Source organism: Cervus elaphus, chromosome 12 (genome assembly GCF_910594005.1).
Source record: "Cervus elaphus chromosome 12, mCerEla1.1, whole genome shotgun sequence".
In the NCBI taxonomy this organism is placed as follows: domain Eukaryota; kingdom Metazoa; phylum Chordata; class Mammalia; order Artiodactyla; family Cervidae; genus Cervus; species Cervus elaphus.
In genome coordinates, this window is record NC_057826.1 from 78,733,580 (window position 1) to 78,871,951 (window position 138,372).

The window sequence follows — 138,372 nt, forward strand, 5'->3', positions numbered from 1 at the left end:
ATCCAACAATCCTTGATTACTGACTGAACGGGACCCGTGTGCCCTGCACTGTTCCATATGCCTCCAAGGCGAGGGTGTGAGTGCGAAGTAGAGAGACAGGTGTGTGTGTGTGGAGCCAGCAAAGGGCCTGGGTGAGCTTCCGGAGAATGCCTCTTATCCCTCTGGCCCTTAACTGGTTTATCTATCAAATGTGGCTCACACTATCTTCTTGTCTGAGGGCAAAGCCTACCAGATGATCTCTTGAGGTTGCTTCCAGCCCCTTTGAGATCTGTGATTTTATGGAGCTAATTTTGGTTCTGCCTCTAACCCATCTCATGACTCTATGAGTGAGTCCCTTCCCTTTCGGAGGCCTCGGTTTCCTCACCTGCAGAATGAGAAGTTTAGATGAGATCTCTGAGGTCCTTTCAGTTGTAGCAAAAGGAAACAATAACAAGTATTCGTGCTCACTGTGTGCTAGGCCCTGTCTGTGAGCATATGGCATTACTCCTCCTCCCATTTTGCAGATGTGGAAACTGAGGCACGGAGAGAAGTAACTGGCACGAGGTCTCACAACTAGCAAGTAGCAGAGGGAAATTCAAACTGAGGCTGTCAAGCACTGTCGTATTATGCCTCTCAGGCTAGAGTTCTATGAAAAAACTGCTTTCTGCATGGGGTTCATTGCACGGAGGGGTGGGGGGTTGTCATCCTCCTCATTATCAATTTTCTTGTATATGAACAAGAGTCGAGGCCTTTCACAACTAATTTGTCCCCCAAGCACTCAGATTCTTTAAGGAACCTAAGCCCCGAGGAATGGAGGACAAAGGTGGGCACGGGTGGGTTGGAAGCATGGGGGTCTGTCAGTCTGGTAGACTGAAGTTTGGGAACTGGGGAGAAGGGATTGAGTCTCAGATCAATTGCTGATGTGCTCAATTGTGGCCGACTCTTTGCGACCCCATGGACTGTATGTAGCCTGCCAGGTTCCTCTGTCCATGCAATTTTCCAGGCAAGAATACTGGAGTGGGTTGCCAATTCCTTCTCCTCAGATCAATTGCTGAGTGACCATAAATACATCAGAGCCATCTGGAATTTTCCCTTGGTCTCCTGGGGCAGGAAGTCCCAGAGCTATACGTCAAAGTGAGGGAGGGCAGGGCGAGAGTGGGCAGGCCTGGGCAGGAGGGCCTGGAGATACTGGGATCTCCCCGCAAACCACAGAGCTCTGCTAAGGCAATGTCCAGAGGCCACTCCAGGTCCTCTAGGGTGGGAGTAGAGTGGGCCGGGTCCAGGGAGAGGAGAGCAGAGGGACAGATACCAGGCCTGGCTGTGTGGTACGCTGGGGTACAGCTATGGGCAGCTTGTCTGCTGAATTTCCTGTGTTTATTTGGGCCTGGAATCAAGAGGTATACAGACTTAGCCTCATGCTACCTGGTCCCTACCCCCAGACCCCCATCACACACACACCCACACCCCCACACCCCACACTGGCCCAGGCCCATTGCACAGCCCAGCACCGAGTCATATGCAGTTTTATTCAGCCACAGAATCATCATGCTGGGCCTGCCCTCCTTGCCACCCGCTGCCACTTGTCCATGGTCTCTGTCTCTGGCTGGGCCTGTGAGGGGCTCTGGGGCCCCAGCGAGGTCGGGGGTGTCCGACGGGTCAGGTGGAGCTCGGGAGCTGGGGCCCACAGTCTTCCAGGTGGGCTCAGCTGCAGCCCCCCACGCCCTTGATGAGGTTGGCGGCCTCAGGGATCTGGCGGAAGAGGTTGCGCAGCGTGTCCAGCTCCTGGGTCAGCTGCTCCACGCGGCTGCGCAGGCGGTCGTTCTCGGTCATATATTCCAGCACCTTCTGCTGTGTCTCCAGGATGCGCCGCTTGGCCTTGTCCCGGCTCTTGCGCACCGCGATGTTGTTCCGCTCCCGCCGCAGCCGGTACTCCAGGCTGTCTTTGTTCACCGCCTTCTTGCCCTTGTGTGAGGGGCCCGCGGGGGAGGGCGCCTTGAGGAGGGGGCTGCAGGGGGGCGCGGCAGCGGCCAAAGGGGCCTGGAGGGGGAGGCACGGGGAGAAAGCAGTGAGGTCTGTGGGGCAGGGATCCCACCAGGCGGAACACAGGAGGGGCGTTTGAGGAACGTGGGATTCAGGGCTAGCTCCTGGCCCCGTCAGAACGACCACTGCCCTGCCAGCGGCACAGGATCCGCTGCTTGGACCCAGACTGCCTTTCATGTCCCCCACACGCTCTGAGGCCATTTTCCTTCCATCTGTCTTGAGTCTCCAGTTCTACCCTCAGCAGGCATTTCCTCTTCTAGAAGCAGGAGGCCGCACAGAAATGTGAGGAGGGGGCTGGTGGGCAGCAGAGAAACTGGAGGGGGAATGCCCTTAGATCAGGGCAGGCCAGCTGGTCACAGGGACTGCAGGACACATGGGTTCCAGCCAACACAGCAGGGCTCCGAGTGGGAGTGAATTCACAGAGAGGCCAAGCTGGGTCGTGGCTGGGTGGCGAGCACAGAGGGCTTGGGTGGGTAGATTCCACACAGCAACACCACACACAGATCCCGTCCACACGGCCGCCCTCCAGCCCCTGGGTGGTGGCGAGGAGAACTGAGCTGTTCTTACCTTGAGGACGCGCAGTGGCTGGCTGGGTGCTGCCAGGGCCGGGGGCAGGTGCATGGCTGTCTGCCCACAGTGCGCCACTTGGTACTGCAGAGGGTTGTAGCCACTGCGGCTGGCCCCCCGGCTGCCCTCGGGCCCCCTAGGCTCCTCCTTCACGGCCACGGCCCTGGGGTCGTAGCTCCCCGGGCTGCTGTAGATGCCAGGCCCCAAGGCCTTCCTGTCGGGGCCGAAGGTATGTGGGGGATAGGTGAAGGGCCGTGGGTCAGCTGGCAGGTAGTGGGGGAAGGCAGGGGTCCCGGGGCCCTTAAGGCCTCGGGCCTCAGGGGCCGGCTTCACGGCGAAGAGGTCGGAGAGGAGCTGTTCTTCCCCAGACTCGATGTAGGCAGACAGGTCGATGGAGGCCTCATGCTCACACATGTCCCCCAGCTCCCCAGGCCCCGCGCGGGCCCCTGAGAACTCCAGTGGCTGCTGGCCGGCGCGGGGCTCGCACTCGTAGTAGGTCCCGTGGGACATGGCCGGCCCGCCCCCTCGGCTCCCCGCCCCTGGCCGCCCTGCTTTTGGGGCACCCTCCGGGATGCTCGGCTGTCTGTCTCCCCCTGCCCTAGATCTGCCCTAGATCTGCCCTCTCCGATCTCCGCCGTCACCCACTCCTGTGTGGCTTCTCTCCTCCCTCCTCTGCTGTTTCCTTTTCCTTCCTCTCTAGTCAATGCCTCTTTTCTCTTCCCTTTTTTCCCCTCTCTCCCTGGGGTGACTCAGGGAGGGGCAGGGCGCACCCAAGAGGGAGGGATGTAAGCCTTAAGAGAATCAGGGCCTCTGGCCTATTTAGCAGATGGGGGCTATCCTGGTCAGGCCCCAGGCCAGGGTTTCTAAGATGCCTGGGAGCCGATGCTTCTGGGAATGCCTCCCCTCCCCATCGAGTCCGGGGGGTTCCAGAATCCTCGTTGAGGGCAACACCTCACTCTGAGTGTCCTCCTCCCTCTGACTTCCAAATGTCCTGCGCAGAATGAGTGCCCAGGCAGAAGGAAGAGAGGAACCCTCTTCCAGTGCTGACCCCCAGCCTGATCCGAGCTCCTTCCTGGACACACCTCCTTCTCAGTACCCCCCTCCCCCCAACAGTGCTGGGCTCCACCTACCCCCAGAGCCGCTCAGTTCCTTTTGTAGCCCTACCTCTCCAAACGACTCTCCTGGGTGCAGGCCAGGGGTGTTGTTTGAGGGGTTTGGGAAGTAGTGAAGGGCTTCCTAGATGGCTCAGTGGTAAAGAATCTGCCTGCAGCGCTAGAGATGCAGGAGATGCGGGTTTGATCCCTGGACAGGGAAGAACCCCTGGAGGAGGAAATGGCAACCCACACCAGTATTCTTGTCTGGAGAATCCCATGGACAGAGGAGCCTGGTGGGCTACAGTCCGTAGAGTCACAGAGAATGGGATAAGACTGAACACACACACACACACAGGAAGCAGTGATAAGTCTGGGACCAAGCCATACACTAGGATCTGTCTTCTGGAGCAGGGCAGGCTCTTCTGCTAAGTTTTGCACGGGGTCTGTGCTATAGCCCAAGCTTGCACATGTTTCCAGCCCAGGTCACCTCTGGCAACCTGGCACTGTCCCTGACTGCCCTGTCTTGGCAGGGCTGGGCAGGGCTTGGGCTCCACGCCCCAGACCCTGGCAGCATCAGCAACAGCTGCACTCCTCTGGTGGCTCCAGCGCCCGGCCTGTGCTGCCAGAGCCTCGGGCTGGCGCTCTGCCCTGTACAGGTCCTGAGGGCTCTGCCCGTTTCCTGTGGCCGGGCCGCAGGGCTCAGGAGCTCGCTGCAGCTTGGTTTGCTCTTTTTCCTTCTGCATGGCCGTTCTCTGACCTCGATGCGTGTCTCTTGGGTCCACTTCCTCTTGTGAGGCTTGACAAAAGCCTTCTCTTTTGTCATCACCTCTTCCTGGGGCTCTGTTTCAGGGTCTCAGGGAGAAGCCCACGGCTCACTCTCTGCACGTTTGGTCTCAGACCGGGCCCCCTCTCCCTTCCCTTTTCTCTTTTCTCTGGGAACGCCCTACTCCCTCCTGTCAGAGACACTGGCTTTTACCTGTTACATTTCATCTGCAAAAGGGACTGTGTTGTTGTTTAGTTGCTAAGTTGTGTCTGACTCTTGCGATCCCATGGACTGTAGCCCACCAGGTTACTCTCTCCATGGAATTTCCCAGGCAAGAATACTGCAGTGGGTTGCCATTCCCTTCTCCAGGAGATCTTCCCGACCAAGGGGTTGAACCTGAGTTTTGGCAGTTCAATCCGGCAGGCAGATTCTTTACCACTGATCCACCCAGCTACAGTGAAAAGGAAAGGACACACAGAAATGTGTCACTGATTCTTTTGTCACCAGCAAGTGCTGTGAATGCCCTGTGGAGGCCAAAAGTTTTCATAAATTGGGCACAAGGGCCAGACCTCAGTGGTGCAAATATAGAGGGGCTGTGTACCATATTGTTGTTCAGGTGTTCAGGTGTGTCTGACTCTTTGTAACCCCACGGACTGGAGCACACCAGGCTCCCCTGTCCTTCACTGCCTCCTGGAGTTTGCTCAAATTCATGTCCAGTGAGTCAGTGATGCTATCTAACCATCTCATCCTCTGCCACCCCCTTCTCCTTTTGCCTTCAATCTTTCCCAGCATTAGGCTTTCCCAGCATTAGGCTCTTTTCAAATGAGTCAGCTCTTCATGTCAGGTGGCTAAAGTATTGGCGCTTCAGCATCAGTCCTTCCAATGAATATTCAGGGTTGATTTCTTTTAGAATCAACTGGTTTGATCTTGTTGCAGTCCAAGGAGCTCTCAAGAGTCTTCTCCAGCACCACAGTTTGAAAGCATTAGTTCTTTGGTGCTCAGCCTTCTTTATGTTTCAACTCTCACATCTGTACATGACTACTGAAAAAACCACAGCTTTAATTATACAGATCTTTGTCAGCAAAGTGATATCTCTGCTTTTTAATATGCTGTTTAGGTTTGTCATAGTTTTCCTTCTAAGGAACATGTTTTAATCTCATGGCTGCAGTCACTGTCCCCAGTGATTTTGGAGCCCAGGAAAATAAAATCTGTCACTGTTTCCACTTTTTCCCCTTCTATTTGCCATGAAGTGATGGGACCAGATGCCATAATCTGTTTTTTTAATGTTGAGTTTTAAGCCATCTTTTTCTCTCTCTTTCACCCTTATCAACTGTGTACCACATTGAACGCTAAAATAAAATGTGCAGATGTAGGGCTCCCTGCAAGTCAGGCAACTACCCCTCTAGTTAGAGTGCCCCCCGTTTCTGTGCATAGCTTGAGGCACTTTCTCCAAAAGCTCTGACCTAGCATGAGGAATCTGCTAGCGTCCAGGAGACAGATCTCCGGTCCCTGACAGGGAGATTTCTAGTTTCTCTTCATTTCAGAGGATCCCGTGGCAAACACTACCAGAGGGGAACTGCTTCAGTTTTGCAGCAGTGCCTCAGTTAACCACCAGGTGGTAATATTGGTCCAAAATTCAGGACTTGAGTGGCTTCTGTGCTCAGGAACCAGGTGAACAGTAGAGGGCAGGCTCCCACAGCCCTGGCCAGGGCAAGACGCCCAGAATGAGGAGAGGAAACATGGCCGAGATGGAGGTTTGCAGGTCAGTTGAAGGGAGAGTGGGCAGGCATAGAGGACTAGGGCCAGGCTCTTGTCTCAATGAGGAGGAATTCTACCCCTCCACCCGCACAATGAAATAGTCATGATGGTTAGGGCGTTGCATTTTCTGGTGTTATGCTTTTTCAATAATTGAAACATACACTTCTCCTTGCAGACCATTTCCTTGCAGACCATTTCCTTGCAGACCTGTGAATTAAATAGGCAAGTAAGCAAGACAGATGGCATTTTTATTTCTGCTTTATAAAGGAGGAAAACGAGGCTGAGAGGCTGAGCTGCCCAAGGTCATGCAAGGATGCGGCTTTGACCCGGGTAGGGGGGCGGGAAAAGCAGTGGTCTAGTTCTAGAACCGCCCCCCCACCCCCCCGCCCCCCGGGGAAGAAGGGATAGGGAAAGGCCGAGCTCAGTGATTCAGAGAGAGCTTCTTTGCCCTCTGCCGAGCACCCTGTGGGATGGGGAGACTGCGTCTGGCGCGGGCGAGTCGGCCCTGGAGGAAGCCGGGAGGTGTGCAAATAGGCCGGCAGGAAATGAGAAAGCTCGGGAGCTCAGCCTGGGGGCGAGATAAGCGGTCTCGGCCCCTCACCTCCCCGGCTGACGTCGCCGTGTTTCCCAGTAACCGGGGCGCTCTGGACGTCTCGCGCCGGGTGGTGGGGGGCGGGCGCTGCACTGGAAGCCGGTGGGGAGGGCAGTGCCAGCCCAGCGCCGGGGGGGTTTCTGGGGTTCGGCGGAGTTGAGCAGGAACGGATAAAAACCCTCCGTGGCCACCTGGAATCCTTTTCTCCCTGCTGCTGCAGTTGCTACCTGGGTGCCTTGACTGAAACAATGCATCTGTAGTATCTTAATGACTTTGTATCAGGCCTCAGTTCAAACACCACCTCCCTCACCAAGTCTCAAAGCTCCTTCTGTCACCTACCTCTACGTGACCTTGAGCGAGTTACTTAATCACACTTGTAAAATAGCAGTAGCAATGCCTACTTTGTCGGCTGTTTAAACTTTGAATAAGATAACGCATAGAAAGCAACTGGGCTTAGCCGGTCAGTCTCCTTCCAACCCTCCTCTGACCACCCTCTGTGGGGGTTTATCTGTGTCTCCGTGTGTGTTAACTGGCTTCAGTTAGCTGTGTGACCCCATAGACTGTAACCCGCCAGGCTCCTCTGTCCATGGAATTCTCCAGGCAAGACTACTGGAGTGGGGTTCCATGCTCTTCTCCAGAGACATGCTTCTCTGCAGCCTTGTCTGAAGCTTCAATTGGACAAGATTTTCTTTTTTTCTAATTTTATTTATTTAAATTTAGACTTTTTTAAAAAATTTATTTAAATTTAGACTTTTTAACTTTCCATTGGGGTATAGCCTGTTACCGATATTGTGATACTTTCAGTTGAACAGTGAAGGAATTCAGCCATACAAGCATTTCTGACCTTGTAGGTCCCAGGCACTGCACAAACTTCAGGGAACTGGCCGGTCCAGTCCTGCCTGTAGAAGCTCAGAGCCCAGAGGTGTGGGCAGTGATGCTGTGATGTGCACACACATGTACCATGTGCATTCTTGTCTTTTCCCCCAAAGACTATTTGCTCCTTAAAGGAAGGTCAGACACCTCTTCAGCTAGGGTAACCAGGCTACCTGAACTAAAATTAGGGAGAGGTGGGTTGACATATATGACTGTTCTTATGGAGACAATGAAACAAAATAGTTGAAGTCTGTGCTGACTTGGAAAATTCAAGGGTAAGTTTGCTATTCCCACAGCGCATAGCAAAATCTTGGATACTGTGGTTAGAGAAATATTTACTGACCACATTAATAAATGAATGCATAAATAGCTGTGATTTCAGTGCTCTCCAAAGGCTCCCAAGTTCCCTAAGGTCAGAGCATCTGAAATTCCCCACATTAAAGTGACTGACATGGTTAAGACAGCATAAAGGCCCAGGTTAAAAATAAATGCATGTTGCCTGGGAGGAGACCCACATTTGCCCTTTTGAGCAGGTTGAAAGATCAGCAAGTGTCACCTTACAAAAGAGAGGGGGCTACCAGGGACAGGTGTCTCTAGGGACTGAGAGGGCTGGACTTGCTGGAATGGGGTGACATGAGGAAGCCTTGGGCAGCCTGGGAAAAGAACAAGCGTGTGTTGGGGAATTGGGGGCTCCCCAAGGGCGGATATGAGGCTTGGAGAAGGGCCTCTTGCACAAGACTGGCCTCTGCCCAGTTTGCCCTCACTCTTTCGGGACAGCCGTGGGCTGGAACATTCAGGAACCCTTTGAGATTAGGTTCGATCTTCTTTTTTCATCCCTCTGAAAGTGCTAAATAAGCTAAGCGACGTGCCTAAGGACACACAGCTGTTTGGTGGCTGAGCTGGGCCTCAGAGCCAAGAGTCTGTGCCGCTGTGAATGGCAAGCCTCCAGCCTCAGTCTAGAATGCCAGCCACAAAACAGTTATGTTGGGGCTAGGCCGGGACTGGGAGCGGAGGCATCTTGCCTGCCAGTGTCCTCACAGTGTCCCAGATGGTGAACAGTGATGTCCTAACACCCCCGCCTCCGCCCCCGCCGCCTCCGAGCGTCTGTCAGCAGTGCCAGCTCTGGAATGATGCAGTCTCAGGACAGGCTGCCGGAGGGCTGCCCGCAGAGGAGGGACCAGATCTAATCCTGTCCGCTTCCTCCAGAGATTAACCCAGAGCGCCAGGAGGTACTTGTCCTTACCTTGACTGCTTCCTCCTCTTTCCTGGTCCCTCAGTCCTCCTCTTCTTCTACTTGGATGACTGAGTGGACCCCACCTCACCTCCCAGTCCTTCTCATCAGACCTCTGGCATCCAGCTGGGTGCCTTCCTAAGCCTCTCCCACTGGAGGGGGCTTGTTTCTCCACAGGCTCAGCCTGTTCCTTTCTGATGCCTTTCCCTTTGTTGACTGGGCCTTGGGAGACCACCCCTGCCTCCACCTCCCTCCACTCAGCTTGGCGCTGTCTGTCCCTCGCCCACGTTTCCACCCTGGGTAGGGATGAGGTTCTTCTTCCCATACAGTTTGCTGGCTCTCAGCACAATACGGGCTTCCCGGGTGGCGCTAGTGGTAAAGAACCTGCCTGCCAGGGCAGGAGGTGTAACAGATGTGGTTTCCATCTCTGGGTCAGGAAGATCCCCTGGAGGAGGGCATGGCAACCCACTCCAGTATTCTTGCCTGGAGGATCCCATGGACAGAGGAGCCTCGAAGTCTACAGTTCACAGGGTTGCAGAGTCAGAGACGACTGAAGTGACTTGGCATGCATGAATAGTACAATACATCAGTAGGAACAATAATACTCATGACTTCACGGAAGTAAGGAGTTTTTGGTTCAAAAGGAGAGGGAGCTGTTTGAATGTGCCAGCACTGGGCCCCAGGACACCTCAAAGCTATGGAATGCAAGGGCTTTCAGGAATGCCATCCTGGGAGGAACCTGCTAAACAAAGACCTCCCTCCTGACGAGACAGGGAGTGCCTGGCCACTCTGTCTTGGAAGGTCATTGAATTATCAACACCACCAACTTCATTTCCATTTAAAATTTTATTACATCAACAAAAAAGAAAACAAAAAACCCTCACAAAACAAAATTCTAAAACCTAAACAAAGACAGAAGACTATTATCCAGGTATAACTAAAACTCTCCCTGAAGGGGAGAAAAAAACCCAAAAAACTTAAAAATCCCAAAGAAATAGAAATGCCAGCTTCAAAAATATTTATCCAAAAAGTAAGGCATCCACTTTACCAAAAAAAAAAAACAAACACAAAACAATAATTGGAGGAGGTTGGACAAATGATAAGAGGGAACAAGAGGATGGTCCCCTGATCTTCCAGGGGCCAGCCCCAGTCTACCTGGAGTCTACTCAGAAGGGGCCACAACTTGGAGCAAACCTGCATCTCACTGATGCAGGCTCAGGCAGGCCAGGTGAGGAGCCAGAGGCCAAGGAGGCCAGAAGGGCTCCCCAGGTATTCCAGTTGCAGCAAACTGTATGAGGAGTTGGGGTGAGGGGGACTTCTGCCTGGGATAAAAGAATCCCAGTCCTTAGCACAACAGATGAGGTGGGGAGGCTCCAAGGGCTCCGGGCAAACAACAAACAGTACCTTCTCTGGAGCATGGGGAACAACAGTACTTTGCCTGGAGCAGGGGGAATGGCAGCCCGGCCTGCAGGACAGGATACCTGCAAGTCCGCAAACCACAGAGAAAGGGTTTTTCTGAGCTCTCCACAGTGACCTTTTGCCATGGCCCTCTCATCCTGACCTGGAGGCTGTCCAGACAGGACCTTGATGGGAGCAGGAGGAGGGACGGATGATCTGAGTTGGGGGAGGAACTGGCCTTCAGAATACACTTTCTCCCCAGTTTTCTACATGATGGGCTAGGCACCTCTGGGGAGATGGGAAAAGCCCTCCCCTCTGGGAAGGTGTGGCTGGAGGGCTAGAAGCAGGGGGTATTTTTAGGTTCCAGTTCTTGGATGGGAGCTGACTTGAGGCTGATTTGGCTCAACTTTCAGGCATGAAGGGCTTGGGGAGCCTTCACACCATCGGTCCTGAAGCTAAGGTTCAAAGAAGAGGAGAAAGGCAGGATGGGGGTGCTGGCATTGCTGGCTGCCTGGGGCTGTGTGGGGGCATTGCTGCGGAGGGTTAAAGGGTGGTGGGCTCCTTCCCATGGAAGTGGGAGGGAGGAGGAGTGGAGCTGCTTTGTCATTAGGAGAGAAATGTCCACTACACTAATAAGCAACTTTCTGGCTTCAGGAAGCTTTGGCACCGAGTTGGGGGGAGGATACAGGGGCAGAGGCAGGGCTGGGTTTCTGCAATCTGAGCCTTTCCCAATCTGTTCCACAGGCCTGGCTGGGGGAGGGGGAGAAGGCAGTTCTCCAGCCCATTGGTCCTCAGCTCAGTGGGGACGTGCTGTCCCGAGGAGCCTTACTTTGCACAGGGGGCCCAGGCCAGGGTGGTGGCCGGGAGCCGTGGGGCAGAGGGAAGCATCACCTCTGATTTCTTGGGTCCCTGGTGAAGGGAGGGGGACTTGGGTCTCTCCAGCTGACCTTTCATGGTGACAGATTTGGTTGAGTCTGTCCCTCCCAAGTGATTCACTATTGCTGCCACTTCTCTTGGAGCTGAGGCCTCCCTTGGGCTCAGGAATGGGGAGGGAAGGCAGTACTGAACTCAGGTTCCTGAGGAAGCGACTGAGGGTGTGGACCCCGGAGGGAGGGCTGTGGAGGGCACCCCTGGCAGCTCCTCTAGCAGCTGGAGCTTGGGCAGCTCAGGGGAGTGGGGGCAGTCTAGGAAGGGAGAGGTGGCTTTAGACACAGGCCTTGGGGGTGAGAAGAGGCTAGATCTTTGGGTACAAATGTCAGTATCTTTGTTTATAGTTTCTCACCACCCATATCCAGGTCTTGTGTCTGCTTGACAGAGGCAGAGGTGGGTGTGAGTTTGTGAGCGAGTGTGTGTGTGTTTGGGGGACCTGGGCAGAGGGCAGAAAGGGAGAGGAGGAAGGAGGCAGCTGAGAGGGGAGGGTGGTCCTCAGGGCTCTGCGTCCTTGTCCTTGGAGACAGGGGGCTGGCAGATGGGCTGCTGCTGCTCCATGTCCTGGTTCCTTTCCTCCATCTTCAGATCCTTATCCCCCTTGGGGTACACAACTACACACATCTTCTGACTCACCAGGGTTAGCAACTCTGTAGGAGGAGGCCACACAGAAGCCAAGTCGATGCTGAGCATCCCACCAACCCAACCAACCAGGCCATGGCCCTTCCCACTCTCCTGCCTCAGCGTCTGGCCTCAGCTAGGCTCCTCTAGGAGACTCCCTCTCCAGGAGACGGCCACCCTGCCTGCCTCCTCCATTTCTGGGATGCCTATTTGCTGGCCGCTCTGCCTCATCAAGGCCCCAGGCCCACTGATCACCAGTTCTGGGGTCTCCACCCAGCCCATGCCAACTTCTCCACGATGGCCACTCTGGCAGGCCTAAGGTCTGTGTGGAAATGCCCACAGTTCTCCTCTCCTCAGAGATCTCTGAGCAGAGACCTTTCCTGTGGTAACCCTCCAGTGCTCCGTAGACAGCCTCCTGATCCTGGTGGGGCTCTCGAGCCAGACCAGTGACCACTCTACTCCAGACCAGGGGCCCTCTGGCTGCCCATAATCTTCAGCAACTCACCAATGAACTTATTGAAACACCTGGGCTTGTGCTGCCAAGAAACACCCAGGAAGTAGACCGGCACCCCTGTCAGCATGATGGCCAGGCCGATGCCACACACCACGGGCTCTGACCACAGGCTGAAGACCAGCAGGAAGGCCCAGAACAGCAAGTAGATGATGGGGAACAGCAGGTTGACCTGTGGATCAGAGTCACTGTTACCTGTGTGGACCCTGTGGCCCCCACGATTGGGACATCTTCCCTCTTCTTCCCAAAGGGAAACATTTGGAGGGCAAAGCTGGGCTTCACTTAGCTCTGTGGCTCTCCCACCCCGAGTCTTGGGAGGGCAAGTGCTCTGTTGAGAGATATTGGTGAACATGGGCAGTGGGACAGTAAGAGGAGTTTGGGAGGATTTCCCTGGTGGTGCAGTGGTTAAGACTTCACCTTCCAATGCAAGGGGTGCAGGTTTGATCCCTGGTCTGGGAGCTAAGTTCCCACATGCCTCAAGACCAAAGAAACATAAAAAAGAAAAAAACAAGAAACTAAATTGTAATAAATTAAATAAAAACTTAAAAAAAAAAAAAGAGGAGTTTAGGTACCTAGGGAGGGGACAATCCTCATTGTTGTCCCAGGAGGGATCAAACAAGGCTTCATCATGCAGCTGCATGCCCCTGGTAGTCACAGAAGCCCATGGGGGCTGACGAGCTAGATGGTATATTGGTATATGTCTGCTGAGGGCCGAAGGTGAAGGAGAGCAGAAGAAATGAGTGGGGGCAAGGAGAGCTTCTGTCAACCAGACCCCTATCCTCTCCCAGCTGGCAGGATGTGGGAAGTGTCCCTCCTCTCACCAGAGTCAGTTCCAATTTGTTTTAAGCCATTTGAGAGGATAAACCTCAGACCCAAGAAATCAGGAAAGCTAGTATGGTATAAGGCAGCCTGGGCCTTGTTTACTTCAGGAAGAAGCAAACTCTACAGGCCCAACATCCTCTTATTGACCACATGTGGGAAGTCCCCCATAGAGTCTTCCTCAAGGCTCTAGACTCACTGCCTTTCTCCTCCTTGTCCTCTCCTCTCGGAGGGTAGGCAAGTGGTAGGGAGATGGCGTGATTCTGCTTCCTTTTCCCTCTAGCACACTTTCTAAGCATGGCAGGAAAGTGGCAATGGAAAACAGAGATGTGAAGAGCATCTAGTCTCCCTGTGTTTCTAGAATGTGTGTTAGTTGCTCAGTTGTGTCTGACTGTTTGCAACCCCATGGACTAATGTAGCCTGCCAGGCTCCTCGGTCCATGGGATTCTACAGGCAAGGATACTGGAGGGGGTTGATGTGCACTCCTCCAAGGGGTCCTCTTGACCCAGGGATTGAACCTGGGTCTCCCGCTTTGCAGGCAGATTTTTTTATTGCCTGAGCCACCAGGGAGGCTCGTTTCCAGAATAGGATTGTTCAAATAACTCAGGGATATATCCTCTTCTTCTAATTTGCAGGAGAACCTATAGCTCTCTAGTATATGTTGTTCTGAGCAATCCCATTCATTTCTATCACAAAGTTATTTCTTGTACAATCAAGAGATTTACCAGGCACCCTACTATGTGCAAAGCTATAGTAGTTTAAAAAGGGAGAATCATGAAGTGCTGAAGGGGACTGGGGAACTTCAAGAGAGGTTCTTGAGTATGGAAAATGGTTAAAATTTGGAGAGGCAGATGGGAGAAGGAAATGCATTCTGGGATGAGATGGAGACTGAATGAGTAAAGCCAGTTATGTGGAGGGACAAGGAGGAGACTGGTCAGATTAGAAGGTCCAGGAAAAGTCAGCTGACTTTTTAAAGACTTAGAGCCATAGGAAACAAAAGAATGACATGATGGAAGTAATGACATGATGGAAGTTATCAGGTCATCAAATCTATTCCTCCAGCTGCAGTTTGCTCTGGTCCCGTGGAGAATGGAAATGGCTGCCCCCTTCACACATGGCCTTTGCTTCCCAAAGGGTCTCCCACCATCATGGAGATGATGAGGCTTGGTCAGCAGTGAGAACAAGGTGATTTTAAAAAATCTGAGCTCAGCTAGAAGCAGTGGAGGAGGGGAAGGGGTCCCACAGGGAGGTTCTAGCACCTTAATGGGGCGGTTGATGTCCGGCTTCTTCCAGCGAAGAACTATCTGTCCAGCAACCGTGACGCCATAGAAGAGGTAGTTGATGAAGCCCACATAGTTGATAAGCGTGTATATGTCGCTGGTCACAAGCATCAGCAGGGTGGAGATGCACTGGGGGGCGTGTAAGAAGCTTATCAGTCATCAGAAAGGCACTGGGAGACTGGAGGAGCTGTTTACTGGTGGCGGGCTGCTCCCCTGCCTCTAAGCAGACAATGCCGTTCCACAGTGGATCTCTCAAAATGGAGACTTTATAGCTTCTCCTAGAAACCCACGTCATTGCTAACAGCTTCATCACCAGGAAGTTCTTTGTTACTGCAGGAGTGATAATCAAAACATTTAACCACGGGTACAACATGGGCACTAACCACTCAGAACAGATGCTGGCTGTATACACCTGGACTGGCAACGCTGGTGGCACCCAGCTCTATGCCACTCTGGTCTCATTTATATTTCTCCCTGGTTGAAGCTCAAGCTAATTTTGTCTTTTATCCCTTAGGGAAGACTGTTAACTGGAGATTAAGGTTTATTCTTGCCCTCATCCTCTCTTCCTGGTTGAGTCATCTATTTTTCTTCCTTCTTTTTTAATTAAAAAAAATGTTATAAACAGTTATATAGCACTTCCTAAGTGTCAGGCTCTATTTTTAGCATTCTACAAATATTAACTCATGTAACCCTCATAACATCCTTCTGAAGTTTTCTTGACAGGGTTCACTTCCCAACTTCAAAATCATCTCAGTGGCTCTCTCAGAAGCATATTCTCTCCCTCTGCTAATTTGTTAAGGCCGATAGAAGGCTCAGTTCTCCTGTAAGATCTGATGGTGAAAATAATCAAGAATTTAAGGGATAAAAAAGCCAGATTCTTACTGTAGTTGCCTTGTAGTCATAAAGAAAAGAAAGTGAAGTCGCTCAGTTGTGTCCGACTCTTTGCGACCCCATGGACTGGAGCCTACCAGGCTCCTCTGTCCGTGGAATTTTCCAGGCAAGAATACTAGAGTGGGTTGCCATCATAAGCCTGCACCAATGGCGAAAACTGAAAAAAAGCTTGTGGCTCACTGGGAGCACTGAGTCTTCTCCAGATGCCTTTCACCACTAACCAATCAAGATGACCTTCTTCCTGTATCAGAACATTCTGAAATTTTCCCTAATGTACAGTGAATGCCCTTGACTCTTGAGAGCTCTGCTCTCTGGTTTAACTGCTTCTCTGTTATACCAGTCATTTTTGATATTTTAGTTGGGATCTAGAAGAAAAAAAGAAAAAACCCAAAGCCTCACTGGGGATAAATAAGTCTTTTCTCCTTCTGTATGCTCTGTATAAATGATTCTACTCTGGTGTAATTCCACCTCCATTTACCAGACACCCCCCTTGTTTCCTTTTCTCCACTTTCAGTTTACCAGTCTTCCCTGCTGATTTTTCTTATTTGGTGTGACCCCAGATTTGGTGAACACCAGATTTATTTCAGTGGTGTTTCCCCAGAGACTGGCAGAGCCTCCTCGGGCAAGAGGGTTGATGGAGAGGGGTGGGAGTGTGCTGTGATCAGCCAGGAGCAGAGGCCCAAAGCTGCAACCCTGTGGGTAAACAGGGGCAGGAGAAGCCAAGAAAAAAAGCTTCTTTGTGAGCTTGTAGAATCTGGAAGCAGCTACTTCAGTCTGACTCAAAAGGATGGAAGAATGAGATGAGCCGGCCTGGGAGCCTTAAGACATTTCAGGACTCAGGCTCCTTCCTTGCTCTATCTCTTGATATTAATCAGGCCCATGTATACCATTTGCTAGATTATCAGAGACCCCGAGAATCCTAGGAGCACCAGGGTAATAGCGGCACGTGTGGGAAGTATGAACTCCCAGTTCAAAATAGCACAAAGAGGGAGGGTGTGTATAGGGCTGGCAGAGGGAGGGACCCTTACTGTGAAGAGCAAGGCTGGGATGGGGGTGCAGCGCTTCACGTGGATCATGGCCAACACGCTGGGAAGGTGGCCCTCCCTGGCTCCAGCAAAGAACAGCCTGGCAGAGAGAAAAGCAGGTCAGCCTGGGATGGCCCATGGACCATCCAAGGATGCTCCCTCCCTAGCCCAGCTCCCTCATCCAGGTCCACCTCTGCCTATACAGGAGCATCTCCACTCTTGCCAGGTACTTCTCGTGCATACCTTCCAGCCCACTAGTCAAAGGACCACGTTCACAAATGCAGGTGCAGGCAAACCAGAGGCAGTCAGTGGATACGTGGATGGATTCAGGGGTGTAGAGACCTTGAGTGTGGTCTGGGGTTCCTGATGATGTGCTGTTACTATGAGATTCTCTCACAAAGCTTGGAGAGCTGTAGGAGTAGCCCCTCTCCTTTGCTTAATGCCTTAATCCCTTAAAAAATGTGCCTCCTCCCTCAGAGGATATAGGTTCTTTGGGGCATGGGGAATAAACTGTACATGAAAACATATATACTGGTCAAGAAGTAGTTGCCTTTGTTGGGGGTGGGGAATGGATGTGGGTGAGGAAGGGACACATGAGAACTTGCGGGGGGGGTGGAATATGTGGAAATGTTCTATATCATCATATTTTGGGTGGTAGTTACATGGTTGTCTACAATCGTCAAAATTCATCAATCTGAACATTTATGATCTGGGTATTTTGTGGTATGTAAATTATACCTGAAAATTTATATCCTTAAGCTACTTATTCTAATCCCAAAAAACCATCCTAAAGAAATGCATACAGTTAGTAAAAGGAGTACATACAAAGATATTGTAAGATAAAAAAGATTGAAAAAAACAGACAAGAAACTTAAACTTTTTTTCTTCCCCTGCACTGTGCCATAGCTTATAGGCTCTTAGTTCCTTGACCGAGATTGAACCTTGGGCCCTTGGCAATGAAGGTATGGAGTCCTAACCACTTAACTTCCAGGAAATTCCCCCAAAATTATTTTTTAAGTTTAAAATAATGATAATTTTTCTTTTTGAGATACTTGTAGACTCACATGCAGTTGTAAATGATGTGACCTTACATAGACTTCACCCAAACTCTCCCATTGGTAATATACTGCAAAACTATACTACAGTATTATGACTTGGATATTGATGTTTACAAATTATTTTTAAAAAGAGAGATTTTAGGAAGTTCCTTGGTGGTCTAGTGGTTAAGAATCTGCCTTCCAATGCAGGGAACACAGGTTTGATCCCTGGTTGGGGAACTAAGATCCCACATACTGTGGGGCAACGAAGCCCACACACAACTAGAGAAGCCCGTTTGATGCAGCAAGTCCCAGTGCAGCCAGGATAAAAAAAAGAGAGAGAAATTTTAACATGAAGAGCAGCCCTTCCTCCTCTTTCCTCTCCCAAGAAAAAAGAGAATACTGTAAGCTGTTAGGAGTCATTTACATATTAGTAGAAATCAGACCACTTTTTCTTTTTTCTATGATTTTGGAGGGAAAGGATCAGCTAAGGGGTGAGAGGAAGGGGATGTGATGGGGGGGCAGAATGGCACAGAGTCAGCACGCTGGGTGGTCTGAAGAGAACTGTCACTTTGTCATTTGGGTATGGGGGAGAGTGGGGCTATCAGCAGTGGCTCCTGAGGAGCGTGAGGGTTGATTATGGCCCCCAGTACCCATATGCACACCATCACTGCCACCATCAGCAACCTCACCCACATCACGGTTTCATGCAGCTACATGGCATTGCCTCTGCAGGGCAGCCTCATGCACCCAGCGGGGCCCCAGGTGCTCTGGGGGCCTCACCATGCACAAAACCAGGGTGTCATGTTCACATGTCTCCTTCACATGCAGCCAGGACCAAGGGAGTTGACAGGTCCAACAGCACTGGCAAGTCAAGTTCACCGGAGACAATCGTTGCCCGGCTAGCTGACCACGGAGCAGACGTGACATTAAGCGCAACACACGCCTACTCCTCAGGAAGAATCATCCTCTCCCTTCCCCCAAACACAAAGGAGTAAGAGAGAGAAGGAGGGAAGGGAGGAAGGAACTGGAAAGATGAGTTGAGGAGGCCTGCTGGGTGAGCTGTGCCTCTGACTCCGAGGCTGAGCGCACCGGGCCGCCGCCTCCGCATGCACACACAGCTGGACTACATGCACGCAGACCGCTGCTCAGCCTGCCCGAGGGACAAACCCCACTCTAAAGCGACTGGAGCCAGTCACTCTCCTCCAATAGATCCCAGAGAGCCTCATGGGTCACTGATCTTCCACCGCTCGCCCTCGGCTGAGGCCTCCAGGTGGCCACTGCTCCTGTGTAACACGCATACGAGGTTGCTGTGGGTGAGTGCCAGAGGGTCCTGGGGTGCAGGGGACGCCCACACACCCTATTCCCTGCCCTGCCCTCTTCCCTTCCCTGTCCTGAAAACACGACACTCGTTTGTCATTTTATGGGAACTCCTCCCTGATGTGACTGGTGGCTTGGGAAGCAGCTGAACTCAGGGGCTCACTGCTAGCGAGTAGGACTGTGCCCTTGGGGGAGCAGGGTTTCCTAAGAACCCTGGGAGGACCCTGAGCCCAGCATCTGCTGGGCCCAACCGCCCATTCTGGAGACAACAAGACGGGACATCAAAGAGGGGACCAGGTGTCCGGGTGTGCGGAGGTGGGGGCTGGGGACTTCTGGGTCCACTCACACCTTGGGCTTCCCTGAGAGTTTGGGGTGAGGGATATGGCTTTGAACAAATGTTTCCCTTCCGTTCTTCCCCAGTTGTCTCACTTCACACCCCTACCCGAGTCTCATGGTGGCCACACAAGGGCCTCCCACAGCTGCCTGTCTGTTCAACAGGGAGGAGCCTGCACCCTCAGGTCACTCAGAGATGAGCCGGTTCCACCTGCAGTCTGGACCCAGGTCTTCCACGGGAGGTCAGCCCAGAGGCCCCAGGCATGGGTCCCTCCTGGTCCCTTTCAGAGTGGGGTTCCTTTCCAGCCAGCATGGCCTGTTTCTAGGCAAGTGGAAAAGGGACTCTGAGGCTGCAGGCAAGACGCTGTCCTCCTGCCAAGCACACAGCCCGGGCCTCCTCAGCCCTCTGCTCCTCTGGACATGAGGTGGGAAGGCTGGTTCTTCTTGCCACCGCATGTAAAGCCACACACATCGTGCGTCATCACATGAGCAGCACAGGCTCCTCCGCCAGGCGCCCACACAGAGCCCCGTTGATGGAGACAAGCCCCCCACATACAGAGCAATACGCACAGCAGAGGGGTCCCTGGCCCTGGAAGGGCCTGGATGGCACTCACCGGGAGGAGGTGAAGAGGGACCCATTGACTCCTCCAAATGTAGACAGGGCGACAGAAATGGGCATGATCCAGGCCATGACTCCCAGGAGTTTCTCTCCAAAAGTCTGAGAGGGAAAACAAGAGGGTGAGTAGAGAAGGCGAGCTCACAGCCTTCCACATGTGTGTCACTGCTGAGAAGGCTCCATCCTAAGCCCACCCCTGCTGAGTCTCTCGGGTTAAAGTCCTGGGAATGAGGGACAGCGGAGTCCGTGTCCTGGCCCCTCATGCACCCCCAGTTCTCTTGGTGATGACTTCACAGTGGGGAGTCAGTAATGTTTGGGACTGAATATCGAACAAGTCTGTGTGTGGTGGTGATAATAATAATAAACATTTGTTATCCTTGCTGTATGGATAAGGAAACTGAGGCACAAAGCAACTAAGTAGTTTGCCTAAGATCACACACCCAGAAAGTGGAGGGTGAGGACCGGAAGCCAACTGTACGAGTCCAGGCCTCGCGTACAAGGTACGCTAGTGAGTCAGGCGGGCTGGGGTTCAAATCATAGCCTAGCATTTAGGAGCTATGAGATCTTCAGCAAAGTTCTTAATTTTTGAGCCTCAGCTTTTCCATCTGTAAAAAAGAAATAAATCTTAATTCATAGAAACAGAAGATATTGCGGGAGGGTGGGGGGTATAAGAACAAACCACTATGCAGGCTAAGAAAGAAAAGGTGGTGAAGCTATACACTAGCCTTCATGTATTGAAAGGATATAAAATGTTGGGGGAGCAGCTTTTTCCATTCTCTGAGCCAGGGACATACTTGAGTTACAGCATTTGTATTTATATATAATTTATAGCACATTTGGGGGAGGGGTTGTTTAGAAGAGCTGTCCTGTTGGGGAGGATTGGATGTCTGTGAATTGACCACCGCCTCTTTCTTTACGGTCTTCAGAGATGAGACATGTGATAACAGTGGTGGGGTGGGCCGTGGTCCAGGTGAAGCCACATGAGGGAACTACATGGTTCCCAGGTCTTTCCCAGGTAACAAGGACCTGCAAGATCTCTTTCCCCAAAGAACACAAACTGCACACGCTTTTCCCTGATGAGGGAAGGAGTCAGGTTGTCCAGGTGCGGTTATAGAGGCAGAGGGAAATGGCATGTCTTGTGCAAGGTAGTGACTTTCTGAGGAGGAGCCTATCTCCTTTACACAGTCATCACATATAGAGTTTAAAGTGTCCTCAGTCAGCAGTTAGCTCTTCCCAGCTGGCTCACTGGTAAAGAATCGGCTTGCCAAGGAGACTCAGCAGATGCTGGTTCAATCCCTGGGTTGAGAAGATTCCCTAGAGAAGGAAATGGCAACCCACTCCTGTATTTTTATCTAGGAAGTCCTGTGGACAGAGGAGCCTGGTGGGCTACTGTCCATAGGATTGAAAGAGTCAGACACGACTTGGTGACTAAACTACCACCACAGATCAGGCGTTGGCAAACTTTTTTGTCAAGGGTCAAATAGTAAATATTTTGATTGCTCCTGGGCACCTGAAGATGTGACTTCTGCCCTGAGGACTTGACTTCCAAACCCACAAAGTCATGGATCAGGGGAGAGTGAGTGGGACTAAACAAGTGAGGTTATGTCACCGTTCCTGGTTTGAGGACATATGAGAGTTTTTGCTTTCAAATTTTTATTGGAGGAGAAGGAAATGGCAACCCACTCCAGCATTCTTGCCTGGGAAATCCCATGGACAGAGGAGCCTGGTGGACTGCAGTCCATGGCATCACAAAAAAAAATAAAAAAATTTTTTTATTGGAGTATAGTTGATTTACAATGTGGTGTTAAGTTTTGAGGGCATGTAAGTTTGATTTCTATCCTTTTTTTAAGTTGAAGTATCATTGACTTACTGTTTCAGGCAAAGCAACTCAGTGATATATATATATATGTATCTTTATATATATAAATTATATATATCTTCCTTTTCAGATTCTTTTCCATTCCAGGTTAGTACATGATATTGAATATATTTCCCTGTGCTATACAGTAGGTCCTTATTGTTTATCTATTTTATATATAGTAGTGCGTCTCTGTTAGTCCCTATTCCTAATTTATCCCTCCTCAAGTTTAATTTCTTACCACAGCGACTGCATTTGATGCCAGCAGCTCCTGGGGGGACATCGCAGTGACGTAAGCCACATTGGCAAAGACATACACAAATGTGACCAGTGGGATGGAGATGAAGATGGCTCTGGGAAGGTTCCTGTGGAGGGAGAGGTGAGAGGGGCAGGTCTGGCACCTGGACCACCTGCCTCATCAGGGGGTCCGGGGAGTGCCTTCCGTCTCCCTGCAGGAAGCTGCCCGTGCAGGCTTCCGTGATGTTCCCTCTATTTGGGGAGTGGATTTTGTCTCCATATGGGCAGGACAGTTGAAAGGAAACTAGACAGCTTAGGCTGGAAATACACTCCATACCTGTTTATCTCTTCCTGATCAGTCTTCACAATGCACTCCCCCACCCCCCATAATTCCTACACCTCAAGACAAAGACCTGCTTGTTGCAAGACAGGTGAGTAAGATGCCTGGAATTCTCTCAGGACACATTTCATTCTCTAAGGCAGTGGGGTTATCTCACTTTCAGCTTGTAATCTCCTCCAGGGTAGTCACTAGATTGTTTTTCTCCTGCAGGGTGAATGATAAATGGTCTAAGCTCCTGGAAAATGAACCATTTCTTCAGGCTAGACCAGGTCATGGTTGGAAGGGGGCTATGGGGAGAAGTGGGCGCCGGGCACCTGGCTCCCTCTTTCCAGTGGCATATTGAGGGGGGAGGGGGAGAGCTGTTGTAACTCACTTGTAGGGATCGACAAGCTCCTCAGTCACGTAATTTAGGAAGTTCCAGCCTCCATAGGCAAAGGAGCCCTGAAGGAAAGCCAGTGCGATGAGGCCGATGTTGGGTTCTTGGAAATTATCAAATGCATTCTTTGGCTCCAGCCAGAAGTACTGTCCTGTGGACACAGGGACAGGAGGCTGCTCAGAGAGACACATGTCAGAGCCCGGCAGCCCCAGGTCCCTGGTCTCCAGCAAACCCCACATATTGGTGAAGTGGGGCCAAAAATGGGCCAAGAAGTTCAGGACCCCCCAGAACATGATAATGATGAGTCCACATCAGGGCTCAGGTCCAAAGCACAGCTCTGAATGTTCCTTTTTCAAAAGGCAGAGTTCCTTGGAAGGAAAGACCAGAAGAGGTTACTGGGCACGGCAGGGTAAATGGAGCTGGCTCACTAGGACTCAGAGATGTAGGAGTGGAGTCACTGGCAGTCTTCTGACCACCCTCCCTCACATCCAAGTTTGTACATTTTCATGGAGAAAGCAGCAAGAACAACAGACACTCAAACATAAGCTTCTGTGATGCTATTAGCTCAAGCTTGCTGTGCTTGCTTTGTCAATATCCTCCTGCCTCTTCCTAGGGTGTGTGTTTGGTCTATCTTTTCATGGACTAGATCTCCTGAAGACGGGGAATCTTCAGTGGACAGCTTTCCAATTGCCTTCTCACCCCTCAGCACAGTATCCTGTACACAAGGGGTCCTCAGGAAAGGCTGCTGACTAAGACTGCAATGAAATACAGAGTCGCTGACCATACTTTGTATCTTCACCCATGATCGAGCATTTAGACAGGAGATAATGAGATGAGAGTGATCTGAGACCAGATTAGGAGAGCCTCATATCTTTGAAAAGACAGCCCAGCGATTTCTTTAAGTCTCAACTCCTGAAAACAATACCACCTACTAAACAACTGAATCCAACAGATGAAAATAATTAGGCCCATTATAGAGCTGAACCTTAATTCTGTTTCCTGGAATCAAAATCCAGACACACCATACCACCTCCAGGGCTTGTGGGCGGGTGGGAGGTCCCCCTGTTTGTCATCTGACTTTCTCTAGGAGGTAGTGACACTAGGCAAAATCTAGTGCTGCCATGGGAACCATAGAGACCAAATACAGACTCGGGCGTGGAAAGGGCCAATCCAATGAGGAATGTTGGCAGGGGCCCCAGGAATGTAGAGCTCTTTCTTGTGGAGCTGAGTAATTTCTGAAATGTGTAAAAATCTCTGTCTCCCATTTTAAGATACAGACAAGATAAAATATAAGATACAAAGAGCCTCCCTGGAGCTGGGACAAACAGCAATGTCTAGAAATATGGAATCTTCATCTACCTGTGCTGGAACCATGAGGTTAGCAAGGGAGGACAGAAGTTGGCACCCCAGGGGGTGCTCAGCTCCCAACCATCCTGGGTAAATTGGCTTCTTGTCCCCTTTATCAAGCAAGTGAATAAGAAAATTCATTCAAGGACTTCCCTAGTGGTCCAGTGGTTAAGGCTCCCAATGCAGTGGGCCCTAGTTTAATCCCTGCTCTGGGAAAACTCAATCTCACATGCCACAACTAAGACCTGGCATAGCCAAATAAATAAATAGTAACAATACATAAGAAAAGGATAGAATTGGGACATCTCAGGTTGTGCGCACATCCAAAGACAGTGCGAGGGTGTGTGTACATGCAAGGGTTGGCACGTTCTAATGATACCCACCTTTGCAGATCTGTACAATCCCCATGATGATGATCAGGGCCAGGGCCAGGAGCTTCCCAGCTGTGAAGATGTCTTGAACCCGGGTGGCCCACCGCACACTGAAGCAGTTGACCCATGTGAGGAGCACTGCAATGACAGACCCCGAAACATATCCTCAGGGCCATAAGGAGAATACCGGATCCCTCTGGACAGAAGTAGCAACGCTCCTTGGTCCTGATGATGAGACTGTAATAGGTGAGCCAAACATGCCACAGCATCTGAAACTTTGGTAGGGTTAGTAGGTGGGGTTCCAAATGGGGATTGCATGCCACAAATTAGACCTTGGTCAGAACATGCCCTGCTCAGGCTTAGAAGTCAGAAGTGAGCATGGAAGTGTGGGCACTGACTTTGGGGAAAAAATCAGCCTCTCATCAGGGCATGAATGTGGGCTCAAGATATTGTGTGCTCAAGAGGAGCCCTGAGCAGCTGGTAGAATCCTGGATGTCGTCTTCCTAAACCTGATTTTAGGGTAACAAGTTTTAGGGGAATCTTTTGTTACTCAGCTTTTTCAAGTTCTAATTTACATTTAGTAAAGCTCACTTTTGTAAGTGTACAGTTTGATGAGATTTGACAAATGTATTCAGTTGTTTAGTCACTATGACACCCTCTGTCTAGAACATTTCCAACACCCCTAAAAGTCCTTTTATATATTGTACTCCTGTGAGGTCAGCCCCTTTCCCTTACCTCTGGAAACCACCAATTTAATTTCTGTGCCCAGAATGTTGCCTTTTCCAGAATGTCACATAAATGGAATCATACAATACACAGCCTTTTGTGTCTGGCTTATTTCACTTAAAACGGTGGTTCTGAGATCCATTCGTCTTGCTGTATATATTAACAGTCCCTTTCTATTGTCAAGCAACATTCCATTACAAGAATGTATTAGTTTTCTATTCAATAGGCAGTGGACATTTGGGTGGCTCCCAGTTTGGGGTTATTATAAATAAAGCTGCTATAAACACCTGCATAGAAGTTTTTGAGTGGATCATCGAGGTCTTTGAGGGGAGTTTTCGTTTCTTTTAAGTAAATTTCCAGGAATGGGATTTTGGGTCATATGGTGAATGTAGTTTGACTTTATATGAAATTACCAAACTGTTTTCCAAAGTGGTTATATCATTTTGAATTCCGACCAGGAATGTATACTCCTGTTGCTCTGCATCCTTGGCAGCATTTGGTATTGTCAGCTTCAAAAGTCTGACCATTTCTAATGAGTGTATAGTGACATTTCATTGAGGTTTTGATTTGCATTCCCCTAGAGACTAATGCTATTGAGCATGTTTTCATGTTTATTTGCCACCATCCCCATACCTTCTTTGGTGGCATGGGGGGCTAGGAGTCACAAGGATCCCAAAGAAACACTAACAACATGGAACCTCCAAGGGCTGGCCGAGAGCTCAAAAGCTAAGTGATAGGATGGTTACTGCCACACTCCTTAAGCAACTGAGGGGAGCACAGGGGCTGCAGTAACCCAGCTTCCTGATGGTTATGAAGTACTTGAGAATATGGGAAAAAAATTAAAATCCCCTTGTTTCCCCTTCCCCTGAAACAGACACGAGGATGTGCCCTCAACCTCCCAGGGCACAAGCCATAAGTGTAGTGAGACTCTCTCTCCTCAAGCCTCTAATCAGGCCTCTGATTTTACTTGAACAGCTTCTCCTGAAACTGTGCTTTTACTTTCCAGGTATTTTGCAACCTTACTTGATTCTGAGAACATCTCCTCAGGGTAAGGACCTGACATTATCATCCATCTGTAACCTCCCTCCCCATGCTGTTTCTACCTGGGAACCTCCTCATCTTTCAAGATCCAGCTCAAATGTCACCCGCGCCATGAGTCTTTATTATTTTATTTATTCCTAACAAGGTGCCTGCCAGGTAAGATGTATCAGCTGCATTTTGTAGACAAGGAACAAAGTTCATACCTCCTTTCTACTCCCAGACCACTTTGTTAATAAGGCTGGTACTTATTTCTTTGTATTACAATTATCTCTTTCCTTTTTTGTGTCTCCTTATAGAAGGGCAGGGCTATGACTTTTTCATATATTTAACCCAGGGCATATCATTTATCGTTGTTGTTTAATCGCTAAGTCGTGTCCGACTCTTTTTCAACCCGCTAAAAAAAATTGTAGCCTGTCAGGCTCCTCTGTCTGTGGGATTCTCCAGGCAAGAATACTGGAGTGGGTTGCCATTTCCTTCTCCTGGGGATCTTCCCAACCCAGGGATCAAACCCAAGTCTCCTGCGCTGACAGGCAGATTCTTTACCGCTGAGACACCAGGGAAGTCAGGGCATATCATTGGTGCCTGCATATAGTAGGTACTCAACAAATACTTAATACTTGAATAAAGAAAATGCCACAATTCATCAATCCTCCAGTCTCATCTCAGTCTACACATTCTACAGTGGGCACCAATCTCTCCAGCTCTCCAGGAACCTTCTCAGTTGGTTTCACAGCGTCAAAACAGCAGCAGGACGCAGAACTTCAAGGGCAGGAACTCTTGATTCCTAGTGGAGGAGCTTTTATCCAAGATGGTGTCATATAATGAGAATCAAAACATGTTTTCAGAGGAAGGATTTCATGTGCCGGAACTAGGAGAACATTTTGTAAATGTTCCAGATGGGCTGAGATGTCCTGATACATACACATGATCTTGCTCAATTCAATAAGGATTTCAGGATCACATGCCTGCTAACAAGTAATTAGGCTTGTAATCTCAACTCCTCCCCAGGCCCTTAGGTACAAGGCTGGGCCCCTGGGCCCCTGGAGTTCAAGAAGATACAAGCAATAATGACTAAAGGATAAAGGAGACTGATATATGAAAGGAAGATTAGGAAACAAAACGCTTGTGACTCCAGGAGAGGTAAGGATTACAGAAAGAGGAACCAGATCATGATGTCATCATGCAGAGATCATCCTTGCCAAGGGGACGAGAGGGCAAAATGTGGTCACCTCCCCACGTGCAGGCTTAACCAGGCAGCCAGAAAGGCTTCTTCAGTGTTCCTGGGAACACGGAGAAGTTTGAAGGAAAGGACAATTTGTCAAGTTAACTTACTGTGCCTGTCTCCTGTCCTTCCTAAGCCTATCCCCACAAGAACCCAGCCCTTAACTAATCTTTAACCTCTAGCCTTTACAGAGATCTTTCAGACATAATAGAGAAATCTTGAGAATATGGTGGGGGGAGATCGGCTGCCTGTGACACTAATCTCCTTGGACAATGGCTGCAGCCCCCTCCCCACCCCCGTCTGACCCTTGGCCCTACAGGTGATCACAGCCTGTGACTGAGGGGAGAGAAGGTACTTTCAGTCTCCTGGTACCCCAGGTTAGCCTCCCTCACAGCAGGCTGAAACCTGAGCTTCCACCCCAAGAGAAAAGGTCAGTGAGGAAAGGCAACACTTGCCAAGACCCTGCCTTCCTCAGGCATCCTGTCTCTGTCTGTCTATACCCAGAGCCCTTTCTGTTGCTGAGGGCTATGTCCCCACTCTCTTCCCAGCCAGACCTTGAGTTACATGCTTGAGATACAGTGACCTCAGGGAAGCCACATGTAGATGGGGATGAGGGGAAATTGCAGCTTCAGATGTGAGAGTCTCCATCCATCCTTCCATCCAACCATCATCTACAAAGAACCTTACTAGATACCCTGGTGGGGGGAGTTATAAATAAGACACAAGTCTCTTCATTTCTTTAGGAAATTCACACTGGAAGAGGGGAGATGGCTGAGCTAAAAGATCACAAAGCAACATGACGACAGTAGAGCTCTTCACAGAAGCTTGGCAGGCGTCCACACGGAGCCCCTAGGTCAGCCCAAGGAAATCAGAGGTGCTTTTTTTTCTTTTGGCCGAGCCCCACAGCTTGTGGGATTTTAAGTTTCCCTTAATCAGGGATCAAATCCGGACCCTCAGCAATGAGAACTCAGAGTCCTAACCACTGGACTGCCAAGGAATTCCCCAGAGATGCTTCTTATAGGCGAGGAAGATCCTAGCATTAGAGAGAATTTTTATAATGTGGGGCTAGCTGGACAAAATAAACAGGAAGACATAAGATGGGTTCTTGTGCATTGTAATCTGACTGTGTGGAGGATTGCTGCTTCTCTAGAGGGCCCCATGGAATCCCAGACTTCTCTGTATTTCTTGGGCATCTTCTCCTCTCTTTTTCTTTTGTTTCCTGGCTTATAAAAAAAAGGGAGAGTGAAAGGTTATCAAGAAGATGAGACTTCAAGAAGATGCTGAAGTCAGGCGTTGGTTACTTAATCTGCCCAGTTTGAAAACCTTAATGTCAAGGTAACGGGAGAGAGACAAAAAAATGAGGCAGGCAGGAGGAGGGGACTCAGAACCCAGTAATCTCTTACCCTGCCCAGAACCCAGGGCCTGGTAACTGCCAGGTAGGTGGGAAAGTGGGGTTCAATGCTTTCTGCCTTGGGAAAGCTGTAGGATCAGCAGAGAGGCAGAATCCTTGTCAGACCCATGACAATGCCTATACCGATCTGGAAGGTCCACTGTGAAGAGGGTAGGTAAGCTCATGCTCCCTAAGAGAAGGTACCCCTCGCCCTAGGCCAGTCCTGATCCTCAAACTCTGATCCCCTCACCCCAGACCAGCCCGGATCCGCACACTCTGATCCCCGGGGAGTCACCAAGTCTCTGCTTCACTTCTCCCCTTGACAAGACACCAGAACTCCTGGGGCCCATGGTGGGCAGACACACCACCTCAAAGGTGTCAACATTATAATCTTGTGAATGTTGCCTTACAAAAGGAATTTCACAAATGTGATTAAGTATCTGCAGGTGGGGAGATGATCCTGGATTATCTGAAGGGGCCCCGCCTCCTTATAACAGGGAGGCAGGAAGTTCAGAGTTACGACCGTGATAACAGAAAACAGAAGTCAGAGACAGAGAAAGGCTTGAGTGCTCACTTTGGCAGCACGCACACTAAGATTGGAATGACCAGAGAAGATTAGCATGGCTCCTGTACAAGGATGACAAGCAAATTCATGAAATATTCCATATTTTTATAGAAAAATTTATGGTTCTCACAGGGGAAAGAGGGGAGAGGGATAAATTTGGAGTTTGGGATTAGCAGATACACAGTACTATATGTAAAATAAACAAGTTCCTATTGTATAGCCCAAGGAACTGCATTCAGTATCTTTTAATAAACTATAATGGAAAAGAATCTGAAAAAGAAAATATGTAACTAAATCACTTTGCTGTATACCAGAAACACAACACTGCAAATTAACTATATATATTTCAATTAAGAAAAAAAAGACAGAGAAGGAGAGATTTGAAGATGCTATGCTTCTGTCTTTGAAGATGAAAAAGGAGCCATGAGCCAAAGAATACAGAAGCTGGGAAGGGTGAGGAAACAGCTCTCCCCAGAGCCTCCAGTGGGGCCTCAGCCTTGTTGACACCTTGAGTTCAGGACTTCTGACCTCTAGAACTGTAAGGCGACACATCTGTGTAGTTTTAAGCCACTAAGTTTATGGTAATTTGTTACAGCAGCAATAGGAAATGAATACAGGGCCAGACACCACAGAGAAAGACAAGGAAGCAGGGGCAGAGGCATGAGGCAGCACATGTCAGGCCCCAGAGGCGTGCCTGTCACGGGCCTCGTAGGACACCAGCTGGAGGGAGGGGGGGGGAGCACCGGGAGCAGGCAGCGAAAGTGAGGTCACCGATGTGCTGACCTGGTTGGCGAACTTCCACATCACATGCACCACATGATAGCATCTCAGCTTTTCCACAAGCCCAGATCCTATAGCTGGAGGGTCACTACCTCCTCTTTCTCCTCTTGTAACTCAATACAGTAGTAAACAGCCTCGCCCTAGGGTAACTCTAGCTGTGCATTTCCTCTCAGAAAAATTCAGGGCAGAAGACGCCTCATACTCCTGCTTCATCAATCCTGGCTTCTCCCCCAGCCTCCTCCATAGTCCATACAACTGCAGGCCCATGTGCACAACCCAGACGCACAGACACACAGGCCCAAGAGTTACAAACCTCTTTCGAGGCCAGTGTAGTGCTGAGATATTCACAGACACGAGTCCTTTGTTCTCTGTCCCCAGAGTTTGGTTGGTCTCCTAACTTTACGGACCAGAGGCTACAATCAAAGGCCGTAAAAGATGTCACAATGGAGAGCCAAGAGATGTGTGAACTCAGGAGTCCAGAGTCTAAGTTCATTTTTCCCGGCAGAGGGGAAAGGGTGGCCCCACTGTGTGCTATCTTGTCGTGGACAATGCCTCAGCTCTGCGGCTTCCCCAGGCAGAGTCCACCCCAACTGACTCAGGGAATCGAGGTGCACAAGATCCAAGGGTTACAAAAGTTGGAAGGAAAGAATAGGAACAACATTTGGGGGACAATTTTACCTTAAATTAATATATTATAGACTATGGGTAAAAGAAGCAACTTAAAATCAATCTCTCAAAAAAATAAAATCAATCTCACTAGTCCATTTTGAAACAGAACATCAGTGTTCTTTAACATAAATAAATAAATCTTCCTTCAGAAAATCCCCTAAGGATGAGTTCGGGGATTGTGGGGCTGGTCTTAAGTCCCTAAGACCACCACAGAGCCAGGGCTATGACTTTACCCCTCTTCCCCTCAGCTCTATCCAGCAACACCTTGCGGGCAGAGGAGCACATGGGTTCCTGGTGTCTCTGTCAAGTACAGATCAAGCCAGTAGAGCTCAGAGCAGCTTGTGTAAGGAGTGAAATGGTGGCAGTGGGGGTGGGGTTGAGCAGGTCTGAGGAAGAGGCAGAGATGGCTCCCTCAGAGGGACATGGCAGCCTGGGCAAACTAAGAATCAGACAACTTAGAACCTGAAGAACCCAATGGCCATAATGCCCTTCCCAACGTGGTCACTTACTCTCTGGACAAGCCAGTCAAGCTCTTTGAGCCTCCCTTCCCTATCTGTAAAATGGAAAGAAGTGTGGTCCATTTTAATGCCACGAGGACGCTCTATAGCCTGTGTATAACCGTACAAAAGGTTACATGGTTATCCTTATTGTTCATAAGCTAAGAAACTGGAACTCAAAAAGAGGGCATGCTTTGCTCAGGATAATGCTGACAATTGGCGGCAAAGCAGAGAAGATGGGAAAGGGGATGGTTTGGAGGGTTCTGGAGCCAACATATCACATATCAGGAGCTACCCTCTGCACTGCTGCATTGCTTCTCCCTTCTTGCTTCCTCCTCTATCCCTGATCCTTTGCCTCAGTTTCTCACATTTCAACCTTTTTTGTTGGGAGCTGCTGGGATGCACCCAGGTCATGACAAGGTCATGGGATGAGAGAGGAACCTGCAAGGCAGCTCTTCCTCACACGGGGCTGCCCCAGGGGCCCAATATGTCCCCTCCGGAACCGCCAGGACAAGAAAGGAACCTGCAAGGCAGCTCTTCCCCTCGAGGTTGTCCCGGGGATAAGGTCACAGGACTAAAAAGGAATCTGCAAGGCAGCTCTTCCCCTCGAGGTTGTCCCAGGGGCCCGGTATGTCCCTTTCTTCCTTCTGTCTTACTGTTGTTGGGCTTTCTATTACTTTTTGGAAATGATAATATATAGTAATAAGGCCTCATTGGAAAAGTCCAAGCCTTTTTGGAAATGCTCAAGATTGCTCTGGCTCAGGACACGACCATAAACATCAAGTCATAAAAGAAAAGGCCACAGATACAGTTTGGCTGCTTGCTTAAAAGATTATAATGTTCTGGAATAGAAAAGAGTAGAGGTGTTTAGATTTAGAAGTAGATGTATTGCTTTAGTTTACTTGCTCCTTTGTTGAAAGGGTTTTTACTACTGCTATTTCCTTGTTGCTATTTGCTCATTGTTTCGCTTTCTTTAAACAACATGGGATATTATGGGTATTTTTGTAAAATTAGAAAATGGGGTATATAGGATTTTAATAGAAGATTTATATTAACCAGCTTTACTGCCATTATCTTACTATTAATAGAGGTGTTTTGCTGCTTTAGAGGTGTTTTGCTGTTTAATAGTTAATCGTTGTAAATTGAGATTTTATGGTTTCAGGTAAAGAAAAATATCAGGTTTTTCTCATGGTACTATTTTCAGAAATGTCAAACATGTTACTGTGACCCTTCCCAAGTATTGTTTTATTGTCCAAAGAATTTACATTATACCTGAGACTTGTGGAACATTGTTTTTGTTAGAGTGAGAATGTTAGGTCATTGAGGCAAAAAGACTATGTACGGGGCATTTAAGTATAAACTCTGTAATCAGAAACGTTCTAGGTGAATGCTTAGGGGAATAACATGGGGAAAAAAATATTGACAGAAGCACAAACCAATATCTGATGTAATATGTGGTGACTTAAGGGGGAGGTAACATTCAGTCTATAATCCTAAAAATTAAAAAAAAAAAGCTACCTCTTCTACGCAACCATCTGTCTGTGTCTGTCTGTCTGTCTTCTTCCTCGCCGACGCCACTCATCCCTTGGGTATTCCTGGTCCTGCCGGGGCTGGACCTCGGCACTTTTTCTCAGCAGGATGCTCACCCACAAGTCACCTGCTCTGGGATCCTTCAACCCAAGCTGTCTGGAAGAGTGGGCACAAAGGTGGATTACGGGGCTACGGGAGTGATAAACATAAGGTCAAGGCACTGAACAAGGAGCCCAGATGTTCAAGCTTGTCATGTACCTTGGTTGAACCACCCATTCTGTATAGGAAGGAGTGTCCTACAGAAAGCAAGGAATGCTCATGTTGCTGCAGCCGCTCTACCCATCAGGCCCAGAAAAGAAGGAAACTTCCCTGTTCTTCTTCAGCCAACAGTGCCCACATAGCCATCAACAACACTCTGCTGCCTAGGGTGATCCTGAGATCCTGTAAAGGTCTGACGCACAGTAGGTGTTAACGTGTACTGAATAGAGGGTGGCTAGATGGACAAATCTATTCAGAAAATACTGAAGGTGCGCAGGGCCGCTGTGCTTCTTTGGAGAGTAAGCATCAGGGGACAACCTCATGAAGCAGGGTGGGCAAGTACTGCTGATGCTAGACAGACATGGGGGAGGGTACATAACCCGGCTGTTTCTCCTTCCCCCCAAAAGCTCACAAAGCACAAGCAGTCCCCACCATGACCACTGGATGACTGTCTTTAGGACCTCCCTTGCTTGTGGACACAGGATTCTGGCTTCTTGCTCAGCTGGGCAGGCAAAGGGTCATTTCGTCTCTTTAGCAGAGGGCTAATGAGCACTTTCTCACATGGATTCCCCAAACCACTCTCGTTCCTTTAGTCAAGCCAGCTTCTGCTCCAGGAACCACACACTGCTCTGGTCTGATGGGTAGTCGGGAAGAAGCCATTTGGCCAGGGGTCTGGGTTGACTGATTTAAGAGCAGTGCTGAGAACCATACAGTTGGGGCTCACTTATAGACAGGTCTTGGTACTGAAGGGAGAGGCCTGTACCCTACTACCCAGAGGCATGATTCCAACCTCAGGGGCAGTCAGAGAGACCCATAACCTCATCTTATATGTGAGTGAAGTAATATTCTAGCTAAATAGTGCCAAAGACAGGACTACCCCCTTGGGTCCCCGTCCCTCCAATTCCTAGTTGCTTATTCTGCCACTACACCGGCCTTTCTTGTATCACATGCACGTCACTCTTCTCCCACACCCACATTCTCTCCCTTGGTCCTGTCAGTGGTACCCATGGCCACGAAGGGCTCTGGGTCTGTCACCTGAAGAAGCTGGCCAAGTTGCTTTCTAGGCAGCAGGAAGTTAAGATGCCAGTGTGAAAAGGGGGGAGACTAGGGTGGCTGTTCCTCAGAAACCAGCAATGTTGTGTTTGCTGGTCCCCCAGGGCTTTGGAAAATTATTTCCCACAAGCAGACTTTCTTTTCTGCCTTGTGTTCCCTCCTCTGGTCCCTTATCAATGTCACATTACATTTCTCTCAAACTCCGGGAACTCCACTTGGATTTCTTGGTATCGCTGGCTCATTCTTTCCTCAGGGGTGAGCAAAGAGGCAGCTTAGCAAGACTTGTTTTCCTTTAGCACTTCCGGAACCTGGGCTCTCTTTGTCTTTTCAGATAAGAGAAAGCGGGCAGTAAAAATGCCCAGAGTGGCCAAAATCCATAAAGACAGGTGGTGAAGGAGAGAGGGAAAGATCAAGAGAGACACAGCGGGGAGGAAGAAGGAGGAGGAATAATACACATCATTACTAGTGAGAGAGAGAGAGCATGCGTGCATGAGCGAGCTTGAGAGGAGCAGAATACAGAGAGAAGGTCAGGACAGAAAAAGAGAAAGATGGAATGTACTAAAGCAGGCAGCTGCAGAAAGGGAAGCTAGTGACGCCACTCGGTAGAAATCAGAACACCCTGTTCTCCTCCAGAGCTTCAAAATAAGCACCTTTCTGGGATGGAGCTCCCCAGCCCTCTGATGCATCGGTAAATTTCACCTGCGTCATGGGCCTGCCAGAAGCGCTGATTTCCTAGCCTCACCTTTTGCTGGGGCATACAGCCTCATGCCATGTACTGGCCTGCTCCCCTACTCCCTCCCTCTGGACCAGAAGCAAAAGGGGTAAGGTGATGACCCTCTGACAGGTCCTCAGGGTGGTGCCCCCAGCCAGTGAGCACAATGCCTGCCGCAGGGGGTGTGGCTCCGCTTCGCTCTGTGATAGGCTGGACCCGGCTCCTTGGATGGGACTGGGCACGTGTTTCTAATCGTGGAAAAGCTGCTTCCCTTGGACTGCCTGCCTTCAGCCGTTTCCAGATCCAAGGAGGTAATCAGTGCCAGCTGCCAGAAGGCACTGATAGGCAAAGAAAACACCGCAGTCCTGTTTGAGTTCTAAGGCACCAGACCCGGAGACTTGGATAAGATTCCAGCTCAGCCCACACAGGCCTGCCTATATTTCCTCCTCATAGACCTCAGAGAGGAAATTGAGGTAGGAGTACAGAGACACAGGGCCAACTCTCTGAAATCCTGGGCTCACCCCACGTCAAGACATTTTTCATACGGGCTCAGGAGCTATTATAAAATCTCACGTCTCTGCCTACTTACCACAAAGGTTGGTATTATCGCAGGAGTGAATGACTGGTGAAAGACAAAAACGTCAAAAGGAAGCAACAACAACAACGTCAAATGCAATTCTTTCCTATCAACAAAGCTTTGATTCCAGCTCTGGTAAGGTGCATAGTGGGGCTTTGAAATAGTTCTTGCCTATCATGCTACAGCATGTTTTCCCTTCTCCAGCCCTTTTCACCTCGAAGCACTGGCATCATTTTGGAAATCTCAGAAGCCCCTCTAAGGAGAGATGTGCTGAGCCTGTGCAGGGCTTCTCACCTCCAAGGACAAACAAGCAGCGGAGGAGGGGTGCACCTCTGTGCTGGAGCTTGTGGACATCCTGATTCACACAGCTCTTCCTGGACACTTCCAGCTGAGGTCCTGCCCATGCTGCCCCACCCCCATCCCTTCCTTTCCTGGCTCCCTCTTACCCTTCCCTCTTATTCTGATCCCTCCCTGCCAGTTGTTGGACCTGAAGTTTCTGCTGAATCACCATCTAGTACTTAGTTCAGCCAAGAAACCCAAACACCCAGCTCAGCAGTTTACAAGAGCTGAGTAATTCTTCAGCGTTAGCTAAACATGGCTCCTGAACTGGGGTGGGGGAGAAGAGAAAAACAGAAGATACAGGGAAAGCAGGGGAGACAGAACACACTGTACTATGCTACCTGCAGGAGCCCCATTTAAGTCCTACCCAGTAAATACACAGAAGAACCATGAGAAAAAGGTCTTCATGACGCAGATAACCACTAGAGCCAGACATCCTGGAGTGTGAAGTCAAGTGGGCCTTAGGAAGCATTATATGAACAAAGCTAGTGGAGATGATGGAATTCCAGCTGAGCTACTTAAAATCCTCAAAGTTGCTGCTGTGAAAGTGCTGCACTCAATATGTCAGCCAATTTGGAAAACTCAGCAGTGGCCACAGGATTGGAAAAGGTCAGTTTTCATTCCAATCCCAAAGACGGGCAATGGCAGAGAAAGTTGAAACTACCATACAGTTGTGCTCATTTCACATGCTACCAAGGTAATTCTCAAAACCTTCAAGCTAGGCTTCAGTGGTACCTGAACTGAAAATTTACAGATGTACGAGCTGGGTTTAGAAAAGGCAGAGGAACATCTACTTCTGCTTCATTGACTACATGAAAACTTTTCATTGTGTGATCACAACAAACTGTGGAAAATTCTTAAAGGTATAGGAATACCAGACCACCTTACCTGTCTCCTGAGGAACCTGTGTGTAGGTCAAGAAGTAACAGAACCAGACATGGAAGAACTGACTGGTTCAAAATTGGGAAAGGAGTACATCAAGGCTGTATATTGTCACCCTGCTTATTTAACTTGTATGCAGGTGTGTGTATGCATGCATGCTAAGTCACCTCAGTCATATCCAACACTTTGTGACCCTATGAACTATAGCCCACCAGGCTCCTCTGTTCACGGGATTCTCTAGGCAAGAATACTGGAGTGGGTTGCCATGGCCTCCTCCAGGAGATCTTCCCAACCCAGGGATCGAACCTGAGTCTCCTGCCGCTTCTGTATTGCAGGTGGATTCTTTACTACTGAGCCACAGAGGAAGCCCTTACATGCAGGTACATCATGCAAAATACTGGACTGAATGAATCACAAGCTGGAATCAAGATTGCCAGGAGAAATCAACAACCTCAGACATGTAGATGATACCACTAACAGCAGAAGTGAAGAGGAACTAAAGAGCCTCTTAATGAGGGTGAAAAAGGAGAGTGAAAAAGCTGGTTTAAAACTCAACATTAAAAAAACAAAGATCATGGCATCTGGTCCCATTATTTCATGGCAAATAGAGGGGGAAAAGTGGAAACTGACAGATTTTCTTTTTTTGGGCTCCAAAATCAATGTGGATGGGGACTGCAGCAACGAGATTAAATTAAAAGACCCTTGCTCCTTGGAAGGAAAGCTATGACAAACTTAGCATATTAAAAAGCAAAAATATCACTTTGCTGACAAAGGTCCATATAGTCAAAGCTACGGTTTTTCCAGTAGTCATATATAAACGTGACAGTTGGACGGTAAAGAAGTCTGAGCACTGAGAATTGTGGTGCTGGAGAAGACTCTTGAGAGTCCCTTGGACTGCAAGATCAAACCAGTCACTCCTAAAGGAAATCAACCCTGAATATTCATTGGAAGGACTGATGCTGAAGCTGAAGCTTTGGCCACCGGATGTGAAGCGCTGACTCATTGGAAAAGATCCTGATGCTGGGAAAGATTGAAGGCAAAAGGAGAAGGGGGAGGCAGAGGATGAGATAGTTATCTAGCATCACTGACTCACTGGACAAGAATTTGAGCAAACTCCAGGAAGTAGTGAAGGACAGGGGAGTCTGGCGTGCTGCAGTCCACATGGTCAAAAAGAGCTGGACATGACTCAGCAACTGAATAATAACAACATTACAAAACATCCCTCCTGGCCCACTGGCTAAGAATCTGCCCTCCAGTGCAAGGGACACAGGTTCAATCCCTGGTGGAGGAACTAAGGTCTCACACTGTGGAGCTATCGAGCCTGAGAGCTCAGGCTACAACTGGAAAACAAGTACACCGCAACTATTGAAGCCTGTGTGCTCTACAGCCCATGCTCTGCAACAAGAGAAGTTGCAACAAGAGAAGTTTGTGTACTGCAATGAGAAGCTCTGGTGCGCTACAACTAGAGAAAGCCCTCAGGCCACAATGAAGAGTTCGTATGCCACAACCAAGACCCAGAGCAGCCAGACGGAAAATAAATAAATAAAATGAGTTCTAAAAACTCATTACTTTTCCAGCCCAGGCCTGAAAAATTCAAGCTATCTCATACCCCAATTCTCAGGGCCGAGAACAGTATCAGGCACATCATGGCCCTTGATAAATGTTTGCTAAATGAACAAAGGATTGTGATTCTCATTTATATAAGGCTGCCCCAAGGTCTCAATCCCTTTCTGTTCCAGAGAAGGCTTTTGAGCAACATCCTGGGTGGATTAACGCCCCGAAGGAAAACTTCCAACCAAAGACCCATTCAGCATCTCAGGGATTTGGCAAGGATGTGGAAGGCAAAAATAGAATACATTGTAAACTGCTCATCACAAATGCTGGAGACAGTTAAGTAGAAACATATTTCATTTGAAACATATTTAATTTTGATTTGTAGATAAACTGTATTTCTCCCTCTTAGCAGTCAATCAGTCACATGGCCAGCTGACTCTACTTCTAACTCTTCCTTGTTTTTGTCACCTTGTAACTTTGTTTTTATTTTGGGCCACCACCTAATTGGCCTGGAAAAATGCTTAGCCTGCTAACTTGTCTCCCTGCCTCAAGTGTCATGCTCTTTTCTTCACTCAAATGTGAATCTAATCATGTTACTTCTCTGTACAAAATCCTTCAGTGGTTCCTTGGATGTAGCCTGCTCTTCTCTGCATGATACCTAAGGTCCTTTAAGATCTGGGTCATGCACATTAAAATCTGGCTCATACGCACCTCTTCTGCCTTATTTCCTGTCTCTCTCCTAGGCTCTACCTGTACAAAAGTACTCATTTTTCTCCAAGGAGTTATTTGTTTCTCAACTCCAAGTCTTGGCTACGGTCTTCCCTCTACTCGCTATTCTATTGTTTGCCCAGATGGAGACCATCCATTTACCCTCCTAGACTTAGCTCAACCTGGAAGCCTTTCCCACCACCCCTCTACCAACTTTGAAGCAGCTTTCTCTGTGTGGTACACATTTTTGTCATCACACTATATTGTAATTAGTTGTAATTCCATCTTTTCACTAACCTTTAATATCTTCCAAGATTCTGTATAAATAATGTCACTCAAGATAGGAGCTCAATATGATGATTAACTGATGGATTTGCAGTTTCTTCTTTTCTTGGATATCCACGTGAACATGATTTGTTCCATCTGCCAGAAGTCCAATTAGGTGGGTTTTGTATTATTATACCCAATTCATGGCTGAAATTTTAGATTGGGACTATGAGGTCTCTGTGTCTGTTTGTCTATTTGTATATGTCTATATGGGGCTTCCCCAGTGTCTCAGTGGTAAAGAATCTGCCTGCCATGCAGGAGTCAGGGGTTCCTGGGTCAGGAAGATCCCCTGGAGGAGGGTATGGCAACCCACTCCAGTATTCTTGCCTGGAGAATCTCATGGACAGAGGAACCTGGCAGGCTACAGTCCATAGGGTCACAAAGAATCAGATATGACTGATGCTACTTAGCACACATGTGTGCACATATGTCTATACACATATGTTATAGATGTGTGGCATTTCCTACCTCCAAGTGGTACTGCCAAAATTAATTTGTAAATGAGCTCTATTTAACTGACTTAAAGAAATCAGGTGCTTATTTAAGTTCTCAGAAATATAATAGAAACTAGCCCAGATGAATTTCAGCTTCATGTGACCTGGGAAAATACTCAGTATTAAAGCTAGTTTATGTTTGTTGGTTTAATTAATACAGACATGTCTTTAGAGTTATCAAAATTAAGAATAATCTTTCATTGTACCTAAGTTACTAAAGATCAAACATGATCATGTTACCTCTGTTACAAAATTGGTCAGCAAGAAAAATAACTTGAGATGATTGACTTTGTCTAATGTCTCATCAAGTTTTTATCAGTAATTTAAACATTAATTGTTGGAACAGCTAAATTAAATAAATGTAAATAGGACAAGAGTTTTTAGATAAACTCTTCAATGATCATTATGTTTTCTGGTATGCCTACTTAAAACCAGTCTCTCTAGGGCTTGCTTTGGCAGCACATATACTAAAGCTGGAATAATACAGAGAAAATTAGCATGGCCCTTGCGCTAGGATGACAAAAAAAAAAGTTTCTCCAAATCTTTTAGTAATTTAAAACTTTGCAATTTTGCTAAGTTAAATGATGGGGCTTCATTGAATGTCTTTATCACTTCCAAGTAAGATAAAATACTGAAACATTAACTGCTAAACAAGTCTAAATCTTCTGTCTTATTACAGAAAAACTAAAGAAGTTTGTGTTTATTAAAAACATGACTTGTACCACATTGAAAAAAGCATTATATTATGAGGTAATATATGTTTTTAGAAATTATGGTATGCATTCATGAGTTTGCCAGTCCAAAAAAAAATAAACACTGTTATAACAGTTAACAATTGCTTAACAAAGATGAAAGAGTTATCTTTTTTTTTCTCCCTATCTGATGTCTCCAATATGTGCAAAGTTAATGAGTAGTCTTATTTTCATGGCAGTATAGCTAACTGTATAAGTTCAATAAGAATCTGTTCTCCCTATAACATGATACAATTAGAAACATTGGTTACATTACTTTGACGGATTGTCACATTTGAGAGAGACACGCATAGAATTAGATATGACTAGACAGCTTTAAAGAACTAAGATTGACTTCATGGAGCCTAGCTCTTTGAAAGACAAGCTGGTACCTTGACTTCAGGGTTCCCATCAGCTTTACCTGGTGAGTAAGGAAGATTCCTTCCTGGCAGGTGCAAGAACCTCGGAATAATTTTAGGAACCTCAAGGAGAGAAAAATTCACCCAAATTCATAGGTATTACAGGTGAACCTAATGTCATGTTCAGTGTGGCTTCCTGGTCCTGGGAGGCAATTAAAAGTTCAATCTGGTGATTCCTTATGAACAAGTTCCAGCAAAACATGTTTTAAAAAGCCTGGACTTATGTAAATAATCAGGCAAAGTTTAATAAGACTAAACTTATTTTATAAACAAATTAGTCTTAATTTGGTTGGCTATCTTTGGTAAAGATGAAGGTGATTTTAGAGAAAAAAACTATGTTCAATAGAAACTATAATACATACTTAGGACATTAGAATCTAATTCTGTTAATCACTTTTGAGGTTTTGTTTTTCTACCTGTAAACTGGACTAGATCCTGAATTCTTCTAGTTTCCTCAAATATTTGGCTACAACTCCCCAAGTAAGGTTTTCAATTTTTCTCTTATTTCTGACTTGAAATCACTGAGAACTAAAGCTGTTGTTTTCTTGAAGATTATGAACTGGAACTGAACAACCTGATATACACTTAAGAGAGCTCACATTTAGATAGTCTTTGTACCTGTTGCTTTGAAAGTCATTCAGGAAGTTTACCTGAATTCCAGATGACATCACCAGAGACATTTCAACCTGCAAAAGATGCTTAGAGCCTAACATCTAGGAGTCTCAGCTGCTGACTCTCAGGACTCAGACACTGGGTTTATAATCTGCTCCAACCATCAATCTCTTTTTTTTTCTTTGTCTCCATAGAAATGCCTCTTATTAAATACCTGGTTGCTTATACTCTATAGGCCTAACTTTCAGTGCCCACCTATATCGCCGCCTCCTGAAATTAGTAACTGAACCTACCTATTGTTAGGATTAAGAGATTGGTTCAATGAGATATCAAGCAGTCTATTAACTTTGGACTGTGAAAATTCTAGAGAAAGTTTCAAAGGCAAGACTGCAGGGGACCAAGATGTGCCACCCTAAAATGTCTCTGGCATGCAGATTAGTTCAAGCTGCAAAATGATCAAGGCCCACAAGACCCAGGAAGAAATTCTGCCCTTCCCCCCAACTGCTTAAAAATAATTTAGATAGAGGACTGTTCCTGGAACAATGCTATCACCAGAGATCCTGTAAAATACAGGCTGGGCGAGGGGGAGATTAGAGATTATAGTCCACTTTCTGTCCAGTTGTCTCCACAACCCCCAGCAACCATTTACTTTTCATTTTCACGTCAATTACTTTCCTCCCTTTGAAGTCCTAAACTTCCATACCAACATTCTCTTTTGTCTTTAGCTGCGGATGGTATTTAAGGTGAGGGTTTTGGTCATTTGGGCGTATACTCAATTTTTCTGGGTCTAAGTATTCATGTTAGTAAACTTTTGTTTGATTTTTTTCTTTTTAATCTGTCTCATGTCAATGTGGGCTTCCCAGGTGACACTAATGGTAAAGAACCCGCCTGCTAATGCAGGAGATGTAAGAGACGTGGGTTTGATCCCTGGGTCAGGAAGATCCCCTGGAGGAGGGCATGGCAATCCACTCCAGTATTCTTGCTTGGAGAATCCCATGGACAGAGGAGACTGGAGGGCTACGGTTCTTGGAGTCGCAGAGTCGGACACAACTGAAGTGAATTAGTATGTAGCACGCATGTTAATTTAATTCTTAGACTAGCCAGAAGAACCTGGAAGGGTAGAGGAAAATTTCTTCCTTCACAACACTCCCAAGGTTGATAAGACACTCATAACTTTTGGGGACCAGAGTAGGGCAAGAAGGCAACCCTGGCCAGTTAACAGAGGTGATGTATATAGTGCTTGGGGATAAGACGTTTAGGGCTGGAGAATATGAAACCTCAAAGGAAAATGAACTGAGAATAAGGGATTTAGAAGTTAGGAAGGACTGCTGAATCTTCTCATGTCAAGGGATTAATTTGCAAGAGATTTTCAAAACAACACACACAAGTATCTATCAAAGCATCTGGAAACTTTCTGAGGAGGAATCGCAAAGCAACTGAGGGGTAAAAGTAATACCTACAGAGAAAAGGCCTTAACCTTTCAAATCACTCAAGAAAGAAGGACGAGAAATCTGAAGCCCTGGAAAACTAGCTTCTTAGGAAACACAGTAGACAGACAGAAAACAAGAAGTTTTTTTTTGTTTGTTTTTGCTTGTGAAATGCATGCAAGGTACACTTTTCTCCTCAGGGGGAAAAAGAAGGAGCTTCTTTTGTACAAGGCATTCAGGAAGAGGGGGACTTGAATGAGAAGAAAAGATTCCAATTCAGACGCTGCATGTAACCCCAGCCCCAAAAGAGAGGAAGGAGGTCAGGAGATGCCTGAGTGAAAGGTGGCCCAGTCCCCAAGAGAGAGGGGACAAACAAATCCTGAAGGAAAAACCACAGTTAGGGAGGAGGATGTACAAATGAGGTACCTTAGAACACCTCACATTCCTCCTGTGTCACTGGGACCACTTTGTTTATAACGAGGGACTCAGGTAGTAGCCACCGAATGTGGCTAAATGAAGAAAAACATAAGTTGCAGAAGTAACCTGTCAAAATGTATGTCTGTACACTCACATGTGAGTGTGGAGAGATGCATTTTACTTAGAATTGTAAGGATACCTGTCCACTGTTACCAGGGCTTTTGGGCAGAGGAAGAGGGGTAAAGACAGGAGGCTTTCCTGGTCAACTCTCTTTGCATACTGACTCTTTTACTTCGAGAATATGGTCATTTACTTATAAAATAAGAAACGAAGAAAAGAGGGAAGGAATGAAGACAAGAGAGAAAAATAATCAAGCAAATCACAAAAGGAAGGTACCAAAACCAAGTTTTAATCCCTCCCATTCCCGTTGTTAACTCCCTCCTCCCACTGATATGCTTGCTCTAGAGAAGGGAGAAAGGATTTTCATTTAATTAAAATATAAAAGACTTTCTTTTTTTACTGCCTGGTGGCTAGGGATATTCTGCTGACTTAGCAGTGAATAATCAGCTTTGACCTAAATAATAGAGTAACTCAAAGTGGCAGTTGCAGTTGCATAAGCTTGAGCCAAATCTGCAGTTTCTTCTCTCTCCCTCTCCTCCCCCCATCACTCCCTCCAGGCTCTGAACAGGCAAGGCAGTTACAGCAGATTCTTTCCACCTCTTCACCCACATCTGGTCATTCCTTCCATCATTTCTCACCCCATCTTTTCCAAAACTCTAGAGCGTCTTTGTGCAAGGAGTGACCCACCTAGCCTTAGTGAGGTTGGGGAATGCAAAGAAAGCAGTGGGGTCTGGCTGCCTGAGGAACTCTATTCTGCGGCCCAGGTTCTCTCCGGGGGAACAGACTGAACAGTCTCAGGGTTCTTGACTTCTAGATGAAGGGTGAGGGTGGCCTCTAGTCTGAGACACTTAAGCAGTATCAGCAGGAAAAGGGAAGCCATGTCTGTGTGTACAAGACACTGACACAGCAGTGGCCAGCACTCTGTGGTCCCCCTTCCCACCCCCACTAACCTGTCTGATGGCAGAAACAGCTACTCTTCCGGCATTCCCACACCCCCTTCCCCCTCCTCTTACCTCCCACAGCTCCAGATCCAGCCAGCAAGCAAGGACCAAATGACTATGCTTGTGACTATGCTCAGTGACTAAACAGGACCACGAGGTGCCCCACACGGTGGTAAGAACACGCTTGTCTCGGGCAAGCCTTGCCACAGCAACCTATAGCACACGCACGACTGCACCCCCATCTCACAGGAGGCAGCTGGTGACCTGGCCAGGCACTGGCTGCACTTAGAGAGTGGTGTGGAGATTCAGGCAGCATGGTTTGGGATCCCACATCCCTCTGCCCCCAAATTCACGAGCACAAGGAATATGCTCCAAACAAGTACATTGACCTCACAATACCACTTGCCTAGATGTGGAGTCTATTCCAGGGCTGAACACCACTGCCAAAGAGGGCACACCTGCTAAGAAGACCACCACTCAGGCCCCACCCCAGCTCCAGGGTGGGTGAGTGACCCCTCCTTCCCCTCCCCACCAGCAGGACAGAAGAACGTATCAAGACCTGGGAAAGAGTGTGACCAGGATGGTCAATGCCCTTAGCTAAGTGACGTGTGTTGGAAGGTATGGGAAGACAGGGACAAAGCTGATTCTAGAAGAGGAACCTCTGAAATAGTCCAAATATTTACTTTAGAAATTAGGTTTTTTTTTGGTTAAAAGATATATCCCAATCCATTGAGATCCCTGATGACCAGAGATTAAATGTTGAGACTTCTAGAAATGCAGATTGCCAAGCTTCTATAAAACCTAAGAAACTTCCCTGGTGGTTCAGTGGTTAAGACTCTGCGCTTCCAATGGAGGGGTCATAAGTTCAATCCCTGGTCGGGAAAGTTCTGCATACTGCGTAGCACAGCCAGAAAAACAAAATAGCCTCTCTAACCTACTGCAGCTCATGGCGATCTTTTCCCCTTCTCAGATTTTTTGCTGCAATTGAATTCCAATCATGGAATCTGCCTATATGACTTTTCTACCTACTTAGAAAATTCATGAAAGGTGGAGACCATGGGTGCAGCATTTGTTTTCTCCCAACTCACACCTTTACACTCTCCTTACAGAGAGGTTTAAGATGTGAGCTGGCAGGTGGAGGCAGAGGTGGAGAGGCCAGAAAAGTCTTCCCACGAGTGGCAGGGAGCCTCCAGCGTGGTGCGTGTGCTGTAAAGAGAAGGAACAATGTTGGCTAATTCACTTTCCTGGCTCCACTTCCTTTTCTGCTCAAGGAAAATGTAACACTGGCCCAGCTTACCTTATGGATTTGTTGTGAGGCTTGGATCAGATAATACATATGTAAGTGCTTCATATACAAGCAAACCCTGCCAGTGAAAATTACACTTCTTCTGAACAGCTACTTAAGTTTCTTCTTTTTTTTTAAACCAGATAATCATATATGGAGGGCTTCCCAGGTGGTGCCAGTGGTAAAGAACCCACCTGCCAATGCAGGAGACATAAGAAACACGGGTTTGACCCCTGGGTTGGGAAGATCCCCTGGAGGAGGGCATGGCCACCCGCTCCAGTATTCTTGCCTGGAGAATCACATGGACAGAGGAGCCTGGTGGGACTCATAAAAAGTCAGGCACGACTGAAGTGGCTTAGCATAGCACAATTATATGTGGAATCCATTTGTCCACAGCAGGCGTGTTGGAAATTGAAAAGTAACAAGGCATAAAAATAAAAGGAGCAGAGGAAAATAAATAAATATATAAATAAAAGGAGGAGAGGGAAAAAAATAAATAACTAAAAGGAGAGGAAAGAAAGAGGGAGAGAAGGGAGAACCAGATCATGAGGAAGACACTGTCCTGAGCAAGGCCCAGATGGTACTTACATAAGCAGAGGGCAGCGAGGAGGCGAAGGCCAGACTCTGGGGGGAAGCAGGTGGGGAAGAGCGGTTGCAGCACGTAGTTGGAAAAGGTGAGGGCGATGACAGCCTGGTTGGTGGGGTAGATCACCAGCACCGCGATCCACAGCCTCAGGAACCTGCGGGGGAACCAGATGGAACTTGAGCCAAGATAGGAATTAAGACCCCCGCCCCCACCGCCAGGCATGGCAGGGATTCAGAAGCCATCAGGGGAAGTCTGGGCAAGTCATCAAGCAGTGTTGAGAGAGGCAGGTGGGCTAAAGGGATGCGTTTCCTTGTTGTTTTCTGGGATGCTGAGGAGACCAGCCCCCGCCTGAACGAGACACCTAGCTCTCTGTGCTGACAGTAAACTGGTTTAACAATGAAGCACTATTTCAACTAGTTCCGACCCACGTCTTAGCGTTCCTTCTCTCCTTCTGCTCCTTTCATCATTTCATCATCTCTTCTCTACCACCCTGGCCCCCAGAAGCCACTGGTGGAAAAGAAAATCTGCAACCCCAGAACCTTCACAGTCAGGGCACGCTAAGAGTGTGGCCAGTTACATGAGTGTCAGGAGGGTGTATTGAGTTTGAAGGGAAATGTCCCCATACCCTTGGGCTCCCTAGTTAGAACTGAGCTCTTCAGTATCTGGGCTGTGGGGGCTGAGAAAATCAGAGACACCACTCACTTATTTTTCAGGATAAAAGGGCTTTGTTTTCGTGATGTGCTTTCCCTGGGCATCTCCAATCAGAGTTGTCCTTTAGTTCTACTTGTTCTCACTCATAGAATCTTGCTCTCTAAGGTCAACAGAGATTAAGGGAATTCCCTGGTGGTTCAGTGGTTAGGACTCCACACATTCACTGCCAAGGGCCCAGGTTCGATCCCTGGTCTGGGAACTGAGATCCCGCAAGCCACAAGGTGCAGCAAAGCAGAACAAACAAAAACCCTAAACAGAGATTAAAACTACAGTCTGGTTCCTCTGCCACTCTGAGGGGGATCAAGGGGACACAGGCTGAACTGGCAACTGTGACGTGGAGGAACCCCAAGCTCACACCCTCCTCAGCACACTGGACAGCCCTGGCCTTGGCTTCCCGGACCACTTAGTCCCCCCAGTATTCTCTTACCCAGCCAGGCCTCCAAAGATGTCCTTGACATAGGAGTAGTCACCTCCAGATTTGGGGATGGTGACCCCGAGCTCAGCATAGCACAAGGCTCCCACAGCTGTGATGAGGCCTGTCACAATCCAGATGATGAGAGCCACGCCCACAGAGCCCGCATTCTCTAGCACACCTTTGGGTGAGACGAAGATTCCAGAGCCGATGATGTTCCCTGTGAAAAGCACCGAGAGTAGTGCGGAGAAAAGGGAGTCAGGACAGTTGGCAGGCGGCAGCATGGTGGAGGTGCTCTCGCCTTTGATCTGAGGCAAAATGCCTTTGGGGTGCACAAATCCCCTCCAGGTATGCAGGTATGTCTAGCAATAATTCTCCTTAGCAGGGGAAAGAGCAGCAGACAATGGACATGGAGATCAGGAACTTGTCAGGTATTTTACGTGTGTCATGTAAGCGTCAGGACAAGCCGATGGAGTCAGACATCATTTCTCCCATTTTACAGAGGAAAGTGCATTGCCTAAGTCTACACAGTAGTAAATGGTGGTGCAAATGGAACTTCCAGGGCGCTCCGACTGGGCCAAACGTAGTCTAACCAGGGTGGTGACAAATGCCTTACTTAAGGCTGGCTGGAAAAGGAAGAGCTATAAAATGTGCAGTTAGAAAGCTTTAAAAATGAGCTGAAGGGCAATACCTTTGGACAGACTGTGGTCATACCCTGTGTCTGGGGGTTTCCAAGACCCACAAGTATGGACAGCACTCCTGGAGGCTGGCCTCTACCCCAGACACAATAGCCCCACCCTTGGTGAAGAGCATGAAATAACCGTAAAAAAAAAACAGCTCTTGTAGTTTAGAAGTGGTTTGTCTGGACGCAATACGTGCAAAGCCTTAGCTCTACATTCTTCCAAAGGTCATTCCCCTCCATTGTTTCATGTGCCTCTCACAACAACTTCACTGAATTCAGGAGGAGAAAGGGCAGGTGTTCCTATTTCACAAACCAAGAGACTAAGACACAGAGGGGTTAAGTGGCTTTCTCCAAATTCCACAGCTACTGATGGGTAAAATTGGATCTAGAAGTCAGTCTCCTGATGCTTAATCCAAGGGTTCTTTCCACTAATCCACATCAGTTCTGTGTATAAGGGGCTGGCCTGCTCTCGACAGGTGAGGCTGGCCCCAGGGACTGAATGTTGGCCGCTGGGACGTGTTGGGGCAGGGGAGGAACAGGAGTGTGGGGACAGCTCCTGGGACGTTTCTTCCCAAGCTCTCCTATCTTATGATTCCAGGGGTCAGGGTCCAAGGGTCAGGTGCTTTGAAAGCTCCCTCTTCCTCTTCATGCCCCACCCCGCTGCACCAATGAGGGCCTGGGGGGAAGAAGTAGACACTAAATGGATCCAAGTCAAAATGCAGAGCTGGAGTACTAGAGGCCAGTTGGATTTGACTGTTCTGAATTCCTACCATCTCTCTTTAGTGGTCTGGAACCAGTTCTGGGCTAATTGAGATGCAGATTATGGGATTTTATGCTCAAATTTAGAAAACGGACTTTTAGATATCAATCACAGCTCAGCCTCATTCCAGTCCTGAAAACGTTCACTTCTAAACCAAAATTCAATTTTTAATTCCAGACTGTGCATCCAGGTTATTTTAGTCATAGGGAAAGAGAATATTCCCATCCTGAAAGCAGTAATATTTCATTCTTTGGGGATGTAGAATATGCTGCCCCTTTTCAAGCTAAAGAACTGCTCCTTGAGATGAGTAACAAGGGAGGGGAGGGGCCAGGAGGAGACTACCAGCAGCTGGGAGACTGAAATACCCAACTGGAGAGCCTAGGGCCACAGCTAGATTGAAACACAAAGGCGGCACATTATGACTCAAACAGGCCTTTTTTCTCCTGGGTTAAGCCATCCAAACAGAATAGGGCTACGTAGAGAAGTGAAGATAAAAGAAGAAACAATCCCTCATGTTTAAATTTGTGATCTAAACATCAGGCAAAGAGAGAGAGAAAAATGAAATCCTGGGTGCCCCCAGTTCTTAAAGGCTTTTCCTTTTTTGGTATTTTTTTTTTAAGTCTGAGACTTGGAATGAGAAGCTACCTCTCAACCCCCTTCTCAACTCATCCGCCATGTGTGCTATGCATGAATGCTGGGTCAGCAGAGACTAAAGGGCCTCCTGGTAGCATCCTGGGACAATCAGCGTCAAACGACCCTTCACCTGCCACAGTGAATGTGAGATGGGGCTGCTGATAGTGCTGGAAAGTAACAGTAAACTCCTTGCCTGGCAGGAATTTATCAGAAGAGTCATCTGTAGGGCGTTTTAAAGCCAGCCAAGAAGAGAGCAATAGAAGGTTATAAAACTAGCTCAAGGGATTGGAAAAATAATCAGTATGGGAGAAAAACAGGCTTTGACTTTGGTTTTTAAGATGCCGAAAGGGGTTGTGGGGCGATAGCCAGGAATTTCTCAGGACCAGGAAAAGGCTGTGGATGTTACTGAAAAGATCTCATTTTCTCAGTAATGAAGAATGTCCAAATTCTACTTCAGGGTTCTTAGAAAACACCCCAGTGGAGATGAGTGAGCACTTTGGTTCTCCTGCTTTTGCTCTGACATTTCCAGAGCACGTGCCCCACCCCATCATCCCAGGTGGAAGGTGGGCGGTCCAAGACCAACAGCCCTTTCTGGGGGTCTGACTACTTCCCGTCTCCACTGGTTCTTGGATAATGTGTCCTTCCATGGAGCTCCTATAGCAGATGGTGAGGCTTGGCACTGGGACAAGAGTTCTCCCCATCAACCATCTTGATTTGACCAAATTAAAATGACAAAGATAAAAGTAGGGGAAAAAAAAATAGAGACTTTCTTGGCTGTCCAGTGGTTAAGACTCCGTGCTTCCACGGCAGGGGGTATGGGTTTGATCCTAGGTTGCTGCTGCTAAGTCACGTCAGTTGTGTCCAACTCTGGGCAACCCCATAGACGGCAGCCCACCAGGCTCCCGCTCCTGGGATTCTCCAGGCAAGAACACTGGAGTGGGTTGCCATTTCCTTTTCCAATGCATGAAAGTAAAAAGTGAAAGTGAAGCCGCTCAGTCGTGTCCAACTCTTCGAGACGCCATGGACTGCAGCCTACCAGGCTCCTCCGTCCATGGGATTTCCCAGGCAAGAGTACTGGAGTGGGCCACCAGTGCCTTCTCTGTGATCCCTGGTAGGGGGACTAAAATCCCAAATGTCTCACAGCATGGCCAAAAAATTTTGGGGGCTTCCCTGGTGGCTCAGTGGTGAAAGAATACACCTGCCAACGAAGGAGACATAGGTTCAGTCTCTGATCCAGGAAGATCCCACATGCCTCTAAGCCCGTGCACCACAATTATCAAGCCTGTGCTCCAGAGCCTGGGAGCCACAGCTACTGAGTCCGCATGCTGGAACTGAGTCCATGTGCTGAAACTACTGAAGCCCACATGCCCTAGAGCCCATGCCTCACTAGAGAAAAGCCCATGCAGCAACAAAGACCCAGCACAGTGAAAAATAAAATTTTTAAAAATAAATAGTGAAAAAAAATTGAATTATGTTAACCAAAACTGAGAACTGGGGGATGGGAAGGAGAGGAATGTCTCGCCCCAATTCTAGGAAGCCACTACCTAGAAAATCAGAATCAGATGTCTCTTCCTTAGCAGCCTCTGGAACGACTACAGGAAGACGAAAGTCACTCAGAGCACAGCTATGTACTGGAGCCGAAAGAATACTCACACTACATTTACTAAAAAGTCATGCCTTTTATATACAATCTTTAGTGTAATTATTTGACTAATATATATCTCCCTCACAAGACTGTAAGCTCCATGAGAGTAGACACTGTATTGTTTACCTGTGGAATGTCACAAAGTATTAATAAGCACCCTATAAGTATTTATCGAATAAGTAATGTTTGATGTCAATCTACAGCTTACCTCCATGGAGCAGTTTAATACACCTGTTTATCTGGAACCTCCAAAACCTGTGAAATATGTCAAGTGTGTATTGTAGGCAAATCAGTAAAGCAACCCACTTATTCCGCTGCTGAGAGTAGACTGGCTGGTATTATCATCTCTACTTTATAGGGAAAGAAACTAGGGCAACCATTATTCTCATTTTTCCAAATGGAGAAAATGAAGGAGGTATTATTTTCCCTATTTTACAGATGAAGAACCTGAGATGCAGAGAGGTGGTTATTTGCTTAAATCACAGGTTAAATTAGCAGTCACCATCATAGCCTCAAGCTTTTCCCTGAAAATTGTCAGTTTTACATGCTCCACCCTATAGACAATGAGAAAGGTTCACAGAAGTTGCTTATTAAAGAACTGGAACACAGATCTGATTCTTTCCTTCTATTGCAATACCACCTTCAGCGATGAGTTACGAAAGATTCATGCCTATTACCTTACTTGATTCTCACAACTACTTTCTTGGGTGCACAGGTCAGGCACTCTCATCCCTATTTACTATTGTGAAGACTAAGGTTCAGAGAGGCGAAGAGCCATGATCAAAGTCACATACTGCATTAGGTAGCAAGGCCTGGATGAGAGGCCATGTCCTTGGACTCCTGGCCCAGAGCTTCTTCCTACTGAGCTGCCTCTCCTTGAGAAATTACCCCACACATACCTTAACTGCAGGGCTTTTACACTGTCCAAGTGAGGCTTTTCTGGAATAGCTGTGAAAAAGGAGAACTGGGGAAAGGCTTTTATACCTTTGACTATGAACCTTTCTTGATGAGAGGTTGGAAGAAGTTGATTACAGCAGGAATTTTTTTCTCCATTGTTTTACTCTTAGACTCATCATCTACAAAGCCACTTGAGAACAAGATGCCCAACCGTCTGGTAGAGCCAGGGTCAGTTGGGTTTTCAATCCTCTCTTTCATCGACCCCAATTAGGGAAATAACCATCTTATCACACAGATCTTCTCTAGTGAAAAATGGGCCCTAGGATGCCTGGACAATGAGGTCCAGATTGGCTTGTTCTGTCAAAGAAAAGCCAAGTGAACCACTCCATTAAGAAGGGGCCAAGTTGTATCAGTGGGCAAGTCATCACTAGAAAAACTGCTGGAATTGAGAAAATCCACATTGGCCGTGAAAAATCGCTGACTTCCACCTGTGGGCCAATACCCATGTGATTCTTATTAAGGCCTTACTCACTTCCAGGCCTGTCCACGCTAGAATGCTGCAGCCATCACAGAATGTCCTAGGGCATGGAATTACAGATTCTACTGCCCAACAGACCCTCAGATCCAAAAGGCTTTGGCCTTCTCTACTGACTCATGCTAGTCTTGGAATCTAGCCAGGGCTTCTCCTGGACCTTGGAGGTTCTGTCCATTTCCATGATGTCCAGACAAAACCAGGGCAAATCTTTGTGCTTCTCCCACAAAATGGTTGGAAGGGTCTCAGGATTTTCAGCACTGCAAGAATAGCATGGAAATGGGGTCAGCACGTTGAGGCCAGGCTTTGATCCTCACAGCAGGCCTAAAAGCTCACCATGCCTCTCATCCTATCTCCACTTTCCATCAGGACTGTACAAACAGCCACGTCAGGGTGATGGCAGGTCAGGACTCCAAAACACACCCTGTGGGGTTGCCGTCTCTTGTGGAACAGAGATGGGGAAGGAGCTTTAGGACTCTGCTGGTTTAGATTCCTTGCTGAAGAATGAAATGGGTGCTAGACTTAAGAGTCAGAGGAGCCACTGAGTCCTTGCTTTGCCACTCACAAGCTGAGTGGCCTGAATTTTTCTTAGTGTCCCTACACCTGCTGAATAGGAATACTTGCTCCTGCCTTGCCTACCTCACGAGGTTGTGGTGGGGATCAAAGGCGAACATACATGCATGGAAGCACTTTATAATCCGCTTAATGATCACAAATATAAGGAGTTGCTAGGATTTGCAATAGTAGGGGTAGAGACAGTCTCTATAAGACACCAATAATGGTTTCACCTTGGAAGTTTGGCTCTGAAATAGCATTGCAGCGCCAGGGCCGTGAAGCATTCTCTGAGCATGTTTACTTGTCTAGGTATGATTTTTAGATGCTTCAGGTGGGCGGCCAACAGGTAATTGCATCTCAAAAAGTATTTATTGAGCACCCACTCTGTACATTCTTGCTTTAAAACGTAATTGGGAAGAACTAGTTCACACATGGACTTTTAACATAATAGATGGAGCCAACCACCACCCACCAGACACTGAAAGACAGGCATCCTGGCCTGAGGGGCTAAGACTGCTGAGCCCTCAAAAATGCCCATTAAGGATTCACAGCAGGTGTCCAGCGTCTCCCTGTCTGATTGGGAAACCAGGCACCAACAGTAAGAGGCTTTGTCTACCTCAGTGGTGCTCATCCAGGGACAATTTTGCACCATCTTCCCACTTTCAGGGGACAACTGGCAGTGTCTGGAGACATTTTTGGTTGCCATAGCTGGTGAGGGGGTGCATGGGACGGCCCCCAAAAACAACAAAATATCTGACCCAAAATATAATAGTGCTGAGGCTGAGGTAAGCCTCAATGTTAATTTCTAAAGTCTTTTTCAAATTTGAACTTAGATGAGATTTAGCATGCTTTGTGTTTTGCTTGTTTTTTGCTACATGTAAAAATTTATTGTTTACGGGAATAACTCGTTTTTAAGCTAAAACTTTTTTTTCAAATGCAACACTAAATTTACCACCTTAACCATTTGTAAGTGTACAGTTCAGTAAGTTCAGTTTGTTAAGCATTTTCAGGGTGGTCCAGTGGTTAAGACTCTGTGTTTCCACTGCAGAGGGCACAAGTTCGATCCCTAGCTGGAGAGCCAAGATCCCACAGGCAGCCAAGAGAAAGCATATTCACATTGTTGGGAGGCAGATCTCTAATGGATGGTTTGGCTTAGATGGACTGCTATTATTCAACAAATACTTTCTACGCACTTACCCATGCCAGGCTGAATACATGAGGATATGAAAATGAGAAAGACTCAGTCCCTGTCCTCAGGGAATTATGGTGACATGATGCACGTGGACACAGAACTGACAACACCAGGGAAAGCAGAAGTTGCATGAAAGCAATCGCAATACATGACAAGATATTAGGGATGTACAACGTCACTTGTGGGGGCTGCTCAGAAAAAGCTTCCTAGAAGAGGGGAAGCATAAGAAGCTGATGAGTAAGTAGACTCGAGTCAACAGAGAAAAGGAAAAACACTGTCTACTTGATAAACAGGTCAGACTTGGGCTGAATTGGCCAGTTCTTCCCATCACCCGATCAATCTAACCTGGTTTTGAACCAAAATGAATGAGGGTGGGGGGGGGGGATAAGGGAAGTGGGGGTGGTGGAGGATGAGCTTAGGAGAGAAAGAAACTAATATTTATTGAATATAAACTGCTGGATACCAGCCAGTTTAACATTTCACAAGAAATTTCTATTTATTGCCAATAAACTTATTCCAGGTTACAAAGCTTGTAAAGAGGAAAGCAGTTTACAAACCCAAGACTATCTCCAAAGCCCTTCCTTTTCTGATATCAACAATGGTTCCTCCCTGTTCACAACATAATACAAATCATGGGAAAATTCATCATATGCTTTCTACTCCCAGCATCAGGACCCACTTAGCAAATGTCTCCTTATCCCTAGACAACCTGACCTGCCTGTATCAGCTGCTGATTAAACATGCTATGCAGAACTGTACTCTAAAGAGGCTGCTAAAGCATTTACGAATCTCACAGATGTACAGGCACCTTGAAACTCTATACATAGTGAGAGAAGTACACTAACAATTCTGCAGCAACTAAACACCCCCTGGGTAATTGGCCTTCACAATATGCTGCTCAATGTGAGGTTGCCCAGAACATCTCAAGGCACATTATGAAACCCTCTCCCCAGAAGTGACGTCACTGGTAATGCTGAAGATATTAACCGCAGGGAGCAAACCAATGTGAAGAGCTGTGACGTGACAATGGATGAGGGATGAGATGTGATTGATAAAGCTTTTCGGCTCAGACTTCATTCATTCTATAAATAAAACAGCTTAAAATAGACTTGAGAAAAAAAATAATAGACTTGAGGCACAATTTGGCTTCTTAGAAATAAAATTCACCAGTGCTTAGCACAAGGCCTAGAATATAATGTTGAATGAGTATTTGTTAAATGTTAAAATATGGGATGATCAGAATCCTGTGGCCAGTAGACCCCATACCTGTGCCAGGGAGCAGCCTGCACTTTGTCATTTACAGATTTCCAGGGAGAAGAGCCCAGGGGGCCTCCCTTGCAGACATGTTCTGGGAGGGGAACAAGGCATGGTCTTTCTTGCTCTGCACTCTCTCAGTTGGGAGTTAAAAATTAGAAGGGATGAACTCCTTTTGGTTGTTTTGGGTAGTTCAGGATATATTCTTGGGGTTATTTGCTCATTCCTGCTTTTTTGATACCCTCTCACCATCTCCAAACAATAATAACCAAACAAGGACTTCCCTGGTGGTCCAGCGTTTAAGAATCTGCCTGCCAACTCAGGAGACACAGGTTCAATCCCTGGTCCAGAAAGATTCCACATGCAACTAAGCCCATACACCACATCTACTGAAACCCTCATGTTCTAGAGCCCATGCTCTGCAACAAGAGAAGCCACTGCAATGGGAAGCTCTCGCTCACTGCAACTGGAGAAAGTCAGCATGCAGCAATGAAGACCTAGCGCGGTCAAAACCAAACAAACAAACAAAAAAATAACAACAAACAACAAGAGCAACAACAGACATTCCTAAGGCTTTCTTGGTAGGCAGCTCTGCTGCCGGATTAACCCGCAGAGGAAAGCAGAAAACCCTGGTATCTGGGCAACCTGAAAGTCTCACCCAGTATGCCCATACCACCATGCCACTTCAATAAGCCAATTTAATTCAGAAAAAGTGGTATATGTGGTGCTGGCCTCTCTGAGGTCATCTGATCTGGGTACAGGGTGTTTTTGTCGTTGCTTTTCTAAATAGAATGGGTTGTTTGATTCTGTTTCTCTGGACATCTTTTTTACCTGCTGGGTTTCTATTTTCTTTCCCCAACCCTAAGTGTCTCCTGCTAGTCATTGATTCTGCATAACTCTGCTCTTTGAGACAGCATATTGGAGCCCTGCCAGCAGCCCTGCCTCAACTAGATTACTCCTTGAGCCCCCTGGTTCCTGGAGGTAGGAAGCACCAGGATCCCTGGTTCCAGCCACCCTGTGGAGCATTTTGATTAAGCCCAGTGGCTTCAGAGTTCAATGACTTGGATGGGAATCCTGGCTCTGCCACTGCCAGTTATTTATTCATTCAATTCCACCCTTTCCATAACAGTACTTATTTCATGGGCTTAGATGAAAATACTCATAAAGCACTGATCTGGTATGTGGTAGTGCTCAGTAAATGGTAGCTACTTATTATTATTACACCACTGAGTATAACCTCTCTCTGTTTACCAAGATGTGTTTGTTTTGAAAAGTATCCTACTTGGCTTCTGTCTCAAAGTTTTCTTTGAGAACAATGAGAGTTTTAAACATGTTTTCATCTTGAATGAACCAAATCCTAACCCCTCTCATGTTGGAAAAAAAAAACAAAACAAAAACTGAAGTACAAATTTGAGAAGAATTTTCACACTCCAGCCCTCTGGTTAATATCCAATAGACATTTGGGGAATTAGAAAGCTAATACATTAAATCAAAGACTAAAATGTAAAATCTTCTCAAATGGTGTCAAAATACATGGGTCTGAAAATCTTTTGGACCTGAAATATTTCCAAATCAGCCCAGTGCCATTTCAGTACGGTTACACCTACAGTATGCTTCTTTGTTGACAAACAGCCTTTTAAAAAAGTTTTCCCCCAACTTTTCCAGTATCAGATACCCATGTCCTTTCCCAACTCCAGTGTCAGGGCTATGGTCCTGCATGGCGCACTCCCCCACCACACAAGACACATCAGCCTCCCTCCCTCCTCTCTAGGTTACCGATTAGAAACAGGAAATGGCTAAGAGGTTTGACTCTGGAGTCAGAAGATCTCAGTAGTCAGTCCTCCAGGGTCTGTGACTCCATTTCCCCATGTGTAAAACAGAGTTATAATACCTATTTCCACAGAATGGTGGTCAGGATTAAATAAGGTAATATATAAAGAGTTTATGGAAAGCTATGGTTTTTCCAGTAGAGAACGCCGGTCCAGAAAGGAGAAGCGAGCATGTGGGAGAGTCAATGGAAGCATGGTCTGTGCTGACCACATCCTGCAATAGTGGAGCCAGCACACCTCAGGCTCCAACCCCCCACCAGTGTCTTCCTGCGGCTATACTGGTACTTCAGCACTCAACTGACTGCTCAGATCTTGTTTACACTGGGACACTTCCTTGCAAGGAACACAACACTGAGTGCTTCGTCTATAAAAACAAATAAGGACCTCTGCACAGGATCTGAAGGCAAACACCTCTTTTAGGACATGACAATTGAGAGTAGAGAATAATGCTTATGAGTTTCATTTAGGATTTAGACAAGCTGTAGGTCTGAATCTTTAATATTTTTCAGCTGTGTGACCCTCACCAAGTTTCTTGTCTCTCTGAGCCTCTATTTCCTTATGTGGAGGGAGGGCTAAGAAGTGCTTACCACATGGGATTATTGTGAGGGATAAATAAGACAATGTAGGACTTCCCTGGTGGTCCAGTGACTTCATGCTCCCAATGCAGGGGCCCAGGGAACCAGATTCCATGTGCTGCAACTAAGACCTGGTACAGCCAAATAAATAAATACTTACAAAAAAAAAAAAAAAGAATGTATGTTTGGCAATTGGACAAGTGTCTGGCATATAATAAATTTTTAATAATAACAGTAGCTTTGATAGCATTAATTAATGAATTTTGTGGCTCCTTCGTACTTTCTTTAGATTTTGAGGGGGACTCCACATTCATGAAGAAATCTAAGTTCACCTATTGCCAATAGGTTTCTTTGGCCAAATATGTGGTGAGCAATAGCCTGGTTAAATTAGGGCAAAGGTGATGTTTAAAAATTAAAACTGAAAAAAAAAAAATTAAAACTGGACAACCTCATTTCCAAGTTGATGAAACTATTCCTAGCTTAAAAGATTTTCAAGTCAGGTTCCCAACAGCCATTCAAATAAACACTTTATTACTACTGTCTTCATATTTTTGTCGAAGAGTCAATTAAATTCAACAATCATTTGAGTAACTATTTCAAGTCAGGGACTCTGCTAAGCACCACTGAACACTAGGATCACTGAATTTCATGTGCAGAATGCCATTTCTATTTTTGCATTTGGTCTTGAAAAAACCTGAATCACTGTCATCTACTCGGAAACCCCTCTAGAGGACAGGGCAGCTACTCAGCACTTTTGTAAATCAACAGCCACACGGGCAGGGGAAGTGGAAAGGATTTTGCCCCCACAACACCCTAAAGGGGAAATGTGTGTCTCAGCTTAAATGGAGATACAATCATGACTGTTAACTCTACAAGGATTCTTGAACTTTGGAATAATACCCTGATTTCTCTGAAATCATATATTTGGGGCCTCTTTTCACCATAGAATACCAGAGTTGTTATTCTTCTTGCTACAATACCAGTAGGAGCACTGGGACTATTCTTACACCGAAGTGCTATCCCTGAGGTTGTGGACAAATCATTAGTAGCATTCACCCAACTAAAAGCCATAGCTCTTACACCTGGACACTCCCATTTCTTCACAGTCTTAGAAAAATACTAAAGAAAGAGACAAAAACAAGCCCATTATATAGGAAAATATCCTCAACCCTTGAATACTTGCACATATATAGGGGTGGGTGAGCAAGGTTGAGGCAGGAAGGAGGTCTGATTGTGCTCATGTGCATGTGGGTATAAACATCTGTGTATGAATCAGAATCTTCCCAAAGGGAGGAAAGTACTTAATCCTCTCAGTCAAACTGGTGAAAGAGGTAACAGCTCTGGGCTATTTATAGACCTTAAATTGGCATGTGCTGTACATATTGTGGACTTTGCTGATCTCATTTTTTAGAGCAGTTGCAATAAAGGCGAGATAGAGAAAAGACAATGAGAGATTAAAATCCTGACTATAATATTCTAAAATAACATTACCGTACTTGTAACTGTGGATGCCTGGAAACCTACCAGAGTCAGAGAATTAGACAGAGCAGCATTCCACTTTGAAAGCTGAGTGGCGATAACACTGAAGGCTGGGTGCAGAGGTGAAGAGGATTATCTGAATACTGTACTGATATTATTTGATTTCAAGGGTGTTCTCCAATGTCAGCATTGCTTAGTTGCCAAAATGCTTCTGTGCTACCATGAGGACCATGGGATTATCCAGAGAAACTGGTCTGTGGGCACCAGGACAGTACAAGCCTTCAATAGGAAGTCTGCACAGAAATTGATCTGGCCTGACTGTCCTGTACCCCTTTCTCTGGGGAAAACGTAAGGCCCCCTCCCAAAGACAGCAGAAGAAACTCTCATCTTCAGGAGTAAAGGCAGTAATGAACCATTGCGCATCTACAGGGGCTCTCTGGAAAGAGGACTGTGTGTTGTCTAGAGACAGGGCCATATTTAGGACCCCTGCCTGGTAGAGTGCAGTTAGAGGGTTGGAGTGGCCTGCACCGGCACTCTCGGGGACACTCAGGCTCCCCAGTTTCAAAGCCTTCAGCCGGACTCACCATTCTAATTACTCCCGTTTCCCTTCAGAACCTCACAGGGTCTTCCATGAGGTAAGGGACATGGATATTACACAACTCCACTAAGCAATGAGAGAAGCTGCCAACTACACAATTACAGAAAGGTACAATCTGTCGTGTCTTTTCTTCCATAATTTATTTCCTCACCCATGAAATGGGAATAACAGCCCTGTCACATCTACTTCACAAGAAAAAGTGCTGGATAGGATGGAAAAGCTAGAGAAAAGCAAGGCATCCTTATACTGCTGTTGTGGCTATTTTTATTACACACCCCCGAGACCCATAGTCTCATATAAAGTAAAACCAAATAGCTCCTAAATATGTCTCAAAAGCCAATCCACAGCCTGGTAAGGAATTGGCTGCAGAAAAGCCTGTTAAAAATCTAGGTTCCCCAGTCCTACCTTAAGTCACTGGAATCAGCCTTCCAGTGTCAAGCCCAGAGACCTATATTTTCAGGAAGCTTGCAGGCAACACTGACCATCAGCCAGGAGCGTGTCCCCTAAGTGCTCCATTCCCCAAACACTGGACAGGACTGGTTTGGGGGAAGAGATGCGTGATATACAACACGTCCTATACCTCTCAAACTTAATCAGTTTGTGTAGGCGATAGCACAGGTGAACGACAACCCTTTTCTAAGGGAGCAGGACGCAGAAAACAGTGCTTTGCGGGGTTGGGGGGGCCTGAGGGATTAAGGTTCTACAAGAGGACCACCAGACAGGGAGGAACGGTCGGTGGGAAAAGGAATTGGACTCACCTACAATGATACCACAAGCACTGACCAATCCAATCTCTTTCTTCAGGGCCACTCCGCCCCCTCCAGAATCAGCCTCCTGCGAACTGCTCCCACCTGGGTGGTTCTTTTCAGTGTTGTTCCGGTGCCTGGCTCCTTTCTCCATGTTTCTCAATAGGATTTCAACCTCCGAAAGGTATCTCTCTTTCTAAATGCATATGGGTGTAAATATATTTAGAGAGAGAGCCTTTCAAATGGAAACGTCCTTTTCCGTGATAAGGACCACTCCTACCCTCTTTAAAAAATAATAAAAATACCCAGGCAGATAAAAGAGAAAGATGAAAATATTCCTATTCCGTCTTGACACTTTCTTGTCACTCGTGCTTACAAACAAGGAAAGTGTTGTTAAAATGGGGGCGGGGGGAGAGACACAGACATTTAAATGTAAAAATAGAACTGTACCAGCTACTCTGGTCGGAATGCTCCTGAAAGGGATGTAGCTCTTCAGAAACCAGGACCGTTTTGCACTGTGTAGCAGGCAGTGGCTTATTTCAGAGCTTCAAAGAGATGGTCTGGATTTCCCTCAGCTATCCCCCTAAGAAAACAGAGATTGTCTTTACCTCCCCTTAGCCTTTTATGAGGATAAAAGTCGTTTTCATTAACTGAAAGGAAAAAAGGCAATCCTCCGGTACTTTCTTCTCTTTCAGTGGACCCGAGCGGTTCGCTCCGGGTCCTGTTTCCACCTGGCGTGGGTTCCTTCCCCCTCCCGTCTCCTGCCTTCCGCTTTCTCCAGAGGTCCTCTTCTGTGTCGCCTGGTTTCTTGTCCTTATTTTCCTTCTTCCGATCTCCGTCAGTCCTCAGGGCACAGACCGCCGCATCCCTCGTGGTTCCAGGAGAGTGCCTCTAGCACAAACGAACGTGCTTCCCTTTTAGCGAGGGGTTTTAAATGCTGGGCTAGCTCCGCCTCCCACTTCCAGCGTTGCTCTGCATCCTCCCTCTCCTCCCTCCCATTCAATGTAAATAGCAGCACACAGTCCCCAAAGATCACCGACAAGATGGATGAAAAGATTTCTCATTGTTATCGACCTTCTCCCTTGTCTCCATCTTTCTCTTTGTAAGTAGTGGAAGTAAAATCCTCCCAGGTCGACTGTTCGGGAGAGTCCAGGAGCTGGTACAGCATTACAGGTCATTCAGCAGACGTGGGCTTTATAAATAAGGGACCGGTTGTGCAGACACTTCAAAACCATCACAAATACACTGGCGAATATATTAAAATATTTATGTCTGGAAGATTTGAAGGAGAGAAGGCAGCAGGGACGTTATCTTCAAGTATCTGAAAACAGGAGGAAATCGGGGTGGGAGAGGGGAATGGAAAGAATTAAGACTAATGGAAAAGAGGTTCATTTAGTATAATTGTGAGCAGCCTTGAAGAGTACAGTGGAAACAGAAGTACCAGGAAGAAGTGGTAGCCTTACTGATCACATCTCTTACTAATATTTAGTGTTAGATTAAACAGGAAAAAAAAAAAGACCTCAACCCTGGTCCCAGGAAAAAAATGACACAAAATCTGGTGGAATGGGGCCTTTTATAGCTTCTAATATTATATTTTTGCATAATGAAATTATTAGAAACGCAGACCAGAGAGGAGGTGGGGAGTTATCAGCACCTCTCTGATCATGAAGCAGGTTGTTGATGTTAAGAGATGGCTTACTTCCATATTGATATTGTATCTAGTCTTCTGTGAAGAATTCTACCCAGAAACTACTGCTTTAGGTGAGAGCAATGATGGCTATTTATAATTGCAAGGTACTCTGAAAAAACAGCAGAAAGCAATATAGCATACAAAAGTATATATCTAAAATGAAATTATTTTGAATATGTTACATACATTATGCAAAAGCACTTGAGTTTAAAGTGGGTCTAAAAAAGTTCCCAAGTTGACACTAAGTGTGGAAATTTGGCCTCACTTTCTGCAGAATGTTCCAAACGATTTTGGATTTTAAGAAAAGTAAATACTTAATTCCTTAAAATGGGGATGGTTGAGCTGTTATAGGAAGGTCTTTTTCAAATGGGGTAAAGTCCAATCAACAATCTTTTCCATTTCTCCCCTTGACCACTCAGCAAGTATTAAGAGGTTTCAAAGGTTGAGAGTTCAACTGCTGCTTCTCCTTCTGCAGTTCATGATACAATAAATTGAAAGCCTCAGCAAAAAAAAAAAAGGTGGGGGGTGGTGATGCAAAAAGGATTTTTTTCTTAACAAAAGGAGCAGACGAACAGACAAGGCAGGGAATATATAGCCCAAAACTCCACAGGAGGGGATGAGTCATGAGAAATGAAAAAAATTTGAATTGCTTTTGGCCTTTCCTCATGACATCAGAGAGCATCAATAATCTCATTTTGAAACTTCTGCTCAAATTTCAACATCAAGGTATAAAACAGTCTTTCTGCTCTCAAATATGAATTCTTTCAGTAATGTTTCAATTCAAAAGATGTAGATTTAGTATGAGATAAAATAAGAATGTGATGAATTCAAGGTCTCTTGCCTAAACTGGTGCTTACTGACCACAATATGGTAAGCTTTAGCCATCTCAATTTATGAACTAAGAAGCTAAGAGAGGAATAGGATCAAATGCAACCGTGGAATGCAATTAAGCACAGCCAATTGGAAAGAACGGGTTGTTGAAGATTAATATTTCTATTTCTTTTGCACTTGAAGTTTATAAGTGGCTTATGATTGTCTACTAATGGTACAATGTAAAGGCTAGAAAAGGAATCTCCACCCCTTCTCCCTCCACAAGACCATTCATGCATATTATATGGCTCCCTCCAGGTTGGGATCTTTTTGTGAAATAAAGCCTAAGTGTGTCAAAATTCCACATGGCTAACATGAAACTCAGGAGAGAAAGAAAAATTTTCCTGTGGTAATTTGAGAAAAATCTGTAAGAATAATTAACTGAAGGTTCAATTTTGAGCACTGAATTCTTCTTTATTCATAACTAATGTACATTTACCTTTATAACTTTAAATCTACTATCTATATTTAAATAATACATTGTCTACAAACTGTTTTCTGCACAATATCTTGATTTTTTTTTTTTCTCATTAAATACTATGGGTAGACAAGACAATTATTTTTTCCTCTTTTAAAGATTGGGAAGCTGAGGCTCAGAGAAACGTCTTATCTGAGGACAAAGATAGGGCACCTTTGGACAGACAGGCTATCAATGGTTTACACTGATATATTTCCCTAGGACACTGCAGCTACTTGCTGATGCCTCAGCTTCTTCCACTTGAGGGAGGTGAAGACCTTTGATCAGGTCCATGTCCATATCTTCTTGAGTTGATAGCATAACTGTGCTACAGCCCACCTTGATATCACATCTGATATTTGATGAAAGTGAAAGAGGAGAGTGAAAAAGTTGTCTTAAAGCTCAACATTCAGAAAACTAAGATCATGGCATCTGGTCCCATCACTTCATGGCAAATAGATGGGGAAACAGTGGAAACAGTGTCAGACTTTATTTTTTGGGCTCCAAAATCACTGCAGATGGTGATTGCAACCATGAAATTAAAAGACGCTTAATCCTTGGAAGGAAAGTTATGACCAACCTTGATAGCATATTAAAAAGCAAAGACATTACTGTGCCAAAAAATGTCCGTCTAGTCAAGGCTATGATTTTTGCAGTGGTCAGGTATGGATGTGAGAGTTGGACTGTGAAGAAAGCTGAGCATCGAAGAATTGATGCTTTTGAACTGTGGTGTTGGAGAAGGTTCTTGAGAGTCCCTTGGACTGCAAGGAGATCCAACCAGTCCATCCTAAAGGAGATCAGTCCTGGGTGTGTTCATTGGAAGGACTGATGCTGAAGCTGAAACTCAAGTACTTTGGCCACCTGATGTGAAGAGTCGACTCACTGGAAAAGACCCTGATGCTGGGAGGGATTGGGGGCAGAAGGAGAAGGGGGCGACAGAGGATGAGATGGCTGCATGGCATCACCGACTCAATGGGCATGAATTTGAGTAAATTCCGGGAGTTGGTGATGGACAGGGAGGCCTGGCGTGCTGCGATTCATGGGGTCGCAAAGTGTCAGACACGACTGAGCGACTGAAATGGAGACCCACAGGTTTTAACCTGTCCCCCATCCCTCTACTTGTCCCCTTTTCCCATAGTCCCACAGTCCTTTTCAGGTACATTAATACAACTCTGTTTCCAGAATCACTGTTTACTATTGTTTTTCATGCTTAAGATGAGAAGAAATTAATCTTTTTACCCAGGGAAAGGGTGGGTAAGAGGATAGTTTTCTTAGGCATCTGTAGTTAGGAAGAGAAAGGCTGTGTGAGGCTGACATCTACTGCACAGAGAGGGATATAGCATGGGGGCACGCTATTGTGTAATAGTGGAACAGAAACACTATCGTGTTTCAGTACTCCCCTTTCAAAACAACAGATAAAAAAAAGACTAAAAAAAAACAACAGATAAGAAGTAACTGTTAATGCAGAGGAGCAGAGCATAAAGTACATTCACTCCATTTCTGACTTTTTTTTTTTTTTTTTTGGCCTTGTTGCATGGCTTTCATGATTTCAGTTCCCTAGCCAGGGATCAAACCTGGGCCCTGGCAGTGAAAGCCACTGGACCGCCAGGGAATTCCCTTGACTTCTTTTTCTGGACAAGCATTTTATTCTTGTTTCTTGTAGCAGAGCTGTGAAGTCTGAGGTCACTAAAAGAGGATCCAAATCTCTTTCTGGAGGGAACTCACAGTCCATGCTCCCAATCCACTCTTCTCGCACCTTCCTGCCCAAAGTCAGAAGGGAGCCATGATTTCAATTAAAGCCACCTTTCTTCCTAGAATCCCAGCGACCAGCCTATAGTGAAACAGTGGCTTCCTGAGCTAATGGTTCTAAGAGCCTTTGTTTCATTAAAAATGGAAAGCAGATGAAAATTAGTGAGTAAAGAAGAAGGAAGAAAAGGCCAAAACGGGCAAGAAAAAAGGAAGGTGGAATGAGGAGATGCCCTCAGTTAAGCCCTTTCAAGGGTATGCTCTGTTTTACATATTCCTAAACTGAAAGAAACTTGTATCTTCCGGGGTTTATGTAGTCCTGAGAATTTGGATGGAGCAGACCCTGTTTTGTTATGGGTCCATTAATTCATGCTTTTCTGGAGATAATGATGAATCCTTACTCTGACACTAGAGATAAAAATTCCAGCATATTACTCTTCTGTCTGCTGCACTTGGCTGCTTTCCATGGAACTAACCCAGCACCAGTGGGAAAAAAAGCAAAGATGCATTCCCTGAGGCAGACTGCATGTCCTTCAGTTCTTTACTGGCCACTTCTATCATGGCACCTTGGTATTCTTCTTTTTAGAATGTAGGTGACTTTAGTTTTGAGTACTTAAATATGAAACTTCCACCTCCTGACTGGTTTTCACTGAGGAATTGTATTTACCAAAGATGAGGGCTCTGGTCTTTTAAGATATGGAAGAGAAGTTCTCTGAGGTCAGAGGTTTGTTTTGTTCAACTGCTATAGCCCTAGCACCTTAAGTGGTGCCTGGCACTCAATAAATATGATTCAGTGAATGAATGGTGATGTGCATTAATGAATAATAAATTATATAATAACCAATGAACCGATGTGCTGACTAATTGTAGCAAGATACAGCCCTCAGTGCTGGGAGAGGTACTGGATTGTGGAAAGGAAAGAAGGGGACAACACCATCCAAGTTTGACTTAAAGATCATTTCTCAGAGTGAAAGGTTGTTGCTGAACGATGAGACGCGGGATTCTTGGCCTCCGGAGGAGATGAATTCAATCCGGGGCCAGAGACGAGGCTGGATCGCTCAGAGCTCTTGTGTAATAAAGTTTTATTAAAGTGTAAAGGAGATAGAGAAAGCTTCTTACATAGGCATCAGAAGGGGGCAAAAGAGTACCCCTTTGATAGTGTTAGCAATGGAGTTATATACTCTCCAATGAATCCGAAGAATGTCTGGAGGTTGCAAAGACCTCACCAGACCCACTCCCATAATTTACATTTTAAGATAACAGAGTTGGCTAGAAGATTTAATCGAAAGATTGTCCTCAGGCAGGATACATCCTTGTAAAGACCAGACCTACTCCCATAATTTATGTTTTAAGATAACAGAATTAGCCAGAGGGTTTAATCCAAAGACTGTCCTCCGGCAGGATACATTATTGTTATATAATCCTAAAGAATGTAGAGGAAAAAAAGTAAAAAAGTTTGTCCTTTCTTCCTCCTTGAATATCCCAGACCTCTCTCTCCTTGGGGACCCCTAGACTTCTTATCAACCTGCCTAGGAAATGACTCTCTCAAGAGCACACATCTCAAGCAGGCCCTCAACACTGCCCAGTAGTCCTACTGCAGTCCTATGGTCATTGCCTGTTGCATTTATCTACTGCTTGCTGCAAACCAACACCATCCCCCAAATCCTCACTTTCAGTTGACATCCTTGCCTGTTGTTTCATGGTGAGACGATAGAAGAGAATGTCCATGTCCTCCAACCACTACATCCGTCCAAGTGCTTGTATCTTTCCTCGCATACTCGACCTCCTCTCCTGTAGAGATGGATGTGGTGTGTTCCTCGGTATCTCCCCAACTTGTGCACTAGCTTCCCTGTCCTTTCTTACCCACTCAGGAATTTTGCTCCTGCAACTACTCCTCTCTTTCCAGAATCATGTTTTTGACTCTCTCCTGGATCATTCTTATCAGCATGCAAACATGCTGTAATAACTTCAGTTTAAAATATACAAAACTAATAGAACCTCCCTTGACTTTACTTCCTTCTTCAGCTGCCACCCCACTTCTCTGCTCCCCTGTTTTCACTTCTTCACCTCCATTCATGCTTGAGTCCACTACCCTTAAGCTTTTGTCTTTATCCACATGATGAAGCCGTCTGTCAAGGTCACAGATAGCCACCACAGGGTCCAATCTAATTGGCATTTCTGTCTTCAGCCTGCTGATCTCACAGCAGCCCTGGCTCATGAGATCCACTCTTCTGGCTTTCCTCTACCTCACTGGCCTCTTAGGCTCCTCAGCCGGATCTTTTTCTCTTTCCAATCTCTCCTCTTCTCTATCTTCCCTCACTACCTGGGTGTTCTCATTCAGTCCCATGATGAGACTAGCATCTACAATAGCATCTACACATTGATATTTCCCAAATTTATAGATCCATCCCTCATCTCTCCCAGAAACTCTGGAATGAGCTATCTATCTACTTGATGTCTTTCTTGGATGTGTGTGTAATAGGCATCTCAAACTTAATGTGTCCGATTACTTCAAACCTGCCCTTCCTCCAGTATTCCTCACTTTAGTAAATGGCACTCCTTGGTCAGCCCAAACATCTTGGAGTTAGCCTTGACTTACCTTGTCTCTTATCTTTTACTCTACATCTGGTTTATCAGCCAATTCTATTAGCTGTCAATTTAAACTTACTGAGAAATAACTTATTTCTTACCATCTTCACTGCTACTACCCTAATTCATTATGACCTTTATGACCTTCTCACCAGCGCTCACTTGGACTGTTTCAATCATTTCCTAGTTGGGCTCCCTGTTTCAGACACTTGTTCTAAAATGTCCTCCTATACATCATTCTTAACAGAGCAACCAGAATGCTTTTCTACAATCACAAGTCAAGGCATGTCTCTCCCCTGCTCAGAATCCTCCAAAGGCTGCCCATCCCACCTAGTTAGAGTCAGGTCTGAAGTCCTTTCTCATGGCCTCAGGTGAGCATTCCAAAATCATATCCTTGTACTCTTCCTTCCACTTAGTCCTCCCAGACTCCTAGGCCTCTTTCCTATTCTTTGAACACTGAGCTCTGCCTCAGATCTTTACACTGGCTGGAACTTCTGTGAGGAAGACTCTTCCTCTACATAGCCATGTGCTTTGCTCCCTCCTGTTATGCTCCTCCATCATCAAATGTCACCTTGCAGGATTTCTCTGATCACCCAATAGAAAAATCAATCTTTATCCCATCACCTGGGCATTATTGTCATTATTGCCTAATATTTTTTGCTTATTTTTTCCTTGTTTCCCCTGTTCAAATGTAAGCTACAGATGATTGGATTTTTAACTTTTTAGGTGGGGAAATGATATTATGGTTATAATGAATATATAATTATATATCATGGCTATATAATCTTTTAGAGTTATATACCAATATGGATGAAACAATTTGATGTCTTGGGCTTGCTTCAAAGTAATATGAGAAGGAATGGAGAGGTAGTTGTCAATGAAAGAAGGCTATGAGTTGATATTGTTTAAGCTCGGTGATGAGTAGATAGGAGTCCATTATAATATCTTTTCTGGTTGTTGTTCAGTTGCTAAGTTGTGTCTGACTCTTTTGTGACCTCATGGGCTGTAGCCTGTCAGGCTCCTGAGATTTCCCAGGCAAGAATACTGGAGTGGGTTGCCATTTCCTTCTCTAGGGGATCTTGCCGACCTAGTGATGGAACTCATGTCCCATGCATTGACAGGTAGATTCTTTACCACTGAGCCACCAGAGAAACCCACTATCTCCTCTAGCTTTGTATATATTTACATTTTTCCATAATAACAAACAAACACAACCTTTGCTAGTTTATCATTATCTCCCTAATGCCCAGAGTAGTACTAGGCATAGAGAAGGAATTCAATAAATATATATTTGTTGTATAGCAAAACCCAACACAGTACTGTAAAACAATTATCCTCCAATTAAAAATAAATTTACAAAAAGAAGAGAGAACATTCTCCAACACATTTTTTTTTTTCAACACATTTTTAAGTTTTAAAATGTTTCATCTGATCCCAATTAAACAAATGTTAATTATATGTACATAAACTATAGAATATGTTCTTTATTACATATAATAATAAAGGCTTGTATTGATCTATAAAAATTCATATTTATTTAATATTGATTGCATTTTGAATCAGTTAGGAGAGTAAAGGTATATTTTCAAGATAAATATTAGACATTTACTGCTAATTGTGGAAATCTAAATTTTAATTTCCAAATGAGATTTTATAAAGAGTATCCCCTTCCAGGTTTTGCATCTGAGAGTGTTTAATTGTGGGAATACCAAAAACTAAACTTAAGAGCAATTTTTAAAAATCCAGCTTGGGGGCTTCCCTGGTGATCCAGTGCTTAAGACTCTAAGCTTTCGATGCAGGGGGCACAGGTTTGATTCCTGATCTGGGAACTAAGATCCCACATGCCATGAAGCATGGCGAATAAATAAATACATATTTAAAAATATATATGTGGTTTAATTTCTTACCTCTTTTTCTCCAAATCATGATAATTAACTATCATCTCCTATACTACTACAATTGTGTAGCAAATCTGGAGAGGAAATACAAAAGTCTAAAAGGCTACAGTGTAGAGATCACTGATGTGCAATATACTGCCCATAGGAAGAGAATGTGATTGTTAAGGAAATTTTCAATACTACACAATTAATCAGATTAATATAGAAATAAATTGTAATAGAAGTTGGATTACACATACGGGGATGTGCTCAATTAACGTCACTTGCATAGTCAGCCCATATTTATCAACTGTTTACTGTGCTGGATACTGGGAACAAAGACCATCTGCTGGGGCTTCCCTGGTGACTCAGTGGTGAGGATTCTGCTTGTCAATGCTGGAGACAGGAGTTCAATCCCTGGTCCAGGAAGATCCCACAGGCTTTGGAGCGACTCAGCCCATGTGCCACAACTGTTGAGCCTGTGCTCTGGAGCCCATGCTCTACAAGAAGAGAGGCCACTGCAATGAGAAGCCTGTGCACTGCAACTAGAGAGCATCCTCCACTCGCTGCAGCTAGAGAATGCCTGCGGAGAAACAAAGTTAAAAATAAAAATGAAAATGCTTAAAAAAAGAGACCATCTGCCTTCAGGGACCTCAAGGACTGTGATGATTAATTGTAGGTGTCAACTGACTGGCATGCCCAGATTAAGCATTATTTCTGGGTGTGTGTAAGAATGTTTCCGAATGAGATTAGCGTTTGAATCGATGAACTCTAAAGTAAAGTGCCCTTCCCCACGTGAATGAGCATCACCCAATCTGTTGAGGACCTGATTACAAAAAAAAGCAAAGGAAGGAAGAAGGAATTCACTCCTTTCTGCTTCCTGTCTGCCTGCTGGAGTTGGGACGTCTCATCTCATCTTCTCTACCCCTTGGATTGGGATTTAAAACTTTGGCTCCCCTGGTTCCCTGACCTTTGGACATGGACTGACTTACACCACCAGCTTCCTGAGTCTCCAGCCTGTAGACAGAGGGTCATGGGACTTTCCAGCCTGTGTATTGAGTAAGCTAATTTGTTATAAATAAATCTCTCTTCCTACCTTCATCTAATATACATATTATATATATATATATATACACACACATATATATATATACATATATATATATATCTTCTGCTGGTTTTGTTTCTTCGGGAAACCCTTACTAATACAGGGACCTTAGATACCTAATACTTTAGATCTTTATTCTCCTAAAGTGAGGTATAGCTAGGTTGCCTGTGAAATGGGAGGACAGAGGGCAAGGCACAACCTTTAAAAGAATGACAAAACCCTTGAAGAGATAACAAAAACTGGTTAGAACCTACTAAGCCAAAGATAGTGGAAGATTCAATTTCAGTAGACATTGAGGTTCAGTGTACACTCTTGGTAATACATTGAAAGTGAAAGTGTTGGTCACTCAGTTGTGTCCAGCTCTTTGTGACCCCATGGACTGTAGCCCACCAGGAGGGTTGCCTGGAATTCTGGCAAGAATATTGGAATGGGTTGCCATGTCCTCCTCCAGGGGATCTTCCCAAGCCAGGGACTGAACTTAAGTCTCCTGTGTCTCTTGCATTGCAGATGAATTCTTTACAGCTGAGCCACCGGGGAAGCCCTTGGAGTGTGCATCCCTCTCTTAAATAAATCTGCTTTCACTTTACAATGGTTTGCTCTTGAATTCTTTGCTGGGCAAAGCCAGGATCCTCACTTGCCTGTGCATTCCAGAGACTCATCTGAGACCTGGGACCTGACCAGCCTCTCTTGCCCCATTTTCCTGTAACATCATGACTCCCCCAACAAAGGATCACTGGACATTTGAGGAAAGCTCCAGCATGAAAGCCATAGGCAATAGGTGATGCAAGGAGCGGAGGAAAACTTCCCCAAAATTATAATTATCAGTATGCAGAAAGGGGAAGAAGATAGGACCTTGTTCTGAGGCCAGGTAATAGGCCCATTAGGTCATAACAGTCACTGGGTTCAAAACCAAACTCTTCTCCATTCCACAGACAAAACCAAACTCCCATGTTCCCCATTTCATCATGGCCACTGTATCATGTTTTTGTTACCAAGTTCAAGCTCACTCTGTTCACCACATGAGAGGCCAGTAAATCCGAGAGATAAGGTGTTGAGGCAACGAATAGGGCTTTATTCAGAAAGCCAGCTGACTGAGAAGATGGCAGATTAAAGTCTCAAAATAATCATCTTGTTGGGCCTGGATGCCATTTTTTTTATAGAGCCTGAAGGAGAGAAGCAATGAGGACCTAAAGTCTAAAGGCAGAATAGAGAGGGAGAGGCAGTGAGGAAGTAAAGTAAAAAGGGTTTTAAGTCTTGCAAAACATCTCCTGGAAGGGGCAGCCTTTGAAAAGGGGTGTGTAAATCTCTTCTTTTTTGGTAGCCATTCACAGGTGGGCAGGGTCAGATTATCTCTTTGCGGGTTGAACAAAGGTACTTTAGTTTAGCAGTTCCCAGAGGGGAAGGATCCTTTGAAGCAGGCCATTATGTATGACCATAATAACAACATCAATGAAAAGCAAGTCAAAGAAAGTTTCCAACACGGAATCAGAATTGGTTCTTCTCTGCAACATTATCATAGCATTGTGCTTTCAATCACCCAAGCCTAACACCTTAATCTTTTTCCTTCCTTCCTCCTTTTTAACCCCATAGCCAATTAGTTACCAAGTCCTGTTGTTCTGCCTCTGAAAATTGTTTCACATCTGTCTTACTACCCACAGTTGCTGGCCTATTCCAGAACTATTCATGTCTCTGCAGTCCCATTGCAATAGCCTGCCAATTAATCCCCCGTCTATGATCGTCCATCCTTCATTCTGTCCCCAGAGTTATGTTTCATAAAACATGGGATTGATCATGTTTCTATCCTGCTGAAAGCCTCTGGTGGTTCTCTATTTTATAAAGCTGTGGTCCCTAAAGCTGGCTGAGTGAGCATCACAATCACCCCAGGAATTTTAAAATTAAAAAATACTGGCCACAGGGAAGGAAGACCTTCTCCTATGGAATCTTCTGGTGGCAACTTCCTACAATGGAAGTTCACTCACAAAATTCCCTCTGAACTTTTAATTCAGATGGATATGACTATTGGTTGGGGGAACCACTAACTTAGCAAATAAAGTCTAAACTCTTGGATACAGGAATCAATTAATTCAGATGGATATGACTATTGGTTGGGGGGACCACTAACTTAGCAAATAAAGTCTAAACTCTTGGCTAGAAGAATCAATCAATCTCTCTAGCTTTTCCCCATAATATTGTCTTTTCCTCATCATTCTCTTTTGGTGTCCCATTCACTCTTCCCTTTAGACACACAAGACTAGCCTGTGCTTCCCCATACTAATGTGTTTACTGATGTTCCTCTCTGCCCTCCTCTACATCTCTGCAGAATAAAACTTCCCTATTAAGGCTCATTCAAATACCCGTTCCTCTAGGAAAACTGTCCAAATTGTCCTGATCTCCTCTCTCTCTTTTTGTTCTCATAGCTTTCTCTACTTCCTCAGGGAAGCCTTCCTAAACTATATTCTCTTATAGTTATTGGTGTTTTGATTTATATGAGAGTACTCAAAGTACTTAATAGTAATACATTTATTTATGAGGTTTAAGAAAACATCTTTGTCTCCTACTATACTAGAAGTGACTTGAAGGCAACAATCTTATCTGTTACCATGTACTGATGGTACCTAATATATATGTTCCATAACATTTGTCAACTGGGAGGGGAATTAATGTTTTTGGAATGATCACATTTTCTGTTTTGTTGTGTGTGTAATTATATCTATATCTATTCCCTTATTAGGTCACAGGCTTTTTGAAGGGAGAGATAAAATTTATCTTTTTACTATATCCCTATCCTCACCTTGATCTGTGCCTGGTGGCTAAGATGGTAAAGAATCTGCTGGAAATGTGGGAGACCTGGGTTCAATCCCTGGGTTGGGAAGGTCTCCTGGAGGAGGGCATGGCAACCTACTCCAGTATTCTTGCCTGGAAAATCTCATGGACAGAGGAACCTGGCGGACTACTGTCCATGGGGTCACAAAGAGTGGGACGTGACTGAGCTACTAAGCATAGCACAGCATAGTATCCCAGGAGAATACAGATTCCAAAAGAGTCATGACTTTGTCTTCTCTCTTGTCATGTCCCCAGGGGCTAGAGTAGTGCCTGGTCCCCGGCATTTGCTTAGGAAATGCTTGTTGGATGATTGATTATAATTATCAGATGGATCCTTCTCCTATAGTTCCTATGGTACTACTAATCTTCATTTTATTCCTAGATTTCTCTTCTCCAATTGAGATATAGTTCCTGTTTGAATGTATTAACGTGTGACTTGAAGCAAGGTAAGATTCTCCCTGATAATTTCCTTTCTTATTCCATTGTTTATCAAATATCTACCCAGCACCTACTACATATCAGACACTGTGGGAGGACTGGTAAGGCCGAAGCAAAGTGTAGTCCCAGTCTGGTTAGAGGGATAAGTGAACACAGTGAGACAAGGGCTATGATAGTGACATGCAAAAGTTACTCTGGGAGCGCCCCACAGTGGGCAGGCCAGGACTGGCATCTGGAGAAAGTGATTTCTGAACTGAGTCTGAAAGGACGAATAGAAGTTAATCTGGAGAATATGCCAAGCAAAGGAAATAGCTTAAAAGGCACACCAGTGGGAGAGTGTGATTTAAATTCAGTGTGACTGAAATGCACTGCGCTGTTGACCAAACATTGAGAGATGCAAAAAGAAATGTAAATCATGAAGAGCTTTAGTGCCATACTCAGTGAATTGTCTTGAAAGTATCTGGCAGTTTTAAACAGAACAGTGATTGGATCTGGCAGCTTAGTAGGACGGAATGGATTGGGCAAATCTATAGGCAGAGAGAAGTTAGAAGGTGATTAGTGTAATCAAAACAAGGCATAAGGAGAAAGAAAGCAAGACTAATGAAAATAGAAAGATGATGGATTCCAAGCATATTTATAACACTTATGTCTAGAAAATTAGTTTCAGAAATAATGGCATGGGTGCTTAAAAGGTCCATAAAGATGTTTATTATATCATATTTCTGCAACATTTAAAAATTGGAAACATTATGTGTCCATCAACATGAGATTAATTAAATTAGGATATAACTTATCAAAGCATGCAAACTTTAAAAAGAATGGTGTATAAAGGTAAAATTATTAACTAAAAACAAATTGTAGGGCTTCCCTGGTGGCTCAGTGGTAAAGAATCCGTCTGCCAATTCAGGACACATGGATTTGATCGCTGGTCCAGGAAGATCCCACATGGTGTGGAACACCTAATCCTGTGCTCCACAACCATTAAGCCTGCGCTCCAGAGCCCACAAGTCACAACTACAGAGCCTGTGTGCTGCACCTACTGAAGCCCACATTCTCTAGAACCTGTTCTCTGAAACAAGAGAAGCTACCACAATGAGAAACCCGTGCACAACTAGAGTATCTCCACTTGCCATAGCTAGAGAAAAGCCCTTGCAGTGTGGAAGACCTACAACAGTCACAAATGAAAAAAACAAATTGTAGATATTATGTATGTAATGTCACATTTTCATTTAAATGTGTCTAACTTATGTCTATTGTGTATTGGTATATGCATTGAAAAAATTTCTGAAAGGATTTATATAAGACTTGTCAACCATGTTTGTCTTTGGGGAATAGGGTCTGGGTGATGTGCTTTCACTCTCTAACATCTAAACCTGTGTTTTCATTTTTAAAAAATTGGATGCAACATGTGAGTCTGAATAGAAAACAAAACATTTTCTTTTTCTGCAAAGGACATTTGTGGGACAGTGGGTGAAATTTGAATGAGATTTCTAGATTATCATATCAATGTTAGTTCTTTGATTTTGATAATGGTATTGAGTTTATGGGATAGAATGTCCTTGTTTTTTTTTTGTTTTTTTTTTTAGAGTTAATAACACTGTATATTTGAAAGTTGCTCAGAGAATAAATCTTTAAAGTTCTTACAATGTAACTGTATGTGGTGATGATAACTAAACCTCTTGTGATTATCTCACAGTATACACACGTGTTGCTTTACGTCATACACCTGAAACAAGAATGAGCTGTACTCATTCTCAGGCGCGTCCCACTCTGCGGTCCCATGGACTACAGCCCACTGAGGTCCCCTGTCCGTGGAATTTTCCAGGCAAGAATACTGGAGTGGGTTGCCATTTCCTTCTCCATAGAATGTCCTTGTTTATGGGAAATACACACTGTATTATGTCTGTTCTTGTCATAGGAACCATTGTCAAATTCAAGGTCATTAAGATTTGCCCCCTATTGTTTCTTCTAAGAATTTTATGCTTTTTGCTCTTACATTTAGGTCTTTGATCCATTTTTAGTTAATTTTGTATATAGTATAAGTAAGGGTCCAGTGTTATTCTTTTTCATGTGGATATACAGTTTTCCTTGCAGTTTGTTGAAGAGAGTATTCTTCCCCCAATGGAATGGTCTTGACATCTTTGTTGAACATCAGTTTATTTCTGGATTCTCAGTTCTAACCCATTGGAGTACCCTTATGCTAGCACCACATTATTTTGATGATGGTAACTTTGTTTTTTTTTTTTTTAAATGACTAGTTAAAACTGGATCTTTGTTGCTGCGTGCAGGCTTTCTCTAGCTGCAACAAGCAGGGACTACTCTGTAGTTGTGGTACACGGGTTTCTCACTGTGGTGGCTTCTCTGGTTGTGAAGCATGGGCTCAGTAGTTGTGGCTCAAGGGCTTAATTGCCCTGCTGCAAATGGGATTCTAGTTTCCAGACCAGGGACTGAACCTGTGTCCCCTGCACTGTCAGGCAGATTCTTAAACACTGAATCACCAGTGGTGATTATACCGTAACTTTACATAGTATGTTTTAAATTTGGAAAAAGAGGAGCTAAAGGCAAAGAAGAAAAGGAAAGATATACCCATATAAATGCAGAGTTCCAAAGAATAGCAAGGAGAGATAAGAAAGTCTTCCTCAGTGATCAATGCAAAGAAATAGAGGAAAACAACAGAATGGGAAAGACTAGAGATCTCTTCAAGAAAATTAGAGATACCAAGGGAACATTTCATGCAAAGATGGGCACAATAAAGGACAGAAATGGTATGAACCTAACAGAAGCAGAAGATATTAAGAAGAGGCAGCAAGAATACACAGAAGAGCTGTACAAAAAAGATCTTTATGACCCAGATAACCACAATGGTGTGATCACTCACCCAGAGCCAGACACCCTGGGATGTGAAGTCAAGTGGGCCTTAGGAAGCATCACTACGAACAAAACTAGTAGAGTTGATGGAATTCCAGTTGAGCTATTTCAAATCCCGAAAGATGATGCTGTGAAAGGGCTGCACTCAATATGCCAGCAAATATGGAAAACTCAGCAGTGGCTACAGGACTGGAAAAGGTCAGTTTGCATTCCAATCCCTAAGAAGGGCAGTGCCAAAGAATGTTCAACTACTGCACAATTGCAATCATCTCACATGCTAGCAAGTAATTCTCAAAATTCTCCAAGCCAGGCTTCAACAGTACGTGAACATGAACTTCCAGAGGTTTAAGCTGGATTTAGAAAAGGCAGAGGGGGGAGGGGGGATCGGGATGGGGAACACATGTAAATCCATGGCTGATTCATGTCAGTGTATGGCAAAAACCATGACAAAATTGTAAAGTAATTAGCCTCCAACTAATAAAAATAAATAGAAAAAAAAACAAAGAAAAAAAAGGCAGAGGGACCAGAGATCAAATTGCCAACATCCATTGGATCATAGAAAAAGGAAGAGAATTCCAGAAAAACATCTACCTCTGCCTTATTGATTATGCCAAAGCCTTTGACTGTGTGGATCACAACAAACTGGAAAATTCTTCAAGAGATGGGAATACCAGACCACCTGACCTGCCTCCTGAGAAATCTGTATGCAGGTCAAGAAGCAACAATTAGAACTGGACATGGAACAACAGACTGGTTCCAAATCGGGAAAAGAGTATGTCAAGGCCGTATATTGTCACCCTGCTTGTTTAACTTGTATGCAGAGTACATCATGCAAAATGCCGGGCTGGATGAAGCACAAGCTGGAATTAAGATTGCCAGGAGAAATATCAATAAACTCAGATATGCAGATGACACCACCCTTATGGCAGAAAGTGAAGAGGAACTAAAGAGCCTCTTGATGAAAGTGAAAGAGGAGCATGAAAAAGCTGGCTTAAAACTCAACGTTCAACAAACTAAGATCATGGCATCTGGGTCCATCACTTCATGGCAAACAGATGGGGAAACAGTGGAAACAGTGGCTGATTTTATTTTTGGGGGCTCCAAAATCACTGCAGATGGTGACTGCAGCCATGAAATAAAGGACGCTTGCTCCTTAGAAGAAAAGCCATGACCACTAGACAGCATATCAAAAAGCAGAGACATTACTTTGCCAACAAAGGTCCATCTAGTCAAAGCTATGGTTTTTCCAGTAGTCATGTATGGATGTGAGAGTTGGACTATAAGGAAAGCTGAGTGCCGAAGAACTGATGCTTTTGAACTGTGTTGTTGGAGAAGACTCTTGAGAGTCCCTTGGACAGCAAGGAGATCAAACCAGTCAATCCTAAAGGAAATCAGTCCTGAATATTCACTGGAAGAAATTATTCTGAAGCTGAAACTCCAATACTTTGGCCACCTGATGTGAAGGACTGACTCATTGGAAAAGACTCTGATGTTGGGAAAGACTGAAGGCAGGAGGAGAAGGAGATGACAGAGTTTAAGATGGTTGGATGGCATCACTGACTCAATGGACATGAGTTTGAGCAAGCTCTGGGAGTTGGTGATGGATAGGGAAGCCTGGCATGCTACAGTCCATGGGGCCACAAAGAATTGGACACGACTGAGTGACTGAACTGAAATTTGGAAATTGTGACTCCTCCAACTTTATTCTTCTTTTTCAAGAATGTTTTGGCTATTCTGGATCCTTTGAAATTCCATATGAACTTTTGAATGGATTTTTCAATTTCTGTAAAAATCACCATTGGAATTTTCATAGGGATTGCACTAATCTGTATATCACTTTGGGTAATATTATCAACAATATTTAGTAGTTTTCCATACATAAGTCTTGCTTCTCCTTGGTTAAATTTATTTTAAGTATCCTTTTCCTTTTGGTGCTTCTGTAAATGGAATTGTTTTCTTACATATACCTTATTTTTGACAAAGGCGATTTAGTTGAGAAAAGATCTTTTCAACAAGTGGTGCTGGAACTACTGGATATCCACATGTGGAAACGAAAAACAAAAGACAAGGACTTTAATCCATACCTTAAATCAAGTAGAAAAATTAACTCAAAATGAATCATATTCCTAAACATAAATACAAAACTGTAAGTCTAGATTTCTAGAATTTTAGAAGAAAATGTAGGAGGAAATCCTGGTTATCTTCAGTTAGGCAAAGATTTCTTAGATGTGACACCAAAAGCATGCTCCATTAAAGGACCAACTGATAAATGGGACTTCACCAAAAGTAAAAATTTGCTCTTCAAGGGGAATTGTCTGGTGAACCAGTGGCTAGGACTTGGTGTTTTCACTGCTGTAACTGCATGGCATGGCCAAAAAAAAAAAAAAAAAAGAAAAAACAAACAGTCCCTGCCCCGCCCCACCCTTACTTTTTTTTAAAGACTACTATTAAAAGATTGAAAACACAAGCCACAGTTTGGACATGTACTTGATAGAGAAATTTCTTCAGAATATATGAAGAACTCTCAAAGTTCAAAATATGAAAAAAAAACCCCACCTAGTTAAGAATGGTTAAACAAAGATTTTAACAGGCACTTCACACACATTTGTGCTTCCTGGTGGCTCAGTAAAGAATCTGCCTGCAATGTGGGTGACCTGGATTCAATTCCTGGGATGGGAAGATCCCTTGGAGAAGGGAATGGCAACCCACTCCAGTATTCTTGCCTGGAAAAATCCCATGAACAGAGGAGCCTGGCAGGCTACAGTTTATGGGGTTGCAAAGAGTTGGACAAACTGAGCGACTAACACGAACATTCATTTATATATAAGCACACAAATATATGTTCATCATCATTAGTCATTAGGGAAACAGCAATTAAAGCACAATGAGATACTAGTACATACCTATTAAAATTAATAATAAAAAAAGACTGAATATTCTGTGCTGGCAGTAGCATGAAGAATCTGAAACTCTCATACATTGCTTGTGGGAATGGAAAATGGTACAACCACTTTGGAAAAGTTTGGCGTCTTCTTCAGAAGTCAAACATGTACCCAACACAGCTACTATATGATCTAGTCAGGGAAAAGAAGGCACACGTCCAAACAAAGACTTGAACATGAACATTTATAGCAGCTTTGTTATAGTCCCAAACTGGAACACCTTAGAGCAGATGTTGGGAACTGGCTAGATGGTGAAGATGGTCATAACTTTTCAGATTCTGAAAGACTCTGGATTTGTTACTCGGCGACGGCAAGGGTCTACTGTAATATAATTTGCATCGAGTCAGAATTAATAAGAATTCTTCTACTCATTAATATTATTTATAATCATTCTCTCATTCTTACGGTTAAGTAGCACAGTATTTAGGAGAAGGGGGGAAAGGCCAAGAAGTGCAGAGGGGAAGGAAAAGGGAGGGACCTAAGAGGAACGCCAAGGACAGGAGAAAGGCGATGGGGAGGACCAGAATCCCCCGTCTCTTCACTCTTTCCTGTCACCCTAGCAGCATGCTGTGGCCCACTGCTGGAGAGGGACCAGGCTGTGGTCCAGCCTGGCCTGCCTTAAACCTCACCATCACCAAAGGACAGAAGATGCAGGAGCATCTGGCAGGATCAGGCGAAGAATGAAAACAAGGAGGCTGGATGGGAAAGAAAGGAGAGACACAGAAAAGGATGACCCAGGGAAATGGATGTTGTTAACATCACTGGCCTCCCGCGACTCTCTCCTCTGAGGACCACCAAGGAAAGCAGTATCTGCACGAATTAACACAACAGACCACTCTTTGTTGGGGAGGGGGAAAGAGACAAGAACAAGCGGAGGTTGCCAAGTGGAGGCACGATCCGGCTACAGAGAAGGGTGGAGGAAGGCACGCAGGAGAGAGACTCGAGGGGGCAGTGGGACCTTCTGGGAGGGGTTCCCAAATGGGTATGAGAGCCACCCCCGCCACCCCACGAGGCCAAGGAGTGTGCACTGGGTGGTGGGTGTGGAGGCTGGTTGGGGCAAAGGGTCAGCAGGGGTGAGGGTGCCTGGCCAGCTCTCCCCGGAGCATCTGTGAGGCACAGCGGTGCTCAGAGGTCGGGGTCAGCCCCGCTAAGCACTGAAAGCGGCCTTGAGTTCCCCAAACGTTCATGAACAGATGAATGCACAAATTGTGGTATCTCCATATTAAAGGGCTTCCCTGGTTGACTCATCCTTAAAGAATCTGCCTGCAATGCAGGAGACACAGGTTCAATCCCTGAGTCAGGAAGATCCCCTGGAGAAAGAAATAGCAACCCACTCCAGTATTCTTGGCTGGGAAATCCCGTGGACAGAGGAGCCTGATGGGCTACAGTCCATGGGGTTGCAAGAGTCGGACACGACTGAGCAACTAAAGCCACCACTGCCACGTATGATAAAAGACGACTCAGTAACAAAAATAAAAGAATTATTGACACATGCAAGAATATGGATGGATCTCAAAATCCTTCTGTTGAATGAAAGAAGCTCAACAAAAGGTATATATGATTCCTATATGTAAAACTCCTGAAAATGCAAACTGATCTGTAGTGATACAAAGTACCTGTGTTACCTGGAGAGAGAAGTGTGAGGGAGGGTTGGGAGAGATGGTTAATAAAGAAGCATGAAGAAACTTTGGGACATAATGGATATCTTCACTACCTTAAATGCAGTGATCCTTCAAGTCTTTATAATATGTCAAAACTTATCAAATTATATATTTTAAATATATACAGTGGGTCGGGAAGATCTGCTGGAGAAGGGATAGGCTACCCACTCCAGTATTCTTGGGCTTCCCTTGTGGCTCAGCTGGTAAAGAATCCACCTGCAATGCAGGAGACCTGGGTTCGATCCCTGGATTAGGAAGATCCCCTGGAGAAGGGAAAGGCTACCCAGTCCAGTATTCTGGCTTAAAGAATTCCATGACTCTATAGCCCATTGGATCACAAAGAGTCGGACATGACTGAGTGATTTTCACTTCACTTCACATGTCAATTCTATATCAATAAACTTTTTAAAAAAGCTACCAATCTGACGTATAGTTAAGTTCATTTGTTTTAGTCCTCAAATTTTAGAAGTTGCTTTTTAATTCTATTTTTGAATATGTAAAATAATTGCATTTCTATAGACAAAATTATATAACCAGTTAAATTCAGGGAAACATTCCTTTCATATTTTCACTTCTACAATGTTCCCTTCCTATCTCCATAGGTAACTTTTTCTTTTTGTAATTTCTGTTTTATCATCTAGAGTTGCTTTTTGGTATGTATTTATACTCCCCCATCTTTTGGCCATGTTTTGGCCACAATGTGTGGGATCCTAGTTCCCCCACTGGGGATTGAATTGGTGTTCTCTGCAGTAGAAGCTCGGAGTTTAACCTCTGGACTGCTAGGTCAGTCTCCTTTCCAAAACAAAGAATTGCACATTATTCAACCTATACCTTCTATTTTCATTTAACAATAAATTCTGGAAACTGTTGAATATTCTTCTTTAAAAAAATTCTTTTATTTATTTATTCCGGGAGCCAACACATAAGACCCTACCCATGACAAGGTCATGAGGGAGAAACCCTGATGGGCAAGGCGGATCAGGTTTTCAGGGGTTTCGAAAAGGCCAGCTCACGAGATCCCACCCAAGACAAGGTCATGAGGAGAAAACCTGACAGGCAAGGCGGATCAGGTTTTCAGGGATTCCGAAAAGCTGCCCCGGGCGCTCACCTTAAAGATGATATCTGTCTTTCTGATGCTTGCTTCAATAGACTACTCCCTAACTTCTGCGACACAGGCAGAAGGCCTTCCCTGATCTCTTTCCAAATAAGAATCAATTCAGAACTTTAATCAATAAGTTTCTCGGGTGGTGGTATTTTATGAGATTATTCAGGGTGAAAGGAGTGTTTTAATTTGAACTCCTTTGCTGGCATTCTAGTTCATTTAGCAAATGCGTCTATGCCCTTAGTACTAATATGCATGATTGCTTATAATACCCTAATCATAAAACAGCATAAAGAACCTGATCATATAAAGGCCCTAATAGACATAGAGCCCTTCAGGGAGTGAGGAAGCCCTATTAAGAAAACATAGGAAAAATTATTCTAAAAGTGGTTTTTGGGTTAACGTTTGCTTGCTGTGTTTTGCTTGCTGGGTTTTTGCTTTTAATGTGCTAAGGTTGTGTTATAGAAACCATTGTTAATATAGTTAAAGATCTAGAGAAATAAGAACTTAGCCCTAGTGTGGTAACAATGAGATGGTTGTTAATTGTCAGCCAGGAGTGCTAGGCAGAGGCTGCCTCACCAAAGTCGCAGAGTCAGTGTGGGGTAAACTTCTTAGATAAACGCAACTGACAACTTCTGCAGAAGGATTAATTTTTGTGTTAACAAGGTTATACTTCTACTCTGTACTGTTGCCCTATGAGACTGCTACCTTTCAGTTAAGGTCACCAGAGAAACAGAAAATAGGTTTACATTCACCTGACCTACATAAAATGTTAATGGGCCCCAAGGCCAGAAGATAATGTACAAGACCCTCATAAACAAAGAAGTATGCAGAAAACACCCTGGTTTCATGAAGAACAAGCTGATGTAATGCTAAACTATCTTCCCCTTAGAAATGTACTAACTTAGGGTATAAAAGCTATGGTAAAAAATAAAGCATTGCCAGACTCTGCCAGACTCGGCTGCACCCCCCCCGTCTGGTCATTCTCTCTCTCTTCTTTCTCTCTCCCTCGCAGACTTGGCCCTATCAAGGCTGGTCTCACGTGTCTTCTCTCTCTTTCTCTCCGACACCGTTCATCCTGAGGGCACCCCCTGGATCCTGCTGGGGCTGGACCCTGGCATATTTATGGCTGCCTTAGGTCTTTGTTGCTTTGCTTGGGCTTTCTCCAGTTGCTGCGAGTGGAGACTACTCTCTAGTTGTGCATGGGCTTCTCACTGCAGTGGCTTCTGCTGTTTCAGAGCACAGGGCCTAGGTGCACAGGACTCAGTAGCTGCAGCATGTGGGCTCGGTAGTTGTGTCTTGTGAGCTCTAGAACACAGGCTCAGTAGTAGTCGTGGTGCATGGGCTCAGCTGCTCCACGGCATGTGGAATCTTCCCAGACCAGGGATTGAACCCGTGTCCCCTGCATCGGCAGGTGGATTCTTATCCACTGTGCCACCAGGGACGTCTCTCCTTTCTTTATTTCTTTTTAAAAAAATATTTATTTACTTATTTGACTGTGCTGCGTCTTAGTTATGGCATATGGGATCTAGTTCTCGGACCAAGGATCGAACCCAGGCCCCCTGCGTTGGGAGCCCAGAGTCTTAACTACTGGATCACCAGGGAAGTCCCTCCTGTTTCTTTTTATATGTGCATAATACTCAACTGTGATTTGTCACTGATAAACATTTGCTATTATAAATACTAATGTAAAAACTAACCTTGTTCATAAGTGATCTCATATTTTTGCCAGTGCATCTTTGAGACAGATTCCTAGAAATGGAATTGCTGGGTTAAAGATAAATATATGTGTAACTTTCCTAGATAATGTCATGTTCACTACAGAGTGGTTGCAGTATTTGGCATCCTCACCAGCAATATATGAGTGTCTGTTGCCCCCTAACCTTGACAAATGAATATGTTATGAAATACTTGGGTCTGGCAGTCTGATAGATGAAAAGTGGTAGCTCGATGGAGTTTGCTTATCCCACTAAAAGTGAGGTTGAATATCTTTTGATATGTTCAAGGGCCATTAAATTTTTCTCTATGAACTGTTTGTGCCTTTTGCTCAAATTTCTATTGTCATTGGTTTTCTCTTTTTAGAAGTTCTTTGTATAGTAAAGTTATTAACCTTTTGTGATTTAAGTTGTCACAGTTTGTCACTTAAGTTTTCACTTCATCTATAGTGGGCTTTCTTTGTGTATATGTGAGAGAGAGAAATAATTTGGACTCTTTTTCCAAAGGCTGTTCTTTTATTTTTATGTTGCTAACTTTATCAATCTTTTCTTTTATTGCTTCTAGACTTTTGGATCACAGCAAGAGTTCCTCCAGTCCTCAGTTGTAAAAGTAGTCACCATGTTTTCTTTCAGTACTTATATGTTTCAGTTTACATTTAGATTTCTGATCGATTTGAAATTTATCTTGGTGAACAATGTGAGATACAGACCCAGTCTGATATTTTTCCAAATGGCTATCCAATTGTCTCAAGTCTTAAAAAAAAAAAAAACTCAATTCTGAGAATTTTCTGGGGATCCAGAGGTTAGGACTCTGGCTGCACTATTCCCAGGGGCATGAGTTCCATCCCTGGTCAGGGAACTAAGATCCCACTCCCACTGGTGGTGCAGCAGGGCCAAAATAAAAACAAAAACAAAAAACCCTCAATCCCACCCCATTCCTGTTGAATTCCTCACTTTTATCACAAAATAATAATTTCAAATGTGCATGGATTTATTTCTGGACTTTCTATTCTTTTTTATTGGTCTGTATGTTATCCATGCACCAAGAGCACAATTTTTTTTTTTATGATTTTTTAATATAGAAACTTTATAGTATGTTTTAATATTGGGTGTGGCTAGCTTCCCCCCCACATGACACTAAAAGATTTTCAGGGTGTTCCTGGATGCTCTTGTCTGTTTGGCTATTTTCTACATGAAATTTATAATCAATTTGTTTAATTCAAGAAAGGCAACATTTTTTGGATCATGTTGTTAAATTTATAATTAGCTTAGGGAGAACTGACATCACTATGATGTTGACTCTTCCTATCCACCATGACATTTATCTCTTTCAATAAATGGTTCAAAAATTTCTTCATATATATTATTAAGTTATTCCTAGGTATTAATCTCTTTTGTTTCTACTTTAAATAGTTATCTCTTATATCTTCCACCTAGCTATTATTTGAATATGGAAAGGTTATTGTATTTCATTTTGTTAATTTTATAACTTGTTACTTTACTGAATTTTTTTATTATTTACAGTAGTTTCTCCATTGATTCTTTTGAATTTTTCAACATACAATGATATAATCTGCTAAAAGAGGTACTTTAATCTTATCCTTTTAGATTAATGTTCGGATACCATGTTAAATGCTAGTGGTAGCTCATTCCTGACTAGCAATAATGCCTCTAATGTTTCCTCATTTAAAAAACATACTGGATTTTGCATACACATGCACACACACACATCATTTAATCACATTAAGGAAATATCCATTGACTCTTACTTCACTGAATTTTTAAATCATAAATGGATATGAATTATGACAAACATTTTGTTGGCAACTGTGGAGATAAGCATATGACATTTCTTCTTAGAAATATTACTATAATAAGTTACATTAATAGATTTCCTAAAATTGAATTATCCTTTTTTTTGTAATGAGCATCACTTGGTCATACTTCTAAAAAATGTGTATTCTGTTTTCTATCTTATTTAAGATTTTTGAATTAATATTCACAGGTGAGATTGTTATATGGTTTTCTTGTGTGTATGTGTGCAATCTTTATCATTTGTTTACTAAGTTCATTTCATAAAATGCTTTTTAAAAGTTTTATCCTTTTTCTATGACCCAGAATGTGTAAGTAGAATTAAGATTATATTTAGGAAAACTAGGCAATGGTTTGAGTTATGGGCTGAACTAATCACTTTTTAGTGGAACATCTTTTTAACCTGAAAGAACAACTAACAAACTATACTTATTCAGATTTGAGTATTTGGTAGACATTTTCTCAAAAATATACAAACTGTGGAGAAGGAAATGGCAACCCACTCCAGTATTCTTGCTTGGAAAATCCCATGGATGGAGGAGCCTGGCAGGCTACAGTCATGGGGTTGCAAAGAGTTGGACACTTCACTTTCACTTTAACTTACCATTAGACTGTACTTGAATGGTAATGCTTCAAATGAATATAATCTATATTAAAAGGAGGCTTGGCGTTGGAGAACAGGGTGATTCTGTAGAGATTAGTGTTTTATACATGGACCCAACCTGATTAGAGATAAAATGATTGAACATTAAAAAAAAAAAAAATATATATATATATATACAAACTGAATTTGTCACTTCAAGGAAAGCAGGTGACTTAGTATAATACTTATTGCCAATGATAAAACTCAAACTTTCACATGAAAATCAAAATTTTGAGAAACTTTTATCTGCAACTGTGTGCCTGACTAATTCCCAAAACTCAAAGATTTTTCTGGTGAGATAGGCAGTGATATTAACAAAGTTGATTTAAAAATATTATAAAATGAGTGTGTCAATATTTAATATTGTTTCATGAAATGTGTCAATGTGTGTAACTCAGTGAACTAGTATTTTCCAAATGACCAATTTGGTCTAAAGGTAAAACGTGACAAGTTCATTGATACAGTGCAGTTAGCTTTTAACAAACTCCCACTTCTTAAATTTTGGTGTAGTGTCAGGGATAAATATTAACAAAATCTAAATAGGTGAACAGCAGACTCATTGGAAAAGATCCTGATGCTGGGAAAGATTGAAGGCAAATTATGTCTGTAACTGTATAATGGGGTTTTCTAACAGTCTAAAAGCTTTTAATTTACAAACAGTTGTCCGAACTCCTATGAGTGCCACAGCCTCCTCCAACTATTACTTGGAGCCCCTGGATCAGACATCCTCACTATGAGGATTAGGAGAATATGTTGCCTCACCAATTTAGGGACAACGCCCCTTGTCAGCTCGGAAGCAGTTATGGAATGAGAACGATGCCCCTTTTCCCTAGGCAACATAATTCTCCTAAAAGAAAAGGGGGGAATGAGAGAGTCATTTCCTAGGCAGGTTGATAAGAAGTCTAGGGGTCCCCAAGGAGAGAGAGGTCTGGGATATTCAAGGAGGAAGAAAGGACAAACTTTTTTACTTTTTTACTCTACATTCCTTAGGATTATATAACAATAATGTATCCTGCCTGAGGACAGTCTTTGGATTAAACCCTCTGGCTAATTCTGTTATCTTAAAACATAAATTATGGGAGTAGGTCTGGTCTTTACAAGGATGTATCCTGCCTGAGGACAATCTTTGGACTAAACCTTCTGGCCAGCTCTGTTATCTTAAAATCTAAATTATGGGAGTAGGTCTGGTGAGGTCTTTACAATCTCCAGACATTCTTCGGATTCATTGGAGAGTATATAACTCCATTGCTAACACTATCAAAGGGGTACTCTTTTGCCCCCTTCTGATGCCTATGTAAGAAGCTTTCTCTATCTCCTTTATACTTTAATAAAACTTTATTATACACACACACACAAAAGATTGAAGGCAAAAGGTGAAAAGGGCGGCAGAGAATGAGATGACTGGATATCATCACTGACTCAATGGCTATAAACTTGGGCAAATTTGAGGAGATAGCGGAGGACAGGGAGACTTGGCTTGCTGAGACCCACAGCCTTGCAGAGTTGGACAGCACTTAGTGACTGAACAATAGGCTCTAGGGAAATAGTACTCTCTTTTCCAGCTACATACGTGAGTGAGTCCAGATCTTTACACACTTCAACCAAAACAATATACTGTAACAGTGATTGCAGAAGTACATGTGTGAATCCAGCTGCTTTCTATTAGGTCAGATTTTGTGTGTGTGTGTGTGTGTGTGTATGCACACACACATGCTCAGTTGTGTCCAAGGCTTTGCAACCCTGTGGGGTGTAGCCCACCAGGCTCCTCTCTCCATGGACTTTTTTTTTTTTTTTCTCCATGGACTTTTCCAGACAAGAAATACTGGAGTGGGTTGCCTTTTCTTTCTCCAGGGGATCTTCCTGACCATAGGATTGAACCCACGTCTCCTGCGGATTCTTTACCACTGAGTTAGCTACCTGGGAAGCCCAGGTTAGAGAGTGTTGTTATTCAGTTGCTGGATCCTGACTGATTCTTTGCCATCCCATGGACTGCAGCACACCAGGCCTCCCTGGCATCATTAGATGCCTGGTCAGATAGTAAGAGATTATAAAACGGTAAAACAAAAGTGATGCCACTCTTCTCACTAAGTTGTATTTATTTTGGAACATACGGTTATATTTCACAGGTTATGTTACCACTTAATGGGTCTGTTATTGTTGTTTTCAAATAAATTAATAAATATTTTAAACTTTTCAGTTTTAATTGCTAATATGGTGAATATTGATAGATACAATCCACATAAACCAAAACTTTGTAGGGAGGGAGTCTTCAATATAGTTTTTTTTTTTTGCTACAGCATGTGGGATAGAGGATCTTACTTCCCCGACCAGGGATCAAACCTGTGCCCCAGCAGTGGAAGCGCAGAGTCCTGACCACTAGACCACTGTAGAATTCCTTTCAATACTTCTTAAAAGTTAAAAGAGTTCTGAGACCAGGAAGCAGGAAGTTTGCAAATCACTACTTATCGACTTCCTCAAGGAAATTTCATGTTCACTTTTTTTTTTTTTTGGTCAGCTACTTTTATAACTGAACAAAGGATAAAGAGCCATAAAATTTTGGATCATATTTTCTTTTTGAAAACCTTGAAATGCATCTTCATTGTTTCTAGCATAAAATGATTCTGTAAAGAAGTCTGATGCCAATCTACTTTTCTTTTCCTTGTAAATGGCTAATATTTTGTTGTCTGGATGCTCAAAGGGGTTTTCCTTATCTTTTTTTCCCTTATCTTTAAAGACTAATTTAATAGCTTTACTAGAAAATGTTTTGGTTTTGACTTTCTGGGTCAGTTTTCTCCTTTGCAATATATAGACTTAATTCTTATTTCAGGAAAATTTTCTCAAAATTTTGTTTTAAATATTTGTTCTGATACATTGCTCTGGTTTCCCTTGAGAGGATAAATGTGTGTGTAAAATATCTTTGTTTGTTCTCTATATCTCTTTTTCTTGAAAGTTTTTATTTTTCTTTTTAGAAAAACCTTCCTCCTTTCAGCTTTATTTCTGAAAAAAATTTTTTAAATTTCCTTGATACTGGTTAGTTATCATTTATTATACAACAGTACTCTACACAAATCACTTTTTAGCTTTTCTATTTCTGGTTTACACTGTTCTTTAAAAGCATTTATTATTTTCTTTTTTTTGATATCTTTTCTTTCACTTGAAAATCAAATGAAAAAAAGAAGAAAAAAATTACGTTAACGTTTTCATCAGCTTTGTGACCACATTTTTCTAGTGTGTTACCGTCTACTTGAATATTACTGGGTTTTTTTCACCTTTTTGTTTCCACAGTAGCACGCATGGGATTCGATCATATTTCTTTTTTTTTTTTTTTCAATTTTTTTATTAGTTGGAGGCTAATTACTTCACATCGATCATATTTCTTATCTTTTCCCAATTTTAAATCAGGTAGATTTTCCCGGAATATTAAGAAAGGGCACTTTCGTCTCTCGGGCCCCGCCCACTCCCGGGCCCCGCCCACGCCTCTCACACACCGTCGCGGGACACGCCCAGTTGCTTGTCTCTCGCTGGTGCCAGACTCGCTCTATTTTTTCCCGCCATTTCCAGCTCTTCTTGAGAGCTGGTTGATTTCGGTGAGATCCGAGGCCTTCCTGGATCACTGCGGTCAAACAGGTAGGGAATATAGTTTAAAAAGAGCTTCTGGTAAATTCGAGCCTTTGCCAAGTCTCCATCGCTCTTAGAAATAGGGCGAGTCTTACCCTCACAAACCCGGTTAACGGCTCTTCTTTGAAAGAGTTCATTTGGTCAACCCATTTGATTAAAATTCTTCTTGCTCCGTCTAACTGGGAGCATTATAACTGGGACCTTTCCAGTAGTTCTTTAGACTCACTTCTGGGAGAAGTTAGTGTGTCTGTGAGCAACAAATAGAAATCTGAAGCTGGTGGCTCTGTGTAATGTCTTTGCGTTGAAACGTTTGCATGCTCAGTCGCTTCAGTCGTGTCTGACTCTTTGCGACCCGATGGGCTGTAGTTTGCCAGGCTCCTCTGTCCAAGGGATTCTCCTGGCAAGCATACTGGAGTGGTTTGTCGTGCCCTCCTCCAGGGGATCTGCCCCACCCAGGGATCGAACCGGTGTGTCTACAGATCCTGCATTGGCAGTCGGGTTCTTTACCGCTAGCGCCATCTGGGAAGCCCTATTGAAACATTTATTCAGTGTTTTTGTCTTGAATCTTGCCCTTGTGTGACAAAAATGTTAAAGTGTGGGACAAACTAGCCAACACCCTTTGAGCAAATGCCTCCATAAACGACTTTAAAACTTTTTTAAAGAAAAAACTTAAGTGGGGAAAAAATTTACCTTCTATTTTGTTTTTTTCCCGCAATTTAATTTTAAATTAAAATCAAACCTATTTCATTCTTGTAGTATATTCATGAAATATAAATTCATTAAATATATGAACTAATGACAGCTCAGTATGTATCAGTTCTGTGTTTTTAATGTCAGTTTTTTTGTTTCAAATCTTGCTGTTCAGTGAATATCAAATACATCTTTTATTTTTATTTTTTCAAATGCATCTTTTAAAAAAGGATGGGATTGGACAAAACATTAAATGATTTTTAAGATCACTTTCAGATCTATGATTCCGAGGTTCTGTGGAGTAGAAGAAAATGTAAACAAGCTGAGACATCATTCAAAAACCATGTTTCTCTTCGATAAAATGTGTCCCAAGTGGTTAATATGTGATCTTCTATATTTTGTCCACTACCTCCTCCTTGCTCCATCTTGCTGTATCACAGGAAACTATTAGGAAACACGTAGATGGTTCTTTTTTTTAAAGATTGTTTTTTCTAATTACAAATTAATACCTGAATTAATACAGAAAACTTAGAAAACGAAACAGTGTAAAGACAGCATATACACAGAAATATCCATAATCTCACCATTCAAAAAAGAAATCATCACTGTCCTGTTACTTTTCTGAATATGTATACTTTTTAGAAAATGGCATTGCATACTCTGCAGTCTGCTTTTTTACACTTCAGAGATATATGTACTTTCTTACAACCAATTGAAATACTCCACAAAAATATGCTCATATTCCAATAAATTAGCAGAAGCTAAGCAAACATTGTTAAGTAGATTTTGGAACAGCTATAATTATGTTATAGTAAATATAATTATGTTATGCCCAGAATTGTTCTCTCTCTTTGCTGCAGAATGGATTGGTTTCACTGCAACCGATGTTTCCGAAAAGATGGGGCCCATTTCTTTGTCACCAACTGTGGCCATATTTTCTGTAAAAAATGTGTGATTCTGGGTGAGTGACTTAACTGTTTTCAGATTCAGGCAAAAATGTTTTAAACTTAGAAATAATGATTAGCCATTTCTCTGTATAATTTGGAATAAAAGTCACTTAGGAGGTCAAATGTGCTGTGAGTATAATAGGAAACTGTTGATTATGAAAATTGGAGGAATCCATTAACAAAGAATGATTTAGCAAATGGAGTATCTATTATATGAACATCAAAAGGTGCCTGTCAGTGTTCTGAAGCCTGTAGCAGGGAAAGCCACAAAATTATGAGACTGACTAGAGAAAAGAGAGAAAAATAAAAATGATGACTAGAAATTGGGAAAGTGGTTGATAACAAGAGCCATTTCTAATGGAAAGTAGTATAGTCTGTCAAGTTAATTTGTTTAGAAATATTGACGATGATGATAGTGGTGGGTAATACCTTTGTGGTTTTCACATGTCCTGATTTTATATATCCTTACCACAACCCCAGGAGGTAATTATTAGTAGACCCACTTTACAAGTAGGGAGCTGATTCAAAGAGGTGATTTGACTAAGTTCTTGCAACTGTTAAATCCTAGAAGTGGGACTTTAAGATATGTCTTTTTTTTTTTTTTTTTTTTTTTTAATGCTGAAACACTTACATTTTCTGTATGTATGTATTCTGGGTATGTAGGTCCAGAAGAGGGACTTAGGATGCTTTGATCAGGGAAAATTTCATGGAAGAAGTGCCACTTTGATAAAGTTTTGATTAATAAATTGGAGTCTGCCAAGTGAATTAGGCAGGGAAGATCATTCTAGTTTAAAAGAACATCATGTATAAAGGAATATAGCATCATAAAACTTAGTACAGGGAAGTACACATGATTGGGATTGGTAGAACATAAAAGAATAAGATGAGAAATGTGAGAGATGAGGCTAGAGAGGTAGGCAGTGGCCAGATGATGGAAGGCTCTACCTACCAGGCTAAAGAACCTGAACTTTATCCTGCAGGTGATGGAGAGCTGTGGAAGTTTCTTTGTTTGGCTTTTTCTTAAATAGAAGAATGATTTGGATGTGCTAGCTGATTCTGGCAATAGTACAGGAGGAAGACCGGGAAAACTTTATCCCCAAGGAAAAAGAGTCAGGTTAGCTCACCTCTGGAGAAGCTTTTTTGAGGTGTGAATCTCATGACCCTTTTAAGTTCTCTGCTAATGTAACAAAGCTATTACTATGCTAACAGCAGCTCACTTTGGAGCAGTTTGTCTCAGTGAAGCACATGTCATATGATGTTTTCTCCTGACATGGCATTTATCTTAATCAATAACCAGCACCACTACTAAAAATTCAACTTCAAAGGAAGATTAGGAATTTTAATTCTCAAATCTTTCATGTTGAGTTAATCAGACAATGAGGGTAGGAGAGCTTCAGAACGATATCCAGGAATACTAGCAAAGTGCGAACAGGGCAGGAATAATTGGAGAATTTCTTCAGGTACCCAATGTGTGCCTACTGTCAGGGAGATGGAGTAAAAAAATAATAACTTAAAGTTGAGATCATTGGTAACTCTTCCTAGACTCTAGTAAATGTACACCCCTCAATGACTGCTGGGAGGCAACTGTCCCTCATGTGTAGCAGAAAACTGGGAATTTATTAAAAAGGAGATGGGTAGAGGTACAGAGTGAAAGCCTTACTTCTCATCAACATACATGTTTGGCATGTATGATTTCTGGCATGGTGCTCAAGTTGAGGTCCTTTTTTAGCACAGTGACATTCTGAATTCAGTAAGAACCTCTTTTCATTAGCTAGCCAACTTGACTATTAGCACATACTTTGGGAAAATCTTACTTCATGCCCATGAGAACCAAACATTTTTTCCCTTTCCCCCCTAGAAAAATGTGCTGTTTGTGGAACTGCCTGCAAGTATCTGGCTCTTTCTGATAATGTAAGTTTTTCCTTCTCTGTCACAATCTTATCCTGTTTCCTGATGTATAGGAAGTATACAAAGAATACAGTGACTATGAAGTGAAAGTTGGCGGGAATTCCCTGTCGGTTCAGTGGTTAGGACTAAGTTCTTTCACTGCAGACCTGGGTTCAGTCCTTGGTCAGGAAACTAAGATCACACAAGCCACACCATGCAGCCCCAAAAAAGACACAAAATACGTAGATAACAATTGAGGGGGAAAACAAGAGATAGAAGAATAATTTGTGGGTTTGTGGCTACTGCCACAGAAGCGTGAGGTAAGGAGGATTAAGACATATAGTCAACATCTCCTGGTTCAGTAGTAATCACACTCTTACCTAGCACAGTGAAATTCTATCTGGTGCTTTAGAAAGGGTGGTACGTCTTTAACTATATTTGCCAGTATTTTATTTCATTCCATTGTGATGTGTCTTATTCTCTTCATAGCTGAAACCTCAGGAGAAGATGTACTTCAAAAACCCTGTGGAGACAGCTTTGCAGTATTTCAGTCACATCTCTCAGGTATGAGAAATAACAGTGAAGACAGTCTGATTTTCCAGGCAAGTTATAATTACATCTTGTTTCTTTTCCAAAGGTTCTCTTTAAACTACATTCGTACATTTGTATACAATGGGGAGAAATTCGCTGCCTTATTTGCTTTCCTCGCTGATAATACAAATCTCAACAATTAACTTTTTACTGACCCAAAATCTGTGATAGGCTGTAAAAACCACTATGTAGCTGAATCTTGTAGTGCCTAGTTCTATTAAGTCATTTTTGAGGATAAAGATGCTTCTAGGCAGTTTCATTATCCTTCTGTGCAGATTTAGTGAATCTTCTAAAAGTTGCTTTGAATATATAGGTCTGACCCTGCAGTGGACTTAGCAACCTGGCTTTCAAAGTTTTGCTTATAGACCTAAGTTCAAGAAGGGATTTCTTGTTCTCTATTCTTATTTTTCAATAACCTTTCTTAGTAATGCTTATATATTTAATTCTTCATTTAGTATTTATAATTAGTTGTCTGAACTTTAGAAGATATTTTTCTTTTCCTGATGCATGATATGTTGTCATGCTATTGACTTGGTCAGGAGCAATCGAGTTGTGGAAGGAGGTGAAGAGGAGGCGGGACAGATTTGAGAGAGTTCCCAAATTGTAAAAATTTTGGTTTTTCACTTTCACTCTTTAGTTCTCCACCAAGATCATTTCATAGCCTCATGGGATTCTTATCTGGGTATGTTTCTTGAGATTTTATCGCTATTTTTTTTCTCTATTCTTCTCATTATTTTGAGAGTTATTCTTTTTTTTTTTTTTTTGAGAGTTATTCTTTTATTAAACATGAAGATGGTCCTTTGTCATGTTTGGCTGAAGAGAGTAGATTTCATTTTTCTTCGATGTCTCCCCTTTGATGTCATCAGTCCTGACTCTGAAGATGGAGGAAGGGAAAAGAGGGCTTTCATGGCATCCTGCTTTTAGCTGCTTGGGTGAACGATCATATTTGAGATACTATTTAACATTATGAGGAGATAAAATCCAGCTGAGACTCAAGGACAAATGTAAACAAGGTCACATGAACAAGAGAAAGAGCGGAGCTTTGGTTAATAACTAACCCAAGGATTAGTTAATGATCAGTAGAGAAATTATATGTAGTCTGAATTCTAACCTACCTAATCATGGGACCAATTACACATGGTCAAGTAATCAAGATAAAATACATGGAAGGGGTCAGTTAATCATCACTTTAGTGAAGTGCCAGTTTGGTAAAGTCAGCAATGTCTGAAAATGTGTTTTCCTAATCTGTGAAGTTGAATAACTGATCCAAGTAATGTCTAGATTGTCTTTTGCTCACATTTTCTTTCCTCAATCAGACTTTTACTGACTCATCTCAAATAGCAGCCCCAAGTGTACTTATCCTGCTTTATTTTTCATTGGAAATCTTATCTCTAATATTTTATAATATATTTGTTATTGTCTGAATTCTGCTCTGCTTCCCCATAGTGTAATGTGTTCAAGGTTCATCCATGTAAAAATATTAGAACTTCATTAGTATTTCATTCCTTCCCATGACCAAGTAATAATATAGATGGATATACATTTCATGTATTCATTCATCAGTTGAGGGACATTTAAGTTGTTTCCACCTTTTGATTATTATGAATAATGCCACTATGAACATATGCATACAAAGTTTTGTTTGGACATATATATTCATATCTCTTGAATATATACATAGGAATTAAATCACTGGGCCAAATGGTAGTTCTCTGTTTAACTTTTGAAACTGCCAGACTGTTTTCCCAAGTGCTTGCCTATTTTACCTTTTTACCAGCAGTGTGTAAGGATTTTGATTTCTGCATATTCTAATCAACATTTGTTTTTATCTGTCTTTTTTTATTATAATCATCCTAGTGGTATGAACTTGTATCTTGGTGTGGTTTTGATTTGCATTTCTCTGATGATTAATGATATTGAGCATCTTCTCATGTACTTATTGGCTATTTGTTTGTCATCTTTAAAGTAATGTCTATTCAGATACTTTACCCATTTTTTTAAAAGTTAGATTGTCTTTTTATTAATAGTTGTAAGTGTTCTTTATATATTCTAGGTACAAGTCCATATATATCGGACCGTATATATACCTAGGTGTATATCCTAGGTACAAATCAGGTATATGATTTGCAAACATTTTCTTCCATTTTGTTGGGCCCTTTCCACTTTAAAATTAAGAAATAAAACAGGGCTTCCCTGGTGGCTCAGTGGTAAAGAATCCGTCTGCCAATGAAGGAGACTTGGGTTCGATTCCTGGTCCAGGAAGATCCCACATGCCGAGGAGCAGCTAAGCCTGTGTGCCGCAGCCATTGAGCCGTTGCTCTAGAGCCTGGGAACCACCACTACTGAGCCGCAACTACTGAAGCCTGCTCTTGGCAACTACAGAGTAGCCACCACTGGCTGCAACTAGAGAAAAGCCCGTGCAGCAAGGAAGACCCAGCACAGTCAAAAATAAATAAAAATTATTTTTAAAAAAGAAATAAAATAAATGTTCATTAAGTAAATTCAAATAAGAAGAACAGACAAGATGGGATATCAGTAAAGTAGGAAATAGAAGATATTGAGAGAAGAAGAGGGAAAAATGTAAATTCACAAAGAAAGACCAATTCAGAGCAAAAGGCATAAATGAAAATACAGAAAAAGACTTTGATTAGTTTAGTGTTGGGATAGACAAATATTTCTTGAAAGGTCAGTAAATAGGCTTTGCAGGCCATGCAGTCTCTGTTGCAGCTACTCAACTCTACTGTTACAGCATAGAAGCAGCCATAGGCAGTCTGTAAACTAATGGGCAGGACCATATTCTAGCAAAAGGCAAAGGAGAAAAGGAAAGATATAACCATTTGAATGCAGAGTTCCAAAGAATAGCAAGGAGAGATAAGAAAGCCTTCCTCAGTGATCAATGCAAAGAAGTAGAGAAAAACAATAGAGTGGGAAGGATTAGAGATCTCTTCAAGAAAACTAGAGATACTAAGGGAAGATTTCACGCAAAGATGGGCACAATAAAGGACAGAAATGGTATGATCCTGACAGAAACAGATGTTAAGAAGAGGTGGCAACAGTATGCAGAAGAACTATACAAAAAAGATCTGATCGATAGTTGCCTGACTTTGAAGTCATATGTTTTCCTAACGTACATAAATAACTACCATACAAGTCATTTGAATAAAATCAAGTCAAGACCCTATCTCATCAATAGACCAGACCAGTTTTCCATCCCTCACTTGAATTTCAACATTGAACAACTGAGATAATCAATGATGCCTTTGAAGAAAGGTTTTGTTTAATTGAAGATTATTTTACCTGAAAAGAAAGAGTTTATCTGTCACTATATAAGACTTTGGAAACAGTATAGTTGAGTTCTTTGTCACTACTGAGCAGGTTGAGGAACTTAGGCCCCAATGTAAGAGATAATATCGCTTTGATTACAAACTGTTCAACCCAAAACTTAACTTTCTGACCGTGCCGCACAGCATGTGGAATCTTAGTTCATCAACCAGGGATGGAACTCATGCCCCTTGAAGTGGAAGCATGAAGTCTTAACCACTTGCCCACCAGGGAAGTCCCCTGCTTTTGATAAGGAAGCATTTAGAAGAAAAAATTTTTTTGCACAAATCTCTTTGAGCATCATAATTACTCTTACAATTACAAATCTGAACATGTAACTGCCTTTTCAAAACCCTTTGATGGTTTCCTATCACCTGTTTCCGACTCTTCAGAGTGACACCTAGTTCTCTTAAGATCTGGTTCCTCCAGATCTTCTCTCTCCAGTGTCATCTACAGCTACCACTTCACATTTTATGTACCACATAAGTTCTTATGTAGGTTATTTATTACTTAACCTATAGGGTAGGTTTAGTTCTTTGCAGTTCTTTTATACACCATGTAGTGTATAACAGTTTTGTATCTCTGTGCCTGGAATGCTTGACTTCCACACTAAAGTCACCTCTTAATTATCATTTCTATACTTTATACATACTTCTTCTGTTTTTCATATCACCTTTTGTTTTAGTTATTGATTCATACTTCTGAATATCTCTTGTACAATATGGTGAGGAGCTACAAAAGTACAAGTGTTCATACAATCCCTCTTAGTATTTCCTATCCTTGTATCCATCACCCTGCTTCATCAATTCTTAGCTCTTGGCCAATCTTCCTTTTTCTGGACCACCCCATCTCCTGCCACCCCATCTAGATTATTTTGAAGCCAAAATCAGATATCATATCATTTCAATTTGTGAATATTTCAGAGTCTGTCTCTAAAAGAGGTATTCTTTTCTTAAATATAACCATGTCATGATAAAATAATTCCCTAATATTATCCATTAATCAGTTAATATTCAATTTCCTCAGTGTTTCTTAATTATTTTAAAACTTTTAATTGGTTTCAATAAAATCTATATAGCTGAGTTGACTATTTTGTCTCTTAAGGTTATTTTAAACTGTAAGTTTCCTCTCGTTTCTTTTTTACTATTGTTGAAGAAAATGGTCTTGTGCTGTAAGGCTGTTCACAGCATGGATTTTCCACATTGTATCTGCCTGGAGTCATTTAATATGCTTGTCTGTGCTCTATATTTTCTCTAAGTTAATAGTTATTTAGGCTTAATCAGAATCATTTAAATTGAGGGGAGGGGATGAGACAAGACTACTTACAGCAGTGCTGTGTTCTGCCAAGAGGTATGTAATGGTTTTCTGTCTTTCATTTTGTGTGATGGTAGAAATTGATGAACTTTACATTGATCCATTAGTTCACTGAGTTGCAAGATGCTGATATTTTAATTCTGTCTTTTCTTCTCATTTATTTTAGCTGAATACTTAGGAGAAATTTACATTTCTCAACTATATGATTACCTTGAGATATAATTCAGAATTATGGGAATTCCCTGGTGGTCTGTTGGTTAAGATTCTGAGCTTATACTGCAGGGGGAACTAAGGTCTAACATGCCACATGGCATTACAAAAAATAAAAAAAGCCAACAGCTAAGATCTGTAGATATCAAGTAACAAGGAAGTCAGTTTCACCAAAGATAGATATGGGAAACTAATAAATTTTGAGTACCTAGGAGAGATAGTGAATTTACCAATTTTTTTTAATATGAAAGTGAAAGTCGCTCAGTGGTGTTTGATTCTTTGCAACCCCATGGACTACACAGTCCATGAAATTCTCCTTGCCAGAATACTGGAGTGGGTAGCCACTCCCTTCTCTAGGGGATCTTCCCAACCCAGGGTTTGAACCTGGGTCTCCTGCATTGCAGGCAGATTCTTTACCAGCTGAGTCACCAGAAAAGCCCAAGAATACTGGAGTAGGTAGCCTATCCCTTCTCCAGTGGATCTTCCCGACCCAGGAATTGAACCAGGGTCTCCCACATTGCAGGTGGATTCTTTACCAGCTGAGCTAAATTTATTTATTTGGCTGTGCCCAGTCTTGGTTGTGGCTCTCTGGAATTGATCTTCGTTGTGGCATGCAAACTCTTAGTTGTGGCATGTGAAATCTAGTTCCCTCACCGGGGATTGAACCTGGGCCCCTGGCATTGGAAATGTGAAGTCTTAGCCACTGGACTAGCAGGGAAGTCCCTACCAATGCTTTTAAAGTAAATTTTTTAAACTTAGCAACTCTTCTACAAATATTCAAAGCATTAAAATTGCATGGGAATATAAATCTTAAACTAAAAAAAATGACTTTTTAAAAAAAAATGACATTTAAAAGTGAAAATTAGGAAAGCCATTCTTTAGCACACACACACACAAAAAGCTGGTCACGCTAATATTCATTTCCAAAATATATTTTATGAGACAAAAACCCCCTTTTCAATTAAGGCAATAATATGCACACCCACATTGTATCATATGTCTTAAGAAACCACTGAGCTCCCCTTTACTTCTGTATGGTGACTTTCTCAATATCTTTCAGTGGTTTCTTCCTTACTTTTTCCAGCCTCTTGGCATTAACTGAATCTAATTCAGAACTGAAATTTTAAAAATATTCTACAGTAAACAAAATAAAAATTATGTCCCATGTTATCAATTCTAAAAGCAGTGGGAATCCAGAGCATGAAGACCATGATGCCTTTACCTGGTCCTAATATGAAGATACAGGAAAGGAGTCTGAGTATTAAAGTAGGTAGTTCCATGCATTGTTACAATGAAATAAACAATATTTAACACTTGGCATTATACAATGTTTAGTGTTATCAACAGAACTACTTTTGTTACTATCTGCTCTGTTATTATATGAATAAAATAATCCCAACTAAAAATAAGTAGGCAAAACTTGTCCTAAAGAAGCTATAACCTTTTTATGAGGCTGAAGGATTTGAATGAGACAGAATAATGAATTTGCTCACATTTGAGATTTGTAAAATACTGAGATTCATTACTGAGTTTAGAATCTCATTTAGTAGGTGTATTTGAAATAGATCAAACATTTGTACTCTAGCTTTGGGGAAAATCCCTTGATTTTCTCCTCTGATTCTTCTTTTTGCTGATGGTTATTTACCAATTGATCTTTCTTCCTCTTGGAATGGTCAGATCTGAGGTTTGGGTGTTAGTTTTTTAGGGTAAGTAGGTGAAGCAGGCCTACTTAGCCCTAGGCAAAAGGTTCCCCCAATAGTCTAGTCTTGTTCCCTGGAATTCCGCAGTAGGGGAGGGTCTGTTCCCCCTGCACACAAGACTAGGGGAGGAGTAACCCGGCTAGGGAAAGATTTGGGCTTTCTTGGCCCAAGCCTGATACTAACAATTTTATCACAAACTGATCCCAAGAGTAGGTTAGGATGTTTGGGGTACTGTCTTTTGGCTATATATTATATCTACCTGTAATATCTATTTCTCCCTAATCCGTTGCCATTTTAGATAACTCTTAGGAGTGAGTGCCTTTTTTTCTGCTTCTGCATTGTTCAAATTTTCTAAAACGAATATGTTTTTACTTTTATTGGAAATAAGAACAATTTAAAAAATAGACTACAATGAGTTCATATCTGTATAGAATTAGTTTAGTGTGTTTTTGAGTAGAAAATTAAGAGTCTGGAGACTGTATAGATTCGGAAGTAGAAATCTTCAGTAAGGTGGCAAAAGCAACTTGCAAATTAGACGAGAATGAAGTTTATGGCAAAACTACCAGAACTAGGAAGGACCTCAGACAAAGGGTTTATTGCTTGAATAGGTAGGAAACAGAAGAGACATAAATACTGCTGTGTATTCAAAAGTACAGCCTGACAAAGCTAAAACGCTTTCTAAATATTAACTTTTGATCTGATTCAGTAATCCCATGATGGGCACATCAGTACATCAAATGGTAAATTAAAGCAAAAGATAAAATTATTTGCCCATGCCCAGAATAATATTCAGGAAAAGTCATCTCCGTGTTTGTCTCTTTGCCCTTAAATGTAGCAGTATAAATAGCCTGGAAGTATCTTTGTGTATCTTAGGGAAAGTAAATTGGTTACCAGTGCTCTGCAGTATCTAGGAATGTGGAAGCTGAGTCCAAACTAATTGTAAACAAGTAAGGTCAGAACCAATTCTAAACCAATTCTAAACTTGGAAACTTTTTTTGTTGTTGTTGGTTGTCACTCTTCTTGCTCATGATGAATGGTTGTATTTTAAAAGGGCTTATCTGTGTCAGTATTCTCATTAAGATATTAGGAAGATGTTATTCTGGAGATGTAAAGCTTTGGCTTTCCCTAATTTTGGGGAATCGTGAGTTAGGTCAGATGCTCCAGAAGAAAACAATCAGTAATAGAGTATGAATTGAAAAATTTGTTTGTTGCTGGAAGTAAGGGGAAAGGAGTTATGGGGTTGTATGTCAAAGGCCTGTTTTTCCCTAGTAGGTGTGGAGTTTCCAGAAGAAACAAACAGATCTCCTCATCGCCTTTTATAAGCATAGAATTACAAAGTTAGAAGCAGCCATGCAGGAGTCACAGGAAACACTGACCAACCAGGACAAGTAAGTGACAAATCAGGTCACCCAAGAGCCCTTTCCAGAGAAACTAGAGCCTTTATATCCTTATGGTTCCAAAGCCTGAACATAGCTTCATGTGTGTTTATGTTTGTCTTGGGTAAGTTCAGTACAGAATTTTGTTCCCTCAGTCTCCATTTTCTTTTTCTCTTTCTTCCTTCTGTACTTTACAGCTTTCCTCTTTTACTTCCATTGGTCAAAAACTGCTTCTTCAGAGAAATCAGACATGGCTTTTTCACAGTAATAATGATGGGGATAGCATTTAAAATGTTACCTGTAGGAGGATGTGTTTTGGAAGTCTTAAGCTAAAAGATGGAATCCCTGATGGAAATGTTCAGACATCTTCAGGCCAGGGCTGCATATGGAGAAGAGATGCAATTCTGTGTAAAAGCCTCTGAAACCATACCAACTGATGCTTATTTTCTCCACCTGGTTCTTCTCACCACCAAAACCCTGCCATTGCTGACCTGAATCACTAGGTCTCTGTCAGAATTATCTTGTATAGTGGCAAACGTCTCTCTGGAAGCATTAACTAGATTTGATAATAATAAAAACCAGGAATTTTTTTTATCCCACTGACCTGCTGGAGCTCATTGTTTCCATCTTTTGCCTAGAGAGCTGTCAGTCTTAAGGAAAGAGAATGGAGAACTGAAGAAATTTCTAGCCATCGTGAAGGTGAATAAAATAGATTTTTCATACTATTATTTTCTCTTCTACTTTGCCCATCTGTCTAGCTGACTGAATAGAATAGTTTTACATGGCAGGTAATAATTAATAATGGTTGTAAAATAAACATACTGTAGTAAATGGATGAGGCCACAGAAGACCTTGAAGGGATGAGAGGACAAAATTTAGCATAGTGGTAACCCATTCTTGAACATCAATGAAGCATAACATGGCACATGGGGAAGCTCTCTTACAGAAGAGTTATCTGTTGTAACTTAAAATTTCTCTTCAAGAATCCCAAGGCACCTCAGGACCCTTCTTCTCCATCAAACTCTATTTCCTAGACATTTCTGTCTTCCCAAGATTGTTCTTTGTGTTTATGTAACGTTCCTTTTGATTTTACTCTTATATTTTCCTTTCTCTCTCCATAGATTCTATTTCCCCATGTATATCAGTCTTCAGGATTCCCAATGTGTTTTTGTGAAGAGAAACTAAAATTTTCTTCCCCCAAAGCTAATCATTTTCTAAGGTAACACTGCAGCTGTTTTCTTCTATTGGAAATATTAGTAACCACAACTAGAAGACATTGTAGCTTAGTTATCTGAAAAGTAACATCCATTGATGGGGACTCTTGAACTATAGCTTCCTTCACCCCCATTTTTTTCACTTACAGGAATCTCCAAGTTGGTACCAAGGAAGCAGGTCAGTTTTATTAGGCACCATAGCTTCCCTCTTTGAAAATATCTATCTTTTCTTGACACTTGGCTCTAACTCTTATGTGGGCTCTGAGGTGGAGGAAATGGTTTATGAATTTATCTTTCACTTCTCCATGAAAGAGTTACTCACTGAAAAGCGCTGACGTAAAATCTTGAATGCAGTGCCTACCCTTGACCATCATCTTATGAAATTCTACTCATCCTTCAAAATTCAAGTCATGTCATTTCCTCTGTCAAGACTATTAGGCAGAGTTAGATGTTCTATTATTCACTTATTCAATAAGTATTCATTAATTACCTATTGTTTGTGATGTACTGTGTTAAGTGCTGGGTGTACATCACCAGTGTTTCTAATTATAAATGTCTGTACCCTACCAATCATTAAATATTTTTAATATCAGCTCTGTACTGATGGATTAAAAAAACATGGCCGTTGACTCACAGAAGCTAAAGTCTAATGTTCTAGCATACTCTGTACTTCTAATACAGCCATTATAACATTGAACGTTGCTTTTTTATTGTCTCTCCCACTAAGCCTCTCAAAAATAGAAACCACATTCTAGTTATCTTTGTAACCTCAGTATCTAAGATACATGAGCACTAAATAAATGCTTGTGGATAGATGGAAGAGGGGATGGAGGGAGTGAGGGAATGGTGGATGTGTAAATGGGTGGATAGATATATGTAAAGTTAAGAATACCTGGTAAGTGATACTTTTAGCACTAAAGCAGAGCTAGTTTTTTCCTAGTTTCATGTTGGCTTATTTTAACAGATGGAAGTAGTTACGTTTGTTGTAAGGTGTGTATGTAACCTGTGTTAACTTTGTGGTCTGAAGTGTTTAGCTATCAAGCAGATTCTTTAGTAGACCAAAATTTTCTGTCACTGAAGTGTTCTGAAGTATATATACCATGATGTTTAAAAGAAACACTTGTTAAAGCAAGTTTTCATCTTCTGGGATATACTTTTTATTTTATTTTTTTTTTTTATTTTTTTTAATTTTTTTTATTAGTTGGAGGTGGGATATACTTTTTAAAACTTCCATCCCCTGTAGTTATGACTGCATGTGCCAGGCCTCTAGAAGTTAGTGTGTTAAGCTGAACCAACTTGATTGGATTCGCTGTCCATACATAGGGCTTGTTTTCCAAAGAAAAATATTGTTTAGAGTAGCAAACTTATAAGCCTGCTCAGGCATGTTGTAAAGCCGCTGGAAAAGTAACTTGGAGCAAGTTTTGTGAATGGAAATGTAGTGCTCAAGTCACATTCTGCTTTAAAAAGTTGTAACAAATACAGATGAATTAAAAAAAAAAAAAAGAATACCTGGTAAGGCACTAAGGGAAGGATGAAAGGACTTCAGAATTTCTATTACTGGCAATAAATAGAGAAGTGGAGAAGATTTCACTTAGGGAATTGGAGAGCCAAGGAGACCCATATGGAAACCTTGCTTCCACTATGCTCAGAGAGGAGGCTATTATTTTTATAAATAATGGTGTGATTGATCTTCTAGGGGTGGCAAGTTCTGCTTACAGAGATTAGAACTGCTTTTGTTTTTTTCTTCCTTGCAGGTTAAACACACCTCGGCCAGTGGGCATCACTTCTCCATCTCAGTCAGGTAGAGACAATGTTTTGCCCAAATACAAGTGTGAGATAAATAAATATCCTTTTTCATAAACTGTAAACCATAAGGAAGATGATTTCCTCTCAGAAAGTATAATGTGACTTTTCCTATTCTTATGTATGATATGGAAAGGCCAAACTCGCAGATACCAACTTGCAACAGACAGGCTAGGCAAAACAGGGCACATCATTAATGGCAACTTTTCATCCTCCGTTTTATTCCCTTTTAGTTACTCCAAGACCCATTTCTCAGCATAGTAGCCAAGTGGTCAGGTGAGTAGAATTTTCGCTACACAGAAACATTAAAACTGTTGGCAGAAGATGGAAGATGAAAGAAATGCCTAGATGTGGCTGAGATAGGGACTGAGGAGACTTTACGTCGATAAAAGTTTAATACCAGGTTTGTTTGCTTTTCGTTTTTGTTTCACTTCATACAGTCGGTCCTCCTCAGTGGAGTCTACCCCTTATAGAATGGCTGGCTTTAGTAACTTGGGACAAGTAAGTAATGTTTACATTGTCTTTCCAGACTGAGATTTCTAATGCTAAATAAAAGCCAAGATTAAAGAAAGAATATTAAACTTTTATTGGTTTTGGCATGAATTGTCTCTCTTTTGGCAGTGCAGACCTGATATTAGAAGCAGACCTAATTCATAGCTTGGAATGAATAGAGGTGAAAATAGTGGACCACATTAACAGTGTCCATGATGTTAATTTTGGAAGGATTAAAATGTGGGTCTTTCTTGGACTTGTGTACCCACTCTGGGAGAACAACATATTCTTCAATGTATACATATCATGAAATATGGAAGCCAGAGAATCAGGATATATTTACTAATGTTATTTGTCCCTCAGGGAGCCAGAGGTCTTCAGGGAAGGAGCACTCCCAGGGATTCTTTTACTGGTAAGAGGGGGAGAAAAATGTTTTCAGAAACCAACATATTCTGTAAAAGTACCAACAGATTTCGGGTTTTCTGTGCATAATATAATGCCATTTTACTTCCTTTTTCTCTAAACAGTGATCCCAGGTATCCAGACACTACTTTTGAATAATATTTCTGTTCTCAAACTGATAAGGAGAAAATTGAAACTTGAGTAATAGGAAGTCTTTGATTTCTCTGGTCAGGAGATAGAACTTTTGAGTAATTGACTTGGGTTTTTTTTAATTGCCACAAGATGGCAGTAGAAGTTAGATCTAAAAGAAGATTAACTGGATGCCAATTTATGTTAGCCTGAAGAGTATCTGGCTTCTTCAGTTCAGTTCAGCTCAGTTGCTCAGTCATGTCCGACTTTTTGCAACCCCATGAACTGCAGCACGCCAGGCCTCCCTGTCCATCACCAACTCCCGGAGTTTACCCAAACTTATGTCCATTGAGTCGGTGATGTCATCCAATCATATCATCCTCTGTCATCTCCTCCTCCTGCCCTCAATCTTTCCCAGCATCAGGGTCTTTTCAAATGAATCAGCTCTTAACATCACGTGGCCAAAGTATTGGAGTTTCAGCTTCAATATCAGTCCTTCCAATGAACACCCAGGACTGATCTCCTTTAGGATGGACTGGTTGGATCTCCTTGCAGTCCAAGGGACTCTCAAGAGTCTTCTCTAACACCACAGTTCAAAAGCATCAATTCTTTGGCGCTCAGCTTTATAGTCCAACTCTTACATCCATACATGACCACTGGAAAAACCATAGCCTTGACTAGACTATGTCTCTGCTTTTTAATATGCTGTCTAGGTTGGTCATAATTTTTCTTCCAAGGAGTGTCTTTTAATTTCATGGCTGCAATCACCATCTGCAGTGATTTTGAAGCCAAAAAAATAAAGATTGCCACTGTTTCCACTGTTTCCCCATCTATTTGCCATGAAGTGACAGGACCGGATACCATGATCTTAGTTTTCTGAATGTTGAACTTTAAGCCAACTTTTTCACTCTTCTCTTTCGCTTTCATCAAGAGGCTCTTTAGTTCTTCTTCACTCTCTGCCACAAGGGTGGTGTCATCTGCATATCTGAGGTTATTGATATTTCTCCCGGCAATCTTGATTCCAGCTTGTGCTTCTTCCAGCCCAGCGTTTCTCATGATGTACTCTGCATATAAGTTAAATAAGCAGGATGACAATATACAGCCTTGATGTACTCCTTTTCCTATTTGGAACCAGTGTGTTGTTCCATGTCCAGTTCTAACTGTTGCTTCCTGACCTGCATACAGGTTTCTGAAGAGGCAGGTCAGGTGGTCTAGTATTCCCATCTCTTTCAGAATTTTCCACAGTATATTGTGATCCACACAGTCAAAGGCTTTGGCATAGTCAATAAAGCAGAAATAGATATTTTTCTGGAACTCTCTTGCTTTTTCGATGATCCAGAGGATGTTAGCAATTTGATCTCTGGTTCCTCTGCCTTTTCTAAAACCAGCTTGAACATCTGAAAGTTCACGGTTCACATATCACTGAAGCCTGGCTTGGAGAATTTTGAGCATTACTTTACTAGTGTGTGAGATGAGTGCAATTGTGTGGTAGTTTGAACATTCTTTGGCATTGCCTTTCTTTGGGATTGGAATGCAAATTGACCTTTTCCAGTCCTGTGGCCACTGCTGAGTTTTCCAAATTTGCTGACATATTGAGGGCAGCACCTTTCTAGCATCATCTTTAGGTTTTCAAATGGCTCAACTGGAATTCCATCACCTCCACTAGCTTTGTTCGTAGTGATGCTTCCTAAGGCCCACTTGACTTCACATTCCAGGATGTCTGGCTCTAGGTGAGTAATCACACCATCGTGATTATCTGGTTTGTGAAGATCTTTTTTGTACAGTTCTTCTGTGTATTCTTGCCACCTCTTCTTAATATCTTCTGCTTCTGTTAGGTCCATACCATTTCTGTTCTTTAGCGAGCCCATCTTTGCATGAAATGTTCCCTTGGTATCTCTAATTTTCTTGAAGAGATCTCTAGTCTTTCCCATTCTATTGTTTTCCTCTATTTCTTTACATTGATCGCTGAGGAAGGCTTTCTTATCTCTCCTGGCTATTCTTTGGAACACTGCATTCAAATGGGAATATCTTTCCTTTTCTCCTTTGCTTTTCGCTTCTCTTCTTTTCACAGCTATTTGTAAGCCCTCCTCAGAGAGCCATTTTGCTTTTTTGCATTTTTTTTCCACGGGGATGGTCTTGATCCCTGTCTCCTGTACAATGTCACGAATCTCTCCATAGTTCATCAGGCACTCTGTCTATCAGATCTAGTCCCTTAAATCTATTTCTCACTTCCACCGTATAATCATAAGGGATTTGATTGAGGTCATACCTGAATGGTCTAGTGGGTTTCCCCACTTTTTTCAATGTAAGTCCGAATTTGGCAGTAAGGAGTTCATGATCTGAGCTACAGTCAGCTCCCAGTCTTATTTCTGCTGACTGTATAGAGCTTCTCCATCTTTGGCTGCAAAGAATATAATCAATCTGATTTCGGTGTTGGCCATCTGGTGATGTCCATGTGTAGAGTCCTCTCTTGTGTTGTTGGAAGAGGGTGTTTGCTATGACCAGTGCATTCTCTTGGCAGAACTTTATTAGCCTTTTCCCTGCTTCATTCTGTACTCCAAGGCCAAATTTGCCTGTTACTCTAGGTGTTTCTTGACTTCCTACTTCTGCATTCCAGTCCCCTATAATGAAAAGGACATCTTTTTTGGATGTTAGTTATAAAAGGTCTTGTAAGTCTTCATAGAACCGATCAACTTCAGTTTCTTCAGCGTTACTGGTCGGGGTATAGAAGTGGATTACCGTGATATTGAATGGTTTGCCTTGGAAATGAACAGAGATCATTCTGTCATTTTGGAGACTGCATCCAAGTACTGCATTTTGGACTCTTTTGTTGACTATGATGGCTATTCCATTTCTTCTAAGGGATTCCTGCCCACAGTAGTAGATATAATGGTCATCTGAGTTAAATTTCACCCATTCCAGTCCATTTTAGTTCGCTGATTCCTAGAATGTCAACGTTCACTCTTGCCATCTCCTGTTTGACCACTTCCAATTTGCCTTGATTCATGGACCTAACATTCCAGGTTCCTATGCAATATTGCTGTTTATAGCATCGAACCTTGCTTCTATCATCAGTCACATCCACAACTAGGTGTTGTTTTTGCTTTGGCTCCATCCCTTCATTCTTTCTGGAGTTATTTCTCCACTGATCTCCAGTAGCATATTGAGCACATACTGACCTGGGGAATTCATCTTTCAGTGTCCTATCTTTTTGCCTTTTCATACTGCTCATGGGGTTAAGGCAAGAATACTGAAGTGGTTTGCCATCCTCTTCTCCAGTGGACCACATTCTGTCAGACCTCTCCACCATGACCCGGCTATCTTGGGTGGCCCCACACAGCATGGCTTAGTTTCATTGAGTTAGACAAGCCTGTGGTCCATGTGCTCAGACATAAAAATATTGCAGAGAAGAAATACTCTGTAAAACTCCAACTTAATTTCTTGTCTCTTTCCCCTTCGAACTATTATTCTTACTACTGTTTTTTAAGACATTAGTCAGTCCATAGAGAATATTTATTGGAAAGGATTTCCCTTTCTTTCCCAAGAGGCAATTTTGAAATTCACAAATCTCTTCCTGAAATAGCCATTTTTGAAATTCACCAAATAGTCTCCCTCTGATTCTTTCATACTCACCCCTTTGAAGAGTAGGTGTCTTAGCCAATTTATTTCTGTCAAGTTAGTAGTAATACTCTCTTTTATTCCTGATTTTAGTTATTTAAGGCTCTCTTTTTTTCTTGGACAACCTGGCTAAAGATTAGTCAAGTGTTTTAAACAACTCTAAGAAGGAAGTTTTAAAAATTTGTTATTGAACTATAGTTGATTTATAATACCATGTAAGTTTCAGGTTTACAGCACAGCAATATATGTATATATATTTCAGATTCTTTTCCGTTTAGGTTATTGTATAATATGAGTAGAGTTCCCTGTGCTATACAGTAGGTCCTTGTTGGTAATCTATTTTAACTAACTATACATAGTAGTATGTATATGTTAGTCCCAGCCTCCTAATTTATCCCTCCCCTTACCCCCTCAGGATTAGTGAATTTTGTTGATCATTTCAAAGAACTAACTTTTGGTTTTCTTGATTTTTCTCTATTATTTTCCTATTCTCTATTTCATTTATTTTTGCTCTGATCTTTTTCTTTCCTTCTGGTTTTGGGTTTGGTTCTTCTTATTTACTAAAGTGGAAGGTTTCATTATTGACTTAAGATCTGCTTTTTTAATATAGATGTTTACGTTTACGTTTCACTCTGAGCACTGCTTTCACTGCATCTTTCAAGGATTGTGTTTTTGTTTTCATTCATCTCAAAGTATTTTCTAACTTCTGTGATTTTTTTTTTGTTTGATCCACTAGTTATTTAGCAGTGTTGATTATCCATATAATTGTTAATTTCCCAAATTTCCTCCTGTTTTTGATTTTAATTTCATTTCACTGTTGTTGGACAACATATTTTGTATGATTTAGATCCTTTTAAATGTATGGCCTAAAGCATTGTCTATTCTGGGGAGTGTTCCGGGTACACTTGAAAAGAATGTATATTCTGCTGTTGTAGGATGTCTGTTAATTTAGTTGGTATGTAGTGTTGATGTGTTTTAAAAAATATTTATTTGTTTGGCTGCAACAGATCTTGGCTGTGTTGCGGCATGCAGGATCTTTCGTTGTGGTTTCTCTCTGGCTGTGGCTTGGGCTCCAGAGTTGTAGGCTCTGTGGTTGCAGCACGTGGGCTTAGCTGCCTCACAGCATGTGGGATCTTAGTTCTCTGACCAGGGATCAAACTTGTGTCCCCTGCATTGGAGAGCAGATTTTTAACCACTGGACCACCAGGAAAGTCCTCATAATGTTGTTTAAATCTTCTATTTTCCTGCTGATCTCGTCTAGTTGTTTTATCCATTATCAAGGAGTATCTTAATTTCTCCTTCATTTTTGAAAGATAGTTTTGCTGGATTTAAAACTTTTGGTTGACATTGTTTCATTTAGCATTTTGAATATGTTATCCTCCTATGTTCTGGCCTCCATGGTTTCTGAGGAGAAATCAGTGCCAGTTTTATTGAGAATCCCTTGCATGTGATGAATGGCTTCTCTCTTGCTGCTTTCAAGGTTCCTCTCTTTTTTTTGTCTTTAGCTTTCAACAGTTTATGATGCATCCAGGTATGGATCTCTTTGATTTATCATCTTAGGGATTTGTTGAGCTTCTTGGATTTATAGATTAATATTTTCATCAATTTGGGAAGTTGTCAGCCCTTATATCTTCAGATAATTCTCTCTGCCCCTTGTCCGCTTTGTTTTCCTTCTGGGACTCCCATTTTGTACGTGCTGGTATGCTTGATGGTATTCCATCAAGTTTTCTGAGGCTCTGTTCATTATTTGTCATTCCTTTTTATTTATCTTCCTCAGACTGGATAATCTCAATTGAATTATCTTCAAATTTGCTGTTTCTTCTGCCTGCTCATATCTCTAGTGAAGTTTACATTTTAGTTAGCTTTTACTTATCAATTCCAGAATTTATATTTACTTAGTATTCTCTATTTGGTGAGACGATTGTCATACTTTCATTTAGTGCTCTAGACATGGTTTTCTTTAGTTATCTGAATAGGTTTAAAATAGTTGGTTTAAAGGCTTTCCCTTAAAAGTCTAATGTATCTGTGCGTGCGTGCATGCGTGTGCATGCTAAGTCACTTCAGTTGTGTCCAACTCTTTGCAGCCCTATGGACTGTAGCCCACAGGCTCCCCTGTCCATGGGATTCTCCAGGCAAGAATACTGGAGTGGGTTGCCATGCCCTCCTAATGTATCTAGGCTTCCTCAAAGACAGTTTCTACTGCTTTTTTCCTTTCCTTTTGTAGGTTCTACTTTCTTGTTTCTTTCATGCCTTATAATTGTTGAAAACTAGACAGCTAAATAATATAACACGGCAACCCTAAGAATCAGGTACTCCCTCGCCTCCCAGCGTTTGTTGTTGTTGTTTGTCATTGTTGTTTAGTGACTTTCCAAAACTAATTCTGTAAAATCTGTTTTCTTTGTCATGTGTGGCCACTGAAGTCTCTTTTCAGTTAGCTTAGTGGTCAGCTAATGATTGGACAGAGATTTCCTTAAACACCTGATACCAGTAACCCTCAGTGTGTGCTAAAGGACTGTATATTGAGGTGCACTTTCAACACTCAGGCAGTTGACTCCTGTGCCGTAGCCTTCCCTTTCTGCTTGTGTGACGTCTACGTAAGCCCAGGATGACAGCTTAGGGTCTTTTTAGGTCTTTTCTGAGCATGCATATAGCCCTGTGCACATGGCCTCGATTCCCAAGAACCTGTTGTTCCTTTTCAGAGTCCCTGAAGACAACTCATTCCATAGCTTTCTTTTGATGCTTTTTGATTAGACTTTTATTTGTTCCAATTGATAGTCACCTCAGGCAGCCTAAACAAATACCTTTAGTTGTTTGCAACAAACACTCCTGGGAGAAAGGCTTTTCACACTTGGTGAACTCTAAGCTCCAAGTCCTAGTAAGTTTGGCTCTTTGTTCAGTTGCTAAGTCATAAACTCTTTACGACCTCATGGACTGCAGCACGCCAGTTTGGCATCAAGTCAGGTCAAATAAAGGCAGCCTTGCAAGTGAAGTCTTCCAGTGAACTGCTAGACAGGTGAAGTAATGACAGTTTTCTGGGAATGAGGCTTTGAAAGAGTTCTAACCCCATTCCATCCCCTATGATGACTGCCAGACTTGGTTTTCAATGCTTCCATTGAGCTGGAGAGGGAAAAGTGGGACTAGGGCAAGTTAAAATTCCCAAAGCTCACTGTTCTCACTCACATTTGGTTATTTTTCTGGAATAAACTTTTCCCAGATTGTTAAAAATGCTTTGTTAATTTCCATAATTCTGAAAGTAGTCAACTGACAGTTTTTGCCAGATTTCTCATTCCTTTTATTGAGAGACTCTGTGGAGGTCCTTACTCTGCCATTTTTATTGATGTCACCAATTTAATGACCCGTTGTGTTTAGACATTCTTTCTGGTAATCTTCAACTTAGAGGGGAAATCAAGGCACAGATACATTAGAGCACATCAGAGCAGTGTGCTCATGATCCTAGCCTACAAACTCATGAAAGAGAGAAGACAGTTCCATAATTATCCACTGCTAGGTGATTTGTGGGCTTTTTCACTTGCCTTTAGCCCCAAAACCTGACATATTTACTGAAAATCTTTGATCCCCAGTTCCTTTACCCTGGTCCCCAGAATATCTGGATCTCTTCTCAGTTCATAGATTATCTCACAGACTCATTTTTATGCTTCCCAGAAACCCCTTCACCAGCTTCTACTCACAGCCTATCTTATAGGTAAGTAACACTGTTTCCTTTCACTTGAGATCTGTTCCCACTGACATTCTGCCAGCAGCCCTGGAGTTATTTCTCCACTGATGTGTACTACTGAAATTTATAATCTACCTTGTAAACAAAAGAGAAGATAGAATATTACTGTGTCTAATACATATCTAAATTATTTAATTGTATTCGCAGTTGCAAGCAGGGGATTTATTTCCTCTATGGCTTAAATGTGTAGGCTCTTCCTTTACACATGCTTTTTACTTTAACTTTTCCTTTTTTCTGTTGATGCTCTTGTTTCCCCTCTTTAGAGCTTCATCTGTCTCCTCTGGACAGGGGGTCTTTTCTTTCAGACCATCTCTAAATGGTGGGGATTCAGGTCACACAAGAGTCTTCACCCCTAATAATTCAGGTAAGTTAATTTAACATTCCTAAAGAAGTGGCGCTTCAACTATCAACATATATACTAAAATGACGATTTCAAGGTGAAAAGAAGTTGAGTTTTTTTTTTTTTTTACATGCTATTCTAGACCCTGGAAAAGCATTGTCTCAAGTTGTACCCCTTAATTTTCTTTAAGACCATTTCCTTCACAGTGAAGGCAGGCTTTGGATTGTGCCTAATTTTCACTCATATTATCCCAGGAATCAAAGTCTGCTGTAATATTTGGCCAGATGATTGACCTGTAATATTAAACTGGCTTTTTTTTTTTTTGGTCTGTTGCTTTTGAGATCCCTATGTTGGAACACTGCTGGGGGCTCAGTGCTCAATGAAAATGATAAACCAGCATCTTTTTTCTCCTCATGTTTCTAAGATACTTCTGCTACCAGTCCTTGTGATAAGGGCCTGTCATCTTCCATAGCTCACCAAAATCTTGATATTGTCTTTGCATCTTTCTATTCATAGTTAAATTCAAATCTCAGACCTCCATGTCAGTACCCCATCCTCAAAGGAAAATAATGAACCTTATAACTCTTGAGTTACTTAGCTAACAGCCTTTTCTCTTCTGAGTAGTGTACTATAGATTAAGAACCACTTATTTAACCTGATCCATAATTAACAATACTGAGGAAATGCTCTAGGAAGTTATCTTTCATCATTCCATTCCATCCTTAAGGTCAGAGGCAGAACAGAACCACACCGGAGAGCCTTCCTGGTTTCCAGCTACCACTCCTACAGGTGAGCCCTAGCTGGTCTAACTTGTCTGCACATGAAAACCTCAGTTAGGCCTGCACACTAAATGCCTCATTCTGGTGTCTTGTTAAGGTGATAAAATGTAACAAGTGAAGAGGGAGGTGGATTTCAAGTGTGGTAATCATATGCACACAGTTTTTCAGAGTGGTCTTAGTTTCTAAGGTTCTATTCTACTGTCAGATTGGCCTCCTGGTTTGGGGTTTAAAAATTAGGTCACACAGTTCTTGTTGTTTAGTTGCTAAGTCATGTTGAACTCTTTGCAACCCCATGAACTGTAGACTGCCAGGCTCCTCTGTCCATGGGATTTCCCAGGTAAGAATACTGCAGTGGGTTGCCATTTCCTTCTCCAGGGGATCTTCCCGACCCAGGGATGGAACCTTTGTCTCCAGCCTTGTCAGGTGGCTTCCTTACTGCAAGGGAGTGAACCTAATAAGTATGCTAACACAAATAACATTCCCAAAAGTTTCACAGATAAAGATTTTCAATGGAATATATCTTTTAGATAGAGATACTGAATGAACTAGGGAAAGCCATTTATATTTCTCCAGAGATAACTAGAATAATGTTTTGTAAATTTATGAAACGGATTCTGATCCAGAAAACAAGAGTAAAAGGGCACGGGAACAAGAAGAAAGGTTTGTAAGGAGCTCTCTTTTAAGTTTACTTTTAAGTCTTGGGTTATTGAGAATATTTAGACCAAGCTCCTGGTGACCATCTAAGGTAGGTAAATATTTTGCTCTCAGACTCCAAAATGCCCTTTATTTTCATCAGCAAGGAATTAGAGTCTAAGCCTTAAAAGGCAACACTGGGGGAAATAACATCCCTCTGCATGTGTGCATGCTAACTAGCTTCAGTTGTGGATTCCTTACGACCCTATGGACTGAGAGCCTGCCAGTGTCCTCTGTCCATCCGATGCCTAAGGCAGGAATACTGGAGTGGGTTGCCATGCCCTCCTCCAGGGTATCTTCCTGACCCAGGGATTGAACCCACATCTCCTGTGGCTCCTGCCTTGCAGGCAGATTCTTTACTGCTAACCCACCAGGGAAGCCCAGGATCCTTGTAAATGGGGGGATTAACCTACAGGTGAAAAAAAGACTTGAGACATATAAACCATCTGCAAGTAAATGTTCTTCAGTTGGATCTTGATTGGAGTAAACTGTATAAAACCATTTATGTATGAGACAGTTGATGAAAACTGAATATTTAGTGGACATTTGATTAAAGAGCTTTTAATGGGGTTTTTTTTTGGTCGGCATGATGCTATTGTGGTTGTTTTTTAAAAGTCTAAAAAAAAAAATAAGTCTATCTTTCGGAGATGCATACTAAAATATTTATGGATAGAAAGTTAAATGATTGTCCTAGTTTTGCTTTAGCTTCATCTAGTGGAGCAGGGTAGTGTGAGGGAGCAGAAATCAAAGAAAATTTGCCATGAATTAATTGTTGAAGTTGGGTGATGGGTATGTGTGAATTCATTATATTACTGTTTTTTTTTTTTTAATATATATATTACTGTTTTTGTATTAAGAGTTATTGAAGAAAGTACCACTTACCCAGAGACATAATTCTGCCTCCCTGGTAATGGTCTCTGGGTATGGTAGTCATGTTCCAGGTTTCCCCAGTTTGATTTCAGAAATAGTCTACCTTATCACCATAAACCAACTGAAACATTCCAGTTTCATAAGTAGAGACATAGCCTTTGTCACACTGGACGTATCAAATCTTATCAAATTTTCTTGCAATGAAGAAAACTATGGGGAAGCAACAGCAGTGGTTTACTGTCATGCTAAACTTCATATAATGACTTAAAAGGGCCTTACTTGCCCTTTTTTGTTATAAACGCCCTTAACTGCCTTCCTGTCCTGTGCTGCAATCTCTACCAACAGAGGCAGATGGGATTAGCCAGAGGGAGAGAAGCATGGAACACTCCCAGATAGACCACCTTCAAGGTCTCACCTATGCATACTGCTGAAGGATGGACAGAGGCATCTCATACTCACTTAGGTGTGATGCCCTTGGAAAATGTACCCCTGCCTATGCCTGTTTCATTCTGTACTTTCTCTCAATCTTTACCCTACACACACTGTATTACTTCCTATGAAAGTGATCAGGTCAGTCCTTCAGGAAGATGTTTATTATCTCTCCCACAGGATACAGATAGCTCCTTTATTTCCTGCAACTTGAAACAAAGGTTATAAAAACAGTTCTTGGTATCATTGGGGGGTGGGGTGGGGTGATATACTTATTAACCATGTTTTATTTCTGGATTTCACTTTTTAGCTTTGTATATATTCTCCCATTGTCAGTGTTAACAAGCAATAACTGTTCCTTGGCCTATTATAATTTTTCTACTTCCCTGTTGTTTCCTCTGTACCTAGATCCTGTTAAATATGTTGATTTTCCTTTCTTTCTGTTTGGTAACAGTTGGAGAGACAGGCTTGAAGCCCTACTAAAGTATACAGATAATGAAACAAAGGGGATGCCCTTTTATTGCTACTGTAACTCCGTTGACGTCATAAACTCTCAAATGGTGGGATAAGCAAAGAACACTACCACTGAGATCAAACATTTATTCTTCTTTGGGTATTAAGGGGTAGAAATGAAGGATTAACTGGGTGGGCCATAGGCAGGTATACCTTAAGTGAAAATATTGGAAAACTGAAGATAGCATCCGCTAGAGATAAATTAGGTCTTAGGAATGACCTTGTAGCTGAATAGGATCCCATTACCCTTTCTGAAACTGAACTTATTTTTAAAGGCATTTCTAGACTTCCCCTCTTCTGAGAGAGAGCCTACGCTGTAGCAGGTGCAGAAAGCAATCTGCCTAGTAATAGGTACTGATCTATTTCAAGTTTTGTTCATTTACTTTACCTCAGTATATCCTGCTGCTTTGAAAATAAAAAGTATGCTAAATTAGAAAGTGGATGGATTTGGTTCCATTAATCTTTAAACCAGAGAAGTGGCGAAGTGGAGAGAGAAACAATTTTATTTTTGGCCTTTTTATTATTAGTCTAGCAATTTGGGGCTTCCACTCTTTTATTTCTAGATGGTTAACCCACCGATATCTTTATATCTGAACCCAACTGATGAAAACCACTCTAAAACATAAGGACTTCTGTCCCCAAGACAGATATTATAAACAGGGGGTAAAGTCTCTTTTCTGGACACAAATTAAACCAACACCAAAAAGATTAAAAAACCAGTTTCTGTCAGACTAGGCAGGAGGGAGTGTCAGGTTTGTAAAACCAAACCTGGAATCTATCTGTACTGTCCTTCTGAACAGCAGATACCATTCCCTCTCCTCTACCCCTCTGTAATCTATAATTCTACTTTTTTAAAAGGACATCTCCCCTAATTCCCACCTCCAATAAATATCCAGTCTAAATTATTCTCCACCCAATTATTAAACTTTTTCACAAGCTCCGGGGGGAAGATTTACCCTGAGACAAACAGTGAACAGAATGGGGATTTTTGGAAAGGTACAAGGCATAGTGGTCCCAGTATCTGAAATGAAAACATTCTGCTCCCTGTGTGATTCAATAAAGCAGCAGGAAAACATACAAAGTCAAGCTGGTATGAGGAGAGGAAGTATTTGTGATTGGCTGGGACATAACTGAGATTCTTAGCTGCATTATGCATGAACTTGTGCTCAGAGAGAAATGGGGTACAAGGCAGCCTTATATTCAGGGAAAATGCTGGGACTGGGGTCATACTAGAAACTTTACTCCTTTCCAGAACTCCATGGCCATGGGCCAAAGCCTCGCCTCTTTGTAGAACAGTAAGGGGAAAGAACAGGGATACGAGAAGAGCAAGAGCCTTTTCCCAGACTCGTAGCAAGCCCCTCATTGAGACTGGAGGCCTAGATTTCTGCCCATCCGATCCCCACTTCATTCTGTACTCCATGGTCATCCTTTCTGGTCTACCCTTACTGTATCCCTGTCCCCCACACTCAAGAACACAAAGCTTTTCAGTTCTTTGCCACAAGGTAAGTTAAAAAAAAATGTGGTTTCTTTGTTTAAACAGTTACTAAGTTGGTTTGTCTTTTAGTAACAGACCTCCCCTCCCCCAGCCTCCCACTCAGTCCTGGATGATCACATCATCGTCATCATCGTCATCGTCATCCTCCTCCTCCTCCTCTTCATCCTCATCATCTTCTGGCAGTTCCTCCTCCTCCTCTTCCTCCTCTTCATCTAGACAGACCACCACTTCAGCTGGCTCAGGTAATCGAGAGTCAAACCAATCCAGTACCTGCTGGGTGCTAAGCCTTGATGCCTGACTCAGTTGAGGGATATCACTTTCCCGGAGCTGTTGGTGGGTTGCCCAGTACCTCTCCAGGGGTCGTATATCCGGTGGGGGCGGGGGATTTGGCAGAGGTGGTGTCTCAGCCCATTCATTCAAGGAGCGGGTTGAAGGTGGTGTGGGAACTGCTGGATCCTGGAAGCTAGGGGCACCAGGTACTGCATTGTCCCGAAACCATTTTAGTTGCCCATGCTTCAAGGCATAGCGTGTGTCACCAAACCACTGAATAATCTCAGGCCGAGGTAAACCAGTGATCTGCTCTAATTTATGGTAATCCTCACGCCGTGCCCACTGGCACTGTAGAAAGAACGATTTGAGGATAGCCAACTGCTCTTTGGTTTTGCGCTTGGTCTTTCGCTGGCGCTGCATGTCTGGGGAAAGATACTCTGCAGGGCCAACCCTACCTGATGCCGAGTTATGCCTCAGCCCCTGGGGCCAGGCTGGCTCCAGCTGCGGGGGTAGTGCCTGTTCATGGGGTGACAGTGGTTGTGGGGCACAGCCCAGGGGCTGCAGGGGCTTAGCGGTGGCAGGAGCCCCATTAGCCAGTCCCTGGAGAGAGGAAGAAGAGGTAGAGGAAGGAGGAGTCACATTAGGTGCTGACTCCTTCTTACAACCACTGGCAAGTACTGAGATGGGTCGGGGCTTATCCCGAGCATGGGGCTGCTGGACAGCTGTGGAGTGGTTCCAGGAAGCAGTACCTAGGCTGTGTGGCTGGTCGGGACCCCTGCCTGCCTGCTCCTTAGAGAGGCCACTGCATTGATGATCCTGCCAAAATTGCGATTGGTGGGGGAATGCCCCACTGCCAGGCACCATCAGGGGCTCCTTTGCTTTCTGGTGACTCAGTGGCTCCTCAGGCTCTACCTTCAATCCTTTCATCTGGGTGGGCTCGCTAAGAGTCAGGGGCACTATTCCAAGACCAGCTTGTTCCGGAGGTGGCACAGGAGAAGGAGGCACTTCCTCTGGGGGCCGCCCTGCATGATGAGTAAAAGAGAGAAGGGATTTGAAATGGAGTTGGTCCCGATGGTAGACTACTCGGGCTCGAGTCTCTTCAATTTCTTCAGATGACCAACTAATGCCACAGCGAAGGCGCTGGGCCATGAACCAAGTCTTGACTTTCTCCATCTGCAGCCCATAGCGTAGGCAAAGAAGGGCAATGTCTGCTAAACTGGGATAGGGGAAGTAGCTGAAGGTTTGGAGCAAGTGTTCATTGCTGTCCAGCTCACTGGTCTGGGCTGCTTGGGTCCACACAAGCTGTAGCTCCTCAGAGATTGGAGGGAGGCAGATGAGGCCCGCAGGGGAGCTATTAAGACTGCTGGCCTCTTTATTAGGAGGCATGGTGCTTTCTGATTTGTGCCCTTCAGAGATAGCTGTAATAAGAAGAGAAACAGCTCAATCACTGGGGTTCCCCTTTCAGGCCATTGCTCAATTTCTACCAAACAAAACACTGGACTCCAAAAACAATTTTCTATGTGTACTGTGCTGGATTGCTTTTAAAGTGCTTAACAATTTCTCACTTAATTTTCATAACCTTATAAATCATCAGAGCCTGCTATAATTCCCCCTGGGTGTGAAAAAACCAAAGTCCAGAGAAGTTAAATTATTCCAAGTCACAAAACTAGTGAGTGTTGTCACCAGGATGATAATCTCACTTCTGAGGTTAAAAAAAAGGAAAACATCCTTAGAGCCTTTATCTTTACCATTCAAATTCACTCTCTAAGTTCATGCAGCAAGAGTGACAGAATGAAGACTCACCTAGAAAACCCAAAGAGATGTATGTAATCTCAGAACACTTTAGCTCCTAGCAGATTATTTCTTGAGTTATCTCTAGATTAGCTCTAGAATGTGGAAAGATTAGGAATACAATTTGTGACAATCTAGAAGGTAGAGAAGGTAGAACACAGCACTGTCCCTCTACCCAGCTCCCTTTTCTTTTCTTCTTGGTGGTAGAATGTTGGGGGAAGGTGATTGATAGTTTTATTTTTTCCTAAGTCTCAGTAGGATGAGATGGGTCAAGTGATCTGGGATGAATGGAGTTCCCCTTGGATTTGGTCCGGAGACGGTAGAGGGAGGTGAATGTTTCCTTCCCCAAGACATCCACAGAACAAAGGTTATTCCCCTCTTTCCCAGCCTATCTCTTCCAACTGCTGAGTCTCTCTCCAGGGAGCCTGGAGAGCTCCCTCAGACCTTAACAGCTCCCCCTGCTGCCCTCCACACACACACACAGGGCTGGAGCCCTGCAGGTCTTATCTCTTCAGTCCAGCTTTCTTCTTCGAACCAGGTGGGCAGGCTCATTATAAACTGTCCTGCAAGCTACCCAGTGGCACCAGGGCTCCCAGGCTCAACATGGGTGTGGGGACCGCAGAGAAAGCCTCTGACTATGCTTCATTCCTGGAAACCTGCCCAAGCTGTTTCCCAGAAAAATTCTGGGCCCCAGTTGTTTGTTTTTTTGCCACGTGGCTTATGGGGATCTTAGTTCCTCAACCAAGGGTTGAACCCATGCCCCCTGCATTGGAAGTGCTGAGTCCTAACCACTGGGCAACCAGGGACTTCCCTGGTGACAGTTTTAACTCGACTCCCTGTTAAATGCTCCCTGTGTGGGCATTAGAGACTAACATTATCTGTCATTTACTTTTTGAGGACTCCCATCTGAGTTTACAAATAGTCCTTCTAATACATTACGGAGAGGACAGCATGCCTATGTAAAAGTTACAGGTATAGCAGTGTAATATTGGAAATTTTATATGATGAACAGAAAAATTTGGCAGCATTATGATGCATGTCACCATTCCCTTTTAACAAGAAAATCTTAAACTGAAGGCCATGCAGACCGTGAATGCAATGCAGTGTGAGAACCTTCAGAGGGTAAGTGGAGGCAGCATGGCATAGTGGATACGAATGTGATTAAGGCCAGCATTACACAGGAAGTTTGAATCCCAGGTCTGTCTGAGCTTACAGGAACCTCAGTTTCCTCATGTGTAAAAACTGAAGATAATGTTGAGCATGTGTAAAGTTATATGTTTTTACAGAGCACCTGCTGTGTGCTAGGTGTCGTATAGGCGGGGCCTAGAGCTGTTCGAGGTAGAGGTCTGGGGTGAGACAGATCTGAGAGGAATCACAGCTTCACCACTCCTGAGAGTGCTTGCTAAGCCTTAGTTTCCCATCAGAATAAAAGGTCATAACAGCATCTACCTTGTAAGGTTATGACTAAAAAAATGCAACTGACATGATGCCTATACTAAAGTAAAGACTCAATAAATTAGACTTTTTATCATTGCTTCAGCCTCATGGGGTGACTCTGATATAAGGTAATGCTCCTCCTAGACAACAGGGGAAGTGAGACGAAGATGGAATATTTTAAATTACTGTATCCAATCTGTTATTGCAGGGTCCTAATTCTAATGAACAGTGGGGGCAACCAGGGTTTCTGATTTTGTACTTTATATTTGGGGAGTTGGATATAATTCCAGAAAGGATTTTGCTGCTTTTTAAAAAAGTATCAAAATGACTGCTTTAGAACTGAATCTATAATTTAGGTATAAATCCTTTTTGATTGCTGCTACCCAACAGGTTCATCTCAAGACACAGCTGAGTGGCTGTGAGGAAGTGCCTACATGGCCAGGTACTTAAAACCACCATTTGGAAGTTGTGGCCCACCAGGAACACCACCACATCTAAACTGGAGAATACTTGATCCAACGCTCAACACCCATTCAACCTTATTTGTGCCCTGGTTTTTTAAGGTCACGGTAACAGTTTAGATGTGAGGAAAAGGCAGCACAAGGAATAAAGCAGTCCAGCATGAGGATGAAGACTGCTAGACAGGGAATAAGGCAGGTGCAGCTATAAGCCTACAAGGAAACAGGTTGCTTTCATTCGTGTGGTCTGCTATCCTTAAGATTCTCATGGCTTGATAGTTCAGTGTAACAGTACTGCAAAGGTGGTATTTGGTGTACTGCATATATCCACATTTCTTCAATAACACAAAACACAAGTTGTGGAAGACTTGATACAGAATGGTGCCTCCCTGGAAGAATCTGGCTTTGACATAGGGGGAAACTAGAACCAGGGAGTGGCTCGTGAGAACTATGACAAGGAGGGTAGATCCTACAGTAACCAAAACCACAGTGAAGACACTATAGCACCTTGTGACCTTGTACCTCATTTGGAGAAAGTAGAAAAAGAATGAAATCAGAGCTGGAGAAATAAGGATTCCTCTGGGCAAAGGTGTCAGTGGTGGTGGTACTATCAATTCTGAATTTACTAAATTTGTAACCCTGCCAGATATGCCCTGCTGCTGCTTAAAAGTCACTAATAAGAAGTACAGAGTCAGGGTAACACCCTTATTTCCCTTTGGGCTTTCCATACCCCTGGACAAAAGGCAGAAAAGAATTAATGGGCTGCCTTAAACTTCCAGTGTAGGTATTCACACGAGGCTAGGAGAAAGAGATCTTCAGAACTTGAGCCTAGGCTGGGAATTTCCTGGTGGTCCAGTGGGTAGGACTCCACACCTCCACTGCAAGGGGCATGAGTGTGATCCACTGCTCAGGAGACTAAGATCCCACATGCGGCATGGTATGGCCAAAAACAAAAGTCTTGAGTCTAGGTTTATGGTTAAAACAGCTGACAGTTCAAGTGAAGACCAGATATGAGCCTGCTAAATTCCCTAAGTCTTTATTCAGAGAACTGAAGAGTTTCTAAATGAAATGTGTTTTGGTCATAGTTTTCGGGGCCTTAAAGGACATTTAGTGATACTCAATTCATGTGCTTCTCACTTTTTGGATCATGAATCTCTTTGAAAATAAGAAGTTAGAGGTTCTCAGAAAGTTGTGACTTACCTCGCACCCCCCCCCCAAACATTCAAACTTAGAGATGATAAATTATAATCTCAGGGGGTTCACCGATTGTCCAGAAGCCCCTGTTAGAAACTCTGTCCTATGTCCTCCCAACTTAATAAAGGCAATGGTCATAGCTGCTTTAAGAAAACCGTTTATGAATGAATGGAACGAGTGGTTGGAAGGCTGAAAGAGAACGTAAGTTAGTTTAGAAGGGACTAGGTACTAGGTTCAGCTATTAGCTGAACAGAGTAGAAGCGAAAGATATTCAGTTGGCCCAGGCGCTTGGTTTAACTGACCCCCACTGGATGACATAATCAATACCCACAGTGCACTGGACACTAGAGGCTGGTAGCCTAGTCTAGCATGGCAAAGTCATCTGCTTCCTTCAGCTGCCCTGTGTGCTGCGGCCAGTTGTGTGTGATTCCAAACCTGCTTATGCCCCTTGTTTTTCTCTATATAATTAAACATTCTGTAAACCTATGAAAATTAGTGCATTAAGAATTGTTTCTGGGGAAAAAAAAGTCATGCTTTGGAAAGACATAATACAAAGAAATGCACATTTAAAAAAAATTGTTGAGTTGGGAGTAGGGAAGAAAACTGTAAAAGACTGGAGAGGCAGGAGACTTTAAAATCTCAGAAGTATTCTGCACTCATATTGCTTCAAAAGTGTTTAAATTCAGACTCCACTTTAAAGAAACCAAACCTGGAAATCACAGATGATGATGCAGTGGCTCCAGTCTGACTGCACATTAGAAAAATTACCGGGGGAAACTTAACCCACGGCACCCACCTCCTCCTTCTGACTTAGCCTGGATTGGGGCAGATGTAAGCAGTTTTAAAAAGTTCTCAGGGTGCAGCCAGATTAGAGATTTGCTTATGTAGTTGATATTAGAAAGACAATTGGAAAAAAAAAAAAAAGAAAGACAATTGGGACTGCCAATCAGCAACACAAAGAAAACGCTGGGACACTTACCCAAGAAATTGGTGAGATGAATACTTTTAATGACAATGCTTAGGATATGTATGCATCATTTAAAAAATTCCTAACTTTAACTGGCTTACTTTTAATTACTGCCACCTACCTATCCTCAGCATAAAAAGCCCTTCAAATATATGGTGAGAAGAGGGTTCATATAAAATATATCATCTGGGTCCACATTACCAAATAGGTCTCAGCTTGAGTCTTCTTTCTGTTTAGAAGTCTCTGATTAGAGAGACTGGCAACACCAGGAACCTCTGAGGACTCAGGTTCTCACTTTTCTGGTTGGTTTTCTGAGTATGGCTGGGTAGGGGTGAGAAGGGGCAGTTTCTCTCAAATCTTTCATTCCCAAAGGCCATGCACCCCAGGAATAAGGCCAGGTTTCTGTACGTGTGTTGAAGTCGCCAGGAGGCAGTCATGGAGGGGAGGAGGGGAGGCCTGGGAAGGAAACGTTTCTCCTATCCTCCATTTCGCAGGCAGTCTAGAAGGCTCCAAACTGGGTCAGAGAACAAAAAGTTGCTGCACTTGGGGCGATGAGCCCCAGGGAGCAGGCAAATCTCAACCCTCCCCTCGCCAAGGGCGTCCCAACCCGGCCTTCCCTTCCTCCTACACACCCACTCACCCTCCCCCAGTTAAAACAGGGAACCGAAAAGTCCTGAGGAGAATGGAGAGAGAACCGGACCACTTCGAGCCTAGAATTCTCCTCCTCCCCCCAGCGCGGAGATGGGGCTCTGGAGGTCGGAGATGGTAACAGGGACTGGAAAGGGAAGTCGAAAGGGCTGGGGATCACTCACCGCAGTCCAGCCCGGGCGGCGGCTCCCAGCCTCGCACCATGGGCCAGGGGGAAAGGGGGAGAAAGGGCAGGGGGCCTCCGGGGTGAGAGTGGGGTTGCTGCCCGGCGCGGCCTGCTCCGAGCCCACCCGCGCGGAAGGCCAGGACCGGGACTGCCCCCCCGCCCCCGAGAGCGCGCCCGTCTAGCCCAGCCCTGCTCCAGCGAGTTGGAGGCGGGGCGGATGGGTGGGGTGGACTCCAGGGGTGGTGCCAAGGTGGCCAGAGTTCTGATTGGTGGGCGCAGGCAGGCGGGCCCTTGCGGAACGGGCTGGGCCGGCCATTGGCTGAGTGGGTCTCGGCTGAAGTCGGCTATTGGCTGCGTGGGCCTCAGCCGGGATGCCGATTGGCTACATGGGGCAGGGAAGATGTCCCCCCGGGCTAGGATGCCGTGAACAGTACCCCCTCCCACCCTCGCCTTGTGGGCGCCGGATCTTCGGGGGTACGCTGGGCAATGTTCCTCCTGGAATTCCCCAAGAAATTCAAAGGAGTTTGCTGAACTGTCCAAACCGCCTACAACTACTCCCCATTTGTTTCCTCCGGAAGGAAGACGTTTTCAGTATCCCTTTGCCAGCCTCGGACAGGAGACAAGCGTTCCCAGCCTAGGGTCAAACCGCCGTCAGCAGCGTCAACTGTAAACGAAGCGCCTAGAGCAACCGTTAACTTGTTCTCGAGATGGATCAAGTGTTTTGGCCACCCAGAAAAATGAGGATCCTATCAGCCTGGCACCTTCCGCCGCTTCCCGGGTCCAGTTGTCACCAGACAGGTGTTCTCAAAGATGAAGTTCTAGAGGGGGTCACTTCATTAGGTCTTGCCAGGCTCCCCAGGCCCTTCCTCTGCCCTAGTAAAGACTGCCTGGAGCTGTGCCTCATGTTAGGGGGGCCTTGGTTTTGCTGTCAAGAAAGGGATTAAAATAAAATGGACTTCCCACCGACTCAGTATTCCACACACTCCAAAATTCTGGGCCAAAAGTTTGTATAGTTAGGATTCTTAGTCTTCTGACCAAAACTTGGGAACAATACTTTATGAAGTGACTCTTCTGTTCTCATGATAGTCTTCTCTTGTTTATTTAGGTCACAATAGCTTATATACTTACAATAACTTATTAAACAGTTTCAGACAGGTGCCCTGTATTCCACAGATTTTGCCACTCCCCATATACCCTCTAAAAAGTCAACCATAACTGAGACTTCTGATTCTTCATTGCTCCACACTAAGGTCTAGAGCTCTTTAAAGGTTGCCAAGCATGAAAAATGTATCTCTAATTCAGCTTTTTCTGTTGACTCTGCATTTGCCCCTTCCTCCCTTCTCTCAATACATTTGGTAACAATCCCAACTCCTAAGGGCCATGCCCTTCAAACTAGTATCCCTTAAAAACATGATAGGAGTAAGCAACGGAAATAATCTTCTCAGCTTTAGAGTTAGAAAACTTTTGATCACTTAGGATTTAAGCCAAGACCGGTGCTATATACAGACCTAACTCAAGACTTATTATAATAACCCCAATGGTTTGTATGTAAGGAAGAAAGGGGAAAGCGAAACATTTTAGGCAGTGACAACTCTCAGCTGTCAATGGAGAGCTCATTCTTTTAATCCAAACAATGAGGCTGGATATTGACTGGGAAGAACTCAGTTTGGCTAGAAAGCCAAGCAGGAACTGTGAAAATTTAGTGGCTTCTCCTGGGGGGTTAAGTCAGTCCTTCTGGGCATCACAGATCATGGGCCGGGAATTATGAAATGTAGACAACTCAGTCACATTTGTCTCAGAATGATACACACTCCCAAGTCAGGAGTATGCAGAAGAGTCAAAGACTCAAGATTTAAGAGAAGAAAGAAATCCAAGGAAAGAAATTTCTGTGCTCTGGTTCTGGAAAGCAGGCTGAAGACTCCCTCTTTTATGTGGGTTTCACCCTTACACTTAAGATGATGGAGTGGACTGAAGTAGGGGAGTGGAAGAGAGGAAGAGGTCCAGACTTGACATTATCAGAGAAGGAAGTTAGCAAGTCAGTGATCATCCCAGCTCTTCCAGGAACTAGTGCTGAAGAATCCACGTCATTCTCAATCTTTAGTGAAAACTCCCTCCCCCTTTGCATGACTCAGTAACATTAGCAGGACTGACCAGATACACAATTACCCAATAGCTAAGGAAGCTGGAGGAAGTTAAGAGTCCTCTCTTGCATAGATCTCTTCCAAAGCACTGGAAGAGTCTCAGCAATGTGTTAATAGGTTTTTGTAGAATTAAAAAAAAATTCAAACTGCAGTTGGTCAAGATCGATGTCTCTTTCTGACTTCCCCTCTATTACCCTTCTCTTTTTGTCCAATGGCAATGAAGAGGCCATGGGCATTTAGGGATTGACTAATGAAGTTGAGTTGGGAATACATTTAGTTTGGGTTTAGGAGTTACACATCTGTGGTTTGCAGTTACTTCTTTGAACAGTTATTAGTATTTATAATGTTATGGGCTGAACAGTGTCCCCCTAAAATTCCTGTTAAAGCCCTAACTCCCAGTACCTCAGAATGTACCCATATTGGGAAATAAGGTCTATTCAGAGGTAATTAAAATAAGGTCTTTAGAGTAAGTCAATTCAGTATAACTGTTATCCTTATAATAAGATGGAATTTGGATGCAGACATGCAGGTAGGACAGACCATATGAAGACATAGGGATAAGATGGCTATCCACAAGCCAAGAGAGAGGAACCTCAGAATGAAATCAACCCTGCCAACATCTGGATCTCAGGCTTCTAGTCTCCAAACCATGAGAAAATTTCCATATTATAAGCTACCCAGTCTAAGTATTTTGTTATGGCAGCTCTAACAAACTAATATACAGCTTCCAGGAATACTACTAATGTCAACAATTCAGTTATGTTATTTATTATTACAAAATTTGAAAATGCTCCAAAGTCTTACACTGCATATACTAAAGAAATTTGGTAGGGTTTTCCCAAGTTTGACAAAAATCCCACCCCCCAATTATGTGAACATTATGACTTACAAGGTATGAAGGTGAAATGTTTTTAAATTATCAAAAAAAATTTTTTTTAAAGTGATCATGGTGATGGAATTACCTCTTTATGGAAAAATTATATGTAATCATTAAAAGACTGATATGAAAGAGTGTGCAGCCAAAAACAAAATTGTAGGAAAAATATTTAGGTTTGCCACATAGGTAACTTTAAAATTTTTTCTTGGATTTCGTGATCTTTCATCAGCTTTTTAAATATTATAATTTTTATATTTTTTCTCATCCTGAAATATATTCACTCTTTTGTGCCTTATGTATTTATTTTTCTTGAAAAAAGTTATGTGCTTCAGACAACCAAAAACTTGGATCTATCCCTGGGAATGAAATGGATATGGTGAGTTTCTGCCCCATTTAGGGAAACCCTGCTCTAGTGTTCTATGCTCTGTCCTGAGAAACACTGGAGGGGAGGGCTGACCAATCACAGCTGCCAAGTATGGAGGACTTAGGATAGCAAAAGCTGCAATAAAGGAGTTTGCAGAAGAAAGATTTCAGACAAACCTATTACCAAACTAAGACATGACAAGTCTGGAAAGACATTAGGGCCATGGAGCAACCCTAGGCAATGAGCCATGGAGGGAACCCCTGAAAAGCCCTCAGTTACCTCTCCTTGGGTGTCTGCTCCTCATGCCGATTCTACCCTTCAGCATATCTGGTTTCAGTTACAGTGTGTACTAGAGTAGGTACTCTGCAGTGACATCACAACTTGGCCATTATGATGTAATGACATGGCATCTGATTATTCTAGGGCTAGGGCTTCCCTATAAGGAATGTCCTTTCATTACTTTGAGGGTAATTGGACTCTTTGATCATTCAGGTGATGTGGGAGTCAATACTATTTTAGAACTCAGTCTTTTTCAAGGTTACTTCCCTTTAATATCTGTCACTTCATTTCGTATTAGACAAAGGTCCTTGCTTTTCCTCTCCATCATGCTTTTGTTCTTTGTTTTAGGGTTGCCCTTGACAAAGGGGCTTTGATCTTCCCTCCACAGACTAAGGAGCAGAATGTAATTTAGATGATCCCTTAAGAAGAGCACCCCACCAAACGGGGAAACCTTTTACCTGAGCTATTCTCTTTAATTGCAGTGGCAACTGGTTCTGGGTGCAGGGTAGAGGGGAGCTAAGTGCCAGGCCTGGTAACTTTCCCTACCACTGCCCCAAATGGTAGTGTTATACAGTAGGGGTGTCTCGTAACAGGGTCACCCAACTCCTCCATTATCTCCTTCTCATCTCAAGAAATGAGATGGCCAAGCAATGAGGGGTGAGAGGGAGGAAGAAATCTTGCCTCTGGGTCTCTTGTCACCCTCAGCCCCCCAAAAATAATACTTCACAACATCTTATACTTTATTTTCAAATTTCAAATTTATTTCAAATATGAGGTCTTTTATCCAAAAGGGAGGGCAGTTGCATGAGGAAGCTGAAATGAGGCACAATACCAGCAGGTATGGGGTCCAGAGAACCAAGCTGCACTGTGAAGGGGGTGGGGAGGTTCAGGGAGGGTCTGATGAGAACAGTGGTTTGGGGGATTCACAGAAGACACTTTTATTTCCTCCCTAGGTTAGCCATTCAATGGGTAGATTATTCAGTTGTTTGTTTTAGCAACTTCACTGTTCCTCAGCAACATCATTGAAACAAGTGCCAAGGCTAAGGACATACTAGTCCCTTTTGTTTCTCTTTCTGCCTGAATGCAGTAGGGAATGGAAACTAGAAGCAGAAAATGAAACACTTCTGATGTATCCCTTGCCAAGAAAAATCATGGGTCTGTTCCTGTGGAGAGAGGACTCTTTGGTAGCCTGGGAATATGATGTGGTCAGGAGGCTTGGGTTTAAGTCCCATCTGCAGCTGTACTAACAAATTCTCTGACCCTGCTGGGGTCCCTTCTTATCTCTGGACCTGTGTCCTCATCTCTAGGGGAATCTAGACCCAATGATCTCCAAAGACAAGCCTTTTCAGGTCTCTGAATTCTGTGATCTATGGATTGCCAAGATCCAGAGGAGCTCCAGAAAAACACAGGAGTTAGAAGAAAGGGAATGTGGGATGAGATTGGAAAGCTGAGTTAGGGCTTATTAAGAAGAGAAATGATGAGCTATATTCATAAAGGAAAACAAAGGAACAGGAAGAGTATGTAGGAAGGACATCTGACGTCTGGATGAGAGGAAAGGGCAAAAGTGTTCCTGCTGTGTTGCTTCAAGGACCCAGCCCGTGACCATGGTACTGGTTTCTCATATGGCACTTCCCAGTCCATGACTGACAGGTTATACCCTGAACTGTTCCTGTTTGGAGTCATCAGGCTTTACAGGAAAGTCCTGTGCTTAACACATGACACACCTCTAAAGATTCTGCCAAATTCCTAGTGTTTCTCATGTCAGATTTGACTAGCAGCTTACCACCTTCCCACCACTACCCCGGGGCAACTCTGTATGGAAAAACCACAGGACTCATGTCTTGGCTCTAGGAAGTTGAGAACAGAGGAATAGGTGAGCAATGGTAATTCTTGGGGATAAAGCCCAAGAACAATGAATTCTCCTTGGTTCCCTGCCCCCAAATCCATTTGCAATTATCCCCTTAGTATTACTCGGGCTCCAGGAGACGGACCATCCAGCAGACCATCCAGCAATTAGCCTACTCATGAATCCTTCCAGTGCAAATTTTAGGCAACTGGGTGGTTCAAGGCTAGTGGGGGGGGTGGGGGTGGGGTAGGAAGGTGTGCAGCACGCCAACAGGTGTGGACTAAAACTACCTAGGGCCAGAAGAGAATCCCTGTATGGGAAGGCAGGAGTTCACATGGGTTCCTAAATTCTACAGCAGGCAGGCGAAGTGGTTCCTTGCTGATCCTACGGAGCTGGGACAGGGTCACAGAAAGCAGCAGCAAGCTTCTGGAAGGAGCAGATGAAGCCTAGGACCCTCAGTGCTTTGCCTTTCCCAAGCCAGTTAAGGAGGCTGGGAAGGCAGAGAACAATTAGAAACTGGTCTTCTCCTAGTACGAAATATGTGGCAAGGGTTTCTGTTTTTTGTTTTTTTTTTTAAAGGCAAGGTTTTAATTTTGTTTTTAAAGGAAAATATTATGACATCATGCTTATACACAGAGGCTCTGGAGATCTCCTGCGTTCACAACCCTAGCTCTGCCATTTACTAGTTGTGTGATCTTGAATAAATTACTGAGCTTTTCTAAACTGTTTTCTCTCTAAAACAAGAATAACATTACTCCATTCATAAGGTTGTTTTCAGGATTATCATGCATGCAAGGAACCAGATTTTAGTGGATAGATAAGTAAATGTGGGCTCTTGAGATTGCTAAATACAAGGTAACAGTCATGCATACACATTAAGCAAGAGATTACACATTGAGCCTTGACCCCGTCTCCCACTCCATTATCCTCCCTTGGGCTCTTCATTGGTGACTAAAAAGTGCATTGCTTGGTGGCTTCCAGTACACTTTCTCTCTTCACTCTGCTGGGATTCTGACCTGAAGGTGATCCACAAGATACATGAAATTCTTTGTTTTCTTTATCAGATAAGGATGACATTTAAATGGGCATTAGAGTACTTGGGGTTTCTCTTTTAACCTTTTTTTTCTGTAAAGAATTAGGGTTTTGGAGAGGAGGGGCATGATAAACAAGCCCTATACTCTATTCTGAATGCATGTATAGGCACGTGTGCGTCTACCTTCTCTCACTGAGGGGTAAAAGGGGAATCCAAAAAGTTTTGAGAAATCACTAACAGAAAGAAATGGGTTTGGGGAGCTGGTTACCTGGGAGCTCCATGTTCATCTGCAGCATCAGGAACTGCTTCTTCTCTCTTCTAGAAGACTGTCAAGAAGGAGCCTGAGAGAGCAAAGTGGACCAACCATGGTCTTGGAGAAAAGGAACCTCTTCTGAAGGGAGAAGGAATAGCAGAGATCAACAAGGATGAAGAGGGAGGCAGATGGAACTAGAGGAAATGAAGGTAAATACCCTACATGCTAAAAGAAAATGAAAGTGGTGAGAGGGGCAGAAGGAAAGAGAACTTAGAAACAGGGCGGGGAAAAAAAAAAAAAAAAAGAAACAGGGTGAAAGGAGAGGAAAAACAAACACCCAGCAGAGGTTAACCAGGAGACATAAAGCATGAATGTGAATGGGTAGGAGAGTCCAGTTTTCCCATTCACTTGCTCAGGGTATGTAACAGACTGCTATCTTCTGGCACCATTTAATTTTCAAGCTGCTCTGCTTCTTTATTTGAAATGTTTTCCATTTCTTATACCAATAATCCTTTAACCTCAAGAAAGTCCCCAACACTGTTTCATCTTAGGGGCTCCCAAGCATCATTTTCCCCGAGAGAGGCACCTCCCACAAGCTGTCTCATAGCACCCAGGCTGGAAGTCTGTGGGGCAAGAGCAAAAAGCAAGAGGGTGAAAGAGGCCCTGGAATACCCTGAGACTGTAGGCTGGCTATGGGATGTTTCCTGGGCTCTGAACATGTGTCAAAAACTGGAGGACCATTCTCAGGCCCAACCAGACGCTTGGGGTACTGTGTGTCCTGAACTGTAAGCACTCCAACTGCAGGCTGGAGAATGTGGCTTCTAATCCTCACTCTTCCCCTCACAGATCATACAATGTCAGAGCAAGAAGGGGCCTAAGAGATCAACTAATCCAAATGCAGTTTCTCAAGGAGGAAACGGGCCCAGAAAGGTGAAATAACTTGCCCAAAGTTATCCAGCTAGTCAGTGATTCCCTTTTCTTCTGAGGCAGAAAGAACCCCGTGTTGTCCCTTGACAAAGAGAGTCCATAAAGTGCTTAGAGGTCATTAGAAGGCACCCAGAAAGGTAAGGCTGGCATTTTTCTGGAAGCTCCTGATTGCACTCACCCCTTAGGCACCACATTATTTAGCTACAAGGCCTGGAGTTGGTTTTGCTTTCATTTTCATCCCCAGGGCTGCCTGGAGGAAGGAGTTCTGACTGTTACCTGCCATTCACTCCCCAGCCAGTCAGCAAAGACTGAAACCAGGGACTGCAGGGGTGACAAGGGAATCCTGTCATAATGCCGGGGGCTGGGAAGCAATGGCCAAATTCCTGGGACTTAAGCAAGGTAATTATAGCTGAGTTAAAGCTAGGACAGCAGGGCTGTGGGACCTGGGGTGGCAAAGACCAGTAAGAGGGAGTGAACCAGCAATCTAAATGATTTCAACTGTGGTGTGTTTCTAGTTCACATAAAATACCTCCTGAGTACCAAAGAGGTGTCCTCAACCTTTGACTACCTAAGTCTGACCCACCTACTCACTTTCTCCCAGTACCCACTCACGGAAGACAGCGTCACCATCGTCCTTTTGCTTCTTTTCTAATATTCCAGCACCCCTTCCTTCCCCCTTTTCTATGACGTGGGTTCATCCACTCACATCCACCCCAGTCTCCTCGGCTTTAAGTCCACACACTCTTCACACCCCTTTGGTTTCTCCCATTCTCCTCGCCCTCCCTGACTTGACTCCTTAGGACAGCTCCCCGCCAATCCCGGTTTCTCCCATTCCTCTCAGGCAAATGTTTGGGATCTCCCAGCCCTCCCGGTGCCTTTGATTTTTTTCCGCCGTCGGCCGCCTGCGTCTCAGATAAAGTGGATCCAGCCCTGGGGCTCCGGGTTTCCGCCACTGCCCGGGTGCTCCGGCCCACGGAGAGCATAGTCACGGCCGCCGTTGTTGTCCCAGAACTCGCGGCCCGTCACGCGGTAGCGCAGGGCGAAGAGCAGGGCGCCTCCAATGGGTGGCGCCGGCAGGCGGAAGGAGAACCGGTCGGCGCGCGGCGGCGGCGGGGCCGGGCCGGCGTAGGCGGCGGGCGCCTCTCGTTGGCTCCGCCAGCCGTCTGCACTCCAGCGCACGCTCACGCGCTTCTCGTAGGCCAGGTCCAGCACGCGCGCGCTCCCGGCCACGCCCAGCGGGCTCGCCTCGACGCGTTCCAGGCAGATGCGCTGAGCCTGCAAGCGGGCGGCGAAGCCGGGCTCGCTGGCCGGCTCCAGGGCGGCGCGCGCCTCCTGTAGGGAAAGGAGGAGCGGGGAAGAGGGAGCCGGGAAGGAGAGGGGCGGGGGAGAACGGGGGCGGGGTCAGGGCGAGGCACCGGACCAATCAGAGGCCGACCCTGGCGTCGGGGCAGTCTGGGGACAGCAGGGAGAGTGGCCTAGGGAACTCCCCAAAGGGAACCCCAAAGCGCGTGAGCGAGAGCAAGCCCAGGGTTGGGGATGGAGATGGGTGTTTCTAGGTAAATCCACTCCCACACGTCCGCCGAGGCCAAGCTGAGGAAGTCCTGGGGAAGCGGAGTGCCTCTGCCGCCTACCTGGAGGCCTCGGGCGCGGGGCTGGCACGGCGCGAAGTGGCGGAGGGCGTCCTTCTGCAGCTGGACCTGCACGTGGCGGGGCACCCGGGGCAGCTCTCCCGGGCGGAAGCGGCGCACGGCTGCCAGCTCCAGCCCCAGCGCGTCAGCGAAACGCACTCTCTTACGGGTATCGGGGCTGTGGTTGCGGAGCGCCCGGATCCCGCTGCCTCCGGCGGGCGCAGAACGAGCCCGGCGCCCCCGACTCGGACCTGGAGCTCGGGATCGGGCCCCGAGACGCGTCCCTCCCTCGCCTGGCTCCTCCTCTGGCTCCTCCTCGAGGCTGGGCCGCTGGCTGAGGTAGTAGGCTCGCTCTGTCAGCGAGGCAATGAAGCTCAGGTTGCGGGGGATGTCGGTGCGCGGGTGCCGCTCGCGAGACATGGCACCCCGCCGTCCGGGCGGGACCCTCCGGCAGCGCCGGCGCGCTGCTCTCCTTTCTTAGCTCCACCCGGCCGGTGTTCGCACAGAAGCTTCAGCCACCCCTCGCAGTTGTGTGCTGTCCTTGCTGTCACCTCCAGAATCCTCCACCTTCTGCAGTTCTGCCTCGTCCCCAAGTGACTACCTTTCCTCCCACTGGCCGCCTTCTCCCAGGGTCTTTGACCATCACCTCCTGCGGGCTGTCTCCTCTGAGCCTGCGCTTACCCGCGCTTGAGGTCCCGCGGCCCTCGCTGGGCCTGGCCCCCGCCCACAGCCCTCTGACAAGTGACTCCCCATCTATCATTGATGCTGCCGCACCAGGAGGCGGGCACTTCATTCTATCGGTCCAGAGTGGGACCACTCTTCCTTTTTTTTTTTTTCTTTTTAACGGTCTCAGCCTTTCCGGCACCGGATGAGTTAAGCAAGGAGTAGAGAGTAACCTTTTCTTTTAGAGAAAGGTTCAAATCGCCCAGCCTGTAACTTTCTCTTCTGGGCTCAATGTTTTCTTTCCTAAACCCTAGGCTCCAGGTTTGGGAGGATGGTAGTGGTGGGTGCAAATATGGGAAAGTCACAAAAGCTAGGTAGAGCCTCAAATAGAAATTGAGATGTGGCGCTCAAATAGGTGGGTGGCCCTTTGGAAAGAGTTCTGAGCTGAGAGTTGTGGAAAGACCTAGTTTCTGGTCTCACCTCTGGTGCTATTTAGCTTTGTGACTTTGAGCAAGGCACAACTTCCCTGGACCTCAGTTTTCTCATCTGTAAGAAAAAGTGGATTAAAATTCTGATCTCTAACCTGACTGTAAGCTCTTTGACCAGCAGAGGCTGTGTCTGATTCATGGTGAGTTTCAGCGCATAGTGTGAAGTGAAAGTGAAGTCGCTCAGTCGCGTCCGACTCTTAGCGACCCCATGGACCGTGGCCTACCAGGTTCCTCCATCCATGGGATTTTCCATGCAAGAGTACTGGAGTGGGGTGCCATTGCCTTCTCCGGCACATAGTAGGCCCTCAAATTATTGAATGAATCATCACATATCTTTCTTGGAATTGGAACTGTGGAGTTGTAATTCCAGTGAGAGCTCCAAGAAGAGCATAGAGCTGCTTTTTACTCCATTTTCCCCCCCTGTATTTGTGGAAAAAAGTGAAGTTTTGTTTATTTTTTTTCTAACTCCCTACTGATCTTACATAGCACTTAAAATGTGCTAGGTACCATTGTTTTACAAACACTAACTCATATAGTACATTCATCATAGGAGAGGGAGGATTATGCCTAATTTATGGATGAGAAAATTGAAGGGAGGGGGTAGGTCTGTTGCCCAAGGTCACATAAATTAATATTTGGAGAGCTGGAATTAGAATCTCAACAGTTCAGTTCTAGAGTCTACTATTTTATACACTTAATTATATTAAGTGGATTAAAACATTTCGTGGTAATAATCAACTTTCTCCGAGCACTGAAATATGGAATGTTAGAGTAGAAATGGAATCTCTAAAGCAACAAGGGAGTTTAACTGTAAAATCACAAGTGACTAAGTTGGAAATAAATAGTGAGACATATACTGTTTTATTATACAATTTATTCCTGTTGGCATTTTAACTCCAGTATTAAGCATAGCAATGCCCTTTAGCCAGGACTCATTTTTAAAGTGATACTGAGTTTTAGTTTCTTATTTTACACATACGTATGTAATCCATGGACACATTCTTTTCATATTTTAGGGTATGAAATAATGCTACAGTAATCTGTGTTATAGTCAAGCAGTTTAAAACTGTCTTCCTTGCTCTTGTACCATATGTCATTGACGGAACAGGTAAGGTTCAGTGTCAGCCTACATGGCCCAAGGTTTTCTGGGAAGAGCTCTATTGTCTGAGCTGCCATTCCTTGGCTCTGTGGTGTTGGTCTGAGAAGATCCTTGAGGCACACAGCCTTGGACCTGGTGTAATTTGTGTTGGTCCAACAGTCTTTGTTTATTAAGTAGCCACTGCAGTGATCTTCAAACATCTGACTGGGCCTGCTCAATAACTGGCCAGAGGCATCGAGTGATTTCTTCAGTCAACATTTACTGAAGGTGTATTAGGCCATGAGGACATAAAAGTAGTACGATTCAGTGCCTGCTCTCACCGAACTTATAAATGAATGGGCAGGCAGAGAGAAATCTATTTGGATCCTGAGACTTAAAAGTGTTTTTATTTCAAGTAAACATCTTAGAAGAAATCAAGACTGCAAATGAAGGACTAGATTATTCTCTGAAAAAGAAGGCAACGTTGCTGATGGCATCTGGAATGACTATCCCAAGAGCAAAGAAGAAATGCAGATGGTTGAAAGGATACAGTCATAAAGGAGTGAAATAGATGTTAGGTTCAGAGTATTGGGGAGAACTGAATTTGGGTCGGTAACTGGTGTGGATTTGGCTTGGCCTCGTAAAGGGCATGATAACAACACTGATTACCGGAAGCAAAGAGGGACCTTGAAGCACTGCAATGTTAAAGTTAAGACAAAAAAACACTTTCAAATCACAATTAGGTTGAGGCCTATCTTCTCAGTATGTGGCTTTGGGAAAATTACTTATC

At 43.8% G+C, this 138,372-nt stretch overlaps 5 protein-coding genes, 1 non-coding gene and 1 pseudogene across 11 annotated transcripts; 3 read left to right on the forward strand and 4 right to left on the reverse strand.

Annotated features, from left to right (window-relative positions):
- Positions 1 to 1,486: 1,486 nt before the first annotated feature.
- Positions 1,487 to 3,608, reverse strand: CEBPE (CCAAT enhancer binding protein epsilon). The gene is made up of 2 exons (XM_043920320.1): positions 2,587 to 3,608; positions 1,487 to 2,016 (listed from the first exon to the last, which is right to left on the reverse strand). The coding sequence occupies exons 1-2, from the start codon at positions 3,094 to 3,096 to the stop codon at positions 1,681 to 1,683; spliced, it is 846 nt and encodes a 281-aa protein (XP_043776255.1). The 5' UTR covers positions 3,097 to 3,608; the 3' UTR covers positions 1,487 to 1,680.
- A 6,120-nt stretch (positions 3,609 to 9,728) lies between these two features.
- Positions 9,729 to 61,317, reverse strand: SLC7A8 (solute carrier family 7 member 8). 3 transcript variants are annotated; one of them, XM_043920170.1, is made up of 12 exons: positions 61,017 to 61,317; positions 60,579 to 60,762; positions 47,205 to 47,409; positions 46,069 to 46,220; positions 24,217 to 24,342; positions 22,484 to 22,637; positions 21,775 to 21,898; positions 19,674 to 19,777; positions 16,373 to 16,469; positions 14,433 to 14,582; positions 12,349 to 12,526; positions 9,729 to 11,872 (listed from the first exon to the last, which is right to left on the reverse strand). In XM_043920170.1, exons 2-12 carry the CDS (start codon positions 60,718 to 60,720, stop codon positions 11,721 to 11,723), a joined length of 1,584 nt encoding a protein of 527 aa, XP_043776105.1. In that variant the 5' UTR covers positions 60,721 to 60,762; positions 61,017 to 61,317; the 3' UTR covers positions 9,729 to 11,720. The 3 variants fall into 3 exon arrangements, with proteins under 3 accessions (XP_043776105.1, XP_043776106.1, XP_043776107.1); XM_043920171.1 differs by having other exon boundaries at positions 61,175 to 61,311; XM_043920172.1 differs by lacking the exons at positions 22,484 to 22,637; positions 46,069 to 46,220; positions 47,205 to 47,409; positions 60,579 to 60,762; positions 61,017 to 61,317 and having other exon boundaries at positions 24,217 to 24,332.
- LOC122705992 lies at positions 29,150 to 29,255 on the forward strand. Its single transcript, XR_006344258.1, has one exon. It is a non-coding gene; the product is annotated as a U6 spliceosomal RNA (small nuclear RNA).
- LOC122705996 lies at positions 39,976 to 40,074 on the forward strand (annotated as a pseudogene).
- Positions 61,318 to 90,402: 29,085 nt separating the features above from the next.
- Positions 90,403 to 117,119, forward strand: RNF212B (ring finger protein 212B). The gene is made up of 15 exons (XM_043920589.1): positions 90,403 to 90,534; positions 92,076 to 92,176; positions 94,021 to 94,073; positions 94,539 to 94,613; positions 102,458 to 102,573; positions 103,200 to 103,260; positions 103,925 to 103,953; positions 105,530 to 105,576; positions 105,812 to 105,854; positions 106,019 to 106,079; positions 106,434 to 106,482; positions 113,883 to 113,922; positions 114,219 to 114,319; positions 115,023 to 115,084; positions 116,983 to 117,119. Exons 2-15 carry the CDS (start codon positions 92,077 to 92,079, stop codon positions 117,031 to 117,033), a joined length of 888 nt encoding a protein of 295 aa, XP_043776524.1. The 5' UTR covers positions 90,403 to 90,534; position 92,076; the 3' UTR covers positions 117,034 to 117,119.
- A 945-nt stretch (positions 117,120 to 118,064) lies between these two features.
- On the reverse strand, positions 118,065 to 126,207 carry HOMEZ (homeobox and leucine zipper encoding). 2 transcript variants are annotated; one of them, XM_043920587.1, is made up of 3 exons: positions 126,004 to 126,207; positions 121,148 to 121,230; positions 118,065 to 120,762 (listed from the first exon to the last, which is right to left on the reverse strand). In XM_043920587.1, exon 3 carries the CDS (start codon positions 120,728 to 120,730, stop codon positions 119,174 to 119,176), a length of 1,557 nt encoding a protein of 518 aa, XP_043776522.1. In that variant the 5' UTR covers positions 120,731 to 120,762; positions 121,148 to 121,230; positions 126,004 to 126,207; the 3' UTR covers positions 118,065 to 119,173. The 2 variants fall into 2 exon arrangements, with proteins under 2 accessions (XP_043776522.1, XP_043776521.1); XM_043920586.1 differs by lacking the exon at positions 121,148 to 121,230.
- A 5,869-nt stretch (positions 126,208 to 132,076) lies between these two features.
- Positions 132,077 to 136,025, reverse strand: PPP1R3E (protein phosphatase 1 regulatory subunit 3E). 3 transcript variants are annotated; one of them, XR_006343912.1, is made up of 3 exons: positions 135,357 to 136,025; positions 132,814 to 135,057; positions 132,077 to 132,528 (listed from the first exon to the last, which is right to left on the reverse strand). XR_006343912.1 is itself a non-coding variant. In XM_043919579.1 (3 exons), the coding sequence occupies exons 1-2, from the start codon at positions 135,771 to 135,773 to the stop codon at positions 134,635 to 134,637; spliced, it is 840 nt and encodes a 279-aa protein (XP_043775514.1). In that variant the 5' UTR covers positions 135,774 to 136,025; the 3' UTR covers positions 132,077 to 132,936; positions 134,601 to 134,634. The 3 variants fall into 3 exon arrangements, 2 of the variants coding, with proteins under 2 accessions (XP_043775514.1, XP_043775513.1); XM_043919579.1 differs by having other exon boundaries at positions 132,077 to 132,936; positions 134,601 to 135,057; XM_043919578.1 differs by having other exon boundaries at positions 132,077 to 135,057.
- Between the last annotated feature and the right edge of the window lie 2,347 nt (positions 136,026 to 138,372).

What these genes read in the sequence shown, in the direction of transcription:
- HOMEZ (XM_043920586.1), bottom strand. Translation starts at nt 126,043, where the DNA reads ATGGTGCGAGGCTGGGAGCCGCCGCCCGGGCTGGACTGCG. An exon ending in GCCGCCCGGGCTGGACTGCG is followed by an intron (nt 120,763 to 126,003) that starts GTGAGTGATCCC and finishes TTCTTATTACAG; the next exon opens with CTATCTCTGAAGGGCACAAA.
- SLC7A8 (XM_043920170.1), bottom strand. Translation starts at nt 60,720, where the DNA reads ATGGAGAAAGGAGCCAGGCACCGGAACAACACTGAAAAGAACCACCCA. An exon ending in TGCTTGTGGTATCATTGTAG is followed by an intron (nt 47,410 to 60,578) that starts GTGAGTCCAATT and finishes TGCTTTTCACAG; the next exon opens with GGAACATCATCGGCTCTGGA. An exon ending in ATCTTTGGAGGCCTGGCTGG is followed by an intron (nt 46,221 to 47,204) that starts GTAAGAGAATAC and finishes GTTCCCCCGCAG; the next exon opens with GTTCCTGAGGCTGTGGATCG.
- PPP1R3E (XM_043919579.1), bottom strand. Translation starts at nt 135,773, where the DNA reads ATGTCTCGCGAGCGGCACCCGCGCACCGACATCCCCCGCAACCTGAGC. An exon ending in CCCGCGCCCGAGGCCTCCAG is followed by an intron (nt 135,058 to 135,356) that starts GTAGGCGGCAGA and finishes CTTTCCCTACAG; the next exon opens with GAGGCGCGCGCCGCCCTGGA.
- RNF212B (XM_043920589.1), top strand. Translation starts at nt 92,077, where the DNA reads ATGGATTGGTTTCACTGCAACCGATGTTTCCGAAAAGATGGGGCCCAT. An exon ending in CACTTCTCCATCTCAGTCAG is followed by an intron (nt 105,577 to 105,811) that starts GTAGAGACAATG and finishes ATTCCCTTTTAG; the next exon opens with TTACTCCAAGACCCATTTCT. An exon ending in ACTCACAGCCTATCTTATAG is followed by an intron (nt 113,923 to 114,218) that starts GTAAGTAACACT and finishes TCCCCTCTTTAG; the next exon opens with AGCTTCATCTGTCTCCTCTG.
- CEBPE (XM_043920320.1), bottom strand. Translation starts at nt 3,096, where the DNA reads ATGTCCCACGGGACCTACTACGAGTGCGAGCCCCGCGCCGGCCAGCAG. An exon ending in AGCCACTGCGCGTCCTCAAG is followed by an intron (nt 2,017 to 2,586) that starts GTAAGAACAGCT and finishes CTCCCCCTCCAG; the next exon opens with GCCCCTTTGGCCGCTGCCGC.